General features: G+C 35.6%; 7 protein-coding genes and 1 non-coding gene across 14 annotated transcripts; 4 read left to right on the top strand and 4 right to left on the bottom strand.

The window, feature by feature from the left end:
- The first annotated feature begins 16,715 nt into the window (after window positions 1-16,715).
- On the top strand, window positions 16,716-20,027 carry LOC131168281 (probable protein kinase At2g41970). 3 transcript variants are annotated; one of them, XM_058127599.1, is made up of 8 exons: window positions 16,716-16,826; window positions 17,349-17,521; window positions 17,934-18,190; window positions 18,275-18,401; window positions 18,500-18,773; window positions 19,038-19,170; window positions 19,270-19,356; window positions 19,742-20,027. In XM_058127599.1, the coding sequence occupies exons 2-8, from the start codon at window positions 17,431-17,433 to the stop codon at window positions 19,865-19,867; spliced, it is 1,095 nt and encodes a 364-aa protein (XP_057983582.1). In that variant the 5' UTR covers window positions 16,716-16,826; window positions 17,349-17,430; the 3' UTR covers window positions 19,868-20,027. The 3 variants fall into 3 exon arrangements, with proteins under 3 accessions (XP_057983582.1, XP_057983584.1, XP_057983583.1); XM_058127601.1 differs by lacking the exon at window positions 16,716-16,826 and having other exon boundaries at window positions 17,431-17,518; window positions 19,742-19,867; XM_058127600.1 differs by lacking the exon at window positions 16,716-16,826 and having other exon boundaries at window positions 17,431-17,522; window positions 17,929-18,190; window positions 19,742-19,867.
- Window positions 20,028-20,625: 598 nt separating this feature from the next.
- Window positions 20,626-53,886, top strand: LOC131168280 (metal tolerance protein 4-like). Its single transcript, XM_058127598.1, has 11 exons — window positions 20,626-21,006; window positions 21,844-21,924; window positions 22,243-22,263; window positions 22,343-22,386; window positions 48,226-48,524; window positions 50,024-50,196; window positions 50,860-51,058; window positions 51,425-51,603; window positions 51,721-51,871; window positions 52,724-52,857; window positions 53,577-53,886. The coding sequence occupies exons 2-11, from the start codon at window positions 21,859-21,861 to the stop codon at window positions 53,754-53,756; spliced, it is 1,446 nt and encodes a 481-aa protein (XP_057983581.1). The 5' UTR covers window positions 20,626-21,006; window positions 21,844-21,858; the 3' UTR covers window positions 53,757-53,886.
- A 3,897-nt stretch (window positions 53,887-57,783) lies between these two features.
- LOC131168591 (gamma-tubulin complex component 3) lies at window positions 57,784-61,303 on the top strand. Of its 4 annotated transcripts, none has more exons than XR_009140357.1 (3): window positions 57,784-60,222; window positions 60,346-60,856; window positions 60,943-61,303. XR_009140357.1 is itself a non-coding variant. In XM_058128145.1 (2 exons), exons 1-2 carry the CDS (start codon window positions 57,899-57,901, stop codon window positions 60,638-60,640), a joined length of 2,619 nt encoding a protein of 872 aa, XP_057984128.1. In that variant the 5' UTR covers window positions 57,806-57,898; the 3' UTR covers window positions 60,641-61,303. The 4 variants fall into 4 exon arrangements, 2 of the variants coding, with proteins under 2 accessions (XP_057984128.1, XP_057984130.1); XR_009140358.1 differs by having other exon boundaries at window positions 60,346-60,862; XM_058128145.1 differs by having other exon boundaries at window positions 57,806-60,222; window positions 60,346-61,303.
- Window positions 61,304-62,648: 1,345 nt separating this feature from the next.
- LOC131167839 (uncharacterized) lies at window positions 62,649-65,116 on the bottom strand. Its single transcript, XM_058126842.1, has one exon. The coding sequence runs from the start codon at window positions 63,767-63,769 to the stop codon at window positions 62,867-62,869; it is 903 nt and encodes a 300-aa protein (XP_057982825.1). The 5' UTR covers window positions 63,770-65,116; the 3' UTR covers window positions 62,649-62,866.
- A 112-nt stretch (window positions 65,117-65,228) lies between these two features.
- LOC131167840 (DNA-3-methyladenine glycosylase) lies at window positions 65,229-75,101 on the bottom strand. The gene is made up of 6 exons (XM_058126843.1): window positions 74,706-75,101; window positions 74,476-74,547; window positions 72,738-72,861; window positions 71,986-72,056; window positions 65,839-65,896; window positions 65,229-65,741 (listed from the first exon to the last, which is right to left on the bottom strand). Exons 1-6 carry the CDS (start codon window positions 74,988-74,990, stop codon window positions 65,575-65,577), a joined length of 777 nt encoding a protein of 258 aa, XP_057982826.1. The 5' UTR covers window positions 74,991-75,101; the 3' UTR covers window positions 65,229-65,574.
- Window positions 75,102-91,727: 16,626 nt separating this feature from the next.
- On the top strand, window positions 91,728-93,637 carry LOC131167838 (uncharacterized). Its single transcript, XM_058126841.1, has 3 exons — window positions 91,728-92,804; window positions 93,094-93,173; window positions 93,319-93,637. The coding sequence occupies exons 1-3, from the start codon at window positions 91,929-91,931 to the stop codon at window positions 93,410-93,412; spliced, it is 1,050 nt and encodes a 349-aa protein (XP_057982824.1). The 5' UTR covers window positions 91,728-91,928; the 3' UTR covers window positions 93,413-93,637.
- Window positions 93,638-97,735: 4,098 nt separating this feature from the next.
- Window positions 97,736-97,817, bottom strand: TRNAS-GCU (transfer RNA serine (anticodon GCU)). The gene has a single exon. It is a non-coding gene; the product is annotated as a tRNA-Ser (tRNA).
- A 176-nt stretch (window positions 97,818-97,993) lies between these two features.
- Window positions 97,994-99,619, bottom strand: LOC131168362 (thioredoxin-like 3-1, chloroplastic). 2 transcript variants are annotated; one of them, XM_058127727.1, is made up of 5 exons: window positions 99,047-99,619; window positions 98,684-98,758; window positions 98,497-98,563; window positions 98,349-98,366; window positions 97,994-98,220 (listed from the first exon to the last, which is right to left on the bottom strand). In XM_058127727.1, the coding sequence occupies exons 1-5, from the start codon at window positions 99,361-99,363 to the stop codon at window positions 98,122-98,124; spliced, it is 576 nt and encodes a 191-aa protein (XP_057983710.1). In that variant the 5' UTR covers window positions 99,364-99,619; the 3' UTR covers window positions 97,994-98,121. The 2 variants fall into 2 exon arrangements, with proteins under 2 accessions (XP_057983710.1, XP_057983709.1); XM_058127726.1 differs by having other exon boundaries at window positions 97,994-98,563; window positions 99,047-99,574.
- Between the last annotated feature and the right edge of the window lie 8,288 nt (window positions 99,620-107,907).

The raw sequence follows: 107,907 nt of genomic DNA, 5'->3' as shown, positions 1-107,907 counted from the left end.
TTGTTTAAACTGTATTTTTTTGGAAAACCATGATTTAGATTACCAAATGGGTGTGGTTTGTTTGGTTATATGAGCATGTTGTATATTGGTGAAATACGAACGGGGTTCCGAATAGTTCCAGGTTTGAAAATCTAGCTTTTGCCGAAGAGTGCGCAATACCACTAGATTGGCTGACTTTCGAGCCGAAGGGTGTGCGAACACCAGATCTATACCAGTTCAACGCTGATGCTATGTCAGGTTACCAGGGGCACCGGCGTTTGCCGAAGGGTGTGAAATGTCACCAGACTGCCGACGTTGGCCGAAGGGTGTGAAATATCACCAGATCACCGATTTTTACCTAAAGGTGTGAAATACCACCAGATAGTTCTGCTTCGAGCCAAAGGGTGTGATGACACCAGATTGTATTGCTTGTTTTGTGAAAATACTGGAACTGATTTTGATTATTTTGACTATTGAACTATGCATGTTAGTATGTCATGATAACACTCATATGCCACACACCGATATAACCTGTGTTCTTCCTTACTGAGAGGTGTCTCACCCCTGCTGTACGTACATTTTTACAGGTCTTTCGAGTAACCGGAACTAGCGTCCTAGTGTAGGGAGCGTAGTGGCCAGTGTACTGCGTTTAGCACTGGGTAAGTGCTAGGACTGTATTTTGGTGGGTTGCCATTTTGAGATGTTTTGGGCACCCATTTGTACGTTTTGATAGAGCCTTGTGTCAGCTCTTGTATAGACTCTGGTATGGTACTGCATATGTGTATATAGAATGACCTTTTCCGCTGCGTATATGATTGTGTTTGGATGTGTTTAGGGTGCCTGGGAACCTCACGGGGTCGGACCCTCATCCTTTGTACTGTATCTATGGATTATTTGTATGATACAGGGACATGTTAGGTTACATTTCCCGAACCCGGCAATGAGACTCTGGGTATAATGTAGTAACCTAACCTGTCCCTATATCATATAAAACATCAATGATACAATAATTACACATTCACATACATGACATATACGTAGTAGAAAGTTCGTTCTATACATACATAGTACCATACCAGAGTCTATACATATAAAGTCTAAGCTCCATAATACAAAACATAACCTAGGATGCCAACCAATACCCAGAACGACAACCCTGTCACAGTCCTAGTACTTACACAAGCACTTCACGCAGTATACCGACCACTACGCTCCCGATAAGGAAGAATCAGGTTATATCGGTGTGTGGCTTATGAGTATTATCATGACATAAAACATACATAGTTTAATACAATACCAGTATTTTTCACAAAACAGTTCCAGTATAGTTCTCAACACCCACACACACATGATCAAGTAACTCGGTGTCATCACACCCTTCGGCCCAAAGCCGGCTCGCATTACATGACGTCCTCGGCACATGGCGTAGCCCCAGACTCTCATAGCATCGCGCTGGTACAACTAGTGGATCCACACCCATTGGTGATCAGCCGATAAAAGGTGATATTTCACGCCCTCAGATATAGAGCCGGACACTCTTGCCACTGGCAGGTGGTATTTCACACCCTCAGATATAAAGCCAGACACTCTTTCATAACTTGGAGCAATTCGGAACCCCGTTCCTATGTCTCATTTTAGCAAATCACAACTCATGCATGTTCATATAACAATTCATTCCACACTCATTTGGTAATCTCAAAATCATGATTTTCTAAAAATACAATTTAAACAAGTCAAGGCATGACCATTTACATAACATATATATATATATACATATCACAATATATCCACGGTTTTCCAACAAAACCAGAGATGCAACCCAATGCCCCCTTTTTCCCAAAATTGTAACATGAAAATCCTGTAATTTCCACCCATTAGATTTCCCCTATTGAGTAGTCAAAACACACACAGGACCGTGAACCACAGTTCTACCAAATTTGATTTCGAAAATAACCGATATAAACAGTGTGATACCCCATGGATAAAAGACTTAAAAGATTAGATGTTACTACCTATATCAACAGGGTGCACCTTTCTTTTCGGGAACCTTTCCATAAGAACTCCACGGTTAAGTGTGCTTGGCTTGGAGCAATCTTAGGATGGGCGACCTCCTGGAAAGTTTTCTTAGGAAGTGTGTAAGTGAGGACAAAACACACTGAAAAGGACACGTGTTGGTCTGTGGGGCCAGTCATTACTCCGATAAGGCCCACCTCCTGTTGTCTGGTCTAGGTGGAGGAGGGGAGACGCAGTGCTCCCTGACAGACTCAGGTTGGGGCGTTACAAATGGTATCAAAGTCAACACCCAGCTGAAAGTGTGATGAGATTCACATCGCCTGAGTTTGGAAATGTGGGTTCGCAACGAGGATGTTGCGTTCTATAAGTGGGAGAGAATGTGATACTTTATGGATGAAAGACTTAAAAGATTAGATGTTACTATCCATATCAACAGGGTGCACCTTTCTTTTCGGGAACCTTCCTATAAGAACTCCATGGTTAAGCATGCTTGGCATGGAGCAATCTTAGGATGAGTGACCTTCTGGGAAGTTTTCTCAGGAAGTGTGTGAGTGAGGACAAAACACACTGAAAAGGAAACGTGTTGGTTTGTGGGGCCAGTCATTACTCCGATAAGGCCCACCTCCCGTTGTTTGGTCCAGGTGGAGGAGGAGAGACACAGTGCTCCCTGGCAGACTCAGGTTGGGGCGTTACAAGAGCCAGCTGCCAATCGACTTTTCAAATACCCACCCTTACCAATAAGGTGTGGTTACACTGTAACACCCACTAGCAATGGTATCGTGCTCTTATAGTAACTAGTTTCTCAGGTGGTTCATACATCATATATACAATTTATAACAAAAGCACAGTAACTTGTTTTCATTCCAAAAAGCATTTAAGCAATTCTAGTATTTTTCACAAACTCATTTATTCATTGGCATTACTAGGCATTCAGAACCCTCGATCTTAAACCAGCATCTCATTTTTACATCCCCTGAAAACAATTTGGAACTCCAGTTCCCATATTTAATACTCATATTTCACCAGTTCAATTCATTCACATTTATCACCTCATGCCACACATATTTGATAAAATATGCTATAATATAATAAATGGTTCATAAAACTATAATTTACATAAAACAAGGTTTCAAGAATCTCAAACTTTTAATATAATAAGAATATATAAGTTTAAAGAAAAATGGAGACCATACCCCAAAACCCTAATTTTCCCGAAACCATAAAATACAGTTTAACCAGTTCAGATTTCAAAAGTAACTAATGTAAGACAAATCCCCTTACTTGGCTTACAAGAAAGTTGTAGCGACCCAAAGAAATTATAATATTTAAATAATAAAAGAGGGAGAAAAGGAAATTAAAAGGGGGCACAGCAAGTCGCGTTCGTCGATGACGCGACATGTTGGGCTCGTCGACGAGGGTGCTCTTCGTCGATGAGATAATACCGAGAGGGAGTTTTTGGGTGATTCTGAATTTCGTTGACGAGGAGACAGTTCGTCGATGAGTTGTCTTCATGACCTCGTCAACAAGGTGACGTGACTCATCGACGAAGGCCAGTGTATAAATAGGCCAAATCTTCATTTTTGGCCGAAAACTCATGCATAACCTTCATTTTCTCTCTCCTCTTCGGTTTACCATCCTTCTCTCATGATTTCTAAGTCTGTTTGCCGCCAGATCAACGATCCGTAGCCACCACGACACTCGTGAGGAAGTTCTCTGCATATCTGCTGAAGTGGATCGTCGATGGGTTGAGTTTGAAATTCATCCAAAACTAGGTAAGACTTTTACTCGATATTTGGCTTTCCCTGTAGTTGTAGAAAACATAGTACACATAGAAATACTGAAGTTTAGTTTTGGGAAATGTTGTTTTCAGGGTGTTGAATGAGGAACCCTGCGGGTGCAGGACTAGCTGTTTCAGGGGCTTTTTCAAGAATCAGGTAAAGGGATAAACTAAGGTAGATATTTTATGAAAAATAGGTATGGTTTTATAGCATTTGATTTCAGGGATATATATGCATATATATATATAATTATACATTATGTTGAAAAATACTACTAAAACTGATGAGATATTTTGAATTTATGAAAAACCCATTTTGTGGCATAAGTAGAATTTATGATAAAATACTGTTTTCTGGGAATATGATAATGATATGGATTTTTATAATAAAAACCAGCGTACGGGCTGAGAATTTTACATGTATTGCCGGCGTACGGGCCATGCTATGGATGCGATTTATCGGCGTACAGGCTGTGCTATGGATATGATTTTCCACGTACGGGTTGTACTATGGATATGATTTGCGGGTGTACGGGCCATGGTATAGATATGTTTTTCGGGTGTACGGACCGAGCTATGGATATGATTTGTCGGCATACGGGTCAAGCTATATTAAAATATGAAATGCCGGCGTATGGGCCGATGATTTTCATGATGTACCTAAATATGTAAATTGATGTGATGATATTGATTTGGCAATTAATAGTATGAAATATCCATGCATCACAGTTTGATTATATGTTATATGTTATTAGAACCTAGTTTGCTTGGTTTAGGCTAGCACTGGTACGGTACCGCTGCTATGTGTTCATGATCATCATGATATTGTGTTAATGCTGCTGTACGGAGTAGCGTGAGGACGGATAGTCGATGTGATTTTAAGAAGTGTGAGCGCCCCTGGTGTACAGACCAGGTCTAGTAGACCCATCGGACTTACAGACTGTACTTTTGACTTGGCAGTGGTCGACCAACCATTGTCAAGTCCCGCCTTCGGGTCACACAACCTAGTCATGTGGGGGTAATACATGACAACAGCCAGCTAACCTACCAGGGTTGTTTTCTTATTATTATTATTATTATTATTATTATTATTATTATTATTATTATTATTATTATTATTATATGAGATAAACTATGCTATGAAAATCCTATATGTTCTGCTCTACTATGATTATACATATTTTTCCCATAAATGATATATACAGTTTTACTGGGTATGGTTATGTATATGATTATAAGTATATCACAGAAATGTTCATATTGCCACACATTAGTATTAGTTTATTTCCCTTATTGAGAGGTGTCTTACCCCTAAATTATATGAACATTTCAGGAGCCCCTGATAGGAGAGTGGATAAAGTTCTGCTGAGATAGATACACCTGACCTACCTTTTCTGATGGGTAAGTATTTTGTAGGGCCACATGGATTTGGTGAGGAGAGGCTCTAGGATTCTTCTTGGGATGTGTATATAAATATAGCGGATGTAGTAACTTTGGTATAGGGACAAATGGTATTATGTTTATGACATTATGATTTTATGTTTTCTACTGCTTAGGCTTCCATTATGTGTTTCTATTGTATCCCTGACACCCACGAGTTCAGGTTGATAATGATTTGCTGGATTTATTATATTGATTTGTAATATTTAAGGAAATTAAAAAAATGAAAATTAAGCAGGTCATTACAATTTGGTATTAGAGCCTAGGTTGTTAGGTTCTGTAGACTTTAGAATGCAGCGGAAACGATACCAGAGTATAGGAAATAACTTAAGGTTTTGTTCTATAGTCTAGAGGCAGGACTTCCGTGGTGGTTTCTGTGTTTTTCCTGGGGTGACGATTTTAGGAAAACCATAGTAAACTATTATCGGGTCATGTTCCTGGAATGTAGGACACGGGTTAGAAATAAGTTGAGAGTGTTGAGATAAGAAGCTAAGTTTAGCGGGTATATTATAAGGATAGGATTTTTGAGTTGTGTTTTTTGTTTTTCAAGATGGATCCAGGAGAAGGTAGTGTCCAAGCGAGTGGCAGTGATTGGGCAGGGCCCTCAGGTGCAGGCGGAACGGACTCTGATGCAGTATTACGTAGCGTGGTTTAGCAGGTTATGGCTGAGATCGCTAGGAGCTCTAGGGAGTAGGGAGGTCCATCTGTAGGTCATGGGTGCACTATATAGAAATTTATGAAGTGAATCCTCCGGCATTCTCAAGAGGAGTCGATCCTGCAACTGCCAAGAACTGGATGCAGGAGACCGAGAAAGTTTTTTCTGTGTTGCAGTGTACTGAAGAACAGAGGATCCTCTTCGCCACCTATAAATTGATAGGAGAGGCCGAGAGATGGTGGACTGCTGTGAGGCTTTTGGAGCAGCAGAGGACTACGCCGATAGCCATGACTTGGGATCGGTTTAAGGAATTGTTCTTCGATAGATATTTTCTAGCTACTATCAGGGAGGCTAAAGTGGAAGAGTTCCTAAGTTTGAAACAGGGACAGTTATCAGTCCAGCAGTATGCGGCGCGTTTAGGGGTAAGCAAACGGTCGGTTCGGTTAAATTGGGGTAATTAACCGAATTAACCAAAAAATTTGGTTAAATAATACCATTAACCGAACCGACCGAATTGACGAAGGAAACCAAATCGACCCCGACCGAAATGCCCATTCGGGTAATTCGGTTAACCGATTTTAACCAAAATCATTTAAAATTAATTGCTAGAAATATAATACAATTATAAATTTTTTTTAAAACCAAATCCAACTTAATTAAATACCTTATTTATTAATTTTATTAATGAAAATAATATTTTACCATAGAACAAAGAATCCAAATAGGTTAATTAAACTCCTTAATGCACTTGCATAAGCAAAATTTATATTCATAAATTATATTTAAAATCTAATTAATTAGTAATTCGGTTAATCGGTTAACCGAAATTTTTTTTACCCTTAACCGAACCGAAACCGATTAACCAAAATTTTGTAAAATTATAACCGAACCGACCGAACCGGGATTTTTACCCGAACCGAACCGGCCAATTTCGGCCAGTTAATTTGGTTTTCACCGAGTTATGCTCACCCCTAGGCGTGTTTTATCGAGCTTGATCGTTTCGCTCCGTATATTGTCCCTAATGAGGTGAAGAAAGCGAGGTAGTTTGAAAGAGGTTTGAGGCGGAGTATATTCAAGCAGGTGGTAGTGCTACGGATCCAGAATTTTGTTGAGCTAGTTGATAGAGCAGCCTTGGCAGAGGTTGGTGAGCGTCTAGATGCAGAGGAGCAGGGTCAGAGGAAGAGATCTGCATCTTCGAGCTACCAGCAGGGTCCTAAACAGAATTAGTGGAGAAGAGGAAACTATGGTAGAGGACGGAGGCAAGAGACTGGAGGACGTGAGGTTCAGGCAATACAAGGTTCTCCTATCTGTCAGACTTGTGGGCGGAGACACTGGGGAGAGTGTCTAACAAGTGGAGTGGTCTACTATCACTGCGGTAGACTGGGGCATATGGTGTGAGATTGTCCTACACCACAAAATGCAGCTCCTGCTCCTAGGCCGTATCAAGGAGGTTACCAGGCGCCACGTCGGGGCCAGTAGAGGAATATGACTGCAGCCAAGGTGTTTACTCTGATGCCGAGTGAGGCTGAGATGACAGGTGGCGTGGTGACAGGTATGGTTAGTATGCTTTCTTTTAAGTTTATTGCATTGTTTAATTCAGAAGCCACACACTCGTTTGTGTCCTTGGGGTGCACTAGACTATGTGGGGCAGAAATACAGTTGTTAGATACGGAATTGTTGGTATCTACACCGACTGGGTCAGTAGTGAGGTGTAGTAGGGTACTCTGGGGTTGTTCAGTTGATATTCAAGGGGAAATTTTGTCTGCCAATTTAATAGTATTGGATATGCATGGGTTCGATGTGATCTTCAGTATGGATTGGCTAGCAGCTAATTTTGCTAGCATAGATTGCCATTGACGAGAAGTGTTATTCAGACCTCCAGGAAGAGCATAATTCAGGTTTGTAGGATCGCGAGTGCAATCCCTACCTCAGCTAGTTTCAGCTATTCAGGCGAGGAGACTACTGCTGAGTGGTTGTCAGGGGTTTGCGGCTATTGTGAAGGAGATGACAAAGAATGAATTGAAACTTACTAGCACACCTGTGGTAAAGAAGTTCACAAATGTTTTTCCAGATGAATTACCGGGGTTGCCATATGATTGTGAGGTAGATTTTCCTATTGATCTACTTCCAGGTATAGCGCCGATTTCTAAAGTACCTTATCGAATGACGCCAGCAAAGTTGGCAGAATTGAAGAATCAGCTACAAGATTTGCTTGATAAGGGTTTCATATGACCTAGTGTATTGCCGTGGGGAGCTCCAGTTCTATTTGTGAAGAAGAAAGGCGGGTTTATGAGGATGTGTATAGATTATAAGGATATTAATAAAGTGACAATCAAGAACAAATATCCTCTACCTCGTATAGATGATTTATTTGACCAGCTCTAGGGTACACAGGTGTATTCGAAGATTGACCTCAGATCCGACCATCATCAAGTAAAAGTGAAAGCAGAAGACGTCTCGAAGACGACCTTCAGGACCAGGTATGGGTATTACGAGTTCCTTGTCATGCCGTTTGACCTGAAGAATGCTCCTGCAATATTTATGGATTTGATGAATAGGATCTTTCATCCATATCTAGATCAGTTTGTTGTTGTTTTTATTGATGATGTATTGGTCTATTCGAGGAGCTATGAGGAGCATGAGACACACTTGAGGCAAGTTTTGCAGATGCTACGGGAAAAGAAGTTATACGCTAAATTTAGTAAATGTGAATTCTGGCTTGAGAAGGTCATGTTTTTGGGGCATGTAATTTATAGAGACAGTATTTCTGTGGATCCTAGTAAGATTAAGGTGGTTGTGAATTGGGCTAGGCTGAGGAACGTCCAGGAGATCAGGAGTTTCTTGGGGCTAGTTGGGTATTACCGTCATTTTGTTGAGGGATTTTCAGCATTGTCAGGGCTTCTAACATGACCGACTAGGAAAAATATTAGATTTAAGTGGGATGACAGCTGTGAGCAGAGTTTCCATAAATTGAAGCAGAGACTAGTCACAGCACCAGTATTGATCATCCCGTCAGAGGGTAAGGGTTATGTCACTTACAGTGATGCGTCCTTGAAAGGACTTCGCTGCGTGTTGATGCAACATGGTAGGGTGGTGGTGTATGCTTCCAGACAATTGAAAAAATATGAAAAGAACTACCCTACATATGATCTTGAATTGGCTGCAGTTGTACATGCATTGAAGATTTGGTGGCATTACCTGTATGGCGAGCGGTGTGAGATCTTTTCCGACCACAGGAGTTTGAAATATTTTTTTCACGCAGAAGGAATTGAATACGAGGTAGAGAAGGTGATTGAAGCTAATTAAGGATTTCGATTGTACCATCAGTTATCACCTAGGGAAAGCAAACGTGGTAGCTGATGTGTTAAGTAGGGAATCGAGGGGATTAGTGTTGACAGCTGTGGAGATTCAGTATCCGATCATGATGGATCTGGAGAGACTCGACATTGAATTAGTTGAGAGTGGTTCTCAGGCTCACATTGCCAGTTTAGTAGTGCAATCTACTCTGCAAGAAAGAATTAAAGTTGTAACGTCCTGCTTAATTTATTATATAATAACATGAATTTAATAAATAAGTCAACTCGAACCCGTGGGTAATGGGGACACCTATCATTCACAGCGAAACCTAGGCAGCAGTAAATGAAAAATATCATCATCATAACCACAAAAGATATAATACCAGAGTTAACTATAATCCATAAATATGGTGTTTATATACATCTCCCAAAATATAAAACATATATGCATATCTAGGAACCCACAACACACACCTACTATCCCTAGATCTAAAGTTACCCTCCTAACGGGGTAGTACTACTAACTCAACGGAGACCTCACCCCACCGATTCTTCTGGGTTTCCTGAAAATTATTTAATGTTCGGGAGTGGGACACTTCTCAGTAAGGGAAAGTAAACTAAATACAGCTGTGTGGCAACATGAACATGTAATGCAATTATACATATACAGTACATTTCATATACCTGAAACATTCATCATAATATACTGAATAATCATATACTTTCTTATTTTCTAATAAATCATATAGTTCATAAAATGTCTGGTATAACTGATAATATTGAAAACATACCAAGGATGAATAGTTAGGTGGTGTCATGTATTACCCCCCATGACCGGTTGTGCAGTCCGAAGGCAGGACCCGATAATGGCTGGCCGACCACTGCCGAGTCAAAAATGTCTATAAGTACGATGGGCCCGCCACACCCTGGTCCGGATTGCTAGGTGGATGTCTACAACTCTACACTGAAAGCCACATCGACTATCCATCTCTCACCCCCTCGTGGGGCGGTTAGCACAAATCTGAACATAGATATCTGATCTATATAGCTACAGTACTGTGCTCCTGGACTGAACTAAACTAACATCCAGGTTCTGATAACTTATAGTACATGATAATATAGCATTTAATACAAATGGATTGATAGCATTTCTGTACTTTCATAAATACGGCATTGTGTCGAACATTTCGTAAATATGGCCTCGCACCGAATATTTCATAAAACACGGCCTTGTGCCGACTATCAATCACGACCTTGCGCCGAAAATCTCATACATATCATTGTGAGTAAATAAGTCTTTTATCATGTACTTCAAAATCATCATATACTGCATTATTTCATAATTCCTGAAAACATGCTTATTCGTAAATTTGCCATAATATAATACGTATCATGTAAAAATAATATTTATGCCACACAATGCTGTGTAAAATCATACTTTTCATTCTAAAATTACATTTCTTGTATAACAGTAGTATTTTCCCAAATATGCATTTTCTCAATAATATTCAAATATAAAACATGCTTTCCTAAAAATTAATTTGCTGATAAATAATACTAATTTGCATGGAAGAATAACTGCTTTAGTTTATTCCCTTACCTGGTACTAAAAAGAAACCTCCGAATTTCACTCGTCCTGCACCCATAGGGTTCCCCGTTCGCCAACGAAGCCTGCTGTGCCCCCTTTTCCTGTTTCCATTTTCCACTTTCTTAATTATTATTTAAATATCATTATTCTTCGGGTCATTACAAAAGCTACTCATAAAAAAGACCCAGAATTAGTAGAGGTGATGGATAGAGTGCAAAGTGGTCAGGGGGAAGAATTCAGTGTTGCAAATGATGGAGCTTTGCGGTTCCGTTCCAGATTATACGTTCTTGTCGATACTGAGATCATAAATATTATTTTAGAAGAGGATCACAGATCTTTGTACGCAGTTCATTCCGACAGTACGAAGATGTATAGGAATCTGCGAGAGTCGTACTGGTGGAGTGGTATGAAAAAAGAAATTGTTGAGTATGTAGCCTAGTGTTTGACGTGCCAGCAAGTAAAAGCTGAGCACCAGAGGTCGGCAGGGTAGTTGCAGCCGTTATTTATCCTAGAGTGGAAGTGGGATCATATATCTATGGATTTTGTGTCTAGACTGCCGATAGCGTTGCACGGCCAGAATGCCATTTGAGTAATTATTGACCGTTTGACTAAGATTGCCCACTTTTTACCTATCAAGATCAGCTACTCCCTTCACCGTGGTAGAGATTTACATTCAGGAGATAGTTCGTTCTCATAGGGTGCCAGTATCTATTGTGTCAGATCGAGACCCATGCTTTACATCACATTTTTGGAGGAGCTTGCACGAAGCTCTAGGTTCTCAGTTATCATTTAGCACAACATTTCATTCTCAGTTAGATTGTAAGACTGAGAGGATGATACAGATATTGGAAGATATGTTTTGAGCATGCGTATTAGATTTTGGGGGTAGTTGGACTTAGTTCATGTCGCTGGTGGAATTCGCGTATAATAACATGTATCAGGCCAGCATAGGCATGACACCGTTTGAAGCACTATATGGTAGGATATGTCGTTCTCCTTTGTTTTGGGATGAGATAGGTGAGCGACGTGTTGTGGGGCCAGAGTTGGTACAACAAGCGTGTGACAAAGTTCGAATTATTAGAGATAGAATTAGTGCAGTTCAGTGCCAACAGAAGAGTTATGCTGATAACCTCCGTAAGGATTTGGAATTTGACGTTGGTGATCATGTATTTTTGAAGATAGCTCCATTGAAAGGGGTTATGAGGTTCGGGAGGAAGGGTAAACTTAACCCTAGATTTATCGGTCCATTTGAGATACTAGAGAAAGTGGGGTCGGTGGCCTACAGGCTAGCTTTACCACCTGTGTTATCCAGAATTCACGACGTATTCCACGTATCTATGTTGAGGAAATACGTCCCAGACCCTTCTCATATTATTAGTTATGGTGAATTAGAGTTCAGTGATTCACTTGTGTACGAGGAGGTGCCAGTACAGATTCTGGATAGGAAAGTACAAGAGTTACGTAACAAGAAGATTCCTTTGATCAAAGTTTTGTGGAGGAATCATATAGTAGAAGAGACTTCTTGGAAGTCCGAGGGGCAAAAGAGATAGAAGTATCTGCAATTATTTCAAGAAGTTTAACCAAGGTAAAACGTAAATAATTAGGTTATATTTCTTTTGCAGGTACATGTAATAGTTTAATTAGTAAGTGATATTTTAGTTTTGGGAGAATTTTATTTTGTTTATGTAATATCCCAGGACTCGGAATGTAACCACGGTATTCCTCCGCCATAAGTGAGGGTAAGTAATAAAATAAGTAGATCATTTTGTTTTAAGGGATGATGAACTACGTGAATAGCAAATTTCAAGGACGAAATCTTGTAAGGAGGGGAGAATGCAACAACCTAGAGAAATTACAATATTTAAATAATAAAAGAGGGAGAAAAGGAAATTAAAAGGAGGCACATTAGGTCTTCGTTGACGAACGCTTTGCGTTCGTCGACGAAGCGACATGTTGGGCTCGTCGACGAGTGTGCTCTTCGTCAGCGAGAAAATACCGAGAATGGGTTTTTGGGTGATTTTGAATTTCGTCGACGAGGTGACGTGACTTGTCAACGAAGGCCAGTGTATAAATAGGCTAAATCTTCATTTTTGGCCGAAAACTCACGCATAACCTTCATTTTTCTCTCCTCTTCGGTTTCCCATCCTTCTCTCTTGATTTCTGGGTCCATTTGCTGCTGAATCAAAGATCTGAAGCCACCACGACACTCGTGGGGAAGTTCTCTGCAAATCTGCTAGAGTGGATCGTCGGTGGATCGAGTTTGAAATTCATCCCAAACTGAGGGTTAGACTTTTACTCGATATTTGGCTTTCCCTGTAATTGTAGAAAACATAGTAAGTGTAGAAATACTGAAGTTTAATTTTGGGAAATATTGTTTTCAAGGTTTTGAACGAGGAACCTTGTGGGTGTAGGACTAACTATTTCAGGGGCTTTTTCAGGAATCAGGTAAGAGGATAAACTAAGCTAGATATTTTATGAAAAATAAGTATGATTTTATAGCATTTGATTTCAGGTAAATATATACATATATATATATATATATATATATATTTATACATTATGTTGAAAAATACTGCTGAAACTGATGAGATATTTTGAATTTATGAAAAACCTATTTTGTATGGCATGAGTATAATTTATGATAAAATACTATTTTCTGGGAATATGATAATGATATGGATTCTTATAATAAAAAACGGCATACAGACCGAGAATTTTACATGTATTTCCGGCGTATGGGCTGTGCTATGGATATAATTTATCAGTGTACGGGTTATGCTATGGATATGATATGCCGGCGTATAGGCCATGTTATGGATATGATTTTCTAGCGTACGAGTCGTGCTATGGATATGTTTGTCGGGTGTACGGGCCAAGCTATGGATATGATTTGCTGGCATACGGGCCGAGCTATATTAAAATATGAAATGCCGGCGTACGGGCCAATGATTTTCATGATGCATATAAATATGCAAATTGATGTGATGATATTGATTTGGAAATTAATAGTATGAAATATCCATGTATCACAGTTTGATTATATGCTATATGTTATCAGAACTTGGTTGACTTGGTTTAAGCTAACACTTGTACGGTACCGCTACTTCGTGTTCATGATCATCATGATATTGTGTTAACGCTGCTGTACAGAATAGCGTGAGGACGAATAGTCGATGTGGTTTTAAAAAGTGTGAGCGCCCCTGGTGTATAGATCAGGTCCGACAGACCCATCAGACTTACATACTGTACTTTTGACTTGCCAGTGGTCGGTCAACCATTGTCAGGTCTTGCCTTCGGGCCACACAACCCAATCATGTGGGGGTAATACATGACAACAGCCAGCTAACCTACCAGGGTCGTTTTCTTATTATTATTATTATATGAGATGAATTATGCTATGAAAATCCTGTAAGTTCTGCTATGCTATGATTATACGTGTTTTTCCCATAAATGATATATACAGTTTTACTGGTTATGATTATGTATATGATTATAAGTGTAACGCCCCAAACTGGGTCTGCCAGGGAGCACTGCGTCTCTCCTCCTCCACCTGGACCAGACAATAGGGGGTGGGCCTTATCAGACTAATGACTGGCCCCACAAACCAACATGTGTCCTTTTTAGTGTGTTTTGTCCTCACTCACACACTTCCTAAGAAAACTTCCCAGGTGGTCACCCATCCCAAGATTGCTCCAAGTTAAGCACGCTTAACTATGAAGTTCTTATGGGAAAGCTCTCGAAAAGAAAGATGCACCTTGTTGATATGGGTAGTAACATCTAATCTTTTTAAGTCTTTCATCCATGAGGTATCATAATAAGTATATCATAGAAATGCTCATGTTGCCACGCATTAGTATTAGTTTATTTCCCCTACTGAGAGGTGTCTCACCCTTAAATTATATGAACATTTCAGGAACCCCTAATAGGAGAGCAGATAAAGCTCCGTTGAGATAGATACAACTGACCTGCCCTTTCTGAAGGGTAAGTATTTTGTAGGGCCACATGGATTTGGTGAGGATAGGCTCTAGGATTCTTCTTGGGATGTGTATATAAATATAGTGGTTGTAGTAACTCTGATATGGAGACAAATGGTATTATGTTTATGACATTTTGATTTTATATTTTCTACTGCTTAGACTTCCGTTATGTGTTTGTGTTGTATCCCTGGTACCTATGAGTTCAGGTTGATCATGATCTGCTGGATTTATTATACTGATTTGTATTATTCAAGGAAATAAAAAAAATAAATGAAAATTAAGCAAGTCGTTATAAAAGCCCACTAGAAACCCCAAACTCCACGCCCTACGGCATTTGCAGCTCAAAATCCCGAAACTACATTTTTCCCAAATAAATCAACACAAACTCCATATCAACAACCATAACTCATTTCCTAGGAGGCCTTCCTATAGTTCACAACAATCATAAAGTCTTAAAATAACTTACTTACCCTGATTTTGGAGTAGCGCCTGAAAAGCTCAAATCAAAGATCTACTCCGCTAGACTTGTAGAAAATCTCCCCTAAATCCTCGTAGTAACTTCCGATCGTCGAATCTATTAACGAGTGGCAAGAAATCATAGATAGAGAGAGTGTGGGCGCGAGTTAGAGAGAGAGAGAGAAATTATGTTTCTTGATGAAAAAACAAACAAAATTTCTATTTATAGGCCCCTTGACCTGGTCAAATTTGTTGACGAATGGCATCTTTGTCGACGAACTACTGAAGGTTGTTCGTCGACGAAAGAAGGGCTTTGTCAACGAACTCTAAGCTTGATATTTTCGGTCGTTTTGGATCTCTTCATCGACGATGCTCTGAAATTCGGCGACGATCCATTGAAGAGCCTACGTCGACGAATACAGGAGACTCGTCGACGAAGCCTGCTAAAATCTCCTTTTTATTTTCCTTTTCCTTCTTTTCTTATTTATTTCCTTATTTTTCGGATTAGGGTCTCTACACTTTCTTTTGCCAACTAAAATATGTGAGAAATGAATTACTTATAATATTTTTCAAGAGACAGATACAATTCAAGTTGCCAAACCTCCTTGATTTTATTTTAGACTCATTTACTCTTTTTTAGCAATGCTATATGATACGGGTCGTATTACCAAAGGAGCAGAGCCAATTTGAGCTGTGATGAGCTCAAGCTCAGCTCAAGCTCGACTCAAACTCAAATTTTTTTTTTTGATTTCGACTCGTTATATATACATATAACTCGAGCTCAGCTCAAGCTAAACTTTGACTAAAACTTAAACTAGCCGAGTTCAAGCTCAAACTTGAACTGATTGAAATTCATTTCAAACTAATAATTAAACCAAGCCACTACGTTAAATAAGTTAATTGAAAATTAATAAATATGATGTGAGAAAAATATATTTTAAAGTATAAGCTTTAAAATAAAATATATAATAAGATTAATATCAAGCTTGTTTACGAGCCTAATATCGAATTTGTTCATTAGTTATTAATAATTTTTTTTTAAAAATATTAATAAATAAATTAATAAACAAGTCAACTCACAAGTTTAATAAATTATGATGAACCAATTCAAACTTAAATCATTTAGCTTATGAACTCATAATTTGAGTTCAACTTCTAATCGTTTAACTTGGCAAACGAATTCTAATGAAACAGGATTGAGTTGAATATGAATAACTCACGGGTGATTCATTTCATTTACAATCCTATCATATCATGTTGTCATCGTTTCCTTTTTAGGGTGGGTAATATTTTTTTTTCCACTCAAAAAATGCTCATTGCTCAATGGTTTTGATGGACATCACCACCCGCCGCGTGGCAAAGTATGGACCGTAGGATGGGCATAACAGCATCCAATGCTAACGTTCAACGTGGGGGCACGTAAGAGGGGTTAGTTTTTTGGGCTTTTAGCGGTTGAACACTGGCAAGCGAGTTTCCCGCGAACCGGAAAAACTTGTGCCTCTGCTCCAAAACAGAGCCTCCCAAGGGAGTAGGCAACCAAAAACCAAATCGTTTTCTTCCTCCTCCATAAGAACTCTCCCCATTCCTCTCGGAGATTTCCCATCTCTTCTCCCCTTCTTGGGTCCTTCAGATCGCAGGCTCTTTGGTAATTAATAATCTCCTCTCTGTTCTATTCCCAAGTTTATTACATACAGAGTTCTTCGATTCACCCTTTTTTTCTTCCTTTTTTTTTTTTCATTTGATTGATTGTTTCCTTATCATTTGCTCCCAATCGCACGAATCATTCTCAATAAACGAAAAAAATATTTATGGTTATCGTGGTGCATTAACGTTTCTTCATTACATTAAATTTAATTGATTTCCTGATATTTGAAAAAATCGATAAATTTCCCTACGCTTTGTTTTTGTTTGCTGAGAATCGTAGGATTTAATGTGAAATCTGTTATTTAAGGGTAAGCGTTAGAGCCCGATTTAGCTTCGTGGGTAAGGGGTTATTCTGCCAATTTTCTTCCGGTTTCCCGCTTGCCAAACAAAAATCCGATCCTGTGTTATTATGTTGGTTTTGGTTTTGGATTTGGGATGTTTTAGCACTTCAGGAGAGGTGGTGGGGGAAGGAACCCAAATACCCAAATCTGATTTCTATGGGTTGAATTGGTTTGAATTTCAGGAATTTTCTTGTACTAATTACATTGGAGAGCTTTTGCTGTTGATGGGTTGTTGAGATTTTTGCAAAGCCTACGGCCTGAGCTATGTTTTGCTGCGGAGGTGCGGAGGAGGAAAATAATGGCCCGCCTGCCAACCAAAATACAGCTCCGCCAAGAGGGGGAAATCCATACGGTGGTAATTGATTTGCATAAACTATGCTAATTTATTAATTTTTACGTTCCACTTGGTCTTTAGCTCCTTAATTTTCCATGCCCATTTGAGTAAACATCCATCCCCAGTGCTGGGTTGAAAATTTGAAGGAAAAATTTGGGGAAATAACAAAATATTCTGTTCGAAACCTGGTGTTAGTATCCATCCTTGTATTTGGAATTGTGTGAATTTCAATCAAATTCAATACATCTTTGTATCTGGTTTTTCTAAAAAACCAAAAATCCAAGGCTCAAAATCCATCCTCCTAAACACAGCAATAATGGTTTTGTAAGGACTAGCTATTGACTCACCAGAGGAAATTAGTCGTATCATACTACAGTTTTTGTTGCCTGTTGGCTGTTTGTAGTCGTATCATACTGTCTTCCTTGTAATTCAGGTACTGAGAGAGGAGATCATAGGAGTCCCAACGCAGTGAGAAGCGGAGCTCCACAGAAGGTCTTACCTATAGAAACTCCAGTTTTGTCCCTGGACGAGTTAAATAGATTGACTGGTCACTTTGGCTCGAAAGCATTGATTGGAGAAGGTTCTTATGGCCGGGTTTTCTATGCGAAGTTAAGCAATGGCCAGGCTGCAGCGATAAAGAAGCTCGACACTGGTTCTTCGCAAGAACCTGACTCAGATTTTGCAGCTCAGGTGAGATTCTGAGCATTAGCCCTCACAAAATGTTTGTATTTGAGGATTTATTTTGATGCAGTTTCGCCATTCTTCTTGTTGCAGTTGTCAATAGTTTCAAGACTTAAGCATGAGCACTTTTTGGAGTTGATGGGATACTGTTTGGAAGCAAATAACCGAATCTTGGTATATCAGTATGCAGCAATGGGCTCACTACATGATATTTTGCATGGTATGTGATTAGTAGAGTGATGGTCTTTTTTCTTTTCTTTTTTTTTTTCATAAAAATGTGACAGCTAATTCACTTTTAGTCATTTTTTGCTGCTGCAGGAAGGAAAGGTGTACAAGGGGCTGAACCAGGTCCAGTTCTGAATTGGAACCAGAGAGTTAAAATTGCTCATGGTGCAGCAAAAGGCCTAGAGTATTTACACGAAAAGGTTAACCCTCCCATTGTTCATCGCGACGTGAGATCAAGCAATGTCTTACTGTTCGATGATTTTATGTCCAAAATCGCTGATTTCAACTTGTCGAGTCAGTCTTCCGACACAGCAGCTCGACTGCATTCAACTAGAGTACTGGGAACATTTGGCTATCATGCACCAGAGTAAGCCCCTTTCTCCCTTTTTGATACACTTACCGTAAAACCTTCAAAGCACTTTTTCCAAAATCACATATAGTTGTGCGATATAAATTTTAAACTTCATATTTGGTAAGGCTTGTATTACCTTAATTTGTAGAGTACCATCAATTCAAATGACTGCCTCTAGGAGTTCCTTCTTCTTTTTGGGTAGCTCGCCTAAATTTTCAGATTACAGTAGTGGTGAAACCTATTTTCCTTCTCTCATCAGATCTTTTGCTTTATGTTCAGGTATGCCATGACAGGGCAGATAACTCAGAAAAGTGATGTTTACAGCTTTGGAGTTGTTCTTCTGGAGCTTTTGACAGGGAGGAAGCCAGTAGATCATACAATGCCTAAAGGGCAACAAAGTCTTGTCACTTGGGTGTGTGTTCTTTTGTTGATTTGGTCTGTGTTGCTCCTCTCCCCTTAGTATCACAACTTAGTAACTTAACACCTTTATTTTCATCCTAAAATTATCCAGGCAACTCCAAGATTGAGCGAGGACAAAGTAAAGCAGTGTGTTGATCCCAAGCTAAACAGTGACTATCCCCCGAAGGCTGTTGCCAAGGTATGCCCAATACCTTCTTTGCACAATTTGGAACTCGAAAAATATGAAAGAAAGAAAAGGAAAGGAAAGGGAAAGAAATTTAAGGAAATATAAAGGAATCTATTTTTCTCGCTTGGTAATCAAGGAAAATGAGGGAAAACAACATATAGCCATTCCTTACCCTCTGCTTTTCTTTCCTGTTCTCTTGTGAAATCCTTAATCCAAGCGGAACCTCAACAACGAGAGGGGATGCAACGTGTTCTCAAGCCTACTCATAACTAGAAAGATTTCTAACGGAATTTACTAACTTGCTGCAGTTGCAACACTCATGCTCAATTCAACTAGAAGTTTGCATTTGAAATCATTGATCTGAAAATTTTGTTTTCTTTGTTTTGTGGGTTCTCAGCTGGCAGCAGTAGCAGCATTGTGTGTTCAATATGAGGCAGACTTTAGGCCAAATATGACAATTGTGGTCAAGGCAATCCAGCCACTTCTTAGCTCAAGACCAGCAGGAGCAGACCCTCATGCATAGTAATAGAAAAAAGTGTATTTTAATTTTAACTCTTTTTAAGATTAGCAGGTTCAGAGTCTTTGTATTAATCTTTATCTCTTTCTACACTCTCTTCTCTGTAGTGTTGCTCTCTGTACTCTGCTCTTGCTAAGTATTTAACGCAATGAAATGTGATTTAGTACTGAACTGGAGTTCTTAATGTATTCTTCATTTCCTAGGCCATCAAATAAATCAAAAAATAGAAAAAAATAAAATAACCATGAGTGGATGAGAAGCCAAAAAAAAATCCTAAAAATAAATCCTAAAAAAAGAAAAAGAAAAATTTAACTCACAATACAATACACACACATATCTCATTAAGAAATAATAAAACAACTCTCAGGTTATGGTTCAGGTGGTAGTATGGGCTGCAAGAGTGCCTTTTATGAGGTCAAGTGTTCAAATTCTTTCAAATTCATTTCCGCCCCTGGATTCTTGAATTTATCCTCTCTTTGGAGTTGTGAGGTCAACTTCAAGGGACTCAAGATTAGTCACGTGGACCGTAAAACGGACACGTGGATACTCGGTGCGTAATCCAAAAAAAGAAGAAAAAGAAGGTTCGGTTTTACGGTTTACGGTATTAACGGTTTAGGTTTCCAAAAATTCAAATTTTCGGTTTTGGTTTCTATTTCGGTTTTCAATATATAACCGAAAAACCAATTAATATAGAAAAATAAATACATAAAATAATATGACTAGTTAATGTGTGTGTGTATATATATATAGGGGATTAAGGATTTAGGGTTTCACTCCACCGTCCAGCGTCCGCATTTCTCTTCTTCTCGCATCTCTCTGCCCGTGCGGCGTGCGTCGTCCCTCAGTCTCTCACTCTCACTCTCTCGTCTGCGATCCCCTCCTGCTAGGCTGCTAGCCAGTACCCAGTAGCCACGCTGAATCTGCCTCTCCCTCAAATCAGACTCTCTCACTCTCGGATCTAATCTCAGGCTCAGCTAGGTCTCGCTCCGTCTCTCCGTCTATCGTCGTCTCTCTCACTTCGACTCTGCCTCTCTCAGGATCTCAGTCTCTCTCGGACTCTCAGCCTTCGAGCTGCACCAGCACCACCTCTGCCTGGCGCCTGCGGCTCTGCCTCCCTCCCGTGCGACTGTGTCTTGAGAGCAGCTGTAAGTTTTATATGTTTTCTTTTGGGATGTGGTGGGCTGTGTTCATGTTAATCTCACGTCTTACTCTACACGAACATGAATGTGTTGACTTGAATTATTTTTTTGTTTTCATTTTAATCTTTTCAAAGTTTAACAGTTTGAGTATATAAAAGAAGTAAGGATGAGGAAGCCATGAAAGAGAGAGAGAGAGAGAGAGAAGAGAGAGAGAGAGAGAGAGAGACTGAGAGATGCAAAATATAAGCCAAAACGCTTCGTTTGCAGAGAGATGTTGTATTAAGGATAAGTTCTTATCATGCCATTTTTGCTTGCTTTATTCCAAGAGAGTTGAATGGTCGAGTTCACTATACAGCACAATACACAAGACTGGAGTGAATTTACAGTTTCATGAAAGAAGTCCATGTTTCACTACTAATTTCCATCATTTTTTAAAATCAATTGACATCCAAATTGCAATGTGGAAATTTTCCCTACTTTTGAAGTCTTGCAACATTAATCGAAATCAAAATCTAAGAGCTTGCATGGACAAAATATGATACTGATGCAACAACACTGCAAATTTCAAAATTAGTTGAAAAAAGTTAGCTAATGGAATTGGTCTATGGACAGAATTTTGTTTATTATTGGCTAATTAACCAGCCAAATTTTAATTCGAATTAATTGAAATGAATCTACTGAAAATAATGTATTATGTATATATGTTTTATGCGCACACAAAAAAAATAAATAAATTTTGCATCTCTCTCTCTCTCTCAATCTGTCTTTCATGGCTTCCTCATCCTTACTTGTTTTATTCTTCCTTTTCCCATTATTATTTTCTTCTCCTCTTTGCCCCAGCAGCTGCAACAAATCATCATGAAATCCTCTGCGCCTACACACACATGTGCATGTTTGGCAATATTGCTAATGGAGATGGAGCAGGTATTCATGTGCTGTAGAGCTGTCTCATTTGCATTATTATCCTTCATTCTAAGGTTTTATTTAATTAATTAACTAATTTAACTGTCCATTATACAAAGCTTGCTTTTGTTTAAATTTCGCCGGATGGTTCAATGAGTTTTGCTTAAAAATTGCTGGACCATCTAGCAAGTTTTGCAACGCATCAAAGTGGGAAATAAAGTTCCCATACAACTGTTATTTAATATTTTAATATGAAATAAATGAAAAAAACTCTATTTTATTGGGTTAGCTTAAACATGCCTCATCTAATGAATTTGCACTTGTGCGTGATTTTTATAGACATTTGAATTTGGGGACAACGTAAGTCTTAATACAACTCCTTGTTCAAGCCCATGCCCAAGTCCAAGCCAAAGCATGAATACAAAATCTTTTACTTCAGGAACAGAGTTGGGTGAGAAGAGGAAGTTCAAGTCAAGATAAGAGGTATGAGACTATTTTACTAGATTATGTGTTGATAACATTGCAAAGGCAAAAGCTCAATGTAAATATTGTCCTACATTGTATAGGTGATGTCCATATTTGTAGTACGTGTGCACGGATGTACCACTTATGTTTAATTAATTAATTAGGTCAACTTAAGTTTTTAATTTAATTTAATGGTATGCTTAATATGTTAATTACTTGTCGGTTTGAGTATGAGGTTGTTTGTAATAATTGGAGGTTTCACCTAATTTTCATAGTAAGGAATAAAGTAATATTTAGTGGTGCTGAGTGTGGATATGATGGTGACTTTCATGCTACTGCACAAGTACATAAATATAAATATAAAAAATTATGTAAATCAATTTAATGATCAATTATATCAGTAGTAGCTCTGTTCTTGAATTAATTAACAGTTTTGTTTTTGTTATTCTAAAAAAGTGCCCTAAGTGTAACGAAGTGGGTTTGCTGAGGATGTTGGAAGGAGAAGCGGCAGAAGTCTTTATGGAAGATGATGATGGAGAAGCAGTTCCTTCTCAACAGACGGTGATGACAGTAGAGGTAGGAGGGAGTTTAAGGCTTCGACCTGAGGTGGAATGCAACATCAAGTAGATAGCTAATTTTTGCATAGCCCTAGGGGGATCTTATCGTATTGTTTTTGAGTTGTGCTACAATAGCGGTGTCTGCGTATCTGTGGATCGCGTTGGAGATGGAATACTCCTAAGAGACGACGTTTTTTCAGCAAGAGTGCTTTTGCAAGCATTCTTCGCACCAGACTGCATTTCTTCTGAAAGCGACTCCAACGTCTACATTTCTTCTGAAAGCAACTCTAATCGTCCAACTAGTAATTAATTAATTAATAAGCACTTATATATATATATATGTATATAAACACACGTATTTGTTATAGTAAGTTCTCTTTTTCTCTCACACACAAATACACACACGAACACTATACTAAGCAGTCACCCACAATTTTTAATAATTGTTATTTTTTTTCAATAATTAAATTTGAACATCCATTTATGGTGTGTGCGTGCGCGGGGGCGTGTGAATGCTTACTATAGTGTGTTGTGTGCGTGAGAGACTGCTTACTATAGCGTGTGGGTGTGTTTATATGTATGAGTGCTTATTAATTAATTAATTGATTGCTAGTTAGACTGTTGGAGTCGGTTTTAGAAGAAATGTAGTTGGGTGCAAAGAATGTTTGTTAGATTACTCTTGCCGAAAGAATGTCGTTTCTTAGGAATATTACATCTCTAACGCGATCCACAGATACGCAGACACTGTTGTCGTAGTATAGCTCGAAAACAATGCGATAAGATTCCCGTGAGGCTATGCGAAAATCAGCTATCTACTTGAAGTTGCATTTCACCTTGGGTCGAAGTCTCAAACTTCCTTCTACTTCTATTGTCATCACCGTTTGTTGAGGAGGAATCGTTTCTCCATAACCATCTTCCATAAAGGCTTTTGATGCTTCTCCTTCCAACATCCTTAGCAAACCTACTTCGTTACACTTAGGGCACTTTTTTAGAACAACAAAAATAAAACAATTAATTAATTCAAAAGCAAAATTTGTACTAATATAATTAAACATTAAGTTGATTTATATTATTTTTATATTTATATTTTTGTACCTGTGCAATAGCATGAAATTCACTATCATATTCGTACTTAACATCACTAAATATTGCTTTGTTCCTCGCAATGGGGATTGGGTGAGACCTCCAATTATCACAGTTATCCTCACACTCAAACCGATAAGTAATTAATATATTAAACATTCCATTAATTTAAATTAAAAATTTAAGCTGACATAATTAATTGATTAAACATAAGTGGTACGTACAGGCACTACAGGTATGGACATCACTTGTATAATGTAGGAAAAAGAGGGGTCGCCCCATCCATAGCCCCCCGCCGAAATAACATTGGTAGGCGTATTCAAGACAATTCACTTTAACGCACAAGTCCAGCTATTGCATTTTGAATGGATCCACAAGCAACCAGTTGCAAGCAAGAAGATGGAATTAATTAATATTGATGTGTATGCGTAGCTATATGATGGAATCAATAGCACCATATGTGTGTGTGTATATATATATATATATGCACATGATATGATGGAGGCATGCATGCATCATTCGTTACTCGGTCACACTTTCCAAGCTCTAAAGATGAGAAATATTATCCCGTTAGTGTTTTGAGTTAGCAATAAATTTTGATTTGCATCTCGCCTTGTTTGGGAAAATTTCTTCAATACATTGATGTAATCTTTCCACATATATCTCATATTCATAAAAGTATGCATGGATGTTATGTCAAGTATGCATCAACAATTGAGAAATGGTCTTGTTCAATTTCTTTCTTGAATCAGTACAGAACATTTTTAGATAATATTAACATTGAGTTTTTACCTTTGCATTGTTATTAACACATAATCTAGTAAAATGATCTCATACCTCTTATTTTGATTTAAACTTCCTCTTCTGAAGTAGAAACATTATCCACTAATTTTGTATTCATGCTTGGGTTTGGACTTGGACTTGGGCATTGGCTCGAACAAGGAGTTGTATTAAGACTTATGTTGTCTTCAAATTCAAACATTTATAAAAATCATGCATAAGTGTAAATTTATTATATGAGGTTTGTTTAAGGTAACCCAATAAAATGTGTAATTTAATTAATTGACTAGTTGAAACATAGAAATCATATGGTCACACAAGGAATATTACATTTACCTCCTATTTAACCTAAAATACATTCAAAGTGTTGTAATATTTGTTTTTATACTACTAAAAAAAAACATATGTTCGTAAACTTGTTTCATATAGTCAAACAATTTGAAAAGATTAAAATGAAAACAAAAAATAAGACAAGTCAACACATTCATGTTCATTCAGAGTAAAACACTTCATTTACATTACATTTGATGTGAGATAACATGAACATAGCCCACCACATCCCAAAAGAAAACAAAACATATAAAACTTATGATTGCTTTGAAGACACGGGAGAGAGGCAGAGTCGCCGCATGCACCAGGCAGTGACGGTGCTGATGCAACTCAAAGGCTAAGAGTTCAAGAGAGACTGAGATACTAAGAGAGGCAGATTTGAAGTGAGAGAGACGATGATAGATGGAGAGAGACCTAGCTGAGCTTGAGATTGGATTGAGAGTGAGAGAGTGTGATATGGGGGAGAGGCAAATTTAGCGTGGGTATTGGCCTATAGCCTAGCAAGGGGGGACGCACGCTGCACGAGCAGAGAGAAGTGAGAACTTAGAATTCAAAAGAAAAATGTGGAAGTTGGACAATGGAGTGAAACTCTAAATTAAATTCCTAATCCCCTACACACACACACACACACACACATTAACTAGTCATATTATTTTCTATATTTTTTTATACATATAAATTGATTTTTCAGTTCGGTTATAAATTGAAAATCGAAATCAAAAATTTAAATTTTTGGAAACCAATCTGCTTGTATTTTCGATCTGATTTTTGATTTTTTGGTAATTTTTGTACAACCCTAATGATGGCCATGACTATGCATTGACTCCTCTATTGTGCATGTGCATTGATATTTGTATATTGAAAGGGTTTTAATATATTAAAATGATTTTACATTAGTAAACTAACAATAATATTTATATTATTATGTGATAAATATTTAGGATAACAGATACTGACTTCTTATATAGTTTTAAAAATTATAGTGATCTCTCTTGATGTTTGACAAAAAAGCACAAATCTTCTCCTATATTTTACAAAAGGTTAAAAGACACTCAACTTTCTTGCGATTTGGTAAAAAGATAAAGATCTCTACTTATGTTTCAAAAATTTTATAGAACTCTCCTTATAGTTAAGACTTATCTTTTAATAAAAAATAATAGAAGATTTATGTCTTTTTGATAAATTTGAGAGAGGGTCTTTCGAATTTTTGAACCTTAAGGGATGTCCTTGAAAATTTTGAAACCTTAAGGGAGGTTATTGGTTTTTTACCAAATTTTAGGGGAGGCAAATGTCTTTTGTCCTTGACAAAAAGATAAGTCTTTGGAAAGGAGGTTTATGTCTTATAGGATTTGGGCTAAGACTTATTTGAGTTGACCTTAGGGTGTTATTAGAGGAGTAATCTTGCTATACACAATTAGGTTATTCCTTCTTAGATGACGAAGCCAAATAAGTGAAGGAACCTTAGGGGTATTTTGGAAAGTTTAAAAATCAAACCAAGTTTAACAGTATATACTAACAATGGGCATGTGCTATCAACTTTCTTTTTTAAATATTTTTTTAAACAATTGTATTATTATTTTGATTATAGTATCTTCATTGATTTATGTGGAGAACTCAAATTTATTATTATTACTTTTAAGATTATGCAATATGTAGAGACATCAATTACCTAATTACAATTTTAATTTTTGATAATCAACTCTAAAAATTCAAGCTAAGATACAAAAACAAAGGCCAACAATAATTATCGCAATTTTTTCTTTTTAAAGTGTGGATCCAATTGTCATAATTTATATTGTTTCTTTTTTCATCACCTTTAATTATATTTGTTGCTATCATTCATTTCAGGCGCAAAAGCTTCATTGAAGATGGAATTAGGGATCTATTTATATTAAATTAACATATAAAATGCTCAAACTCTATCATGACTTGAAATTTTAAACTCAAAATTCAACTTAAGCTCGGTTGACTTCAGAAATTTTGAGTTTGAGCTTAACTTGAAAATAAATTTGTAAAGATCAAATTTGATTTGATTAAACTTGTCTTAGTTATAAATTAGTATTAAGTACAATGATATATAATAAATGTATATAGCATCGATATTACTTGAAAAATATAAAAAATAATAAAATTAAAATTAATTAATGTCGTGATTAATATTTAATATGGTAGAGTCCAACCCAAATAGTTTGCGAGCTTATTAGAGAGATATAAAAGGTGATACAAGAAAGTAGAGTTTTTTCCCGGTTTAACCTTTTTTTTTAAAAAATATATTAAATAATACCCTATTTTGGGAAGTATTTCCTAGAATGACCCTGATGTAATTTTGCTACTTCGTCCAGTGATATTTAAACAAATCTCGTCGGACAAAGTAGCGAGATTTGGTTGGGAAAGTTGGACGCATGACAAATCTCGCTGGTTCATCCAGCGAGATTTGCTTTGGAATATTAAGGGCTCATCCACTTGCCGTTGGACGCATGGCAAATCTCATCTCGTTGGTTCATCCAGCGAGATTTATTTCGTCCCTTATACAACCCTTTCTTCTTTCTTCTTTCTTCTGTGCGTGAACAGAGAGACTGACATTGCAGAGAGACAGAGAGGAGGAGGAGGAGGTGTAGGTGATCGTTGCGTTGTTGAGGCAGAGGGCAAAGGGCGGACGCGTTGTAGGTGACCGTTGCTCCTCGGGAGTCTGCTTAAGGAATTCCTATATAAACAGAGGATGGGGTAAGATTTCCACCAATAAATATTTGTTTATAAAATTAACTTTAAATTCACAGAACATTGATGGTGAAACCCTAGGAGAGAGACGAAAAGAGAGAAAGAGAGAGGGCTCAATTTTTGACCCCTTTTGCTTTAGTTGCATTGTATTCGATCATTTCTTACCTGTCAACGATCTTCAAAGGTTTTCGTCTGTTCTTGAAAACATTAGCTTATTAGGGTTTTGTTTTGTCAATATGATTTTTTTTTCCTCTCAAATTTCGTTTGTATTTGTGTTTTCCTTGCACTTCTTGGTTTGCTGCTATGCTTCTCTTTTTAAATCTCCAATGCTTTGTTTGGTTGCTGAGAAAATGTGCAAAAGAAAAGAGGACCAAGAATGTAACAATTTAAAATTTCCTGCCATTTCTTTTCCCGTCTTATCTCAAGACATAGTTATGATTCATTGTTGTTTTAGAAAATAGGCTAATAATACTATATTATTGCAAGTGTGTGAATTCTAATACTTTTATGACACTATATAAAACAAATTTAATAAACACAAATAAATATTTTTGATTTTGTAAAATATTCTAGTATATAATTGTCACTATGGTTGCTTAGTCGGTAAATTCATAATTTTCTTTAGTTAGACTCAGATTTGAGTATTGGGCGTTATGGGCTTTTGAATTGAGATTAAAATCTTTATATTTATGTGGAGAAAGGTAGAGGGACAGACTTGTTAACTTGGTGTATTAGTCAAGCCTATAAATGAATTTGGGCACCACTTTATTAATTTTTAAATATATAAATTTTCATTGAAGATGTTAATAATTTATTATAATTTTTTTAAAAGAAAATATTTAAATCGTATATATATTTGTAATTATATTTTTAAATACATTTAAAAGAATAAAAAAAAAGTAATGATAATGCTCCGAATCATGTATGCATGCTACTATATGCACACATATACGTACCAATACATTATTACATATTAGTTATTATAATTCAATTCTGGATTGAACAAGAACTATTTATTAATTTAAATTAACATTAAATAAATTAATATGTTGAATTAAATTAGTAATATTCATTTTTATCATAATTTAATATCATAGTAATATGCTGTAAATATACATTAATAACAAGATTATTGTTAATTAAATATAATAATCTTATATTATTTATTAACCTATTAATTATTAATAAAATATAATTAAATTATAGAACGAATAAAAAGAACCATTTATAAATTTAAATTATCGATTGTGTAGGATAAATGTTTTATTTGATCAGGTGCATGGATGGAAATGCTCAATTTTTAAAGGGGATTTTGCTGAAACTTTTATAATAATTTGATACGTTGAATGTGTATGAAAGTTGTGAATGTAACGTTGTGAATGTACTGGTATCAATTGTTTATGATAAATGTTTTCTTTAAACAGGTGTATGGATGGATATGCTCAATTTTTAAAGGGGACTTTGCCAAAATTTCTAGAGTAATGATACTTTATATAAATTTAGCCGACACTACGTTAAATGAATATCAAATTTTGAGCTCCAGTACTCAGATTACTATAACTCATATTATAGAATATTAGGTCAACAAAATAAACAACTCAATATAGCTGTCATACGTTATAAATATATACTAATAAGAAGATTATTTTTACGTAAAACTCTCCAATAACCATTATTTCAGTAGCTACAACGGCCTGAAATTGTCTCCTACTGAACATGAGTTTTTACAGTAATTTTTTACCTTTTTTCCTTACTCCTCCCTACTCTTCCTCCTCTTAGGACATATAGCAGTTTCTATATTGTATCCCATTGGGCATATACCATGGTTTATGTCAAAGCGATTCATGCCTGCAAAGTAGGTCAAGAATTGCAAGCTTAACAATTATAAATTAAAAATATATAATATTTAATAATTTATTAATTGAAATGCTTGAAGACAATATAATGTATTATATTAAAATTGTATAAGACAATAATAATATTATGTTTATTTAATAAATTACAAATGTCAATTAAAATGTTAATTAATATAAATTTTTACACTTCTAATAGATATTTTAAAAATAATTTATATTTCAATTAAAATCATGTATATATTTTTATTTAATTAAAATTAATTAATATTAATGCTAAATATTTATTCAATTAATATTATTCCCATAGGAATGAAATTCCTATAAACTTATCCATGGAGGAACCGAGGGAGATGAGAATAAGATGACTTCATGAGAATCCTTTCATCTCTAATAATGTGAACTTTTATACTACACAAATACCCATATTCAAACAAATGCGCGAATGAGATACCACGGGCATCACATTTCCGAGAATCTTGAAAGATGCTGCAAGCCAAACACCTCCTAAAAATTATTAATAAAATGCTTGTTAAAGCTTATACCCAATAATACAGTAAAATTACTGAAAGAAGGCACTTCTTTTTTATACAATTCAATGAGGTTACATTTGATTGACAGGATGTCTATTCCTAGGCATAGAGTGAAATAAGATGAGAATGTAATTTAAGTTGTCAAAAGCTTGTGTTATTTCATCTAACATGGAATAGGCTATGAATGGTTTTGGGTCAATCGGGCTAGTCAATCACAAAATCGGCGACAGCTTTGTGGATATAGGGGAAACCAGCGCTGGTTTCCCTCTGGGCCTGTTCTCCTATAAATAGGTTTGAGTTCATGTTTTTAGGAAATTTGAAACCTTTCTCTTTTCTCTCCTAGGGTTTCAAAACTTTTTCACCAGAAAGCTTTTCCAAGCTCTCCCTTGGGTCTCGTTTGCTTCTCTGACCCTTGGTCTAGCAAGTATACGTGTTTTCACCGGTTGAAAGTTCTAGGTTATAGCTGTTTCGAGCCATTGAGGTTTGTTTTTCCGTAAAAAGGTAAGGGGATTTTTTTGCATCAGTTATTTTGAAAATCTAAACCAGTAGTACTGTAGTTTATGTTTATATGTACAATATGACTGCTTATTTGAAAAATTTTACTGGATAGAATTGCCGATTTTTCACTTTTACGATTCTTCGCTTATATGTACAATAGTCTGAAGGTATGTTGGAGCATTCAACTTTTATAAACAATGATGAGAAGAGAAGCATATATATAATTTAGTTATCAGAAAGTGTTGCTCAACTTCTCAAGGAACAACTTGTGATTGTTGCGCATAGTGAAAATACCTTTGATGGAAGTGACATTAATAGACTATTATCCAACAAGTTTGAACTGGACAAGGTCAGTAATATGTTTTCTGTTGATGTTGATAAAAAGAGGTTTTTTCTTACTTCAAGCTTTTGGGGTATTTTGGTGTGATCTTACAACAATAAACCCTCAAATTATGTATGCTACTTATTTAGCACATAGAGACATCGACAAGGTTAACAACGAATTGCTCATTGTCATTTAAATTTTATCTTTTCAGTTCTGTATTTGAGCTTGTTCCCAGCTATGAATATTAAAAACAAAAGTTAAGATTTTTTCTTTTAAAAAAAAAAAAATCATAAGCCAATATTTTCTAGTTGTAGTTGTTTAAAATATGTTTTTTTCAGTATTTTCAATGCATTCACTGGAGGCAACTTTGAAGACGGTACCAAATGATTGAAATGGGAAAATGTCATTCTGGGAATTATTTTCCCAAAAAAAGGTATTATTTAATATATATTTAAAAAAAAAAAGATAAACCGAGAAAAAACTCGCTGCTGTTAAGTTAAGAGTTTCGATATCTTCCAAAATAGCCCCCACTTTGTTTTTAATTATGTTCATGCCCTTGTCGTTGGCTGAGTTCAGCTTAGTTTAGTACTAACGAAGAGTTTAGGCAAAGTTGGTGAATTTACAACTAAATTTTAAATTTCAAGTCGTAATCAGAATGGAAAGCATAATAGAAAAATATAAAAAATTAAATCTTTTTTGTGTCTTGTATTATTATTAAATATATTATTATACTTCTAATTAATCATATCAACAATTAATATTGTATTAAATCTTTTTTTATCTAATTTAAGATAATGTTTGTTATATACAGATATAAATTTTGAAATGAATCTAAATTTTGATTGAGGTTGATCATACTATGTGCGTCATGTGTACTCAAGGCACCTCAATTGAGGTTGGCCGTACCATGTCCATTATACATGCTTATGGTAAGTCAGTTGAGATTGACCCACCCCGTGCATTGCGTGTGATTAGGCACCTCAATCAAGGTTGATACACTTTGTGTGTTGCGCATGCTTGAACACCTCAATTAAGTATTTTATACCTTGGATGGTGGACGTACATGCTTGGAGCACCTTGATTGAGGTCACTGCACCATACGTGTTACACATACTCGAGGACTTCGGTTGAGGTCAACACATATGTGCATTGCACGTACTTGAGTGCCTCGATTGAAGTCGGAATGCCTTGGTTGAGGTCAATGTACAATGTGTATTACACTACTCAAGCACATGCGTTGCATGTGCTTGAGCACCTCGATTGAGGTTGGCGCACCACGTGCAAAATATTTCGATTGAGGTCGGTACACTTCGATTGAGGTTGATGCATCACATGCGTGCAATTAGCACCTCGACTTCATTTTAAATTAAGAATAATAATAAAAATAATCAATAATTATACTATGATTATATCATAATATTTACTAGTAAAACATCTATGAGGAAGAGTGAGTTAGTTATTATTTTTGTTATTAAAAGGGATGTGGGTAGACTTAAAAATAACTTATAATGAGATAACGATGAAAGATTTAATAATTTTAAATTTAATAGAAAAAAAAAATTCAATCCGATAAATTGATGAAAAATGATTTATTTAGTTGACCTTATCTAGTTAGATTTAAGCTTTCTATTGTTATTATATTATGAAATTAATGTTATAATTTAATAGTATTTCTTAATTAAATTAAGTTTTATGTAAGTTAAAAAATATTTTTTAAAAAAAGACAACATTTACAAAATGTAATTTATTCTATGTGAAAATTTAAATTAATAAATGATACCTCCCTTCAATTATTTAATTAATCATTATTATAATAAATAAATAAATAAAGGAGAACAAAAAAAATTCACATATGCACATCAAATCTCGCTACACCAAGTAGCGAGATTTAAATAGCAGTTTAATCTGGTCTAGACGCGTGGTAAGGCAAATCTCGCTAGACCAAATAGTAAGATTTATTTATTTTTATCTTGAGCATGACACGTGACAAATCTTGCTATTTGATTTAGCGAGATTTAAATGCTGAACCAAGTAATGAGATTACGTCATAGTCATTCTGATTTCAAGAAAGTAATATATATATATATATATATATATATAAAATTTAATTTTTAAAAATTTTTAATTTTTTTTAAATAATTACAAAAAGTATCGTCTTATTTTCAATATCTAATGTGTGTGTAAAAAAATGAAACATAATAAAAAAATATTTTTCAACTTTTTAAACAAATATTGAAAAATTTAAATATTTTTAAAAACTTCGCATCTATTTTTGATCTGCAAAAAATATAGAAAGAAGAAGACAGAGAGAAGTAAAAAAGAAAAAAAAAAAAAAAAAAAAGGGCAGAAAAAGAAGAATACAGAGGAGAGTGAGCGGGGAGAGAGGGAGAACGAGGAAAGAAGGACGAAATTTTCTTTTTGTAGGGGCAAGACCGCTCTTTTGTCTCTCCCATACAAACAATAATAATAATAATAATAATAATAATAATAATAATAATAATAATAATAATGTATGTGGGGACAATTAAATATTCATTGATCTATATAAAATTATATATGTATATATATACATGTGTGTATTGTCATATGTGTTTATAATATATTTGCTGTGACATATGACATGACAACATATATATATATATATATATATATATATATATATATATATAATGAGGCGAACAAAAAAAAAAAAAAATTGAATTATTTTGACTCAAAATAAAAAAAATAGAAAAAAAATGAGGAAAAGTCTTTTAAAAAACTAGGAAATTTATAGAAAAAAATATTGAAAAATTTCAGAAAATTCCTAGTTATTTTTTTTTTTTTGAAAAATTTGGGAATCCTTTTAAAAACTCTTTTGCTCAGATTTGATGAATTTGTATGATTATTATTATTATTATATATAAATTCTATTTTAGTGTGGGTGTATCCTATGATTTAAAAAAAAAGCAACGGAGTGTTTTTAGACTTTGCCTATATTGGTTCTGTGGGGAGTTTTTGCAACAAAAATCTCTTCTTTTGAAGATCTTATTAAAAATTCTTAAGTTACACTCAGATTTTTCAATTTCCTATTAATTCTATACATTTATTCATTTATTTATTTTGCTTAATTTTTAAAAGGAGTAAATTAAAGCTTGTTATATTCAATTTGGGAATAATTTTTAATTAATTAGGTATCGTTTCTAGAACGGTTGTTATATACATTTTCCCTCGTATACACAGACCGAGACTACTTGTTCCTTGGCTTAATTTTAGTCTAGGGATCAATTAAATGAGTAGTAATTAGGTGTTTTAAACAAGGAAAAATAGGTTAGTGGCGATTCTAAATTTCAAAATTTTAAAAAATCATACATTTTATTCCCTCGCCCCTAAGGCTCCGCTTGCGACAATGGTGATACATGAATAACAGGTGTACGTTCCCTAACTTCATCCTTTCAATCTTTGGTCACATGTAAAAGGCCTCAGATCCATTAATTGGATTCATTACTCTACATGACCCAAAGTATTGAAGAATGAAGAAACCTAAACTTGGTGCAGGCAGCTGCTCATAACCATACCTGCACAATTCTTGTTTTATTTCATTTTATTTTATTTTGTTTTATTCTTTCTCCATTCTGTTACAGGGATTTGTTAGTAATAACTGTTTTCATTTATTCCTGTAGTTAGCCTTTAACGATTTTTGATTCCATTCTATACTGTATATATTCTTAGCTAATCTAATACAGAAGATGTGTGAGAGTATTCCACTACCATTTGTTTTCCCTCTGTTCTGCATTTCCTTCTTCCCCTCTCTGTTTGATTCATTGCAGTTCAGCACCACTCACAATAGCAGAGTCAAATTCTTACATGGTATTAGAGCTACGATTTATGAATCCTTCAATACCAGCCAAACCACTCCTCCAAATCCACCACCAAACACCAATTCACCGGCAACTGTTTCTCACGACCCAACGTAACCCACCAGTCCTTATTTTATTGGCAACAACGATGGTTCAGGTGCCATGCTCGTTACACACACTTTGGACTGCAGCAACTACCATTCTTGGGCTAGATCCATGAAGAGGGCTTTGCGGATCAAGAACAAACTCGGATTCATTGATGGTACCATCTGTGAACCTTCTGATCCCAATGACCCTCTGATGGAACATTGGCTGAGGTGCAATGATATCGTGATAACGTGGATGCAAAATACAATGACGGTTGATATCAAATCCAGCACTATATATGCAGAAACTGTGCATCAACTTTGGTTGGAGCTAGAGCAACGCTTTGCTCAGCAAAATGCTCCCAAAATTTTTGAGGTGAAGCAAGGCATCACAAACCTCAAGCAAGATCAAGACTCAGTAAGCATTTACTTCTCTAAACTCAAACCTTGCTTGATAAATTACTCAACTATGAATCAATTCCTAACTGTACCTGTAGAGGGTTAAGGATTGTAGTTCAAAATCAGTAAAGGGACTGTGTAATGAAGTTCTTGATGGGGCTCAATGATACATACAAAGCTATTAAAGCATAGATACTGCTGATCAAACCCTTTCCCAGCTTAAATGAGGTTTACTCCATTATCCAGCAAGAAGAAAAGCGAAGGGAAATCTCTATAAACAACCTTGGGAGTGACTTTATGGCTTTGGTGAGCAAAGGGAATTTTGGCAAACAATCTGCTGGGATGCAAAGGAAGGATAGGTATTATTGTACCTTCTGCAAAATACCAGGACAATCTCTGGAGAGATGCTTCAAAGCAAATCCGAACAAACTCACATGTACTCATTTCCAAATGCCAGGTCACACAGCAGATAAATGCTACAGATTACATGGATACCCAGCAGGGTACAAAGGACAAGAGAAAAACAGATTTGTCATATATCTTTCAAATGTGAATGCAGCTGTTGGTTCTGAGTAGGGGGTCTTGAAAGACAAATATCAAATGTCATTGACACCAGAGCAGTATACTCAACTTCTGGCTCTTCTCAAACCTATCTCAGGCAACCAAGCTTTCATTCCCTCGGCAAATCATGCCATAGTCACACCTTCATCCTCAGATACAAATAACCACAAAATTTCTGGTATGTCTCTATGTTCTTCAGTTTTTACTTCCAAATCCAGCAATGTCTCAGAAATCCCTTGGATTATAGACATTGGAGCAACAGACCATATGATCTGCTCCAAATCCTTATTTCATTCCATCCAGAGTAGCATTTCTTCCTCTGTAGCCTTACCAAATGGTGAGATTGTTCCTGTTACTCATATAGGAACAACCAAGGTCACCAAGAATCTTACATTGCACGATGCTCTTTGTGTACCCAGTTTTTCCTTTAATCTGATCTCAGCAAAGAAAATGTCTTAAGAACTAAACTGTTGTCTTGTTTTCTTTTTTGATTGTTGTTATATTTAGGACCTTTTGACTTGGACAATGACTGGGATGGGTAAAGTGAAGCAAGGACTCTATCATTTGCTGCAAGAGGAAGTCTCTCCTTCAACCTTATCTGATGCTCTATCCAAACATGACCTCAAAACTGGCTTTTCAGCTTCTGTCAGCAACAACAGTGATTCCTTTGACCTCTGGCACTATAGATTAGGCTATTCCTCTTACTTTGAAACAGATACCAAAATCAACATGCCAAAATCTTCTGATGATAACCCATGTCTCATTTGTCATTTGGCTAAACAACACAAGCTACTATTTCCAACTAGTCAACATCAATATAAGAAATGCTTTGAGCTGATACATTGTGACATATGGGGTCCATGTAATGAGATTAGTCATGATGGCTGCAGTTATTTTTTGACTATTGTGGATGATTTCAGTAGGTGTACCTGGGCTTATATGTTGAAGTTGAAATCATAAGCAAGCACCAATTTACAAAATTTTTGTGTGATGATGGAAATCCAATTTGAAACAAAAGTAAAATCATTCGAAGTGATAATGGAGGTGAGTTTGACATGAAAGAGTTTTATCTAAAACATGGAATTTTGCACCAAAGGACATGTGTGGAGACACCTCAACAAAAAGCCACTGTTGAAAGAAAACATCAACATATTTTAAATGTTGCAAGAGCCCTAAAGTTTCAAAGTGGCATTTCATTGAGATATTGGAACCACTGCATTCTTTCGGTTGTGTACCTCATTAACAGAACTCCATCTCCATTACTAAATCATAAAATTCCTTTTGAGGTTTTGTTCAAAAAGAAACCCAGCTATGACCATCTAAAGGTTTTTGGGTGTTTGGCTTTTGCTACCACTTTAGTTAATGGAAGACAAAAATTTGATCCAAGGGCCAGAAAATTTGTTTTTATTGGTTATCTTTTCAATGTCAAAGAATATAGACTTCTGGATTTAGACACTAAGAAGATCTTCATCTCTCGAAATGTTGTGTTTCATGAAAAAAATTTTCCATTCAAAATGAATAAAATCAGTGATCCTAATACTGGTTTCAGCAACACCGATTCACCACCAAGTCCAAATGAGTTAAGCTTTACTCAAAACCCTGTCATTTCCATTCCTGCTTTGCCTATTCATAGCCACTCCATAGACACTGCCAGCCCCCATGTCAATCCAGAAGTTGAACAAATGCCTGCTGCATTATCTGATTCACAAAGCAATGAACAGATCAGTTCCCAAAACAACTCCAGACTAGAAACAGAAGCTGGTGACAACACCCATACACACTTACCCAAAAAATCAACCAGAATAAGGAGAGCTCCCACTCATTTGCAGGATTTCATATGTCAGTAGTCATCCTTCATTTCCCTATCTCAGAACTTGGACAAGCAGAAGGATCAGATCTTATCAGGTAAGCCTTCTCCTCTAAGTGTCACCATATCTTATGATAGATTGTTTACACCTCACAAGACTTTCGTGACCTCCATAACTTCACACACTGAACCTACAACTTACCTAGAGGCAAGTACATCATCCAACTAGGTCGAAACCATGAAGGCTGAAATTGCTGCCCTTGAATGTAATACCCAACCTCGAGGGGTATGGGATATTAACTTTTTACTATTGATTTACAGCGGAAGCAAATAAACTCAATTATTATTAAACCAGAGCACTAATTATCCATATTACAATCATTTATTTTAAAAGAAGAAAAATTACATAAGTATAAATATTTGGCATCATACTAATATTTCTAAATAATCTTTATTTTTCTACCCCCACCTGCATGCTTGCTAAGCCTGATTTCCAACATGCTTTTCAGAGTTATCTGAAATAAAAATATGATTGGAGTGAGACGACGCTCAGTATGTAAATAAGATTATTATTAGTGTGTGGCCAAAATGAGTTTTTTAAAAATTTCGTAAAATAATATTTAATATTATAACTTCAAAACTGTCTCTAGAATAAATATAAATTAAAATTTTCTGCATAAAACTTTTACCATCAACTATAACAGTAAAATTTTATAATCATATACTATAACTGTTCAAATAAACTTTTAACTTTAAAACTGTATAAATATTTAATGATAAATATACATATACTTTTCCTTATACGTTTTCTTTAGATCGTCATTTAAGCACTAGAATGATCCTTTTCATGTAAACTTACACTTTTCCTTCAAATGATCAGTAACTTTGTACACGTAATTAACTATGTATAAACATATATTATAAAAACCATCCTTAGGCCTATTTGCTGTAAGTCATGTTTACCCCCATGATTGGGTTGTGCGGTCTGAAGGTTGGACTTAGTTGGTTGGCCGACCAAACTAAATCAACGTACGTAAACTTTAAGTGAGATTTTCCTTATTAAGTTCTAGTCCAGAACCAAGTGTACACTTAGGAGAAATCCACTAACATAAATAACCACTTTGTAAACAGTGTGGGTGCACTCTGATCCGTTTAAACTTTAAACTGCGGTACCGAGCATCTGTAACTTTGAACTTTTGTTGCCATAAGGGGCTTTAAAATCATCTTATTATAATTTATGCAATTTAAAATAATATCGTGAAAATCTCATATTTTCTCATATTTTCATAAAAAAAAATGCAACGTAGAAATAAACTCATGTCACACAATTTTAGTATTAAAAATATATATAATTTTATTTTTGAATAGAAAGAAATGCTGAAAATTTACCCGAGGGGATTAAAACATTTCTTAACCCAAAAATAGATGCAAGTATTTTAAAAATAGAACTGGTATAATTAAATACGCGTAAAAATAAACTCATGGAAATTTTGTGGAACTAATTAACATAATTAAAATTTACTTATAAAATAAACTCGGGTATGAATTTTAAATAAAAAAAAACTAACATAATCAAAACTTACTTACCTTCTTCTTTTACATTGTGCTACGAATACAATAACTATCTCTAAGAAATAAGATCGGAAAGAGTGGGTGAGTGAGAACTTACTCAAAAATTCTTTCCACCACAAATTCTTTCACTCACTAATCTTTCTTTTCCTTGGAAAAATTGTTGTGAAAAATCAAGGTTGAGAACTTCCTATTTATAGGAAATTTTGGGGAAGAAATGAAATTTATAAAAGTGTGGGGAGATTAGTGAAATTATAATTTTTAAAAATTAAAGAATGGGCAAGAGATGGGCAAGGTATGGGTTGAGTATGGGATGGGGATGGAGGCCATGTGGGAGTGCTTGCCACCATTCCCATTAAATAAATTTTTAATTAATTACTTACGTAATTAATTAATCAATTAGTTAATTACTTATTTTATTATTTTTCTTAATCATTATTATCATTATTATTATTATCATTGTTATTACTTTTAAACGATTTTTAGTATTTATTTATTTTATTATTTATTTTTGAATAAAAATTAAATTTGAATTTTAAAAACTCATGTGGGCCCCACACAAATTCGAGGCCCAAATGGATTCTACGTAACTCGAATAACTCTCATACGATTTTATGCATCCTACATAACTTTGAGACTCGTGTAAACTTCCATATGGCTTCGGGATTTATGTGGGCCCCGCATAGGATACCTATATTATTATTATTTTATCATATATTTTTACAAATTATATCAGTCAAAACATTATTTTATGTATTTATTTACTTATATAAACAGTGTCTTATGGTTCCGGGATTCATGTGGACCCCACATAGTCTTGTGAGCCCTACATATGATACCTATATTATTATCATCTTATTATGTATTTTTACAAATTATGTCTGTCAAAATACTATTTTATGTATATATACTTATTTGCGTGTACAAACAGTGTTTATCCTGTTTATCCTATGAAATTCCATTTTGACCAGGCTGACCTCCAGGGAGCGACTGAGCCGCAACGGTCTCTGAGCACTCGCTTAGACAAAGTCTTTCTTAAGCATCAAACATGGAATCAAGGATCCTACAGAAAAAAAACACTTTTGTATTGATATTAACTTAATGACAATTTTTATTATTTTATTATTATTGTACTTTAATCGTATATATATTTTTGGGTCATCACATTGAACTCAATGACACTTGGATTATTATGGATTTAACTCCTAACAAGGAACTAATAGGCTGTAAATGGGTTTACAAAATCAAATTTCTTGCTGATGGTGGCATAGAAAGATAAAAGGCCAGATTTGTTGCTAAAGGGTACACATAGCAGGAGGGGTTGGATTATCTTGAAACCTTCTCCCCAGTGGCAAAAATAGTTAGTGTGAGAACCCTGTTAGCAATTGCAACAGTAAAAGGGTGGTTCTTACAGCAATTTGATGTCAATAATGCCTTCTTACATTGGGACTTAGAGGAGGAGGAGGAGGTGTACATGGAATTTCCCCCGGGGTATCCCAATGAAAGTGGAAGAAAAGTATGCAAGTTAAACAAAAGTTTGTATGGCCTCAAACAGGCCTCACGTCAGTGGTACTCAAAACTTTTAAATTTCATCACTCACCAAGGATATATTCAATCCAAGGCAGATTACAGCTTGCACAAAGGCGGCTGAGGGCTCTTTCACAGCCATTCTTGTATATGTAGATGATATAATAATTGCTGGAAACAACATGGATGAAATTGATCAATTGAAGAGGTCACTTGATGATTGATTCAAAATTAAAGACCTTGGCAAGCTGAAGTATTTTCTGGGTATTGAAGTGGCAAGGACAACAAGGGGGATTCACTTATGTCAACGTAAATATGCTTTGGACATTTTAAGAGACTTAGGTACCATTGGCTCCACTCCGGCAAGGATTCCCTTGGATCAAAATGTGAGACTGTCCAAAGAAGAAGGGGAATTACTTCCTGAGCTTGCTCTTTATAGAAGATTGATCATTAGATTATTGTATCTGACCATAACCATGCCTGAATTAGCTTACTCAGTTCAAATGTTAAGCCAATTCATGAAGGATGCCACACCTGCAGGCAGCCCACAAGGTACTGCGGTTCATCAAAGGGTCACCAAGACGGGGTTTGTTCTATCCAGTGGACTCAGAAATCCATCTTAGAGGTTTTAGTGATTCAGATTGGGGGGCTTGTCCAAACACTAGAAGATCTGTGACAGGCTACTGCGTGTTCCTTGGGAGATCCTTGGTGTCTTGGAAATCGAAGAAATAAAGTGTGGTCTCTAGGTCTTCTGCAGAGGTAGAGTATCGCGCGATGGCAAATGTGAGCTGTGAATTAACTTGGCTAAGGTATCTACTTAGTGATCTGCAAATTACTCATTCACGATCTGCTTCCTTGTTCTATAATAACAAGTCAGCTATACACATTGCCACAAATCTCATATTTCATGAGAGGACAAAGCATATAGAAATAGATTGTCATTTGATTAGAGACAAGATTCAAGAAAGCTGCATCTCAGCAAAACATGTGGAAAGCAAGTTACAAGTGGCAGATATTCTCACAAAGAGCTTAGGTTCCCAGGCCTTTTATTCATGCTTATCCAAGATGGGAGTAGAAGACATCTACTCTCTACCTTGTGGGGGGCTATTGAAGAATGAAGATGTAACATCCCGACCCTGAAGGACCTGGGATATTAACTTTTTACTAGTGATTTACAGCGGAAGCAAATAAACTCAATTTTTATTATACCAGAGTACTAATTATCCATATTACAATCATTTATTTCAAAAGAAAAAAAATTACATAAGCATAAATATCTGACATCATACTAATATTTCTAAAAATCTTTATTTTTCTATCCCCACTCGCATGCTTGCTAAGCCTGATTTCCAACATGCTCTTCAGAGTTATCTGAAATAAAAATATGATTGGAGTGAGACGACGCTTAGTAAGTAAATAAGATTATTATTAGTGTGTGGCTAAAATGAGCTTTTTTTTAAAAAAAATTTTCGTAAAATAATATTTAATATTATAATTTCAAAATTGTCTTTAGAATAAATATAAATTTAAAAATTTCTACATAAAATTTTTACCATCAGCTATAGCAATAAAATTTTATAATCATATACTATAACTGTTAAATTAAACTTTTAACTTTAAAACTGTATAAATATTTAATGATAAATATACATATTCTTTTCCTTATACGTTTTCTTTATATCGTCATTTAAGCACTAGAATGATCTTTTTCATGTAAACTTATACTTTTCCTTCAAATCATCAACGACTTTGTATACGTAATTAACTATGTATAAACATATATTGTAAAAACCACTCTTAAGCCTATTTGCCGTAAGTCATGTTTACCCCCATGACTGGGTTGTGCGGTCCGAAAACTGGACTTAGCTGGTTGGCCGACCAAACTAAATCAACGTACGTAAACTTTAAGTGAGATTTTCCTTATTAAGTCCTGGTCCGGAATCAGGTGTGTACTTAGGAGAAATCCACTAACATAAATAACCACTCTGTAAACAGTGTGGGTGTACTCTGATCCGTATAAACTTTAAGCTGCGGTACCGATCATCTGTAACTTTGAACTTTCGTTGTCATAAGAGGTTTTAAAATCATCTTATTATAATTTATGCAATTTAAAATAATATCGTAAAAATCTCATCTTTACTCATATTTTCATAAAAAAATGTAACATAAAAATAAACTCATGTCACACAATTTTTGTGTCAAAAATATATATAATTTTATTTTTGAATAGAAAGAAATGTTGAAAATTTACCCGAGGGGATTAGAACATTTCTTAACCCAAAAATATATGCAAGTATATTAAAAATAGAACTGGTATAATTAAATACGCGTAAAAATAAACTCATGGAAATTTTGTGGAAGTAATTAACATAATTGAAATTTACTTATAAAATAAACTCGGGTATAAATTTAAAATAAATAAAAAAACTAACATAATCAAAATTTACTTACCTTTTTTCTTACGAATATTGTAACTATCTTTAAGAAATGTGATCGGAAAGAGTGGGTGATTGAGAATTTATTCAAAAATTCTTTCCCCACCACAAATTCTTTCACTCACTAATCCTTCTCTTCCTTAGAAAATTGTTGTGAAAAATGGAGATTGAGAGCTCCCTATTTATAGGAAAATTTTGGGGAAGGAATGAAATTTATAAAAGTGTGTGGAGATGGGTGAAATTAAAATTTTTAAAAATTAAAGAATGGGCAAGGTATGGGTTGAACATGGGATGGGGATGGAAACCATGTGGGAGTGCTTGCCACCATTTTCATTAAATAAAATTTTAATTAATCACTTACCTAATTAATTAGTTAATTAATTATTTTATTATTTTTCTTAATCATTATTTTCATTATTATTATTATCATTGTTATTAATTTTAAACCATTTTTAGTATTTATTTATTTTATTATTTATTTTTGAATAAGAATTAAATTTGAATTTTGAAAACTCATGTGGGCCCCACACCACTTCGAGATCCAAATGGATCCTACGTAACTCCAATAATTCTCATACGATTTTATGAGCCCTATACAGTTTCGAGACTCGTGTAAACCTCCACACGGCTTCGAGACTCATGTGGGCCCCACACAATCTTGTGGGCTCCGCATATGATATTTATATTATTATTATTATTTTATCATATATTTCTACAAATTATGTTAGTTAAAACATTATTTTATGTATATATACTTATTTACGTGTACAAACAGTGTCTATCCTGTTTATCCTATGAAATTCCATTTTGACCAGGTCAACCTCTAGGGAGCGACTGACTCGCAATGGTCTTTGGGCACTCGCTAAGACAAGGCCTTTCTTAGACATCAAACATGGAATCAATGATCCTACAGAAAAACACTTCTGTATTGATATTAACTTAATGACCATTTTTATTATTTTACTATTATTGTGCTTTAATCATATATATATTTTTGGGTCATCACTGAAGAAACCTGAACCTGCTGTAGGCAGCTGCTCATAACCGTACCTGCATAATTCTTGTTTTATTTCATTTTATTTTATTTTGTTTTATTCTTTCTCCATTCTATCACAGGGATTTATTAGCAATAACTGTTTTCATTTATTCCTGTAGTTAGCCTCTAACGATTTTTGATTCCATTCTATACTGTATATATTCTTAGCTAATCTAATACAGAAGGTGTGTGAGAGTATTCCACTGCCATTTGTTTTCCCTCTGTTCTGCATTTCCTTCTTCCCCTCTCTGTTTAATTCATTGCAGTTCAGCACCACTCACAACAGCAGAGTCAAATTCTTACACAAAGCACTATTCCATTGTTCTATTGTGATGAAAGTTATAAATACAAGTCTAGAGAACCAAGAAGAAAAGAAATATATATATATATATATATATTTTAAGTTACTATTGAAATATTCTTTAAAAAAAAAGTATTCTTCTAATTTTTCATATAGGGTAGATATTTGTTAAATCGAACATTCTAATCACTAACAATGAGCATGTGCTATTAATTTTCTTTTTAATTTTTTTTTTGAAAATAATTGTATTATTATTTTGATTATAGTATCTTTAGCAGTATGTAGAGACATCAATTACTAATTACAATTTTAATTTTTGATATTCAACTCTGAAAGTTCAAGCAAAGATACAAAAACAAAGGTCTCGCAATTTTTATTTAAAAGTATGGATCCAATTATCATAATGTATATCAAATTAACGTACAAAATGCTCAAACTCTACTGTGACTTGAAATTAAAATTAATTAAGCTCGTGATTAGTGTTTAGTATGGTAGAGTCCAATCCAAATAGTTTGCAAGCTTATTAGAGAGATATACAAGGTGGTACAAGAAAATAATATATATATATATATATATATTAAAAGAAATTAATTTTTTTTAAAATAATTATAAAAAGTATCACCTTATTTTAAATTTCCAACGTTTTGTAAGAAAAATGCGTCATAATAAAAAAATATTTTTCAACTTTAAAATGACTTGCCTTGGGTTGAATTTAAAATGTCACTCCGCGCTGACTTGGTTAAATTTAAAATGACGCTGCCGCACTTAGTGCCGCATCCAGCTCTCCTCGAGCCAACAAATAGAGGTTTTCTTATAGCAGAAGGGGGGGAAGAGAGATATAGCAGATAGAGTGTGTGTGAGGATATACAGTGAGAATTATAGTGTGAGAATTGCAGAAAATACAAGCAGCATTTCAACATTTCAAGAGGAAAATTTAGACGCACGGAGTGCAGACAAGCAGAAGGGTTTAGTGAATCATTCGTACTAAGCAAATACACAGAAGCAGGTAAGTTTTAGTTTTTATGAAATGAGGATGCAGGGAGAGTTTGAATCGGTGAGAAAATGAGAAAATAAATAAAAGAGAAACAGAGAAAAATAAAGAAGAAAAGAGAAGAAACGGAGAGGGAGGAAGAAAGAAAAGAGAAAAATGTTACCCAAATTCTTCGATTCCGATCTGGATGCATGGATCTTCGCATCTGATTTTTGATCTGCAAAAAAAATAGAAAGAAGAAGAAGAAGAATACAGAGGAGAGAGTACGTGGTGAGAGAAAGGGAGAATGAGGAGGAAAGAGGGAAGAATTTTTTTTTTTTTTTGGAGCCGGTCACGGATATGTATATAACAACACACACATACACACTGACATATATATATATATATATATATGACAAGGCCTACTAACAGTTACATATATATATATATATATATATATATGTCACACCAAATATATTATAAACATAACAACACACTGATACACAGTATTTAGGGTTTGTCATATATATATATATATATATATATATATGTGTTGTTATGTTTATAATATATTTGGTGTGACATATAATATATATAGCAATATGTGTAGGCATTCTATGTGTGTGTGTGTGTATCAGTGTGTGTTGTTATGTTTAAAATATATTTTGGTGTGATATATATATAATTAGAAAAACAAACAAAAAAATGCTTGAGTTATTTTGATTCAAAATAAAAAAAAATGTAAAAACAAAAATAAAAAAAAAAAAAAAAAAAAAAAAAGGAAAAGTCTTAAAAAAATATTGAAAAAACTTTAAAAATTTCTTAATTTTTTTTTTTTTTTGCAAAAATTTGGGAATCCTTTTAAAAAATCTTTTGCTCAAATTTGATGAATTTGTTTGATTATTATTATTATTATTATTATATTTTGGTGTGGGTGTGTCCCTATGATTTTAAAAAGGGTAAGGGGGTATTTTTAAATCTCACCTTTAAGGACTCCAGAGGGAGTTTTTCTAACAAGATCCACTCTTTTAGAGATCTTATTAGACATTCTCAAGTCACACCCGAATTTTTCAGTTTTCTGTTAATTCTGTATATTTATCCATTTATTTGTTTTGTTTATTTTTTAAAAGGAGTAAATTAAAGATTATTAAATTCAATTTAGGGATTTATTAATTAATTAAGTACCGAACTTCTGAACCCAATCCTGGCATATGCAGATCAAGATTACTGGTTTCTCTACCTAGGTTTAATCTAGAGACTAATTAAATGAGTAGTAATTAAGTGTTCTAACCGAAACAAGGAAAAATAAGTTAGTGGCGACTCTAAATTTTAAAATTTTTAAAAATCACACATTTTATTCCCTTCCCCCCCCCCCCCAAGGCTCCGCTCTCACGACATCGCGACAATGGTGATACATGAATAACAGGTGTTAGTCCCCTAAGTTTATCCTTTCAATATTTTTTAATATTAGAAGAATGAGTAACTTTAAAGGTCATATGTGAAAGGCCTCGGGTCCATTAATTTTAAAAAAAATAAAAAAAATATTTTTTTAATTTTTCACATATTATAGATATTTGTTAAATTGAACGTTCTAATCACTAACAATTAGCGTATTAGAAGGTCTTGGGCCTTCTCAATCCCAAAAGCTAACTTATAGGATGAGAATTTCCTTCATACTTAATAATTGACCATCAAGCCCCTTCTACAACTGATGTGGGACAAACCCAAACAGAGCATGTGCTATCAACTTTCTTTGAAATTTTTTTTTTTGAAAACATATGTATTATTATTTTCATTATAGTATCTTTAGCAATATGCAGAGACATCAATTACCTAATTACAATTTTAATTTTTGATAATCAACTCTGAAAGTTCAAGCAAAGATACAAAAACAAAGGCGAGCAATAATTATCGTAATTTTTTTTTTAAGTGTGGATCCAATTATCATAATTTATATTGTTTCTTTTTTCACCACCTTTAAATTATATGTATTACTATCATTTCATTTTCAAGCGCAAAAACTTCATTGGAGATGAAATTAGGGGTCTATTTATATCAAATTAACATATAAAGTGCTCAAACCGTACTGTAACTTGAAATTTTAAATTCAAAACTGAACTTAAGCTTAATTGGCTTCGGAAATTTTGAGTTTAAGCTTAACTCGAAAATAAATTTTTGAAACTCAAATTTGATTTGATTAAACTGACTTAGTTATTTTAAATTTCTAATTAAAATAATGTAATTATTTTCATAAAAACCTAATATTTACTAATTAGAGCCATGCACATTGAGCGCAGCGCCACAAAACAGGTTACAACTGTTGCTTCCCGCCACGGCCATGTCCGGAAACTGCCAACCAAACATGCACTGTCTCAATCACCACCACAATCTAAAAGCAAAGACACCCAAAAAAGAAAAAACATAAAAATCTCACCCCCCAATTCCCTAGCAAATGAAATAAATAACTCGAAAAGGACAAACCGAGTATGGATGATGTAGGCTAGCGTTCCGTGCAGTACTAGAGCTTTGTTCTTCTTCTTTTTCGAACGGGGCCGTGCTGTTTTCCTTTTCCCTTTCTCAAATTTTGATTGTTTTTGAAAATTTTAGAGCGATATGTGATTAATTAGATCGGTGGTGGGTTTAATTTGCACAGGAGGAGGAAGATAAGGGTTCCATTTGTTTTTGTTACATTTGTTCATTTGTGGGTGGTCATGGACGGCGGCGGCGGCAGCGGCGGCGGCGGTTTGGGTGGTGTGGATGACGTCAAGACGCCATTGTTAGGCGGAGAAGCCGACGGAAAATGTGGAGGAGGAGGAGACCGTCGTGGGTGGTCGACGGTGACATCTCTGAAATGCGAGTTTTTCTCAAAATTGCCGGAGAAGGTGCGATCAGGGCTGGACCCGGAGACCCCATTTCACCTTGATCTTTCTAAAGCCCCTGGTTTCACCCAAGGTATGTACACGCCTCTGTTTTTGTTTTTTGGTTTTCCTGGGATGTGATTTTCTTTCATTCCTATTTTACGTACCAATTGTTCACAGTTTATAGAAGATCTCTGTTTTTTGTTTTTGTTTTCCTTGGATGTGAGTTTCTTTCATTTCCATTTTTATGTTCCAATTATGTATTAGCAGTTTAATGCCTCCTCTTTTCTTTTTCTTTTTTTGATTTTGTTTTCTGTTTTCGTGGGATGGGATTTTCTTTCATTTCCACAGCAAGCTGATGAGATGAGCTGTGCTCATTTGTGATTGTGTTCTTATCAGTATATTTGCCAGAACAGAGGAGTTTGTCCCAGATTCAAAAAATGCATAATATAGATGTAGACAAAAAATGTTACCATCAGAAAACAAAAGGACACACACACACACACGTCTAATGATATATGGTAGAAGAGTTCAAAAGTTTGGTAGTTATGATCTTCATTCCTCTTTTCAATCCTATCTTTGGGAGTTTGTGGGCATTGAAGCTGCAAATTCTAGTGCTGATATCCATTTGCTCCCTTCTTTTATGATACATCTATATATGTTAGGTCATTGTAGCTGTGAACCACAGGGTGTAGAGTTTCTTCTTTTCTCTTTGATGGTGTTTGGGAGTATGTATTTCAGGGCTTGAGTTTGGGTTTGTGTAGATTTGGCAGAAAATATAATTTTATGTTATTATTTGTCCAAATTCCCACAAATGCAAATTCAAGGTCCAAAGCCCATGTTCCCAAATGTAGAGTTGGTGTTTCCTTTGTGCTTCAAACTTCTTTGTCAATATCAGCTATGCTTGTCTTTGATTTTTGGCTCTTTCTCTTTTGCTTCCTTTACTTGGTTGAATACATTGAACATTACAGTGCAAAGCTGTTGAAATTGGGGATTTTGGGTGATGATCCTATATATACACACACATATAAAAAAATATATAGGTATGTATGTATGCATGCATGCATAAAAATATATCTAAACGAGTGTAAATATGTGTGTATATTTATATATTTATTTTTACATGTAAAGTATACTCATTGTGAACTTATTTGAAAACCATGCTCAAAGAAATAAGATCAATGCTTACTCTGGGGCTTGCTTAATTCATACAAAATCCATTTAAGCCTGTACACCCTATCTTCATCTTTCTTATCCACGTAGTTTCATTAAAATGGGTCCAACTCAAACTCACAAATTTGCAAAGGCTCTGAAGCATGTTGTTCATGCATGCTAGAGTAGCTGAAATTGTGCGGCTTATCATTCATGATATATATTTGCTCATTGATCCTATAAAAAATAATCAGAATTTTGTTGCTACACCCGAAGTGATTTGTAATTTGTTTAATGAAATAATGATTGTTTTGTTTATGCTATTGATGGAAGTTTTAATTTCAAGTGTTATATGACCAAGCAATGATTACTAACAAAATATGTTCCTCTTCAAATGTTTTCCCCACGCCTTATTGTCTAAACAAATCTTGTTCTTTTCAGGGGAGAAAGAATACTATGAAAGACAATTTGCAACCCTAAAATCATTTGAGGACGTAGATTCTTTAGAATCACAGGGTGTTATTAATGAAGAGCAAGATAGGGAAGAACAAGCGCAGCATGAAAAAGCAATGAACATTTCTAACTGGGCAAATTTTATTCTACTTGGGTTCAAGGTAGTTGATGTTCCCTTTTTCCAGAGTCTGTCTAGTTTGGATTCATGATCCAAGAGGCCTTACCCCACCCCTTGACACTACATTGCTTGGTGTGCTAATTAAATCAGAGAGCTTCATGAAAATTTTGATTTTCAGAATAGAAAAAGGGATTTGCGCAATTGCACCCTTTTCCTGTCTTCACTGTCAAAAATGCCCAAGCAAAGCAGCCAAAAAACCCTCAGAATTATTCAAATTCATTGAGCATTTTGCAGGAAACAGTTACCATTTTTTAGGCTCCTTTTTATTCCACATTTTTTGAGCAATTCACTTCGGATGCTCTTCATTTTTCATTTTCTTCCCACTTCTGCTTCTTCAATTTCATGCTTCCTTATCTTTATATGCTAGATAATTTTTTTCCCTCTCTTCCTATATGTTTTTTCAGGTTTTTGGTTCATAGTATTCCTATTTTCTCTTTTTCAAGTTTTCGTTTTATGGTATCGTTGAACTGCTCTTTTTTTGTCTTTTGGATTTGATTGGTCTTCTTCAGTCACATGCACACTCACTCACTTAGAGAGAGAGAGTCTAATGGCTCCCTTTTTTGCATATGACTTGTGCATTGAGGAGAAGGCATGGTGAACCTTTCTACTTTTGGCAACTGAACCAAAAACTGAATTTGAAATGCAGATTTATGCTACGGTGAAGAGTGGATCCTTAGCTATTGCAGCCTCAACATTGGATTCATTGCTAGATCTAATGGCTGGTGGTATTCTTTGGTTCACGCACTTATCAATGAAAAGCATAAATATCTACAAATATCCTATAGGGAAATTGAGGGTGCAACCAGTTGGCATTGTCATCTTTGCTGCTGTCATGGCCACTCTTGGTATGTTTTCACCTTTCTTGCACTTAATTTAACAGTTGGCTACAATAGTATAGTATTGGATATATTCCATTCTCATTGTAAATTTTTTTTGGAGCAATCAATGTTCACGACCGTGTTTTACTAATTCATCATAGAAAAAAAAAAAACAATATCTTTATTGTAGGGCATAGTATAGAAACTAAATTGGCACTTAAATGTTAAAATATTACAGCAAATTCGTAAACCCAGGTGGCAATTTGCAAGAAACTTGAAGGATTCTAATGCTTTTCCTGAGTATTTTATTCTTTTATAAATGATTTAAAATTTATGTGAGAGAAGAAAATAGGTTTTCTGTGCAATTATTAGGCACATCCTTGTCTTGTGCAGGTTTTCAGGTGCTGATCCAGGCAGTAGAAAAATTGATTGAAAACAGCCCTTATGAGAAAATGGCTACACAACAATTGGTGTGGTTGTATTCTATTATGTTATCTGCCACTGGAGTAAAACTTGTCCTTTGGTTATACTGTAGAAGCTCAGAAAACAAGATTGTCCGTGCCTATGCAAAGGTATTACTTTGCTACATAAAAATTCAAGCTAATAGTAGCTTGTAGAATATTTCAATCTCGTTGCTCATATAGTTTCTGGTAGATTAAACCACTGTTTGATCCATTAATAATTGCCAGGATCATTATTTTGATGTGGTAACAAATGTGGTTGGTCTGCTTGCTGCTGTTCTTGGTGATGAGTTCTTTTGGTGGATTGACCCAGTTGGGGCCATTATGCTTGCGGTCTATACAATTTCAAATTGGTCTGGAACCGTATTGGAAAATGCAGGTTGACTCTCTCTCTCTCTCTTTCTCTCTCTCTCGCGGTTATGAGGAGCTTAAAAGCATAAAAACTATTTTGATTTTGATTTCAACATACCCTTTATAGTGATATGTGAAATTTGAGCCTCTTTGGACTACTCATTGAAATCCTTTTAAGACATAAGAAATTTCTTAGGGCCTATGTAGTTGTGGTTTCCGGAAGATCTATAAAAATTTGAAGTTCTCTAGTTTTCAAACATTTTGAAGAATTTGGAGAACATTTTAAGATGTTTTCAGCTTTTATTTACAAATGTTGAAAATTTATATTTTCTTTAATAACTGAAAATGGAAAATAAAAACTGTTTTTTCTAGTGTATAATTCATTATAAATGTCACTTAATTCCATTCTTAGTGAAAATAGTTCTCCTGTATTCTTTTGGTTTTGGTGATACGTGCATGGAAAAACATTATCATTGCATTCATTAAGCACAATGCTTCATATAATTTTTAGCCCCCTTCTCTGACTTTGTTGATGTATTATATGAAAATAATTCAAGGCTAAGCATTTTCTATATAGAAAAATCCTATTTTAGCAGGATTTTCTCTTCAGCAAAATCTTTTCTAAAGTTGGGTTTAAGGGGGAAAATGATTTTTACTGATTCTTTTCTACTCATTGGTGCTTATATGCAATTTTACATTTCTGTTTAAAAAAGGGGGAAGAAGTAATCAATGGGGAAAATGTCTGTAAACTCATCGGCATACTTCTGCTTATTCCTTTGTCCAAGCTTTACCCATTTCATTTTCCCATGTGAAATATCTTTATTTATTTCTGTTTTCTTTTTTTTTTTCTTTTTTTATTTTTTCTTTTTTGTTTCTGTAGTTTCTCTAGTTGGACAGTCTGCTTCCCCTGAAGTCTTGCAGAAACTTACTTACCTTGTTATAAGGCACCATCCTCGAATCAAACGTGTTGACACAGTCCGCGCCTACACTTTTGGTGTTCTATATTTTGTTGAGGTTAGTTTAGTAGATAATTTTATATAATATGTGACAACATGTCACCAAACCCTTTTATTTTGTTTATCTGTGGAACCATTAATTATTTTCTTGATTTGCTTTACTTGGTGTTTGTGAAATTTTTTAACGGGATATATACTTCATTCACAAAAGTCTTGCATTCACCACTTAGCCACCTGAAATCCACTAGATTTTGTCTTTCGCCATTCCTCGAGGCAAGGGGTTTACGAATTGCCCTGGTCTTATTGCAAATGTTTCTTTCATCTACCATTTGGCTATGGAATTTGTTTGTTTGGAGGAAAAGAAATTCAAAAAGAAGAACAAATCAATTTTCCTTTGTATTGCCTTTCCATATCAAATACATTTAACAAAAGCAAATTGTTTAATATGATTAAAATCAAGAAGAATCAAAGGTTAATGAGGGGTAAAGAAAATGTAGTTTGTTTTCTTTCTTGGTTTTGCTTGATAAAAACTGGTTTACCTTATATTGTTTTCTTTTCCTCATGTTTTCGAAGTTCCAAACCATGGCAGCAGTTATATGCAACAATTTTTTTTTTTTTTTTTTTAAATATGACTTGTGGACCTTATTAGGTAGATAGTTTTTTGACTAGTAGCCTCTTATTAGGTATATAGTTTTTTTACTAGTAGCCTCTCTTTACAGGTTGACATAGAACTACCTGAAGACTTGCCAATTTTTGACTAGTGGTCTCTCTTTACAGGTTGACATAGAACTACCTGAAGACTTGCCATTGAAGGAAGCCCATGCAATTGGAGAGTCATTGCAGATAAAAATTGAAGAACTTCCCGAAGTGGAACGAGCATTTGTTCATCTTGACTATGAGTGCAATCACAAGCCAGAGCACTCTGTTCTCCGGAGACTTCCCAACAGCCAGCCTTGAGTTTTGAGTAATCCCACATGAAGTTGGATTTTGTTGGTGTGATCTTTATCATGACCCCTTTTTCTTCCACTCATGATGTTTACGTTAAAGACAATTAGATGAATGAGAATGGAAATGATCGTGTGAGGAACCTGTGAGCATCCAGATCAAAGTGACACCAAAATTTTAACATGGTTTGGTCAATAACGACTTACGTCCACGGAGCACACACCAAATATTCACTATCACAAGAAAAATTACAACTCTCACACACTCTCTCTCTCTCTTCCTCCCTTCTTCCTCTCTGCTCTCTTTGAGCTTCTCACTCTATCTGCACACAATATTACAACTTCCACAGCCCTCTATTTATAGGGCTTGGAATTTAAATCACAATTTAAATAAATCAATCATGAATGGAAGTTATAACGGAGAGATTAATGGTGGATAAATGCATTGCGTTTCTGACTCAACTCCTAACTTGCAACGCGTCTCCAGCTGTGTCTCCTGGCTCCATCTCTAACAAATCCCGGGCTTGTCTCCCCTTGAGATCACTTCCATGCTCATTCATTTAGTCATCTTCAACCTACGTGTACTGAAGGAAAAATAGTGAGGAGGCGAGTTGCATTTTGGGCATTCTGGCTTGAAGCTATTTAGGGCATCCACTTGCCAAGTAAGGTATGGAGAAAAGCTAAGTCTAAATTGTTCACTCAATTAAGTTCTTGTCATGGTCATAATTTTCCTTGGAAATGACAAATTGCATAGGCTTTTCAAGGCAGGATCTCTTAGTCTCTTGAAAAACTTAACACTTGGTGCATAGAACTCCGATGTTATATTGGGTTCTTGGTGGTGGTTGATGTGAAAACTTACCTTTATAATTTGGGTGTAATAGGCTTACCATTAGTAAGTTTATTTGGAGAGACTTTAGATTTGGAGTTGTATTGGGTTTAAATAAGATATTATATAAAATTATATTTAAATTTGTCCAAATTTACCAAAATACAAATTCAAGATTCGAAGTTCATACTCTCAAATGCGACATTATGAATTTTTATTCTACTTGTCTTGTGAAAAACGAATTGCACAGCAGAATAAAAATGATCTTACAAATATAGCACTCAACGGTGAAATATATAGAACACCAATCACAAAGATAATAATGAAAGCAATAACTAAAACACAAAGGAATTACATGATTCGGTAATGCCTACATCCACGAGAGTAATCGACAATATGACTTTTACTACCTTGTGTCAAAGACACGAAACATCATTACAAATACAACATATACAATGTATATATAAAGTTTCTCGAAGGCTCTCCCTCTAAAATCCAACCAACTTAACATCCCAATTCAAATTTGAAAATATGTGCTGGGTTCTCGAGCCAAATCGTCGACGGTTTAATACCGAGAACAAAACCTCTCTAAAATTGGACCAAATTGTTGATGGATGCAGGGCAACCGTTGACAGTTTCCTCAACAAATACCAACATTCTGTTTTCACCATATTTTCTCTTTGTGCGTGCCTTTCACTCACTATATGAGCCACATATTAGGAGAAACAAGTGAAAATGTAGTGTCATGATTTGAAGTTTTGAAGAGTCAGCTCCAAGCACTAGAATGCATTTAAAAGCATTATAGAATCGTATGAGAATCAAGTGCTTTGATTAAGTTTTCAAAATGCAGATGTTGCAGAATGGCTTACTACAAATAAACATATATAGAGCAAAAAGGAGAGAAAAAGAAAAGCTAATTTTTGAAAATGTGGTTAGAGAGAAAAGAATAATATAATTTAAATTTGACTTCTAAAGTTACACTAAAGAATTTAAAGTTAATGTAGACAAATTATTCCCACCTTGTCCATGAGTAAGTTTCATGAGAATCCTTTTTCTTGGGAATGTGATCATTTTTGTCATACCAAATTCTTATGTCAAAACAAATTTGGGAATGTGATGTCATGAGTATCACTTTTTTGGGCATCTTAAAAGATGTTATGAACCAAACGGGAAATTATATAGGAGACCTTCCCTCATGTGTTTTTGTATTTGTATTTAAATGTTAGATATGTGATAAATTAGTTTTTCATTTATTAATATCATATATGCAAATAGAGAGAAATTATATAAGTAATCTTCCTCTTCATGTGTTCGTGTATTTGTTTCATAAATTCTACACATTAAAAATGGATCTTTCTCTTTACATGTCTAATATTAATGAATATAAGATCAATTTGTCATATATCTAACATCTAAATTCAAACATACAGACACAAGGAGGGAGAGGTCCCTTATATAATTTTTCATAAATAAGGGGACCTATTTTCAATATGTGCATAATTTATAAAACTGACACACAAGCACGTAAAGGGAGAGATCCCTATATAATTTCTCAAACCAAATCCACGAAAACAATAATGAAAGGCTAATAATCTTATCAAGCTTGAGAAATAAGCTATTCTTCCCTTTTATTAGACCAACTTTAGTTCTATATAAGGGAGGTCTTCAAGCCCTCTACAACTCTATAAATTTTTTTTGGGGGGGGGGGGGGGGGAAATTCTCCATATCTATGAAGAAAAAATATTGACCTTAGGAGTTATTTGCCTCTTTCTAAGACCCTTTTTCCGTTTTTTGTGCATCTTTGTTTCCTATTCTCGAACAATCTTTGATTGTGGAACCATTATTGAAACGTGTTTATCAATAATTAATAATGATAGTAACTAAAGTGTGTATTTTTGGTAAGCATATTCTTAGTTATCAATAATTAATAATAATTAGTTATTATGTTACAAAATAAACTGTTTATTAGATGGTAAAAAAAAAAATTATGTTAGGGATGGGAACGACGGACGTCATCTATCATGAATTATCTTATTCAAATCATCATAAATTCGTAACTTAAATTAGTTGAATATGAATTTTAATATCTCAACCCATATAACCAGCCATGGATTATCCTATCAAATTTACTTTCTTAGGTGTACTAATAAAATTTTTAAAATTTAATTGACAATTTAAAAATAACATGATGAAACAATCTATTTAAAAAAAAAAAGAATTTATTTACAAAAAATTTAATTAATAATGATAGTAACTAAAGTGTGTATTTTTGGTAAGCATATTCTTAGGGGATGTTTGATACGATTTTGTTTTTATTTTTTGTTCTCACTTCGAGATAGGGAAAAAAACAACTAATAAATTAGACATAACAAAATGGATAAAAATCTGTTAACATGAACGGGATCCGACCCACTTAAATCGATTCATAACCAATCCGTTTATTAAATGAATCGAATATGGTTTAAACATTTCTTATCAATTTCTAATGAGTCGGTTGACGGATTTAGGATTTTATCCGATAGATATCTGTCTATCCGTCAATTATTAATATTTAAATTTATTTGTAATTCCATATGTCATTACTTATTTAGTATCAATTCAATTAGCATAAGCTTTATTAATCAATGTTTAGCCCTACACTCCCAAATCTTGTACTACTGTATGTGCTTCTGGGTCTATCTTATTCCAACATTGAAATTCAAATCCAAATGATCAATTTTCTTGTGATTAAACAAAAGTCTTTAAATTCATATTTTTTTAAAATATAAAAAATTGTAATTTTATGATTAGTTATTAAATGTTTAATAATTACTAAATTATAATTTTAAAAATTATTTTAGTTATTATGTTACAAAATAAACTGTTTATTAGATGGTAAAAAAAAATTTATGTTAGGGATGGAAATGACAGACGTCATCTATCATGAATTATCTTATTCAAATCGTCATAAATTCGTAACTTAAATTAGTTGAATATGAATTTTAATATCTCAACTCACGTAACCAGCCATGGATTATCCTATCAAATTTACTTTATTTGGTGTACTCATAAAATTTTTAAAATTTAAGTGACAATTTAAAAATAACATGATGAAACAATCAATTTAAAAAAAAAAAGAATTTATTTACAAAAAATTGAATGAAGTTTTCCCAAAAAAAAAAAATGGAGAAGGGTTTTCAGAAAAGAAGGAAAATACTTCCATTTCCGCGCCCACAAAAAAATCAAAAACCCTCAAAATCTCATCGTCTCTCTCATCCTTCTCCCCCAAATTCTCTCTCCTCTCTCTCTCTCTCTCTCTCTCTCTCTCTCTCTCCACCGTCTTCCTCGCCATGGAAGACCACAAGGTCACAGATCTAGTCAAAGAGCTCGTCCAGCGCCTAGTTGCACAGGGCGCCTCAAACCCTACTTCTTCACTCGACTTCGATCGCTCTCTTCGCTACGCCGTTCGGATGCTCTCGAGCTGTATGACGCCGACGATCGCCGCCGACTCCGCCGCCATGGCCGAGTCCATCAAGCGCCGACTTGCCACCCAAGGTAAGTCATCCGAAGCCTTAACTTTCGCCGATCTCTACACCAAATTCGACGCGAAATCTGGCCCCGGAAGCGTTAAAAATAAGTGGGCTGTGCTTTATTTGCTTAAAGTTATCTCCGAAGATCGGAGAAATTCCAAGAATCGGTTGTCTGATTCTAGGATTTCTTCAGGTCTCTTTGCCTCTTCAGCATTGTCCGGTGGTCTACCCGCATTGTTTGATGCCGAATCCAATGGTAGTTCTAGGGCTATGAATGATAATTCGAGGGTTTTGAATGATAATTCTAGGGTTTTACGCAGTCGGGAAGCTGTGGAAAAGGGGTGGAGTGGTGGGGTTTTGTTGGTTTCGAAGGACCCGGAAAATCTTCGGGATATAGCATTTCGAGAGTTTGCGAGCTTGTTGAAAGAAGAAAATGAGGTCTCTGAAGAGGTTTTGGTGAGAGATGTGTTGTATGCTTGTCAAGGAATTGATGGGAAGTATGTGAAATTTGAGAAGAATGCTGATGGGTATGTATTTTCAGATTTGATTAAAGTTCCTAGAGCAACAAGGACTATGGTTCGGAAGCTTTGTGAGCTGGGCTGGTTGTTTCGGAAGGTTAAGGGCTATATTTCTGAGAGCATGGATCGGTTTCCTGCTGAAGATGTGGGGACTGTAGGGCAGGCATTTTGTGCTGCATTACAAGACGAGCTTTCAGATTATTATAAATTGTTGGCCGTGCTAGAAGCGCAAGCGATGAATCCGATTCCGCTGGTTTCTGAAACTGCGAGTTCAAGGGATTATCTTTCTTTGAGGAGACTCTCAGTTTGGCTTGCAGAGCCAATGGTGAAGATGAGGTTAATGGCTGTTTTAGTTGATAAGTGTAGGGTTTTGAGGGGTGGAGCAATGGCGGGGGCTATTCACATGCATGCCCAACATGGTGACCCTCTTGTGCATGAGTTTATGAGGCGTCTACTTCGTCGAGTGTGTTCTCCCCTGTTTGAAATGGTCAGGAGTTGGGTTTTGGAAGGGGAATTGGAGGATCTTTTTGCAGAATTTTTTGTTCTGGGCCAGCCTGTGAAAGCGGAGTCTCTCTGGAGGGAAGGTTACCGGCTCCATGCTGCCATGCTTCCTTCTTTTATCTCTCAATCTCTGGCTCAGCGCATATTAAGGACTGGGAAGTCAATAAATTTTCTTCGCGTTTGCTGTGAGGATCGTGGTTGGGCTGATGCTGCAACAGAAGCTGCGGCTGCAGCGGGGACTACAACTAGGAGAGGAGGTCTCGGATATGGGGAAACTGATGCACTTGAGTCTCTAGTTATTGAAGCAGCAAAGATAATTGATAAGCATTTGATGGATGTTATGCATAAGCAGTACAAATTCAAAGAGCATTGTCTTGCAATTAAGCGTTACTTACTTCTTGGGCAAGGTGATTTTGTTCAGTATTTGATGGATATTGTTGGGCCTGAGCTGTCCGAGCCTGCTAACACCATTAGCTCATTTAAGTTAGCTGGTCTGCTGGAAAGTGCAATCCGATCATCTAATGCACAATATGATGATCCTGACATATTGGATAGATTGAGAGTCAAAATGATGCCGCATGGCACTGGTGACAGGGGTTGGGATATATTTTCTTTAGAATATGATGCAAGAGTCCCACTAAATACAGTCTTCACAGAGACTGTAATGGCAAGGTATTTAAAAATCTTCAATTTCTTGTGGAAACTTAGACGGGTAGAGCATGCACTTATTGGTGCTTGGAAGACCATGAAGCCAAATTGTATAGCTTCACACTCCTACACTAAGCTGCAACATGTAGTTAAAATGCAGTTGCTTTTAACACTGAGGCGATGCCAAGTCCTTTGGGACGAGATGAATCATTTTGTTACAAACTTGCAATATTACATCATGTTTGAAGTCTTGGAGGTGTCATGGTCTAACTTCTCAAATGAAATGGAATTAGCTAAGGATCTTGATGATTTACTTGCAGCACATGATAAGTACCTGAGTTCAATTGTGGAGAAGTCTCTCCTTGGTGAACGATCACAAACCCTTTATAAGGCACTCTTTGCATTGTTTGACCTTATATTGCGTTTCCGAAGTCATGTGGATCGGTTGTATGAAGGTATCAGTGAATTGCAGGCAAGGTATTGATCTTCTTTTTCCATTATTTATAATTTTATATATGTGGATAAAATTTTCATATTTAAGAGCGCTTCAGTTTATTAGATTATCATTGACTGGTGGGTCTTATTTTTTTCATTATACAGAACTGTGGAATCTTCCTTGACATCTCAAGATAAAACCAAATCACGGAGGCATCAAGTTGGTAAATTTTCGGAGTCTGGATCATGGGTTAGTGAGGGTCGGAAGGCCCTAACACAACGTGCCAGTGAATTTCTTAGAAATATGGGACAAGAGCTGGATGCAGTTGCAAAAGAGTATTCATCACTGCTTGAGGGATTCATTTCTCAATTACCTGTGCAACAGCACATTGATTTGAAGTTCCTCCTGTTTAGGCTTGATTTCACTGAGTTTTATAGCCACTCACATTCTAATAAATGAGGAAGGATACCAGTAAAGCATTAAATTTTAAGGGAATGAGGAAGGGTACCAGTAAAGCATTTAATTTTAAGGAAATGCTCCCGCAGCACATAAGGGATGAACAAGTTGTGATTTGCCATTTGCTAATTGCTGCCCAGAATACTACAACAATCAAGCAGTGGCTACCTGACCTCAGGACCAACCAGTTCATACTTCATTGCTTGTTTTCAGGCAATGGTACTGGTAACTTTGTAGCTTGGTTTTTTCTTCTCATGATTTTATTTCAATTTTTTCTAACACCCATTATCTTTTCTACTCTGCAGATGACATTTTTTCCCTCTGGATGCCTAGTGTCGAAGATTTTAAGTTTCAGTTGAGGTGCATTATATCAGTATATTAGGTTGTCAAATATGGTAGTGTATGCATTTTGTATTTGATGGCCCTGTGCTGGGTGTTGGTATTCTTTGTGGCTCTGGCAAGCTGCCCATTCCAAGTTTGTATATTTGTATCATAGTTTTGTAATTCTCATTGTGCATTTTCTGTGGTCCTATTAGCTGTGTGCGCTAATTGCTCTGATTTGTCTACTTTTTCTCTCTCAATTTCTTGTGTTTAATCAAGTTTTGTTCTTGTACCTTGATGATTTGGTGCTGAGGGGAATAAATCTGCAATTTTTTTTTTTTTCAACTGCTGATTTGCTTGAGAATGCAAATGAAATTTTCCAGCTGTTGACACAGCAAAACCCACAGTTGCGTTATTGTTTGTAAGGTTTATATAATTATATCTGAATATTAAATCAAAGTACACTGCAAAAGAAAAAAGGTGATTGCTTTCTATGTTTGTTGGCTGGTTGATTTTTGTTCTTTTTTTTTTTTGGATTACGCACTGGGTGTCCACGCATTCATTTTACGGTCCACGTGATTAATCTTGCGTCCCTTGAAGTTGATCCCACAACTTCAAAGAGATGGTAAATTCAGGAGTCCAGGGGCGGAAACGAGTCTGGGAGGATTTGAACACTTGACCTCGTGAAAGGTATTCCTACAATCCGCACTACCACTTGAACCACATCCTGGGATTGGTTGATTCTTGTTCTATTCAATGACTCAGCCTGCTTTTTCATTTGTTTCTCATCGCTGTAATTTGTTTGGTACAAGAATGGAATGAAATGCAATGGAATTGGTTTTTAGTTTTACATATTCCCCTTGTAATATATCATCCCATTTCTCTCTCAAACAATTTCATTGTTGCATACCAAATTTAGGGTTAAAGTATCTTACTTGTTTATGTAGAGTTTTTTCCTTTGTTGGTTTTATTTCATATAAAATTATTTAATAAAGGTACGGAAAGAACTTTATTTACCATTTGATGCTTCGAAAATGCAGGATGGTCCAGTGTGGCGCAGTTCACGCATTAATTAAATAACAATAGCCAATAAAGTAAAAGAACATAGAAATAAAAATAAAATAATATAAAAATCAAATAATTCAGCAGTAGTGTTTATGCAAAAATATGTATTGTTTTATTTAGCATAAAATAAATAAAAATTGAGATTTTTTTTAATGCTCGGCCAATGCTAAGAAAAATGACACTTATTTCTATTAACTAATTATTCAATGCTTTATTATGGTCATTTAACTGATCTATCTGTTTTAAACCAACTAATTGACATCAAAATAACAAAAAAAAATATTATTTATTATTATTTTTAAAAATATATGAAAAATAAATATTACTAATAAGTCACAAAAATACTTAGTAATTATAATATATTACTACAAAATGCTTATGAGATGTATTTTTTTACAAAAATTTAATAACTAAAAATTTAACTAAGTATTTAATTTTGTTTATCATCTTTTGCCAGTTGAGTTTTAGGAAGTATCAAATACATACCTTTATTAAATATTTTTATATGAAATAAAGTTTAAAAAGGAAAAAACTCCATGTGTAGTCAAATAATTTGGGAAAAAAACACTGCCCACCCCCCCCCCCCCCCCCCACTCCCTCCTGGAAAAATAGAACACCAAGTAAAGAAATCTCAAACATGGTAGAAACACCATTGACGACTTTTCAAGGTACTGGGAAGAGTGACATACTGACATAATAATCACCACAGATGAGGAAAACAGAGAGCAAAAACTAAACCATCTTTCACACTGCTAAAACATCTCCTAATTCTACTACACTTGAATATGGCATTCCAGTGCAGAGGCCAAAAGTTTTTAAAGAAAGCAAAAAAGCCGATAGGGGTCAATCTATCAAGGTGTACTTCTTCCCTGTGAATGGTATGAACTTCTGTTCTTCATTCTTCAATGTTTCTTCTTGCCGGACCGCATTGGAGCCAAACATGAGCTTTCCCGATTTTGTGTGTGCTCCCCTAATCCTCTCAGCACCAGCAGGCACTGGGTTCTTCTCCATGGGAGGAGGCAAGGCAGCAGGTAAGGCTGATTCTTTCAGAGGCTTCTCATCCACGCGTCTTGCCACACCCGTGAACGGCCTGAACTTGGGTTCTTCGGCCGCTCCTGGTTTCTCTTGAGCCTCACTGAGTGCCAACTTTTCACTAACTTTTGCTGGTTTTACAGGTTCCTTGTAGTCCAATGGAGGCGCAAATTCAACCTCGCAGTCTGTCTCGATGATGCTTATGGCAGAGGACGGCTTGGTTTCCACCACATCAATGGCAAACTCCTTACCGTTGTACAAAATCACAACGGTATCGCCCGCAGTCAGACACGAGAAGTTCCTCAGTGTTGTTTCCAGCACAGCTTTTGGGTTGTTGAGATCTATGAAGTCCTTCTTGTGAGGCTGCAACTTCATGAAAGTACCCTTGGGAAGAATCCTGTTCTTGATCAGCGTTATCTCTCCTTTCCCCACTTGCAAATTCTTCATCATCCAGTTCGGAACGAAGACACTGCCTTCCTCCGCACTGAACTCCAGAACTCCACAGTGGGAGACCCGGCCCGAAGAGGGGCTCTGGATTTCAAATTGCATCGGATAATCAATCCCCATGGAGACCAGAAGCTCCAGAGCCGAAGCAGGCATTATGACTTTATCCCCGTTTTCCAGGTGCAATTTCCCAATGCAGGAGAAGGGGTAGCAGCAGTAATACTGCTCGAAGGATCTACCATGACCATAGTATTCTTCTCTGTACGCCATTGCTGTGAATGGAGATGGTCACAGAACACAATCGCAAAATACCTGAGAGGAGAAAACAGGGAAGGGAGATGTTGGTGTATCCTTTTGGTTTTTCTTGGTACTCTGTTTGCTGTTTATGGGTGTATATACATAGAAACAAAGGTTTCTTGAGCGGCAAGTTTCAGGGGATAAACATGGCAACCTGAACCTCCGGCGGAAATCTCGAATTCAAAATAGGGTTGATGTTTATAGTGAGCCCAAATTATATATTTTGGAAGTATGTGTAGTATTAACAAAGTTAGGCTATGTTTGGTTCATGTGATGTCTATTTTTGGGAATAGGGTGAAATATAATGAGAATATCTACGTCTTGCACTATTATTAATTCAAAATAATAGTGATATACTTACCTTTCAAACAATATATTTATACTTAAAGATTTTATTTTTATGCATTGAAATAACATAGGTAGCTAAATTAGGTTATGTATTCATAAAATGTTTATTCTTGGGAATAAAATGAAACATAATGTAATGAAAATTTTATATAAACGTAATAATTTTTTTTATAAAAAAAATTGACTCATGTAAAAGTCATGTCATTCTATATTGCAAGAAATAGAAAAAGAATAAGAAATTTTTGTTTGTAAAATTTGTGAATGATTAGTTTTCATCTATACCTTATCATAGTTTCATTAAAAGAAAAATACCATTTTGTTTGTTTAGCTTTGTTTTTACAGTGACTAACACTTTTTTTCCGAAGTTGCGGGACTATTTTGCCAAGTTTCTTAAACGCTGATCTCTAATTAGAAAAGTAAATACTACTCAGCATGTCAAGCCCTAGTAAGGTTTTTCGCTTTGCATCGAATTAAATCACATGCACCACTGCTTATGCACAAAATATACTTCTAAGTAATTACCCCATAAATCCTATATCTATCTATAACACTTTTTTTGAAAAAAAAAAAACTATCAAATTCTTCTATTCTGATATTCTACAGTTAAGAATAGATAGTGTATTCAAGATTACCACTCAAAGCAGATTTTGGATCTCTAATGTTTCAAGTTATAGAGATTGAAGGGCACAGTTGAAACCCCATTTTGCTTTAAATTTTAATCATAAACTCTCTTACTAAGAATAGAATTGAATAGGATAAAATAATAAAGCTTATTTATATATTAAATAAATCACTCATTCAAACACTTATTTTGTTCCGGCAATCATGAAATAAGAGTAGAGTATATATTCTCATGATCAAACTGAGAATAGTCACTCATTTATTTCATGCTATGAATCAATAAAAATATATTTGTATTGTCACTTTACAATGAGAATTGGTTTTTTCATTTAAATTATCATATTCTTATAATTATTCTATTCTTAAGAATAAACAATCTACGAACCTTAAAAGATGAACCAATGAGCATGCTCTCCAAAAAAAAACCAACTCAAATATGTTAGAAAACACTCGGATCGAAATATTTTAAAGAAGGTAAAATCAATATATTTCAAAGCTGGCTGTGACATAATGATTGTCCCTTTAAAATTGTCCCAAAAAAGGGGTGATCTTCCCATCAGCCATCCCGTCCAATGAAATTGCTTTAACAGTGGCTTTTATGTGGCACGATGATAGGTGCCACATATAACCCGATGAGAGTGATTTCATTGGATGGGACTAGCATGGTTGACAATCTTTTCTTTAAATATTTCACATTTCCATAGCTTTCTTTTTCTACCCTTTCCTACTTCCCCACTCCACAACCCAAAGAGAAAAAAATGAAAATAAAATCTCCCAACAGGAGCATAACACTGGGTTGAAGTTTCAAATCAGTGGGGGAGCTTGAGTGTGTTTTTGGGAGCACTTATCCAGGGTGAACCAGCAATGGCAAATCTCCACAGAGCCTCAACATGCTCAGGCAAAGCATATTCAATACCAACACGTGGACCAATCAGAATCTTCTCTGGCTCTGGCCCATCTAAGAGTTCTAAACCACCTGCTCACACCAATTTGTTCACTTCAGAGAAACTATTACATGGATTCAGTCTATGCTTGCTCACAGGCATAATCAAAAGCAAGATGGGGAAACTTACCTGGAGAGTAAAGGGGATGGGTAGACCATCCAGTTGAAATTCCCAGTGCTTGCCCAACCTGAAAAAGCAGCATTCACACTAATGCCCAGTTTGACTCCAGGGTTTTGTGAGAAAAAAATGGGGGGAAGAAAAACAAAATTAAAAAAATCAAGTTTTAATATTTTCTCTATATATTAAATAAAAATTAAGAACGAAAATTTGTTCAAATATGATTACAAATTAAGAAAAATGGAAAGTCGAGGTTAAGTACATATTTCATTTTCTTTCTCACTTCCTTGACAACCCAAACAACAAAAAGTGGATTTCTTCATATTTTTCTTTCTTTTCTCCAACATTATCCAAGTTCCAAATGGAGCTTAACTAAACTACAAGAGATAAAACTAAAGAAAAACATTGGCCTCCTTTGTTTTGAATTGGCTATAAGAGTCTTCTCTTTCAATTTGGCGCTGTTATGCAAGATTAAATAGACTATGTATGAAGTAAGGCCATGAGCCAACTTGCTTTTTTTCCCTCATAAGGTCTCCTCTTTCGATTTGGCGCTGTTAAGTAAAAAATAAATAGACTCCGTATGAAGTAAGGCCATGAGCCAACTTGCCTTTTTTGTCCTCATTATCATCTATGTTCTTTTCCACTATTTTTCTCCTAGTCCTTGGTGGTACCTAAAGCTTGAACCGTCTTACCTAATTGTATCAGGTGCCTAGTTGGGGAAAAACACAGCTGAATGTGACAAATGCTTTAATATCTAATCTTCACTTTCAGAAAAATACTTGCCAGAGATCCGTCTTAACATCCTAGTGTGTTCATAGTAGGGGAATGCCGTTTATTGGCTCCCCAATAGTTGGGGTACATGAGGGAAGTTTTATGGACCCCATCATCTCTCTCACAAAGTATTAACCATGTGTAACTAGCATCCTAAGTACATATTACAACTAGAAATTAAAACTCTCCAGGGCCCTGTAAGAACAACAGAGAATGGATTAATACTAAGGAAATAGCTTCAAAGTTTGTGGCAATGCCACTTTCCCTGGGGCTTAATTCGTCCACACCATTACAAATCTGGTGCGCAATATGGAATTTGCTCAGCACGTCCAAGATGCAATGAAGCCCGGTGTTAGATTGCATTTTGCATAAATGAATTATATGCCCATGATTTTGTGCAACAAATCAAACGCAAGATGACCTCAAATTATGGAGAAAATGAAACCTTGAGATTTCCGGGACCTGCAACTTAGTTTAGGTAGACTGATTCACGTCTCTTAGAAAAGAGAGAACCTTTTGCAACATAGTTAAGTACCTTAAATAACTGCCATTCAGAATTTGGAAAATTGAAATTTAATTAACCTGACTAAAAAAATAATGAATTGTTTATCAATATCTATTTTGCACGTGCTCACTCCATGTATTCAAGTGCCAAGGGCTTGGTTTATTTAAAGAGCCCTCATATAGTAGAGGTGTCTGCTACCTTATAAGTGAAGGGTGAGTTCAAGTTTACAAGGCCTTGAAAACTTTCTCCCTTCCTATGTTGGTCAAGCCTACCGCAAATTATTTTGAAAAAAAAAAAAAAAATCATGGAAAAACAAATAAGAACAGTTTCAAATGTTTGAGATCATATATATCAATAATCTCATCGTGACATCTTTCATGTCCAGAATAGCTAATCGTAAACGGTAACCAGACAAATTAAACTTGGGGGTATATTCTATGGATATCAAGGAGGCTAAAATAATTTTGCAAATAAATTACCCAAGTGACAAACATTTTCGGTAAGTTCATGCATTTAGATCTGAGATCCAATGCCTACATGAGATGTCCTTCATATCCACTATCCAAGCCAACACTTCCTTTGCAGCTGCCCTCTTTTAACTTTTTCCTCTTGTATCAGCTTCCCCCCCACCCCCCTCCTCACCTCCTTCCGGTCCTGCACACTAGTCTCCTTGATCAAATTCATTTTTATAATATTTATTTACCCCATCACCTCTTGATTTCACACTTTGTAAATCTTCTGGGGGTTTCAGCATAGCAGCCAAAACAAAACAAGAAGCGCCACTCAACACAAGCAGTCGAGTGGCAAGGGAAATAAATATTCTCTCTAAATTGGCCCATGTAATCCCCTCTCATAGCCTCATAGGCGACTAATCAAGCCTGACAAATTCAGGACATCTGAAAAACCTTCACAGGCAGATGCTAACACCTCCTGACTGTTTCTTTGGTATACCACCATATAAAAGTCACCGTACACACCAAGGATTGGACAACTTTGATTTCGCCACACTCAGTTCCTCCTGCAGCACTCCTCTCTTTGAATCCCTCCCTCTTATGCCATACAGTCCACCAAAATAGAACATCCACCCACAGACACATCCTCCTTCACAATCACTTCTTTGGTCCACATCACCAGGACCACTGCAGCTGCCGAAGAATCCAACTCCACCCAGCCCAGATGCTTAACCAAGAAAAATAACGACTCTTTTATCGTACAAAACCATTTTATGTTTCTGCAGAGAGACCAGGTATGTGGTTTCCAGATCCAGTCCTTTGAAAAAAAAAAATAGCAAACTTTCTTCTAATAACTGATTCTCAAGAAATTTCATGAAATCATTGTTGGCCTTATAAGGCTTAAAATCTTATTTTAATGATAACAAATCAGAGGAACTTAACATATTTGATTAAGTGATGATATTTCAGGATTCTAATATGTGAATACAAGGTCAAGTGCACACAAGGATTATTGAAAACTTATACTCCAAAGAAAGAAGATGTCATAAAGCTTATACCATTAAAGCATGGATTCAAAGATGATTTGATGAAACTTAAAGTGAATTGAAGTTGGAAGTCAAGATAGACTCAAGAGATGGAAAAACATGAAGACTTAAGTGTTTAAAATGTCAAAAGTCTTGAGAAGTCTTTATGTAAGTACTTCAAGCGATTTCAATATGAATGCATGAACCTCTTAGGTTAATTTCTTGGACCTAGATACCTTTTAAAATACTTGAAAAATATTTTTATAAGGTCAAAAGTTATTTCAAAAAGGTTAAAATTATTTTTGGAATGAAAAGCACCAAAACAGGATTTTCCAAATTCTGTTATTTTTTCTATATCCGCATTAATGTGCATTTTTCTCTATCAAACATTCCATATCTTAAAAAGTGTTCAACATGAAAGCTGTAGGATTTTCTCTTAGCTTTCTGTTGATACCAAGAACGTCTAATTTGGAGTTATATAGAAAAAGTTATCACCAAAATACTGAAGGGTGGTCGAAGCTGTCAGGCGGCTGACTATATATGTTCAAGCGACTGAACACCGGGTCAGGCGACTGACCCATCATGCTCAGGCGACTGACCCTGTACTGTTTCAAAAATACGCTGATTTAAAAAGGTCCAGGCAATTGACCCCTTAAGTCCACGCGCTTGACCCTTCCAAATTCAGATTTTTAAAACTAACGGGAAGTTTCCAAAATTGAGTTTTTGAATTCTAAACGTTATGAAAACTTTGGAAACACTCCAAATCACTTGAGGAACACGAAATACATCTTCTAAACTCTATAAATACCTCCTAAGACAAAGGATTTTATACACCAACAATTAAGAAATCAGCTATTGTTCAAATTCTTTCACATTCAAAGAGTTCTTGCAGAGCATACTTTGCTAAAAGCTATTGCTACGAATTTGCTGAATTAAAGCTTGAGGCTCCTGTGCTTAAACTAAGATTTTTCAAATTTAAAGAAACCCGGTGATATATTCTTGAGTTTCATCTATTTATATTGATTAATTGTTGAAGTATATTGTGCTATAAATAGTACTAATCTACTCTTGTTGAGAGTGTCTTTGTATACCAAATTTGTTTCTTATTTTTCTTGACAGTTTAGAATTGTTGAATCGTTGTACCGAGCGTGGGGTATCGTTTGGAGAGGGGGCTCCACCCTAGTTGAAGGAGCGACTGTAAAAGGTTGCTCCTACTCGCAAAGGGGTGTGTGAGGTTTGCTCCGCCCGTAAAGGAGTGACATAGTGGAATCCTTAGGTGTGTTGCCTAAGGTGGGGACGTAGGTGAGGATAGCCGAACCTCATAAAATATTGGTGTCACTCTCTTCCCTACTCTTTAATTTTCTGCATATATAAATTGCGTGGATGTTTATTTAAGTGTTGGAAATTAATTTGTTATTGAGATTGCGGAAACTTTAATTAAAGGGAGTACGTTAATTGATCTTTTACGGAAACCTTAAAGGAAGTACGTTGATTAATCATTTGCGGAAACCTTAATTAAAGGAAGTGTATTGATTAATACCAAAGCTCATTAACATATTTGCATATTTTATGTTACATATTTAACATCAATATTTGAGTTTTGGAAGCTTGGTTGGATTTTCTATTGTGTTTCATATTGAAGAAATCAAGTCTTCCTTGTTTATAAAGGTTATTCATCAGTTATATATTTAAGCTCAAATCTAAATTTGAATATTGGAAGCATTGCCAAAATTGTTGTAAGGTTTCATATTGAGAAAGCTTACATTGATTGATTAGATTGAGTTGTTGGATGTGCTAAGGAACTTGAAAGAAGTATTCAAATTGGAATTCTCATTCATAAAGGTTTACAACTAAATTAATTTCCCGTTGAACTTGTAATTGTAAATCAACTTTGCATGTGTTAAGAAACAATTAACTAAAAAGGGTATAAAGAAATTTTAAAATCTCAATTCACCCCCCCTTTCTTGGGAATACACCTTACTTTTCAATCATATTTAACCTCGCTGTCTCTTCTCATAATTTATGGAACATTGCAGCTTCATAAGCTCTCTTCTCTTCTTTTCTTCTTATTCTAACCATCTTTTCTCTTCACTAGCTTCTTTCCCTTCTTCCAGTGTTTGCAAAAAGCTGGAAAGCCTCCTCCTTATGCCCTACAAAGGGGCTAGATTGAAAACTTGGAAGAAATATCTTCACTTCGGAGGTCAAGCTGCCCATGCCTCTACTTGGGAGGCCATGCCTCAAATCTTGGCAGCACTAGTCCAAATTGGTAGCATCATTTTGATTAGCAAAGGCCTTAGTTTTCCCATCCAAGATGCCCTGTCTTACCAGGGATGCCATTTGGGAAAGAAACTTCAATTATTGATAATTTGATGAAGAGGGGTTTATTTACAGTCAACAGGTATTTCTTGTGTAAAGAACAGGGTGAGATAGTTAGTCACGGCTCACATTCTGTTACACTGCATCTGGGCATAAGTAATGTGTAATATGGTTTGTGTCTCTTCACTCCCTTGGAATTAATTGGGTTACAGGGCAGAAAGGATAGTGCTAGAGCTAACCTTGGAGGGGATTGTTTCTTCTTTTTTTATTCTTTTTTGTTTTTTTTTTTTTATTAAAGGAAAAGAAGAAGGATTTGTGGGATGCCATTAAGCACCTTTTTTGAAAGATAATAATAATAATTGGAATTATATGGGAAGAGAGGAATTCTAGGGATTTTAAAGGAATAAATAGACCCCAGAAGACAAGTAAGGTAAGTGGCTCTCTTTCTTGTATTTTTTTTTTTTTTTTATGAATGATTTATATAACAACTTTGGCATCTTTGTTCATTGTATACCTTTTTTTTTTGGGGGGGGGAATTGTTGATACTTCATAAAGTTTTTTGATTTATACTATCAAAATGATGAACCTTTTATCCAAAGATAACTTTATAAATAAGAAATCACAAGAAGGAAGCATAACAAAGTATCTATAACCATGGCACACAAGCATGTGTGTGTGTGTGTGTGCATGAGAGAGAGAGAGAGCTTAAATAAAATACCCAACAGACTCTAACGTTACATTGTCTTTCATAATTCATACATTCCCAGAAAAAGGAAAAATAGTGCACTTAATTTACAAATATGGAGATCAGCAGAGGGGAAAAAAAAAGAGCCCCGAGGTGGGGGAGGGAAGCACAACTTGAATATATATATATATATTTCTGGAAAAAAGGAATACCATGGAGAATACAACAAGCCACAAATTTCTCCCTTTGTGAGTATGTGTGTTTGATCAAATTTTTAGAATTGACAGCAGTCCATGGCACATCCAAATGTCAAAATAAGCCAATACAGAATTGTTTAGTGAGTGTACAACCATGTTAAAAACAATGTTGAAGGGGTGGAGGTTTGATAGAAAGTTAGAAACTGACCTTTCCGGGCCCTGTAAGAAGAACAGGCTTATCAGTTTCCTGACCTCGACGTTGTTGAATAGTCTCTAATCCTGTAATGTTTGTTCAAAATAATTGACAGAAGCAACTTTTTAAAATGACATGTGTTCTTAATAATCGATTTTGAAAAATTTATGGATCCTTAAACATGTCCTTACCGCAAAGAAAAATTTAGGAAAAATATGCATCAAGCTTACACGATTATATTCCTACTGTAATGTATTACCTGCATTCTTTTTTGCTATGTTTTAGTCCTTCTTCGCAAGGTCACATAGGGCTCATTTGGGAAGGCTTTGGAGTAAAAGTCTTTTCACAATGTAAAATTATTTCTAAGCTAACACACAAAATTACAGCATTCATCTGGAAAGTTATCTTTGATCTAAAACCAGCTTCAGAGAAAGCATCAACAACAATTTCTCAACGTAAAAGTAATTTGAAGATAAAAACTAATTTCAAACTCCAAGATTATTGAATATTAGCCTACGCAAAATTTTGCAGAATGAAATCACTTTTAATTAGAGGCTATCCTATCAGATACATAATCCAACTGATGGTGAAAAATTGTTGGCATGGTTTCAGTTCAAATCTTTGATTACTCACAATATTTAATTAGGTGAAACTTATGAAAGTTACAGTAATATAGATACAGTTCAATACGTGCATTCTAGCCTTCCTTTGTTAATCTAAATTTTTAGGAGCTCAAAACTACCAAGCTATTAGTTTCATAATATTACCACTAACAGGAGCACAAGAACGAATCAAGACTGCAGCTCCAACTCCTTCCTTGTCTGCAACAATATTTAGCATTGTGTGTAGACCATAGCAAAGATACACATAAGCATGCCCTCCTGGTCCAAACTGTATCCAATCACTCAATTATAAATACAGAGCAACAATCACTAGCATTACAATGCATCCAAAAATCCAAATGGGTTCATTTCTAAACTTCTCTGTGGTAACATGTGGTTCTAATTTTTTAAAGGGAAAATTGCACAATTAATTCTTAAAATTTTGCTTAATTGTACTTCAATACCTCTACTTCTAATTTTAGCATTCTATTCCTTGAACTTGCAAACAAGTCACAAAGTCATCCCCTTTAACAATCAAAATTAGTTAACAAGTATTAGCCTACCCAATAACCCTGTAACTGAGACCTTATAACAAGCTTTTGACAAGTGGGTCAATATTCATTGGCCAACACTGACAGTGAAGGATAACATTACAATTTGGTTGCAATTTCAATAAGTGAAATGCTAAGATCAAAATATTTGGGGTTGAATGGCACTCGTGAAAAATTCAACGACTAGATTATGTTAGATTCACATAATGTAATAGGATGAAAATAGATTATAGAATAGCTATCGTGTAGGAGTATAATAGCTTTCTCTATTATAATGCAAATGACAAAACAAAGTTGGTGTTATTTCTACCAATATGGAATGACTTAGGAATATCTATTTCCAAATTTTATCATAGATATCTATTCCAATACTATTCCATATTGATTGAAATAAAACCAAATTTTGTGCTCTCATTTGTCTTAAAACAATATTATAATTTTTTGCCTAAACTATTATACAGCCTATTCCTATCATATTCCATTCCAAAAATCAACTAACCTCTTCTAAATAGAAAAATGATAAATCAGTTTCTTACAACTGGGGCAGTTCTTGCTGTAATGCCAAACCGCCCATGACAAGCTGACTCATTTGGCCTAAAAATGGATAAGTGCTTCAAGTGTGCTTCGTGATCGTAGAAAACCCTTAAAATTAAAAGGAAAGTTTTATAGAACGGCTATAAGACCAACTATGCTATATGGATCAGAATGTTGGACAAGTAAGAAACAACATATCCAAAAGGATAAAGTTTCCGAGATAAGAATGCTTAGATCGATGAATGGTATAACATTAAGAGATAAATTCAAAAATGAACATATTCACAAAGTCATCCCCTTTAACAATCAAAATTAGTTAACAACCATTAGCCTACCCAACAAACTTGTGACTGAGACCTTATAACAAGCATTTGACAAGTGGGTTAATATTCATTGGCCAACATTAACAGTGAAGGATAACAATACAATTTGGTTGCAATTTCAAGAAGTGAAATGCTAAGATCAAAATATTTGGGACTGAAACATTGTGTTAGATTCACATAATGTAATAGGATGAAAATAGAATAGCTATCGTGTAGGAGTATAATAGCTTTCTTTATTATAATGCAATTATGCAAATGGCAAGACAAAGTTGGTGTTATTTCTACCAATATGAATAACTATTTCCAAATTTTATCATAAACATCTATTCCAATACTATTCCATATTGATTGGAATAAAACCAAATCTTGTTTTCTCATCTTAAAATAACATTACAACTTTTTTCCTAAACTATTATATAGCCTATTTCTATCATATTTTATTCTGGAAATCAACTAACCTCTTCTAAATAGAAAAATGATAAATCAGTTTCTTACAACTGGGGCAGTTCTTGCTGTAATGCCAAATCGCCCATGACAAGCTGAATCATTTGGCCTATAAGCCTCTACCTGCGAAACCCACAAATCATTATACACTGAAATACACCCACAAGCTCAATTTCGTTTAAAAGCACTCCGCTTTATTGGGCACCCTTATCATGCTCCGTTTGGTTCTCGAGAAAATGGAGAGAAATCCAATATATATATATTCGAGCTCTCAATATTACCTCAGTGATCTGAAGAACAACATCATCCCTCCTGAGAAACTTTCCCAGAAGACGCGGCGCGAGATCTAGAGCGTCGATTTGGAAAAAATCGGGACCCATGATTGTCACTTTCTCGACAGGCAGTGGTGAAATTGGGACCCGTGATCGAGATTGAGCTTTGTATTTGGCCCTAATGGTCACGGATTTTGCGGCGGGAATCGTTAAGACGCCATTGGAATCGGCCGACAGAGTCGTTTTCTTGGCGGGTTTCTTTGAGACTCGCTTGAATCGGTGAGTTGTCTTCATCTCGGGTAGATGTTCGACGACTAAATGGAGGAGGAGCAGGTGGGGAGAAAACTTTACTTCATGCTTTGCTTAAAAAGTCTTCTTCTTCTTAATTTTGCCAACTTAATTTGGGATCAACCCTCAGCAAAAGGGTCTTCTAGTAATTTCTGTTCTCTAGATTAGCTAACATGAGCTTTTACCCGAAATATAAAATAATACTCTGTTTGGAAAAAATTTTCTCCATTTAATGCTTACATAATCTCGCAACTTGGTGTTGCGAGATTTGTCACGCATCAAAACCTGATAGCACTAATCATTTAAATCTCGTAACTCCATCCTGTGAAATTTGTCATTCATCAAAAGCTGATAACTCTAGTCATTTAAATCTCGCAGAACCAAATTACGAAATTTGCCACACATCAACCAAATTTAGGAATACATACATAACAGGCTCCAATTCAGGTTTTTGATTTTTTGAAATTCCGTTTGAATGTCTTGAAATATATATATACACATATAATACTTAACTTTTTCATCCTTATAGAAAATCAGTTTGAATAATAAATTAAGAAATCATATCTCATATTACAAAAAATAAAAATTTTATTTTAATATAATTAAAAATTGTAAATGTTGACCTTAAATTTACGTGTCACTCTTTTGAAGAAATTTTTTCTTTTTTTTTTCAAAGTGAAAAAGATTACAACTATGGTGAGAGAGCATTGTGAAAATGCATATGAGTGTGCATGAAACCCATGCTTTTATTTTGGTTTTAAATTTTCATCCACTCTATTCAATCAACATATTTACAATCGGTTGGTCCCAATTCAATTGTTGACATTGTTAATTCAATTACTGCCAACATCAAATGGAAAAGTCCAACAAATACTCCCTAACGTAGAAATATTTTAAATGCTGCTTTTTCTTTTTCTATTTTCTTTATTGATTCACTACCTCAACGGTATGAGGATTATTTAGGAGCATTTTTATTTTGACACGTCTCATATTTTAAATAAAATATAAAAATAATTTGGCTATATTTTCACAAGCTTTTGATTTTTGCATTTTAATTTGCTCCATTTTTAAAGTTATTTACTAACTTAATAGTTTTTAAGTTGTGTGCTTTGATATATTTTTCAAAATTATGTTTCTCAATTTTAAAACATGCGAAGTGATAATTCATTGTAAATTCTATGCTTACCATTTAATTTGTTTTTAATACTATTCTGAAAAAATAGAAGTGAATGTTGGATTTTAAAGTTTTTCCTCAGTTTATATATATATATGTTTTTTTATAAGAGTAGAATTGCTTGTATGATAGGTGATACCATTGTGTTTCATTCTAAATTGTCATGCACAACTTTCATTCACATATACATGTTGGGAAAAATGATAAACATTCTCAATTATACATAAATAATACAACGATGTTATACAAATGAAATGAAAATAATCAATGTTGTACAAATAAAATAAACATAATGTTATACTACTCAGTGCCGCAGCAAGGTCATCTCCAGGGTTGGGCTGGCTGGCGTCAGCGTCTGCCCTCTTCCTGCTGGTCATCTGCATCAGGTGTCTTGTCCCATCGTCATCCTGTCTATGGATCATCTTCGTCAAGAGCTACCGCGTAATCATCATCCATGCGAAGCGCACGGGGAGAGAACTCATATAATGTATCTAGATGAGAATGAGGTGGCATAGCAGGTGCATCGACCTTCTCATCACCAAAAATGTCGTCCAATAAAAATGACATTAAGGGGGTGGCAACAGAATCAGAAGGGCCATCAGCCGGTCTACTGGACGGTCCCGCAATATCAGCTCCAGACAAAGGTGGATACAGTGCTGACGGACCGAACACGTACTCTGCCTGTACAACCAGTGGCAAGGAAGTGGGACTCAATGGACGACTGAAGGAAGCATGTTGTCCTCCTACTAGACCTGCTCGACCTCCTTGTACTGGAGCTGGTCGACCTCTTTGTGCAAGTACATCAGGGTGAGGTGTAGGGATCTGTCAGCCGTCCTCGTGGACAAGGTCCACTGTAGCACTCATTAACCTATGGATTACAGGATCTTGAGAGATATGATCTGCCTCATGTAGTATGTCAACCTGCAGGATATGTAAAAACTTGGTTAACACATGCAAATCAACGTACACATAACAAAAGTAAGTGTGGGTTAAAATCTTTTTACGAGACTCAGATATATAGCAGCGGTCATGTCGATGAATTGTCGTGTGATGGACATATACCAGGTAAAGTATGGGTCATCCGGACGCATTGGACCATCCTCGGCCACTCTTGGTAGGATGTACTCTTGCCGATGCTCCCACGTAGTCACAACTATATCGTGCATAGTTGCCCAGTCCATGACCCCTCAACTACGTCCAAGTACAAGGTACACGTTCGGTCGACCATGGACACTCAAGTCATTTGAGTTCGATTGCCCGAATCCAGGTCAACTATTTGACTAGTCCATGGTTCGATCGACTGAGACAATTTGACTCTCTACGTTCGGTCACCTGAAGTCAGGTCAATCTGCTAACCAATCAACGATTTGGTCGACCGAGGTGTTTTGAACACCAAGATTTAGTCACCCAAAACCTTACTATTTTAGCCATTTAAGTCTTGTTTCAATTCAATTAACTCCTTTGATAATATATGGGATATTGGGAACTATCTTATGTGTATGTGCAAGGATCTAAGGTCTTTTTAAGGTCTTTTGAGGACACCGAAAAAATTTGGCGTCAGTCGACCGAAGGGTGATCCCTAAGGTCATTCTAAGGTCTTAAGCTTATAGTCCTACATGCATGATATGCAGATTATTACAAACCTTTTTTGAATTTAAATATTACAGAATTGAATATGAAAATACAACAAGTAAATGCAATAAGGGTCTTCATTTTTCTTCTAGTCTCCGAGTGCCATGACATTGTCAATGAAAACCTACACACACACTCGGCAACCATTAAATACCGGAGTATTTGTCATAATCAAAACAGGGTATGACCCATAGGGTCAACAACATCATATCAGTATGGACCTAGAAAGGTTAGGCGTAGAGTTAGTGAAAGGAAATCACCAGGCAGTCATATCTAGTCTAGTTGTGCAATCAACCTTACGAGAAAGGATCGGAACAACTCAAAAGGAAAATGCAGAGCTGGTAGAGGTTATAGAAGAGATTTAGGATGGTTTAAAGTCAGATTTCAATATCTTCGATGATGGGGTGTTCAGATTCCATACCAGGATCTGTGTACTAAATGACGCCGAGATCAAGCGAGTCATTCTAGAGAAGACACATCGTTTGCTCTACACAATACATCCAGGGAGTACGAAGATGTACAGGGATCTGTGGGAATCTTTCTGGTGGTCTCACATGAAAAGAGAGATCACCCGTTTCGTAGAGCAGTGCTTGACATGTCGTATGTGAAGGCCGAGCACCAAAGGCCATCGGGACCATTGCGACCACTTCTCATTCCTAAGTGGAAGTGGGAGCACATTTCCATAGATTTTGTCACGGGACACTTCATGGACAAAATTCGATTTGGATTGTGGTTGACAGATTGATGAAGACAACCCATTTCACCTGGTGAAAGTCAGTTATTCCATGGATTAGCTGGCAGAATTATATGTTCAGAAGATTATCATATTACACGGAGTACCGGTGTCAATTGTCTCAAATAGAGATCCACGGTTCACTTTCTGATTTTGGAAGAGTCTTAAGGAAGCGTTGAGAACTCAACTTATGTTTTGTAATGCCCTGGACCCGCCACATGGGGCCCGGAGTGTTAGGAGACCAACACACGTCTCTGATACCACTCATGTAGCGAAGATAATAGAATAACCATAACAAAATATACTAGAATTCTATATTTACACATACAGATCCATAATAATTACAACCTAAATCTTCATATTACAAAAACTTGAATAAAATATATAAAACATAAAAACTAAACATAACCGTTCGAGTACCACTCACAAAACTACTCCGCCCTGGAGCTATCTAAGTTCGATCACCTAGATAACCTGAAAAGTTTAGAACATCGACGGGGTGAGACACCTCTCAGTAAGGAAGAAATAGTTTATAACCGTGTGTGGCCGAAGTGTTTAATATATAATTAAAATATCCATCCAAATGCATTCACAATCCATAAGCGGCCAAAATATCATGCTCATAATCACGACATGATCAATGTCTTTGTCATCTAATCACATGCCCACAATCATAACTATCTTACTGATAACTCCCGAGAATAGGGAAGTCTAGTCGCCCATACAAGTAGATTCCCTCTGCTCTAGTACTAACACCAGAGAACTCACCTTTCTCAATAAGCACTTGGGTTATGTATCCAGGTAAAGCCATCGAGAATAGGGAAAGTCACCCACCCATACAAGTGGTTTCCCTCTACTTTAGTATCCATAAATAATTACCAAAGTACTTGCCTTCCTCAACTAGCCCTCAGGTGGAGTAATCTACTTTACCATAAATAATTAATTAATTAAAGTCACACGCAGCCAATTATATTCGTTTCATAAAACTTCATACATATATGCACATCACAATCAATTCACATAGGATAATCATAGAGTCTTCAGTCATACCCACACATGGTCTACATCCACATATCATGTAATCGTCCACACAGGACTCTAACACACACATCATACATGTCTATACAGGACTGGTCCACACAGGACTAACCAACCACACAACATATATGTCCACACAGGACTAATCAAACCACACAAGATACAAAACGAACACCCCGTTCATGGTAAATAGGTAAACAGCCTCCTCATACCACTGCCAATGTTTACCTCCCGGTATAAACGTCTATATAACGACCTCCTCATACCACTACCAACGTCATATGATGGTTATACTAAGTACGATATAACGACCTCCTCATACCACTGCCAACGCTATATCGCAATTTACATAAACCACAACACAAATCCACAGCAAACCAATCATTCAACACATCCACAGTATACATAACATCGGTATCCACAATCAACCAGTAAATTCAACCAGGCAAAATGTGACGCCCCGATTTTTGTACAATTTTTTTTATAAACAATAATAAATAATTTACACTTCATCAACAACATCCACAAATCGGCCACGTCAACCACCATATTACCATTCATATGACCCGACCCGCATTGGGTACCGAGTTAAAAATTATTTCATTATACAACCTAATAGCGGAAGACAATATATACATGTCAGTTATAATACAATACCATACATCTATATACATCACCATAATAGACTCAAAAACAACTCAACTCTAGGGGAATTACAACTCCCCTAGTCCAGAAACTCACCCTGTGTGTCAGGATCCCAACTCCCAATGATCACGGAGCTCTATCACCTAGTTTATCCCTATTCTCTGAAAAATTTAGATAATTTGGGTGAGACACATCTCAGTAAGAAGGAATAAATTATTTACAATGTGTGGTCATATGAGTTCAGTTATAATACACTTTAATTTTCAAATCATTATTTCATCTGAAAAAATACACTGATATACAAATTCTCATAATCATATAGATATACAACACAAGCTTTTATAAGCTTAAAAACCATTTCTCAAAATCAATCATTCCAACACATTTTTACTTGCGAAGTTCTTGAGAATAGGGAAGATTACCCACCCATACAGGTAGCTTCCCTCTACCCTAACACTTTATGCAGCCAAGAATGGCCACATCTGATACCTATCAGGGCACTCACCTTACTCAGTAAGCCCTCAGGCGGAGAGTTTCACTTCGCCTCAAATATTTTTATTATTAACTCACACAGTTCCATTTCTCAATTTTATCATTCTTTATTTCTCAATTTCCATTCTTCCTTTCATTTCTCATTTTAGCTAATTTTATCATTCTTTCACTTTCCGTTTCCATTTTACTTTTCGGCTCATGAGTATCCTTGGTATCAAATACCAACATCGCATTTGTAACTCATGGCCACCCTGAGGATCTTTCTATCCATGTCATGCTTCCCCCCATGGTCAAGGTTGTGTGGCCCGAAGGCTGGATCTAGCCGCGGTTGACCGACCCAATTAGATCAAAATATCATATCGCGTCTATAGTATGACTGACCGGCCTATAGCCCTAATCCGGACTCCGGGAGCCCAACAACCCTACAAAATGGCACAGTCAACTATCACGCCACACACTCCAAGAGTCCGTATGGTTACACTACACCACTAGCAACGGTACCGTGCTCAATATCATAACCATCCATCAAGGTTTACTACCACATACCCGCAATCATTATACGGTATTGATATTTCATCAATCATGTTTCAGTATATCACAATTCGGTTCAATATAAATATTCTCATCATTTTCTGTACGCATTTCATCATCTCATAATAATATATATCATATTTCATGTATTTCCACATTTTCCAAAATACTCATATCGGTAATTTGTACAAACTCATTTTTCAAGCAAATAATTTTCATTCACATATAAATACCATATTTCATTATTTTCCACTAATCGCATCAATCATTCTCATTTCAATATTTTCTCAGAAAATACCTATCGTTATATTTCACATTTTTCAATACATGTCATGTGCCACACAATTTTCATCTAATATTCATAATATATTAATTTCAGACTCCAAAGCATCACAATTTAATATTACTCAAATGCCACACAATTTATCTAATATTTATATCATAATAACTTTCAGGCAAAATACCACACAAGCTCATTTTCACATATTAATTTAAACAGTAATTCTAAAAATGCTGGTATAATTTATTCCCCTTACCTGACTTATTAAGAGTCTCGTTAGAACCCCAAATCCCATCCCTTGGCGCCTAAAACTCAAATCCTGCAATTTGCATTTTTCTCAAATTAATTAACCTATTTCCCCAAAATAATACCCATCTAACCTTTCCTAGGCTCCATATATCTCAAATTAACATTTAAACTAACATTTAACAGTCCCACTTAATTTCCTGAATTATGCCTGTGGGTCTCGAAATTACACTCGCAGAGCTCACCTAGGCCCTAAATTTCAAAAATCCTACTTCAACCCAAGATGCTCAATATTTTAGCATTTATAAATTAATATTAATTAATTAAAAAGAAGCCCCTTAATAACCCCCATATCTCAAATTTGGGATTTTGCCCACGACGACCCCATGAGAAATCCGTTCCCCTAAACTCGTAGAGAATTACTCTTAGATTCTCGTGGTGGTGTCCGATCGTCAATTGGAATTATAATTTGTAAGAAATTGAGGCAAAAGGGAAAATTGGCTTACCCTAGGAGATACGCCTATGCCGCTCTTACCATCAATCCGCTCCGATAGAAATGACGGCAGCTGAGAATGAAGTCCAATGGTATCTTCTGATTTTCGATCAGGCGAAAATTCGTCACGAAACTGAGGAGAAAGGGAGAGAGAACAAAAGGAGAGAGAGTGACTGTGCGCAGAAGAAAAGATGAAGAAAAGAAGAAGAAGGAGGAAAAAGGGTGGGGGTGCGTGAACCTGCGCAGCTCCTTCTAAAGGGAAAAAACCTCCTGAAGCTTCAGAAGCTTAAGGAGAGTAATATAATAATAATAGTAATAATATATTTATTAATTAAAATAAAAAATAAACTTTAATTATCACTATTTTTATAAATTTGATTAATTAATTAATTAATTATTATTTTTTTTAGGAATCACTCCACTAATATTTTATAATCATTTTTGGGATTATTACACATAAATTACAGCCAAACTATATTCGCAGTCTCAATGGTTCATCAAATCCGCAATGCTCACAATCATTTAATTAAGAAGAATGGTTTCAACCACACGATTTTTCCCAGTAAAATATAAATATTTTAAAATAGTATTTTTAATACCAGCATGGCTCAGAAAAATTATACCTAAATGTGTAGGAATTATACTCAAAATTAGTCATTTTAAAATTATCAAAAAGCTATTATAAAATATTTTCCCTTACCGGCTCCTCGGGATTCGGCCTAAAATCAACAAAATGAGACCCTATATTCCAAAAATACTAAATTCCTCAAATCTTAGTAAAACATCCCTATAATACTTTTTAGGCTCCAAATATCTCAAAATAATAATAGAACCTTAAATTATTTCACTTACCTTGGTTTTGGGATGTTTCCCAAACTTCTCAAATTAAAAATCCGCTCCGCCTATATTGTAGAGAATCTTCCTAAGAGTCTTGTGGTAGCTTCTGATTGTTGAACCGAGATAAATCCGACCTGAAATCGAATAGAGAAGGTAGTAGGGCCGAAATTCTAGTGAGAGAGAGATTACATGCAACAGATTTCGCGCTGAAATGAAAGAATTTGCTATTTATAAGCAGGGGTTCATCGATGAGACACGTGGACTCATCGATGAGTCCTAGTACACAGTTTGGCGATGAAACAACAAACTCGTCGACGAATTTCAATTATGTGAAAACCCCTTTCGATAATTTCTCATCGACAAGACATGTGCCCTCATCGACGAGCCAAGACAGAACGCTCGTCGATGAGCCGAGACAGAACCCTCGTCAACGAGACTAGCTGGTTCATCGATGATTGCTCTCTGTCACCTTTTAAAAGATTTCTTTTTCCTTCCCTTCTAACCTTCTTATTATTTTAAATAGTTTAAAATTCTCTGGGTCGTTACACGTTCAGTACTGTGTTTCATCCACAAACTGACGGTCAGTCAAAGAGGACCATCCAGATTCTAGAGGAAATGCTGAGGGCGTGTGTACTGGAATTTGGGGGCAGTTGGATCAAATTTTTGCCGTTAGTTAAGTTCGCCTACAATTTTGATCGGAGGTGCCGATCACCGTTATATTGGGATGAGGTTGGTGAGCAATAGATTTTGAGGCCAAAGTTGGTCAAGAAGATTTCCAAGAAGGTCAAGCTCATCAGAGAATGGATTAAAGTAGCTCAGAGTTGGCAAAAGAGCTACGCAGATACATGCCAACGGGAGTTAGAGTTCGAGGTAGGTGATGCTATTTTTTGAAGATTGCTTTGATGAAAAGAGTGATGAGATTTGGTAGGAAGGGCAAGCTGAGCCCTAGGTACGTCGGACCATTCAAAATTCTAGAGAGAGTCGGTTTGGTGGTGTATAGGATAACATTACCTCCAACATTGTCTAGGATTCACGACGTGTTCCACGTGTCCATGCTTAGGATGTATGTTCCAGATCCTTCGCATGTGATCAATTATGAGTCGTTGGAGCTTGGGGACACGTTAGCACATGAGGAGATACTAGTTCAAATCCTATATCATAGAGAGCAGGAACTACATACGAAGAGAATTCCGTTATAAAGGTACTGTGGCGTAGTCACGCAGTGGAGAAAGTTTCATGGGAATTAGAGTCAAAGATGCATCAGAAGTACCCACAGTTATTCAGAGACGCTCGGAGCTAGACAGGTAAACAAAAAGGTAAGTAAGTGATATGTATATATAGTGGTTAGAGTAGGTTTGATTATGATTTAGTGTATGTTTGGTCTTCAAGAGAGTTTTGTTTAGATATTGTAATCTCCTAAGACATTATATGTAACCATGATATTCCTCCGCCATAAGTGAGGACAGGTAATAAATTGGGACGGGACTGCTATGTGGGTGGTCGTCGGCTCTTTCTAGAGTTAGAGCAGTGATAGTTTAGATGAGGTGATATAAAATAGTTAGTAAATTTCAAGGACAAAATTTTTATAAGGAGAGGAGATTATAGAGACTCGAACTAGGAAAAGTAAGGAAAATAAATAAGAAAAAAAATGAAAAATGGGATTTCAGCAGGCTTCGTTGATGAATACCCTGTTTTCTTCGACGAAGGCCCTTTTGAGGTTTGTCGCCGAAATTCAGAGCATCGTCGATGAAGAGATCCAGAATGACCAAAAATATCAGGTCTTGGGTTCGTCGACAAAGCCCTTCTTTCGTCGACAAACGGCCTTTTGTCTTTTGTCGACGAACGGCCTTCTGTCTTTCGTCGACGAAGGTGCCATTTTGTCGACAAATTTGACTGGGTCAAGGGAGTTATAAATAGGATTTTGTTTGCTTCTTCATTAAGAAAACTAAATCTCCCTCTCTCTCTCTCTCTCTCTCTCTCTCTCTCTCTCTCTTTCTCTCTCTGTAACAACCTGCTTAATTTCCATAGACTTTTTTTTAATATAATAAAAACATAATCTACCTGAACCCGTGGGTACCAGGGATATAACAGAAATACAAAACGGAAGCCTACGCAGCAGGAAACATAAGATCACAATATCATAAACACAAAACCATCCATCTCAATACCAGAGTTACTACATCTATTGTTATTATATTTAGAACCCAAAAGGAGACCTAGGGTCATTCCCACAAAATCATCTGACCCTATCACAAAATACATACCCTTTAGAAAGGGCAGGTCAATTGTATCTATCTCAACAGAACTTTATCCGCTCTCCTATCAGGGGCTCCTGAAAAGTTCATGAAATTTCAGGGTGAGACACCTTTTAGTAAAGGAAATAAACTAGCATCAGTGTATGGCAACATGAGCATTTCTGTGATATATATATATATATATATATATATAATCATGAACATAACTAGTAAAACTGTATATATATATATTTATGGGAAAAACATGTATAATCACAACATGACATAACATACTGTATTCTCATAACATAACTCATCTTATATAATAATAATACAAAAACAATCCTGGTAGGTTAGTTAGCTGTTGTCATGTATTACCCCCACATGACTGGGTTGTGTGGCCCGTAGGCGGGACCTGATAATGGTTGGCCGACCACTGCCAAGTCAAAAGTACAGTCTGTAAGTTCGATGGGTCTGCCAGACCTAGTCTATACACCAGGGATGCTCACACTTCTTAAAATCACATCGACCATCCAACCTCAGGTCACTCCATACAGCAGCGTTAACATAAATATCATGATAAATCATGAACACATAACATCGGTACCGTGCAAGTACTAGCCTAGACCAAGTCAACCAGGTTCTGATAACATATAGCATATAATCAAACTGTGATACATGGATATTTCATACTATTAATTGCCAAATCAATATCATCACATCATTTTGCATATTTATACATATATCATGAAAATCATCGGCTCGTATGCCGGTATTTCATATTTTAACGTAGCTCAGCCTGTACGTAAAAAATCATATCCATAGCACAGCTTGTACCCTGGAAAATCATATCCATAGCTCGGTCCGTATACCGGCAAATCATATCCATAGCACAGCCCGTACGCCGACAAATCACATACATAACACGGCACGTACGCAGGCAAATCATATACATAGCATGGCCCATATGCCGACAAATCACATACATAGCACGGCCCGTACGCCGGAAAATCATATCCATATCTTTACCATGTTCCTAAAAAGCAGTATTTCATAAATTCCACTCATGTCACACGAAATAGGTTTTATACATATTTAAACATATCATCTTTTACAGCAGTATTTCCCAAACATAATATATATATATATATATATATATATTTCCCTGAAATCATATGCTATAATAACATACATACATTTTCATAAAATAACTAGCTTAGTTTATCCCCTTACCTGATTCCTAAAAAGCTCCTAAGAGAAATACTGCTGCACCTGTAGGGTTCCCCGCTCAACACCCTGAAAATGATATTCCCTAGAACTAAACTTTAGTATTTCTACACGTACTACGTTTTCTACAACTGTCAAGTCAAATAATGAGTAGAAAATCTTACCCTGGATCTGGGATGAATTCTGAACTCGACCCACCGACGATCCACTCCAGCAGATAAGCAAAGAACTTCCCCAGGAGTGTCGTGGTGGCTTCGGACCCAGAAAACTAGAGAGAAGGTTGGGGAACCGAAGGGAGAGAGAAGGGAGGATTATGCGCCCAAATTCTATCAAAAAATCATGTTTAGAACTATTTATACTGTGGCCTTCGACGAAGAGCCACATCACCTCGTTGATGAGGTCATGAAGGAAGTTCGTCGACGAGGCTTGCTGCCTCTTTCTTTATCCCTTCCAATTTCTATTTACTCCCTCTCTAATATTATTTAAATATTATAATTATTCGGGTCACTACATGCTCACTTTTAAAAAGAAAAAAAAAATAATGGATGAGTATTTACTTAAAGATACTAACTCAAATCTATAAGATGAATAAAATTTTAGAAAACATTATCCAAGTAACCACCATGCCAACTTTAGTTGTTTAATCAACTCAAAGTAAATAGCAAAAATAGGTGTGTTCAGTACATAGACGTCACAAGCCATTTTCTAATAAAGTAATATGTAACGACCTAGAAAATAATGATATTTAATTATTAAGAGAGAGGGAAATGGAAACAATGACAGAAGAAGGCAGTAGGCTTGGTCGACGAACGCGATATCGCATTTTGGAGATAATAATAATTTCAAGGAATTGCTAGAACTCATCGATGAATACAGGGCTTCATCGACGAGTACATAAGGAAACTCGTTGACAAATACAGGGTTTCGTCGATGAGTACACAAAGAAATTTGTCGACGAGTATAGGGCCTCGTCGACGAGGAAATACCGAGAGGGGTTATGGGGCAGCTTGAATTTCGTTGACGAATACAGGGATTCATCGACATATTTATTGAAAGATTCGTCGACGAGATGACGTGTCTCGTCAACGAAGGCCGTAGTATAAAAGTGGAAAACTCATATTTTTATCACTTATCCGTGCCCCTCTCTCTCTCCTCTCTCTCCTCTCTACGACTCTCTCTCACTTCTCTCTTCGTTTCTAGGCCTATTTCTCGCCGGATCTAAGATCTGAGGCTACCACGACGCTCCTGGCGAGATTCTCTGCAAGTCCGCCAGAGCTGATCGTTGGAAAAATTGGGTTGAATTTCGTCTTAATCTCAGGGTCAGACATTTTATTCAGTATTTGCCTTTTTCCCAGTTATAAGAAATGTTGTAGGTAAGAAAATACTAATATTTTGTTCTTGGGTATTGTGTTTTCAGGATGTTGAGTTAGGAACCTTGTGGGTCTGGAGCCAGAATTTTATAAGGGCTTTTCAAAGTTAAGGTAAGATAAATATGCTATACTAGGAATTTTAATAAAGTTAACAGAGATTTCATAGATATATATTCATACCAGTTTATTATACAGTTTTCATAGAATATGAGCTTAAATGTTTGTGTGGTTTGAGTGGACTTTTATGTGATGAAGCAATTTATATAGCTTATATATATTTATATCATATTATACTGAATGCATGAAAGTAGACAGTATGTACAGTTTATATAGTTTTTCCCAGTATATGGAATTATACAGAATACACAGATATATATATATATATACACACACACACACACACACACACACACACATATACATGTATACAATTTTATTTAGATCAGTATTTATATCACAGCTTTATACAGAATAGTATATACAGAGTTATAGTATGTCATGTTTTCTATTACCATAACATACAGATTATACAAAAAGAGAATATAGACAGAGATACAGACATATATATATATATATAGAGGTAGCATCAAGATGCTACAGATACAGTATATAGAGTTTATAGTATTTGTAGTACAGAAAGATAGCATTATGGTAATTTTGGAAACATGGCGAAAACAGTAAAAAAGCATATATGTATAATGTATATAGTATCAGATCCCTGTGGAAAGATTACAGACAGATACAGTACAGATATAGATTACAGAGCACGGTACCGTTGCTATTTACAGATAGAGTGCAACCACATATTTCAGATAGTATGTGGGTATCGTCAGCCGTGCTCGGAGAGGTTGCAACTCCCCAGTTCACTGGGTTGAGGGGGCCGGTTTGACGAGGTAGTAGGTAGTCCCGAGCCTAGGAGAGGATGTAGTTTGGCCGGGCTGGGGTAGAGTAGAGTATATTGACTTATCTAGGGGGCCGACCAGATGAAGTCCCGCATACGGGACGCACAATCCTGTCATGAGGGGTCAAATCATAACGTACAGAATCTCAGGGATAAAGCACAGTTATGTTATGTATACAGTTCTACAGTATATGATGAGTATAGTATGATATTATCAGTATGAAAAGTAGAAAATACAGATGATACAGTATATTTTAAATTGAGAAAGAAAGCTATGCTTTACAGATTATTTATTGCATTACAATTCAGTTGCTATTTTTAAAAGTATCTTTAACTTAGTTGCCACACACTAGTAATAGCATATTTCCACTTACTGAGCGTCGACTCACCCTATTATTTTAACATTTTTCATGTGAGCCAATTAGGCGAGCAGATCAGGCTCGCTAATAGAGAGTAGTTTGATTACCCTGGTTATAGGGTGAGTTTTTGACAGAATTGTGTATATTTTTTAGTAGATGATGCTGAAGGGGTATTTTTGTATGGATATAGTCTGTATATACTGGATTCTGGTATTGTATAGTATGTATGTGAATGGTTGTATGATATGTGTTTCCGCTGCTTAGGGATGGATGTGAATACACAGATATATATATATATATATATATATATATAATGGTATGAATTTTGAGGGTGTTACATAATATTTGTTCGATCCATAGCAAAATTAGGTGTGTTCAACACATAGATGTCACAAGTCATTTTCCAATAAAGTAATATTTGTTTGATCCATATGTTAATGTTCTTTTTTGTAAATGTATATATTTTTCACATGCATTAGTGATTATTTTTGAGTTTTATTAGCTTATATGTAATTGTCGATTAATATTCTTGTACGATGGAGTAATGACTAGTGCAAGGGTTATAGGTGGAGAGATTAGAGAATTTCTAATCACAATAGGTGTATATCAATGATCTGCTTTGAGCCATTATCTTTTTACTTTAATTATAAATCAACTAACTGAGAATATTCAAAATGAGGTTTCATGGTATATGTTGTTCGCAGATGATATTATATTGATTGATGAAACTAGGGATTGAGTAGAGGCGAAGTTAGAATTATGAAAAGAAACTTTAGAATTTAGAGGCTGTAGGATAAGTAGAAATTAGACATAATATATTAAATATAATTTTAATAATAGTAGAATGAATATTGGAGACAAAGTTAAATTTGATAATGTAGAAATAAATAGCACTTGTAGATTTCGATACTTTTGATATATTATGCAAGCAGAAGGAGAAATTAAAAGGATGTAGTGCATAGAGTAATGCAGGTTGGGTAAAATGAAGAAGTGTTTCAAGTGAGTTTTGTGATCGTATAATACACTTAAAATTAAAATGAAAGTTTTATAAAATGGCTATAAGACAAGCTATGCTATATGAATATGAATGTTGTGCAACTAAGAAATAAAATATTCTAAAAGTGAAAGTTGTCAAGATGAGAATGCTTAAATGAATGAATGATATAACATTGAAAGATAAATTTAAAAAGTGAACACATTCATATTAAGTTGGACATACCTCTCATAGAAGATAAGAGAGGAACGACTTAAATGATTTGAACACTTGCAACGTAAGCCGCATAGTGCTTTACTGAGGAAGAGTGAGTTAGTTATTGTGAAGGATGTTAGGACCGGAGGAGTCCATGGGTGGGCTTGATACACATGGGTAAACACCAACTTGACCCAAAAGCTTAAGCCTATTGGGTCTTGGACCTAACCATGTATATAAGCACCCATCATCCACTCATTTTTTCTAATGTGGAACAAACTCACAAGTGAAATTCTTAACAATCTTCCCCTCACTTGTGAGTTCCATCTGCTCCCCGTTGAATGAAAACCGTCTCCCTTTTTGGGAGTAAACCTAATTCCCCAACAGTTGCTCAAGTGGGCCTTACCATTGGTGTCTTACGTGACTCAGATTGCATTCCACGTGCCTCTGAACCAATCCTACCTCCCACGTTTTGACCTTATTCGGATCCATCCCAGGGCTAGATGATCCTTATTGGTTTCGATCACACACTTGGTCCTCCAACTGTTAGCACATCAGGAGAATTAGCTTCATGTCTCGACTTTTTACGATGTCGCATACCTAGAATTACGAACCGTCGGCTCTGATACCACTTGTTAGGATCGGAGGAGACCATGTGTGGACTTGATACACATGAGTGAACACCAACTTGACCCAAAAGCTTAAGCCTATAGAGTCTTGGGCCCAACCATGTATATAAGCACCCATCATTCACTCAATTTTTCCAATGTAAGATAAACTCACAAGTAGAATTCTTAACAAAGGATAGTAGAAGAGATAGGGGTAAACTTAAAATAACTTGAAATAAGATAGTGAGTAAGAATTTAATAGCTTTGAATTTATTAAAAGAAATTGTCAATGATAACATAAATTGGTAGAAAAACGATTTATGTAATCGACACCACTTAATGAAACTTGAGGTTTGATTTTGTTATTGTTGTTTTTATTTATGTTCTTAAATAGGTATAAAATCAATATTATAATATTTGTATATGCATTTACACTAACATTATCATCGACTTAATTCTTTTTGAAATTAGATATTGATGTGAATTTTAAAATCATGATACACATTTACGAATTTTCTTACACTCATGCATTGTGTTAAATGAACCCTACAGATTGATTGTATTGTTTTATTTTGGTTTTGGTTAGGGCCAAAGCCAATTTGGTGTGTTGGAGGGAGGTGATCAATCGGCCAGGCCAGATCAGATGAACCCAGTCCCGGGACAGCACATGTTCTTCCAACAGGCCCATCAACTGGCCCAGCCCATCCGGGGCCCACTAAAATCCTTCTTCTAGGCCTTTCCAAACCCACCCCTTCCACATTGTCATTTCCCCACAAGTAGGAGGATTCTGCAAAAATTCTAGATCCTTCTTAACCCCGAAGCATCCAGACCTCTCTCTCTCTCTCTCTCTCTCTCTCCATTTCTGTATTTCTTCCTCGCTCCATTTCCGCCTCCTACCCCTGCACTCTCTCTCGGCAATTTTTTCTGTATCTACTTTCTATCTCTGTCCAAACCAATGGCGAAGTACGGAGAAGGCGACAAGCGGTGGATCGTGGAGGAGAGAGCCGACGGAGCCAACGTCCACAACTGGCACTGGGCGGAGAAAGACTGCCTGGAATGGTCCCGAACCCTACTGTCCAAGCTCCTCTCCAACCTCACCCTCCTCGAAGGCGAAGGTGGTCTCTTCATCAAGACCAAGAACGTGGACAAGGTGGACGGCGAGGCTTACGTCAACATCCGGAAGGGCAAGATCATACCCGGCTACGAGATCTCCGTCACCGTCTCCTGGGAAGGCGAGGCTAGAGACTCCGACGGCAAATCTTTGATTAATGTTGAAGGGGCGGTGGAGATCCCATACATCGCCGACGAGAACGCTGACGAGGACCCGGAGTTGAGAGTTACGGTCAGGGACGAAGGACCTCTCGGCAAGAGACTGAAAGACGCGCTCTTGGCGAAGGGCAAGCCGGTAATTTTGGAGAAAGTTAGGGTTTATGTGGAAGCTATGTCGATGGGAGGGCCGGCGAAGGACGAATTGGAGGTGAAAAAGACCCAATCTTCCGTCGACAAGTCTGCGGCGGCGGCGCCGGCATATCCGGCGGCGAAGAAAGAGGTAAAGAAGGAGGAAGCAAAGAAGGGGACGAAGAAGGGGTTCAAGACGATTTCGGTGACAGAGAAGTTTAGCTGTAGGGCTAGGGATCTCTACGAGATACTGATGGATGAGAATCGTTGGAAGGGATTTACGCAGAGTAATGCGAAGATAAGCAGGGAAGTTGGTGGGGAGTTCAGTATTTTTGATGGGTCGGTGACGGGGATGAATGTGGAGTTGCAGGAGGCCAAGCTGATTCTTCAGAAGTGGCGGTTCGCTAGCTGGGTTGATGGTGTTTTCTCCATGGTAGTTAATTCTACTGTTTCTGATTTCTTTATTGGAGTTCAATACTCAGTTAATCACCAAAATGTTCTGATGATGTTCTGTGAATCTGTGTTGTGGCTACTGTGAATACTTTTTCCAATGCAGATTTCTGTTCAATAATTGCATGAGAATTTCAGTTAATGAACACACAAACGTTTTTAAAAAATTCAGCGAAGAACTGAGCATTTGACTGTTCTTTCTTGTGGGTATTAATCGATTAAAGGTCGTTCTAAATTGGTTTGCAAAAATGAATTTTGAAAAATTGTTGCAGGTCCGGCTTGCTTTTGATGAACCAGAGCCTGGGGTTACTGTCATCAAGCTGACACAGACTGATGTTCCAGAGGAAGATAGGTTGGTTTTAGTGATTGTGTTTGTGCCATCCTTATCCTTAAATTTTCTACGAATTTATTTTCATTGCAAGCATTTCTATGTTTGAAATCATGTTGTTCTCATGCCTTATTCTCGGATTGACCCGATTTGGGGTTTTATGTTGCAGATATGGGAATGCTACTGTGGTGGAGAACACCGAAAGAGGATGGCGGGACCTTATCTTCCACAAGATACGAGCGGTCTTTGGTTTTGGAATATGATTCCTTTCATGGACAAAAATTTTATGAGATTGTAGAATTTTCATCATGAGCTCATCTTTCATTTTAATTAATCCCTGCGATTCAAATGGGAAATCTTATTTTAATTTTATAAATGGGCTGTGATGAGTGTTGCGGATGCATTGTGTTTGGAATACCAGTGGATCAGTTGTATACCCTTCATTGCCTTGTGCTTTTAGTAATCCACTGGACTCTTCTAACTCGTCACAACTTTGATTCTCACCCAATGAGAGAAAAAGCTTATCATGTAGTTTTATGTTGAATGCTTTTTAACTCATTAGTTTCTTGTGTTTCTATACATTATTTTCATGTATTGGATATTTGTGTTAGAGAACCTTCTGTATCAAGATGACTTAAACGAGTTGCAATTGGTGTAGATACACATGCTGCCATTGAATATGATGGTTCTTATATTGCTTCAACATATATTGATGTATCCTGCATTTATGTTTTATTGACAAGGATTTCTCTAGGTTTGCAAAATTGCTTTGGTTGCTTCTTGAGTTTGCAACATCTTCTTTGAAAACCATTTATTATGCATTTTTTCCATAAGAATGGACCTGACTTGGGCATCATGGAATCAAATATATCATTGGTTTTGTTGATCTTCTCCATTCAAAAGTTTATTTTATCCCATTGGGGTCGCAATCCATACTACAAAACAAAAGAAACATGATAGTGGTGGTGTTTTCTAGGCCCAAACATTGAGATGGGTTATATTCTTTCCCCATGACCAGGGGGTTGAGGTGGAGAATGTGATGGAGTGCAAGTAGTTTGTTGGATGGGTTGGTGGGTTTTGATGCCATATGCATATTAATTTGCTGAAGTGGAGAAGTTGTTGCTGTGAGATCTGGAGGTTACGGGTTGTGTGGAAACATGTGGAAACATTCTCTTGCAGCTGCATATTATAGATTCATCATGATCAGATCCTTCTTTGGACTACACATTTGTGGGAACTTCGCCCATCAGGCTGTCCTTTATGCATATTTAATTGTTCTATCTTTTTTCCTCTAAAATTTTCCTGCTCGAAAGGGTCAGGACAATTATAATTCATGGTGGTTTATTTATGAGAATACTTCAGATAATCTTGAGTGTTCTCATGGAATGTGATGTTAGGTCCATCTGTTGTCAGCCTTCAAGGGCTGGTTTTGTTGTGTATGTTGAATGGATTCAATCTCAAGTGAGAAGGGAAAGGATTTTGAGTGTGATAGGATTGGACATTTCCAGTTGTAGCAGCTAATAGAACTCATCTTATGTCATTTATTTGAATCTTCTGCTAGGTCTTTTAAACCCCCATCACATGTTATGATGGTGCAACACTATATATGCTGTGTGCTTCAATGTGCTACTTTCTGGTGTGAACTTTGAACTCAGTAGTGTTTATATTAATCACAGCAATTGTCTGGAGCTCAAATGACATCTTCTATGGGAACCCTAACTGAAAGAATTTGATGATGCTTACTTTCTTCCCCACTTTGAACAAATAGAACTGCATCAGATATACCTTAAGAGGATTAGATCACGTGGCTACGAACCATGGTCTGCTGGTGCTTTACAGAATCGGTTGTCAACACGTAACTCTATATTCCATCAAGAAAGAGAAGCAAGGTACACCGTAATAGAGGGAGGGATTCCTTCTGCGTTGGAAAATTGATTTAACATTTTTAAACCTTAGCATTCAGATTATGCTTTCATCACCCCAATTATGAAATGTTGGAAGAGGAAAGAGCATGAAATGAATTTTGCATTTACTTTACTAATTCTAATTGTTCTTTTGTCATGTCATTTTTATCTCTTATATGATCTTTCTATTTTATGTCCTTGAGTTGTCACACGTGAGGTATGTAAATGTAATATAACTGACTTAGTTTGGTTAACCCTTTTTCTTGCAATGCTTGAAAATCTCGAGGAAAATAAATTTTTGGAGAAATAAAAATTACTCATTTTTGTTATTACTTTGTTCCACATTGGATGAAACAGCTGATTTTAACCAAGTGGGGATTGAAATTAAAATGAATTATAATTTTAATTGAACTTATTTTTATTGTGTTTCTTAACTTGAATAACAATTAAAAAGATAATCAAAATAATAAAAATGTAAATAATATAATAAAAATAAAAATGATTATGATCATTATATCTTTAAATTCACTTTAATGCTTCAAACACAAAAAAAGGTTGTCAAAATAATTAAAAATAATAAATTTGGTTTTAAATCTCTATGAAGTAGTTAGAATGTCTTTGAAGAAAGATTTATAGAATTGTTGTAAGATTAGCTATACCAATCAAAATATTGGTGATGGGGATTAATATGCACCTTGAGCATCTTTTGTGGATATTGTGACAAGTGGATGACCACCTGAAGTCTACCATTGAATGTGAACTTTATTTGTGGGTACTTTGAAGTTCAAGCTCAAATGACCAATTAATGGACTTTCACATTGGATCGACTTAAAAAATGAAATAAAGGACTTCAGCAGTATGGAATTGAAGACCACTTGAAGATTTACGAAATAATGGACTAAAATCACCTCCCCCCCTCCTTGAATTCGGCCACTACATGGGGAGACTCACAATTGAAGCTTCTCTTGCAAGTCAAAGAGTCTTGATCTTTGAAGAGCATTTATATTATTTTAAGTTCCTAAACTCCACTATCATAATTATTTTAATTCTTAGGCACCTACTTCCTATGACAAACTATTTCTTAGGAATCTTATTATCTATGTTTTAATCTATTTTATTTTTTCTTTAATCTCTTAAGAAGCCATGTGCAAGTTATGTGCATACTCATGTAAGATTATAAATATGTCATCACTTGTATTGTAAAAGGGATTTTTGCATTATCAATTAAAAGAAACCTTTACTTGAGAATGTGAAACTTGTTTCTCTCCTTGTAATTGAGTAGTGTGAGGTTACGTTCCATCTACTCAGAGATTGGGTGGTGAGAGACCATGACAACATTAACGTCGTCATCAACACTCCACGTTCCACTCCTCTTCATAGCTCACGCTCACAACCTTCCTCAAGCATTCTTGTCTAAAGATTCCTAAGAATCAACAAGCTTATTCGTGGTGCGATCGAGTACTCGTGTGCCTTGGTGTTTGTAATTCCAAACCTCTTGGTAAGCTCGTTTCAATTCCTTGTTTGTGGATCATCTAAAACAGCCCCCAAAAGTCCCTTTTAAGTCTTGAAACCCTACCCAGATCCTTGATTAAAAACCCTATTCATTCTCTTTGAATCTTTATAGATTTTCTACATGAACATGCTTGTTAGTACCGTGCTTAAGGATATTTGATTTGTATACTAGGATTTATGATCTAAGACTTCTAAGGATATTACTATATAACATCTTGTTAGTACTGTGCTTAAGGATATTAATTGAATGAAATGATCAAGTAAGAGCTTTTAAATTAAATCATATACGTTTTCAAAATATCAACAACTTGTGGTCACTAGAATATGTTTGTGATGTTCATTCTTGATTGATTCAATTCTTCCCTTATATTATGATATTGTGAGTGTACTACAAAGAGAGTCAACTGTAGGACTAGGCTACTTAGAATCGTCCTACATCAATAGGGCAACTAAGAAACAACATATTCAAAAAGTAATAGTTGTTGAGATGAAAATAGTTAAATAGGTAAGTGTTATATTGTTTAGAGATAACTTAAGAAACATACATATTCATGGTAAGTTAGACTCATGTCCTAGATAAGATAAGGGAGGGATAATTTAAATGATTTGAACACTTACAAAGTAGGTTGTATAGTATGTCAATGAGAAAAAATAATTTAGTTAATGTGTGAAAGGTAATAGAAGAGGTAGGGGTATATTTAAAATAACTTGTGATGAAATAGTGAATAAGATTTTAATAATTTCAAATTTATTGAAGAAAATTATCCTTAATCGCATAAATTGGTAGAATAGATTCGTATAAGTGATTCTACTTAAAAGGTTTGATTTGTTGTTGTTATTAATTAAAATTAAAAATAAAAATAAAAATAAAAATCTATGTAAGTACGATTTTATAATTTTTAAACCATACTCATAATAATTAAAAAAAAAAAAAAGAAGGAAAAACTATAACCTACCACCTAATGCTTTATTCTCTTTCCCTGAAAAAGAATCATTTTTCCTAAATATACAATCTTTTATTTTGATTTTATCTTAAAATGTATATAATTAAATTATTTAATCTTTTAAAGCGGACTTTGGACATCAATAATTTTCAAAGCTTCTCGTCTGGATGGGTATCAGTACCAAAGCTAAAAGCACAGTAGAAAATGGCACGGAAAAGATTTTGATCGTCGCCTGAGAGATTCGAACTCTCGCGGGGAAACCCCATGTACTTAGCAGGCACACGCCTTAACCACTCGGCCAAAGCGACGAGTTGGTGATGCTCAGGTGCAAAACAATTCTTTTATAATGTTCCCTGCTTCGTATACTCCCAGCCATTCCGAGCCCTTGAGTTCAGGAACTGTTCATCTCAGTACCCTACCTAATTTTCACTGTCCTAATGTTTTCAGCCTTTTCACTGTTCTTCATATCATATATATAATCTACTGCACAGAAAAAAGCTTACATTCATAGAACAGGATGTACACTTGATTTGCCCCATTGAAGGAAAACCCAAAAAAGTGTATGTTATATATAATGAGAGGGATGTACAAATAGAATACTACAGACATTGATCACAAAAACTTTTGAATCATTTCTCTCACTTCATCCAACACAAGCCATGCTTTGTGCCCTCCTATCACTTCTGCCTTCATCTCCCCATCCCTCCACAGCTGCCATTCACAACAAAACCCTCAGTAAATTATCTTCACCCTTTACTTCTCCTTCTCTGCATTTTAATCAGTACAGACTACACAGTACATCTTTTTTACATATGAGCAAAAATCAGAGATGGCCTCACCTGGATCGTTGGCATTTTCTGACCACCAAAAAACAAAAAAGAGGACCCATAAGAACATCATTAATGTAATGCACAGAAAGTTCAAAACACAAAGTTTATAAACCCCCAAAAGAGAGAGAGATGCATAAATTATTATCATGATGCATACTGATATGTTTCCCCTCTTCACCAGAGCCTGGGACACACTGTTCACATCCACGCAGTAGAACTTGATCCTACAACAATGGAGGAACAAGAAGAAAATTACAAAAACAGGAAAGACACAAACACCATTTTTATTTATTTTTTATTTTTTTCGGGTGAGGTTTCAGAATTCAGAAAGAGGGAGAGATTACTTTGTGTCGTACTCGGCAGCTAATTTTTCCAATTTAGGCTTCAAATAAATGCATTTCCGGCACCAAGCAGCCATCCTACCATCAAATCAAATGAAACCCAACAACCGCCTCACTGAAATTAGAAGCATTAAATGTGCTTTATTAATTTCTAAAAAACACTTCTCTTCATTTCCCTAATCCAATTTCTCAGAACAGGCACACTAGCATCTTAGAGAAGCGTGAATTTAGATAAAATATTTTTACATTTTCATCTAATTTCCCCCAGTTTCGAAATCGAGACCTGAAAATCATTCTCCTAAACAGAGTATAAGAACATAAGCGCAAAAAAACAGAGATAAAAATAGCAATTTGACAGAGAGACACCAATCGATGATGATGGGGCGGCAGTGTTCGCTGGCTTGGAGTAGAATCTGGTCCAATTGATCACAATCTTTGATGGGTTCCATTTCTACGGAAGCGGGTCTCGAAAGATCGGGCCAAAACGCCGCCGCTCTGCACTCCCTCTTCGCTATTTTCCGCCATAGCTCTCCTCCTCTTCTGCGATCCGTACCAAACCCGGACGATTTCCACAGAAACAAACAGCCGCCGCCGCCGCTATACAACAGCTGCTGGTGCTGCTGCTCTCTCGGGTAAATTTCTTTGCACAGAACATTGTAAGCGTTCGCCGCCAGAACTGACATCCTCTGTTCTCTGAAGAATTTTCCGATCTCTCCCTCACTCGGGAGAATGTTGAAGAAGAATGATGTTAGGGCTGATGGGTCGAAGGGTGGTGGATGATCGGAAATGGCTATTCGAAGGGTGAATCGTCAGTGTTTGTGAAGGGAAATCAAAGTGTTTTCTGCGTCGCCGCTGTTTTGAAAATGAGAATCGCGACGAAGCTTATCCGGAAGATAGGTAGGAAATGGAAAGGAGGGAGAGGCTGTAGGGCCCACAGACGGAGGGGAATTAGAAATATTAATAGTTAAATAGAATGTATTTTAAATAAATAAAAAAACAATTATAAGTTATGTAAAATAAAATAAAGTGATCAAATTCATTAAATTGCATTTTGTTTATTCATGTAAAAAAATATTTTAAATATTATTTAAAGTATAAAATTGCTCGAATGCACTTAAAATTATAAATTAAATAATTTTCATGTATATAATTAAATTTTTATTTATTAATTTGGTATAAATATAGAGATATATTTTATATTTATAATAGACGGGGAAAAATTAAATTTTCTCATATTTTTGTTTTCTTTCTCCAATATTTTTTAAGTTTCAAAACCGAATTAAAATTTATATTTTTCCCAACTCACCTTATTGTATTTTTCATACTCCTAAAAAAAAAAAGGCAATTCAATGTTCAACACAAGAAAATATTAAATTTATCATTTTATTGAATTTTGTAGAATTTTACATAAATTTAAACTTAAAGGTTAATTTTTTTATGCTCCTATAAAAATTAGTCTTGTAATCGGGACGCGATATCAAATCAATATATAGGTCAGTAATGTAACGACCTGCTCCTTTTTCACATATTTTTTTTTTTAAATAAATTATCATCACATTATACATCCCAGCTCAGCAGGTCACAATCCACCTGGGCCCATGGGCACCAGGGATATAACAAAACATACAGCAGAAGCCTACGCAGCAGAAAGTATAAAATCATATACATCTCATCATATTGTGCATAACACATACCAGAGTCACTACAATTACTATCTCACAGTATATACATCTCAAAAATGAAATCTAGGGACAACCTCCCACAAAACCTAACTGTCCATACCAAAAACTTACCCTTCCAAAGAGGGCAAACAACTGATCTAGATCAGCGGGGCTTTTCCGCTCCCCTATCAGGGGCTCCTGAAAAATGTATAAGATTTAGGGGTGAGACACCTCTCAGTAAGGGAAATAAACTAATACCAGTGTGTGGCAACATGAGTATTTTGTGTTCTACATATACCATACATAACATATTCAATACTGTTTATCAAATATGGAAAAATATATGCATATCAACACATAGCAGAATATACTGCATTTTCATAAACATATCTCATCTCATACACTAATAATAACATAAAACAATCCTGGTAGGTTAGCTGGCTGTTGTCATGTATTACCCCCACATGACTGGGTTGTGTGGCCCGAAGGCGGGACCTGACAATGGTTGGCCGACCACTGCCAAGTCAAACAGTAGTCTGTAGGTCCGATGGGTCTACCCAGACTGGTCTGTACATCAGGGGCGATAACAGTACACTTCTTGAAAATAACCACATCGACCATCCAATCTCACACCACTCCGTACAGCGGCATTAACACAGATATCATGATCACGAAGACCATGGACACATAGCAACGGTACCGTGCAAGTGCTAGCCTAGACCAAGCCAACCAGGTTCTGATATCATATACATATACTAAAACCGTGATACATAAATATCTCATATCATTTATTTTCACATCAATCATATCATTTCACATATATACGTGTATCATGAAAATCATCGGCCCGTACGCCGGTATTACACATTTTAACATAGCACGGTCCGTACGCCGGCAAATTACATAGCACAGCCCGTACGCTGGCAAACCACATAGCACGGCCCGTACGCCGGCAAATCACATAGCACAGCCCCTACGCTGGCAAATCACATAGCACGGCCCATACGCCGGCAAATCTCATCCACATAGCACGGCCCATACGCCGGCAAATCACATATACATATAAAAATATCTCGGCTCGTACGCCGGTTTTCCATCATAGAAATCCATATCGTCCCCATTCAAAAAAAAAAAAAGTATTTCACAACATTTTTATACTCATGCCACACTAAACAAATTTTTCTACGTATTCAACATATAATCATTTAAACAGTATTTTTCAAATATAAATCATATATATAAATATATTTATTTTTCCTGAAACCAGATGCTATATATATATACATACATTTTCTCAAAACAAAACTAGCTTAGTTTATCCCCTTACCTGATTCCTGAAAAGCCCCTAAGAAAATCTTCCCCGTACCCACAAGGTTCTCAACTCAATACCCTGAAAATGAAAACTCACAGAATTAAAGTTTAGTATTTTCGTACGTACAATATTTTCTATAACTACCACTAAGTCAAATTCGACTTAAAAAGTCTTACCTCAACTTAGGGATGATTCCCAACGATCCCAATCAATACCCTGGAACTGAAAATTTTCAGTATTAAAGTTCAGTATTTTTACGCGTATATCACTTTCTTCAACTGTCAAAAATCCAAATATTGAATATAAAGCCTTACCTTGGATTTGGGATGAAATCCAACTTCGTTTTCCTGACGATCCGTTCCGGCAGACTTGTAGAGAACTTCGCCAGGAGCGTCGTGGTGGCTTCGGTTTGTCGATCCGGCGTAAAACTAGCCCGGAATCGAAGAGAGAGAGAGTCGTAGGAGAGAGAGAGAGAGAGAGAGAGAGAGAGAGAGAGAGAGAGAGAGAGCACTTCCAAAAAAAATATCAAAGTAAGCTTCTTGAAGAAGCTTTCCATTTCCTATATATAATAATAAACCTTAAATAAAGTAAAGCTTCTTTAAGAAGCTTTCATACTTTATATATATATATACACACACACACACACACATATATATATATATATATATATACATGCTTTAATATTTATATATATATATATATATTTGTTCCTTATCATACTATTCATTTTACTTGTTAATTTAATTAATTAATTTTATTTTATTATTATTATTATTATTTTTTAATTTTATTGTTTTTTTCCGGTTCCTACAAGTAATCCATGTCTTGATGAAAAGTGAGGCTCCGAGTGATTTAAAAACAAAATATAACCTTTTTCCCGACAAATTTGATGTATTTAATAGGGATAAAATAAAAAATCAAAATGATGATAATACTGTTTAAGCGACTCCAATTCATCCCAATTACATTCATATTAACCACTAGTTAAGGCTTAGATTGATGAGAGAGGCAAAAGGCTCCTATAACCTATTGTCTACTTGAAAGCTTAAAGGTGGAGCAAAACAGAAGTAAGGAGAAAAGAGAGTTGACGAGTGGAGTGATTTGCTCTCTAGATCTCACCCATAATTTTTCTTTATTCATTTTGTTTGAGGACAAAAGGCAGTTGAATTTGCTCCTTTTAAAGAGTGATATGTGTTACGAATTTTACGATTCTACATTCAGCTAGTACTCGAAAACCTTTATTATATAATAATCATGTGGGTTTCAATTTTGTCGAGCATATTTTATAATAGAAAACCATGGTAATCAATAGAGCAAAATGGATAATAACTCAAAAAGAGTTAAACAAAAATTATATGTAGATGGGTTGGATCAAATGAACCAAGTGGCCAAGATAAAGCGGGAAAATTGTCCCAATTGCATACAAACACAATTGGGTCAATGTTGTTTTGCCAATTGCTATGGTATGGCAAATGGTAATTCTCTTCTACAAGATATAGATTAAAATATGGTCTTATTATTAGTTGAGATTGTTCGTGGATTTTATATACTTAAGTATCTGTTATGTAATTATTGTAAAATCATGCCTTAAGGTTATGTACACATGCAATAAATATGAATAAAGGGGAAAAAATCAAAAGAGATAAGAAGAACAACGAGTTTACGTGGTTCAACAATGTATCTACGTCCACAAAGCTCTTCTGCAAATTTCACTATCATTAAATAAAAATTGTCTTAGGTTTCAACTCTCGATGTATATAGCCTCATATGAAAATTTAAAAGTGCCCTTATGTGATAATAAAATTACATTGTGCCCTTGCTTAAACATACTGTACCATACCAAAACCCTCTCATTTGCAATGGACTGAAACTCGATAACCTCTTTTAAATTTGAGTCATAACTCAACAATAATAAAAACATGTTATATGGGTTAAGTGATGTTAGACTATGGCCCTCGATATAATTTTTCCAATAAAATTTTTTATTTATTAGGTGACCAAATTTGAACATGCAAAGCATTATGATAGATAACAAAGAATGCATAGCAGAAAAGTCGAGACCCATTATTGTATCCTCGAAAACTTTCTTATTGTCAAAAGTATAGGGGTATTGGCCTCGAATTCTAGTAGGGATGGAAAGAAGTATGAGATCGCTTATGCAATTCAAGTCCTATTTAGGCTAAACACTAAACCCTGAAAAAAGAAAAAGGCAAAAAAAAGAAAAAGAAAAAGAAAAAGAAAAATAAAAAAGACTCATTGGTCATTACTTGATGGGCCATGTATGGCCCGTAGTAGTGTGCATTGGACTTCATGGCCCATTACATTGTGGACCCTAAATCTTTTTTTTTTTTTTTTCTGGGCTTTGCTTCTAAAAGTAATTATGCAAAGAAGTATTAGTACTTTGATCATGAAAAATTTCTTGAGAATACAATAAGCTTTCAAATTATTTTAATATAATTTTTAATAATCTAAATTTTGATGAAAATAATGTTAGCACTAGAGGAGCCCACTCCTCCCCCTTAAATAGAAACTGGGTCTTACGTTAGAAGAATTAGTTTCACGTCTCGACTTTTACGATGTCGCTCACCCAAAATTACAAACCGTCGACTCTGATACCACTTATTAGCACAAGAGGAGTTCATGAGTGGGCTTGATACACATGGGTGAACACCAACTTGATCCAAAAATTTAAACATATTGAGTCTTGGGTCCAACCATGTATATAAGCACCCATCATCCATTTAATTTTTTTAATGTGGGACAAACTCACAAGTGGAATTCTCAACAAATAACATCCTACTTTCAAGCACATGATTTTTAGTTGTGCGATTTTTTTATAATTCTTTCAAAAATTTAAAATTAAAAGTAAGAACTATCTTTCATAACTAAAAACATATCTCAAACATACAATGAGGCATTATTAAAAAAAAACATGATGTTTTGGCCTATTATAAATATTTTGAATCATCAATATTGCAAGTTGTTTTCCTATTTTTTTTAGTTGTTCGATTCCTCTGCTACATGATCATAGCATCATGCTTTCGCATACACAAGATTATGACTTGTAACATATTATAAAAATTCATTATGAGTTGAATTTGCTTAAGTGGTAGGTGTAAAATTGGGAATTGGTGATCTCAATGTCCAATGTTCAATTATCCACTTGTGGTTTGCCTAATAAATTATCAGGAATGCGTTAATAAGCAGATGACAATATTTTTGTCTCCTCGATTTGATACCTGCTGATTGGGTTTGAAGGATTTGCCTAGGGGTGGCAAAATGAGCTAATGGGCCGGTTCGTGCGAATCATAAACAGGTCGGAGTTAACGGATTCGGGTTTACCCATTTATTAACAGATGATTACTATGTAAACTCGAATCCACAAGTTTAATAAACGGGTCACCCGTTTTAAAAAATATAATTTATTTATTTTAATAATTTTTAAACATTTCATATAAAATGACATTTTAGAAAAAAAAAACACTCCTTCATTTGATTTTTAAACAAGTCATAAATGGGTCACTCGAGTGGTTTGACCCGAACCCGCATAACCCATTTAAACAGGTTAGGTCCAAATTGACCTATTTACAAACGGGTCAACTTGTATTAAACCCAAATCTGATTTAAATGGACGGATCACGAGTCACTCATTAGGTTTCAATGGATAATTTAACTAAAAACAAATATTAAAATCACCTTATATCATTTAATCAATACCAAATATAATAATATTCCATGTCAAAATATTAAACATGTAAAGTACGGTACCCTAATATTGGTGCCTGGCGATGAATTGGGAAATCTCTTTTAATTTTAAAGCTTCATTAGACATAAAAGTGACTTGGGGTAGCCCTTTGTACTCCAGCACATTGGAAAGCAAAAGCAAGAAGAAAAAGAAGAAGAATAAAAAGTACTTATGCTGTCTGATGCGTGTTTCTGTGATTCACTGATAGGAGCGAATGAAGGAGAGGTTGATCTTGTGGTTAGGAGCATGTTGGATGCATGTCTGCTACCTTTTTGGGTCAATAATTAATTAATTACTTACTTAGTTAATTCCCTGTTTGGATCCTAATTATAGGGCATCAAAAGTTACTTTTCAAAAGTCAAATTATTGAAAGAAGAAGAAGAAAAAAAAAAACATTCAGATGATGTTTCATTTTCTTGGGATGAGGAATGGATGCTTTGGATCTTTAGCCACAAAAAAAAAATGGTGGCAGATTGAGGAATTTTTTTAGAAGAATTAACAAATTTTAAAATATTAAAAAAATAATATTTTTTTAAAATTTGTAATCAAAATACAAAAGCATTCACATCTAACACGACTAATAATTATTTCAAAAATAATATTTGTTTATTAAGAAAAGGTAAAAAAAAAACTCTTCTTATCATGTCATTACACTTAATTTATCATATATATATATTTAAATCCTACATATTTTATGTTCATTATTGTTAAGAATAGAGACAACCAGTACTTTTAGTAGAGGCAATCCCTTAATTTTCTAAAATTTCTTTTTCATTTTCAAAATTTCAATAGGGGCATATGCTGCCTAGGGGTGTTGCAATGCGCCGCAACTCGGTGGGTGACTTGTGATCCACCCGTTTAAATCAGGTTCAAATTTAGTAGAAAATGATCAAAGTAGTTGGTTCATAAACGGGTCAACCTAAACTCGACCCATTTAATAAATGGGTTAGACGAGTTTGGGTTATGTATGTTACATTAAAAAAATATTAATTAAAGAGATGTACAATTTTCTATATTTTATGTTTTTTTGTTAAGATATTAATAAATAGAATAAAAGAGTGGTTTTAAAATATATATATATATATATATATATATATGTCACTTTATATGAAATGTTTTTAAAATTTTAAAATAAATAAATTATATTTTTAAACGGATTCTTAACAAGTACATTGTAACGCCCTGACCCTCTAGGTGGACCCGGAGTGCTACTACTAAACATACATAACATACATCTTTCTGATACCACACATATACAACCCGCCCTGTAAGAACCCGAACCGTGGTATATGGACTTTTATGTAAAAGAGGGGTGAAAATGGAATTTGCATAGAATTCGTTGACGAAGGCTGAAGACTTCTCGTCGACGAAATTCAGAAGCTCGTCGATGAGTGAATACCGAGAGGTCCAGAAAAATTTGAAATATCTGGCTCGTCAACGAGGCTACCGATTCATCGACAAGGCTAGTGAAGAATTCATCGATGAGGACCTCAATTCCTCGACGAATTCCCCCGGGTCAAAGGCCTATAAAAGGTTCTTTTAGGTTGCTTTGGGGCTAAGTTTCCCCAAGCACTCTCTCTCTCTCTCTAGAACTCTCCCTACACTCTCTCTCTCTAGTTTTCTTTGCCGATTGTTGTCCGGTTCGTAAATCCAACATTACTATGAGGATTAGCGAAGGATTCTTTACATTTTTAGCGAATCGAAATCTTGTTTCAAGCGATTTCGGGTTTCGGGCTAAAATCGAGGTAAGGCTCGGTTTTCCTTTTTGATTCAGTATATGAGTAGTAGTACGGATTGTATGTAGCGACCTCAATTTCTTAATAAGAAATATAACATGATAAATGGGAAAGTCAAACCGAACCCGTGGGTAACGGGGACACATGTCAATTACAGCGGAAACCTAAGGAGCAGCAATCATAAAATTTAAATCATCCATCTATCAAGAAAATACCAGAGTTTACTACACATCATAAAACTGTATTTTTTATGCATCCCCATAAACATCAAAATGACTCTAGGGTCAAACACAAAATAATTCTGACCCTAGTACAAAAATCTTACCCTCCTAACGGGGTAATATTCCTAACTTAACGGCGGTCACAATCCGCCGGTCACTCAGAGTCTCCTGAAAAATATATTTAGTTCGGAGGTGAGACACTTCTCAGTAAGGGAAAATAAACTAAATACAGTTGTGTGACAATATGAACATTTAATGCATTTATACATATACAGTACATTTCATAAATCGAAAAACATTCATTATATCATACTGAATTATCATACATTTTCATACTTGCTAATAACTCATAACGTATATAGAACATCTGCTATAAGTGTAATACTAAAAATATACCCAAGATGAATAGCTAGCTAATGTCATGTATTACCCCCCATGACGGGTTGTGCAGCCCGAAGGCTGGACCCGACAATGGTTGGCTGACCACTGCCGAGTCAAATATGTCTGTAAGTATGATGGGCCTGCCGCACTCTGGTCCGGACTGCCAGGTGG

This window comes from Malania oleifera, chromosome 11 (genome assembly GCF_029873635.1).
Source record: "Malania oleifera isolate guangnan ecotype guangnan chromosome 11, ASM2987363v1, whole genome shotgun sequence".
Classification (NCBI taxonomy): domain Eukaryota; kingdom Viridiplantae; phylum Streptophyta; class Magnoliopsida; order Santalales; family Ximeniaceae; genus Malania; species Malania oleifera.
Note: the sequence above shows the minus strand (reverse complement) of the source record. Positions and strands in the feature narration are given on the sequence as shown.

Bases quoted from the DNA above. Each gene is read 5' to 3' on its own strand.
- LOC131168281 (XM_058127600.1), top strand. From the start codon at position 17,431: ATGTTTTGCTGCGGAGGTGCGGAGGAGGAAAATAATGGCCCGCCTGCC. The intron at 18,191-18,274 runs GTGAGATTCTGA...TTCTTGTTGCAG, and splicing joins ACTCAGATTTTGCAGCTCAG to TTGTCAATAGTTTCAAGACT. The intron at 19,171-19,269 runs GTGTGTGTTCTT...AAAATTATCCAG, and splicing joins AACAAAGTCTTGTCACTTGG to GCAACTCCAAGATTGAGCGA.
- LOC131168280 (XM_058127598.1), top strand. From the start codon at position 21,859: ATGAAATCCTCTGCGCCTACACACACATGTGCATGTTTGGCAATATTG. The intron at 48,525-50,023 runs GTATGTACACGC...TGTTCTTTTCAG, and splicing joins AGCCCCTGGTTTCACCCAAG to GGGAGAAAGAATACTATGAA. The intron at 52,858-53,576 runs GTTAGTTTAGTA...CTCTCTTTACAG, and splicing joins GTGTTCTATATTTTGTTGAG to GTTGACATAGAACTACCTGA.
- LOC131168591 (XM_058128145.1), top strand. From the start codon at position 57,899: ATGGAAGACCACAAGGTCACAGATCTAGTCAAAGAGCTCGTCCAGCGC. The intron at 60,223-60,345 runs GTATTGATCTTC...TTCATTATACAG, and splicing joins ATCAGTGAATTGCAGGCAAG to AACTGTGGAATCTTCCTTGA.
- LOC131167839 (XM_058126842.1), bottom strand. From the start codon at position 63,769: ATGGCGTACAGAGAAGAATACTATGGTCATGGTAGATCCTTCGAGCAG.
- LOC131167840 (XM_058126843.1), bottom strand. From the start codon at position 74,990: ATGAAGACAACTCACCGATTCAAGCGAGTCTCAAAGAAACCCGCCAAG. The intron at 72,862-74,475 runs GTAAGAAACTGA...GATTGGATACAG, and splicing joins CAGCAAGAACTGCCCCAGTT to TTTGGACCAGGAGGGCATGC. The intron at 65,742-65,838 runs GTAAGTTTCCCC...TGGTGTGAGCAG, and splicing joins CCATCCCCTTTACTCTCCAG to GTGGTTTAGAACTCTTAGAT.
- LOC131167838 (XM_058126841.1), top strand. From the start codon at position 91,929: ATGGCGAAGTACGGAGAAGGCGACAAGCGGTGGATCGTGGAGGAGAGA. The intron at 92,805-93,093 runs GTAGTTAATTCT...AAATTGTTGCAG, and splicing joins TTGATGGTGTTTTCTCCATG to GTCCGGCTTGCTTTTGATGA. The intron at 93,174-93,318 runs GTTGGTTTTAGT...TTTATGTTGCAG, and splicing joins GATGTTCCAGAGGAAGATAG to ATATGGGAATGCTACTGTGG.
- LOC131168362 (XM_058127726.1), bottom strand. From the start codon at position 99,363: ATGTCAGTTCTGGCGGCGAACGCTTACAATGTTCTGTGCAAAGAAATT. The intron at 98,759-99,046 runs GTGTCTCTCTGT...ATTTGATGGTAG, and splicing joins CGCCCCATCATCATCGATTG to GATGGCTGCTTGGTGCCGGA. The intron at 98,564-98,683 runs GTAATCTCTCCC...CCATTGTTGTAG, and splicing joins GCTGCCGAGTACGACACAAA to GATCAAGTTCTACTGCGTGG.